At 44.2% G+C, this 121,896-nt stretch overlaps 4 protein-coding genes across 7 annotated transcripts in view; all 4 read left to right on the top strand.

Moving 5' to 3' along the window:
- Nucleotides 1-10,032: 10,032 nt before the first annotated feature.
- Nucleotides 10,033-24,893, top strand: LOC310633532 (uncharacterized protein). Of its 4 annotated transcripts, none has more exons than XM_083351261.1 (5): nt 10,033-11,166; nt 11,968-12,093; nt 17,166-17,292; nt 19,580-19,690; nt 23,101-24,893. In XM_083351261.1, the coding sequence occupies exons 2-5, from the start codon at nt 12,043-12,045 to the stop codon at nt 24,279-24,281; spliced, it is 1,470 nt and encodes a 489-aa protein (XP_083207387.1). In that variant the 5' UTR covers nt 10,033-11,166; nt 11,968-12,042; the 3' UTR covers nt 24,282-24,893. The 4 variants fall into 4 exon arrangements, with proteins under 4 accessions (XP_083207387.1, XP_083207385.1, XP_083207386.1 ...); XM_083351259.1 differs by having other exon boundaries at nt 23,098-24,893; XM_083351260.1 differs by having other exon boundaries at nt 10,846-10,872; nt 23,098-24,893.
- A 3,407-nt stretch (nt 24,894-28,300) lies between these two features.
- Nucleotides 28,301-71,467, top strand: LOC310634753 (E3 ubiquitin-protein ligase TRIM11-like). The gene is made up of 15 exons (XM_083353288.1): nt 28,301-28,742; nt 30,614-30,709; nt 31,287-31,517; nt 32,733-32,755; nt 35,143-35,261; nt 36,116-36,143; nt 53,570-53,585; nt 53,894-54,316; nt 58,983-59,078; nt 59,653-59,883; nt 61,240-61,262; nt 65,352-65,470; nt 67,644-67,676; nt 69,834-70,717; nt 71,099-71,467. Exons 1-14 carry the CDS (start codon nt 28,329-28,331, stop codon nt 70,346-70,348), a joined length of 2,367 nt encoding a protein of 788 aa, XP_083209414.1. The 5' UTR covers nt 28,301-28,328; the 3' UTR covers nt 70,349-70,717; nt 71,099-71,467.
- Nucleotides 71,468-88,140: 16,673 nt separating this feature from the next.
- LOC310636126 (zinc finger protein RFP-like) lies at nt 88,141-107,005 on the top strand. The gene is made up of 7 exons (XM_083355666.1): nt 88,141-88,559; nt 91,833-91,928; nt 92,504-92,734; nt 94,097-94,119; nt 101,573-101,691; nt 103,840-103,872; nt 105,938-107,005. Exons 1-7 carry the CDS (start codon nt 88,146-88,148, stop codon nt 106,456-106,458), a joined length of 1,437 nt encoding a protein of 478 aa, XP_083211792.1. The 5' UTR covers nt 88,141-88,145; the 3' UTR covers nt 106,459-107,005.
- Nucleotides 107,006-120,248: 13,243 nt separating this feature from the next.
- The window catches only part of LOC310636127 (E3 ubiquitin-protein ligase TRIM39-like), a 10,376-nt gene continuing 8,728 nt past the window's right edge, over nt 120,249-121,896 (top strand). Inside the window, exon 1 of the mRNA XM_083355667.1 lies at nt 120,249-120,935. Within this exon, the coding sequence (XP_083211793.1) occupies nt 120,522-120,935 (414 nt within the window). The 5' untranslated portion in view covers nt 120,249-120,521. The remainder of the gene's footprint in view (nt 120,936-121,896) is intronic.

Below are 121,896 nucleotides of genomic sequence, written 5' to 3'. Positions count from 1 at the left end.
CGAATGAGGTGAGCTTTGTTAGCTGCGGACCTTGCATTCAGGTAGACCAGCCTTAGCATGGGAGGGTGCGCACCTTTGCTCCCGGGTCCTCCGGGGGAGAACAGAGGATCGGAGCGTCTCACCGCCTGTACAGAGCGGAGATGACACTCCCGGTGACGATACGGCCCTCTGTCTGTGCACCTTCTGCCATTCCCCACCATCCTAGGGATGGGACGTTTGTCAGTACGCCACTGGGTGTTATCGGCGACTGGTCCTCGTTGTACGCCGTCGCGAATGGCCGTGGGCCTGGCATGCGTTATGGTGGCTGGAAGGCGTGCCTTTCCCGCGCAACCATAGTCTCCTCCCTCCCCCCTCCCTAACCCCACAAAAAACTTAACTAAGAACTTAATCAGGGGCCTGTTGCTGGGCTTATGCTGGAGGCCCCTGACCCTGCCCGGCCATCTCTCAGAGGCCCAGTGGTTGGGCCCGTCATCAAGATTGGATGTGATGCAGGCGGGTCGCACCCAGGAGAGTGGGGAACCCCTGAGGGCGTGCAGTGCTATGCTAGAGTATTGAACGAGCATAGTCACAGGTGGTTCCGGGAAGGCTGTCCCCTGGATGGTGAATTTGCAGGAGGGTCGAGTCGGGTAGGTGCGTATCTGGATCGTCGCCCTGCCACTGCCACTTGGCCGGGCGAACCCCCAGAAGCAGGCCACTCCCCATCCTCTCACGATGGGTTGTGTCTCTGCTTCCGGAGGTGGTCCAGAACGTACTCTGGGTGAGGCATACCCCATAGAGCTCTCACCTCTGTGGGGTAGCAGGTGTAAGGCCCAGCCACTCTACCACCGTGGCTAGCACCCAGGCCCGTTATGTCCTGTGGGGAGAGAATGGGCAAAGATGGGTGAGAGTGGGCAGAAGGCAGGATGGAGGGATCCATTAATTGGCGTCAGCTCCGGTGGTTCAGCCGCCCCAAACAGTTCCCTCCCTGATCCTCTGGGCGTTGTTCCCGGCCGCAGTTCCATGGCCCCTATTGGTTGAGGACCATCCAGAGCGTGGCCTCCCAGAGGTATGGGAGTCCCTGGTGTCATGCCCCTGGTGTTGCCGCCTCCGATCAAGGTGTCTCGAGGAGGTGGCTCGGGCCGTCGCCTCCATTGTCCAGCGTCTCCTTTGGTGTGAATCTTTCGGAGGCACCGCCGTCCAGGGGCAGCCCACGGTGGTCGAGACGCCGCACCGCTGTTACTAGCGTCTCTGTCAGGGCCTCTGTCAAGGCCCCTCGGAGGACGGTCGACCGTGGCCCAGAGCAGCTGCCTCACCGCCCGTGTCTTCGTTGCTGCCGCTACCGTTGTAAAGCTGGTCTGCGGCGTCTACTTGAGGATTGTTGCAACGGCCGTAGCGGTACAGGGGGCGGGTCGAAGATGCCACGCCGTCAGTGCTACCGCCGCTGTCAAGGCCCCTGGGTGGCGAACGACTAGGCCTGGAGAAGCAGTCCCGGCCGCGGTCGTCTTCGCTGCCGCCTCTTCCACCGCCCAGCTGATCCGCGGCGCCTCCTCTGATCCTCGGAGACGCCGCCGCTGCCCGTTGCTGCTGCTGTTGGTTTCGTTGCCGGGGCCTCCGCCGCACAGCTGATCTGCGGAGACGCCGCCCTTGCCCGGTGATCGGCATCGGAGGAGACCGCAGACCAGGGCTCGCTGGGCTCTCACCGCCGAAGATGCCGCCGCCACCCGGGAGCCGGTCAGGGGCAGAGCAGAGCCCTCGGCCCCTCCTGTATGGCTGCGAGGGCTGCCGTGGTCCAGGGCTGTCGTGGTCCAGGGGCGGGCCTCTCGACGCCGATGCCGCCGCCTCCGCCACCCAGCTGGTCCAGCTGGTCCGCGGCGTCTCCGTCGATAGTCCGGAGACGCCGCCGTCCCCGGGAGCCGGTCAGGGGGCCGGGGCAGAGCAGAGCCTCCGGCCCCTCCTGGATGGCTGCGATGGCTGTCGTGGTCCAGGGGCGGGTCTCTCACCTCCGGCGCCGCCGATGCCTCCGCCTCCACCACCCAGCTGGTCCAGCTGGTCCGCGGCGTCTCCGCTGATAGCCTGGAGACGCCGCCGTCACCCAGGAGCCGGTGGGGGGGCCGGGGCAGAGCAGAGCCTCCGGCCCCTCCTGGATGGCCAGGGGGGGCCTGGAGACGCCCCGCCGCCACCGCCATCGCCGTTGCCAGGCTCCCTGGATCAACGACCAGCCTGGGGGCTTGAAAATCGTCGCCGCAGCCGCTGCCATCCTTTCCGCCGGGGCCTCCGCCGCACAGCTGATCGGCGGAGGCGCCGCCCTTGCTCGGCAGTTGACAAGCGGCAGAGGCAGGGCGGAGGTGCTGGCTCCGTTTATAACGGTCGCCAGCGGCCCAGGCGGCGGGGCAGGGATGTCCTGGCACCCCTGCAGTTGTTTCGGGAGGCAGCGGGCGGCATAATTACCCAGCTCATTTGCCCGAAATTCTGGCCCCACCCCAGGGGTCCATTGACGTCCCTGGGGGGCTCCTGGGGGGACGCCTTACTGTTGGGGGCTACGGAGCTCTCCCCAGCGCGTCCGCCATCTTCGGAGCCGGCCTGTTTCATGGTTGGTGTCTGTTTTATGTTAATAAATTTGGCAGACTTTATTCCAGCCTCTTGCCGTTTGTAAAGGGGTTGTCCCTGCTTTTTCTGCAGGGCCGGTAGCAGGCTGGTACAGAACAGTTAAGGTTTGTTTTTCTCTTCCCAGGGGCACTGAAGAAAAAGAATTCCTGTCGAAAATGTGGAAAATGCTTCATTCAGAAATCGGATCTGGCTATCCATCGTGTACTTCACAAGGGAGAGAAACCTTTTAAATGCCTGGAATGTGCAAAATATTTTGTTCATCACTCTGAGCTTGTGAAACACCAGCGCGTCCATACAGGAGAGAGACCCTTTAAATGCTCCGAGTGTGGAAAATGTTTTTCACGGCAGTCTGTCCTTGTCAACCATCATCGGATCCACACAGGAGAAAAACCTTATCGGTGCCTGGAGTGTGTGAAATGTTTTACTCAGAGATCACAACTCATCCGACACCGAAGGGTCCACACGGGAGAGAAACCTTATAAATGTCTGGAGTGTGGGAAGTGTTTTGCCCGTCACTCGGTTCTCATCAATCACCAGAGAGTCCACACCGGAGAAAAACCGTACCAATGCTTACAGTGTACCAAATGTTTTGCCCGTCAGTCTGTCCTGGTGAGCCATCAAAGAGTCCACACGGGGGAGAAACCCTACAAGTGTCAGCAGTGTGGCAAACGCTTTGCTCATCAGTCGAACCTGGTCAACCATCAGAGAATTCACACGGGGGAGAAACCCTACGAATGCATGAAATGTGGAAAAAGTTTTGCCCAACAATCTGATCTTGTAAAACACAGGAGAATCCACACAGGGGAGAGACCTTACAAATGCCCAGAATGTGGGAAATCTTTTGCGATCCGTTCAGATGTTGTGAATCACCAGAGGGTCCATACAGGGGAGAAGCCTCACAAATGCCCGGAATGTGGGAAGTGTTTTGCTCAACGTTCGGCTCTCGTCAGTCATCAAAGAGTCCACACGGGAGAAAAGCCGTACAAGTGCCTGGAGTGTAAGAAATGTTTTGCTCAGCTATCCAATCTTGTGAAACACCAGCGAATCCACACAGGAGAGAAACCCTATAAATGCCTAGAGTGTGGGAAATGCTTCAGGCGGCGTTCCCATCTTCACGTGCACCATCGAGTTCATTTGAGAGTTAGGCCCGGTGACGACCTTAAGTGAGACGATGGCTTTGAAGAGCCAAGAAATGTTATTCAGTGAGGATCGGCGAACTCGAAATGAAATACATTTTGAATAATTTACCTTTAGTTAAAACAAAAAGGTTCTGGAAAATAATGGCTTCACTGATGCCGATGGAAGAAGACAGATATACTCATGGCAGAAATAATGTTGAGGACAGATGTACAACTCGATCATGGGAAGGACTGAATTTTAATGGCATTGGCATGTGGAGCCCTAGTGGGTTAAAGTGCAATACAGGTGGTCCTTGACTTATGACCACAGCTGAGCCCAGAATTTATGTTGTTAAGTGAGAAATTTGTTAAATGAGTTTTGTCCCATTTTGTGGCGTTTCTTGCCATATTTGTTAAGCGAATCACTGCAGTTGTTAAATTAGTACGGTTTTAAGTGAATCTGGCTTCCCCATTGACTTTGCTTGTCACAAAAGATGGTCACCTGACCCTGGGACACTTCAGCCGTCATAAATACGAACCAGTTGTCAAGCATCCAAATGTAAATCACGTGACCATAGGGATGCAGCAATGGTTATAATTGTGAAAAATGGTCACAAGTCACTTTTTTCAGTGCTATTGTAACTTCGAATGATCAACAAATCAACTGTTTTAAGTCGAGGACTACCTGTATTGTAGGCTATCCCTGCCCACAGCCAGGAATTTGATCCTGACAAGGGTCAACGTTGACTCAGCCTGCCATCCTTTTGAGGTCAGTAAAATGAGGACCCCGAGATTGTCGGGGCCAATATGCAAATAATGCTTGCATTGTATACCCAGAGAGTGCGGTGAGACACTATAGGGCGGTATATCAGATTAAATGCTACTGCTAGCCCTATATGGAGCAATTGGCTCAGTTGCCCATGTTCTTCCTACCAGAAAGTTTGGGGTTAATCAGCGTCTCTGTTGTTTTATCTTTCATCATACAGAAGTAACAGACTTCCAAGTGTTTCAAAAGGGCAGCAAAGCTAGCAACAGTGAAGTGTGTAAATATCCTTGTGGGGGTGCTATTGAACTGGTGCTTTCTATGGCCTTTTTCCTGGTTTAAATTGGAACCAAATTTTTTTTTGGGGGGGGGGGAGTTGACTTTCTGTGAAGGAAACCGTAGTTGGGACAGGAAGGTATTGGGGAAGCTTGCTCCAAAGCAGGGGTCCCCAGCTTGTGGGCCATGGCCCGCTAAGGGCCACCAGGCCGTGCGAGTAGCTGACTGCTGCGCACCTGTGAGCACAGCCCCACTTGCAAGAGCGTTGCCACGAACGTTTGCAGCCCCCGTCGTGCAAGCGTTGCCGTGACCATTGTGGGCGTTCGAAGCCCTACTTCCCTAAGAGTGTTCCTTGGCTCCACTCGCGCAAGCGTCCCCATGTGCATCGCTGGCATTTGTGGCCCCACTCGCATGAGCGTCATTACAGGCTTTTGCGGCCTTACTTGTGCGAGTGTTGGCGTGGACATTTGCGGCCCCACTGGCATACTTGTCGCTGCAAACATTGCGGGTGTTTGCAGCAGCACTCGGGTGAGTGTTGCCACGAGTGTCATAGCCCCACTCGCGTGCACACGCACACTCATGCGTTCACCCCCCACAAAACCATCCCTTCTTTCCCTGCGCCCCTCGCTCTGGGCTGCCAACCCCAAAAGGTTGGGGAACTCTGCTCTAAAGATACTGATGAATGCTAGTCTAGAGATGATAGGGATAAAGTTAATGCTGTACAGGTAGTCCTCGATTTACAACAGTTCAAAGTTACAACAGCTCTAAAAAAAGTTACTTATGACCGTTTTTCACACAACAGTTGCTGCATTCCCCATGGTCATGTGATCTAAATTCAGACGCTTGGCAGTTGACTCGTATTTATGACGGTTGCAGTGGCCCGGGGTCATGTGATCCCCTTTTGCCACCTTCTGACAAGCTAAGTCGATGGGGAAGCCAGATTCACTTAACACAACTGTGCTTCTAACTTAACAACTGCAGAGATTCAGTTAACAACTGTGCCGAGAAAGGTAAAATGAGGCAAAAGTCTGTTAGGATCTCGGAGTCCTAGTGGACAATCACTTCAATATGAGCCAGCAGTGTGCTGCAGCTGCCAAAAAAGCCAACACAGTGCTAGGCTGCATTAACAGAGGGATAGAATCAAGATCACATGAAGTACTAATACCACTTTACAATGCTTTGGTAAGGCCACACCTGGAATACTGCATCCAGTTTTGGTCACCACGATGTAAAAAAGATATTGAGACTCTAGAAAGAGTACAGAGAAGAGCAACAAAGATGATTGGGGACTGGAGGCTAAAACATATGAGGAACGGTTGCAGGAATTGGGCATGTGTAGTTTAACGACGAGAAGGACGAGGGGTGACATGATAGCTGTGTTCCAATATCTCAGGGGCCGCCACAAAGAAGAGGGAGTCAAGCTATTCTCCAAAGCACCTGAAGGCAGGACAAGAAGCAACGGATGGAAACTAGTCAAGGAGAGAAGCAACCTAGAAGTAAGGAGAAACTTCCTGACAGTTAGAACAATTAACCAGTGGAACAACCTGCCTCCAGAAGTGGTGAATGCTCCAACACTGGAGGTTTTTAAGAAGAGACTGGACAGCCAATTGCCTGAAATGGTATAGGGTTTCCTGTCTGAGCAAGAGTGTTGGACTAGATGACTTCCAAGATCCCTTCCAACTTTATTTTTGTTATTGTTATTGTTAAACAGGTATTCATTAAGTCAAGCACCTGATTTTTACAACCTTTTTTGCCATGGTTGTTAAACAAGACATCACATGACTGTGATTTGCAAGCTTCTCCCAGCTTCCCCACTGAGTCTGCTTGTTGGAAGCCAGCTGGGAAGGCTGCAGGTGACCCCAGGATACTTCAAATGCCATACATACTTGCTGGTTGCTAAGCACCCTGCATCAGGATCAGGTGAGCCTAGGGACACTGCAATGGTCGTAAGTGTGAGGACTGCTCATAGGTCACTTTTTTCCACTGCCACTGTAACTTTGAACAGTCGCTAAATGAATGGTCATAAGTTGAAGACTGTATATCCACTGGAAGTTTTTAAGAAGAGACTGGACAGCCATTTGTCTGAAATAGTATAGGATTTCCTGCCTGAGCAAGAGTGTTGGACTAGATGATCTCCAAGGTCCCTTCCATCTTTATTATTATTGTTGTTGTTGTTGTTATTATTATTATTACAAATGTCTCACTTAACAACTGAAATTTTGGGCACAATTATGGTTGTAAGTCAAGGACTACCTGTATTCCATCCTGTAATCTTCTGAGGTGTTAAGACTACAGTTTCCAGGATGCCCCAGTTACCATGCCTCCCAGTTCTAGAGGTGCTATTTCCAGTAAACCTGAAAAGTGCTTGCTGACGATTGTTTAGGGCAGGTTTTTTTTCAAACTTGGTCACTTTAAAACGTGTGGACTTCAACTCCCAGAATTCCCCAGTCAGCCTGCTGTCCACACATCTTAAAAGTGGCAAATTTGAAAAACAACAACACTGCTTTAGAGCAGGGGTCTTCAAACTTGGCCCTTTTATACCTTGTGGACTTCAACTCCCAGAATTCCTCAGCCAGGCATGCTGGCTGAGGAATTCTGGGAGTTGAAGTCCACAATTCAAAAAAGGGCCAAGTTTGAGGACCCCTGCTTTACAGCCTACCAGAATATCTGGCTTGAGAAAGGAGCAGCGGGAGAGAGAGAGATTGCTGTGTTGCATTCAGTGCAGAGCTGTGGAACAGGCCTGCATTATGGGAATTGTGCAGAGAGGCCTTGCAACCTTTGAATTAAATCAAATTACCCAGTTCCTGTAGGGATGAAACGCCTTTGGGAAAATCTTTTGCAGCCTTCATTAGGGCTGGACTGAAGCAAAGAGTGAGACCTGCCAAAGCTACAGGTAATCCTTGATGTGTTGTTGTTTTTTTGTGTGTGTGTGATAAACTTGCTTTTTAAAAATGTGGATAATTCCTACTTAGCGTCTAAAGACTTAGAAATGCATTAAGAAAGAGCCCTGTATCAACAGCCCTATAGGTAGTAGTCCTTGACTTAATAACCGGTCATTTAAATGACTGAAATTACCACAGACCCTAAAAATGGGACTTACGACCTGGATTCAAAGTTCCCATGTCCATCCTCCCCTTCCTTGCAATCATGTGACCACATTTTGGCTGCTCGGCAACCAGGCCACATTTAGGGCCATTTTCAGCAGGCATTTTTGCTGGAAACCAGGCATTTTTGCTGGAAACTAACCCACTGAGCGGTGGCTCAGTGGGTTAGGACGCTGAGCTTGTCGATCAGAAGGTTTGGCGGGTCGAATCCCGAGTGCCGTGTAACAGAGTGAGCGCCTGTTACTCGTCCCAGCTTCTGCCAACCTAGCAGTTCGAAAGCAGGTAAAAATGCAAGTAGAAAAATAGGGACCACTCCGGTGGGAAGGTAACAGCGTTCCATGCGCCTTTGGCGTCCAGTCATGCCGGCCACATGACCACGGAGACGTCCTCGGACAAGCGCTGGCTCTTCGGCTTTGAAATGGAGATGAGCACCGGCCCCTAGAATCGGAAACGACTAGCACGCATGTGCGGGGGAACCTTTACCTTTACCTTTTACCATTTATGTCTGTTTTTGGGCAAACCCAGCCCCCCCAACCCCCTAGCAGAGCAAACAATGGATTCACTTAAAAACCACTGCATTCGCTTAACGACTATGGTATTCACTTAACAATTTCAACCTTTGCTTAACAAAAAAAAAGTAAAAATACCAAGTCTGGCATATGGTGACCCATTTTATGACCATCATGATCTATGGACTGTATATACGGGGTTCAATTACTGTAGTAAGATGAAGACTACCCGTACTTGGGGGGAGTGGAGTTCAACAATTTGAGGCCTCTTTTTATTTATACAGCAACACATGCCCCAAACAGAACAGATCAGCACCAAATTTAGTGTGTGGGGAGAAGATACAAAAAAAGGAGCATACCTCAGCTTTTTACGTGTTCATAGGAAGTTTTGATTTCTGAATACATGCAGCATTCTTACAAGACACCTTAAGTTTCTCATCAATAAACTGATTCTGAAAATAACTTGATGCAGGTTTTAAGAATTGGTATTATGTAATTAAAAGGGACACGGTGGCTCAGTGGGTTAGGATGCTGAGCTTGTCAATAAGAAGGTCGGTAGTTTGGCGGGTCGAATCCCGAGTGCCGCGTAGCAGAGTGAGCGCCTGTTACCCGTCCCAGCTTCTGCCAACCTAGCAGTTCGAAAGCACATAAAAATGCAAGTAGAAAAATAGGGACCACTACGGTGGGAAGCTAACAGCGTTCCATGCGCCTTTGGCGTCTAGTCATGCCGGCCACATGACCAACAGAGACGTCCTCGGACAAGCGCTGGCTCTTCGGCTTTGAAACGGAGATGAGCACCGGCCCCTAGAGTCGGAAACAACTAGCACGCATGTGCGGGGGAACCTTTACCTTTACCTTTACCTTTATTATGTAATTATTAAATTGAGGGATGGGGCAAGAAGGGATGAATTATCTGTAAAATCTTTTGCTGGATTTCTGAAAATTGAAATTGAAATCGTTCTGGTCTGAGAAATTTGTGATGTACAACTTATAAGCTGTGTATAAAAAAATAATTTTTTTTGCATTGGTAATTTACAAATCAATTAAATATACATAAAACAATCTTCAGACCAGTGTCATTTTCCTTCCTTTTAAGCAGGTACCTGCTTTTAACTTATAATTTTAGTTGCACAGAAATCACAATAGATTCAACAACCACTACCAATAAATATCCCATTTTATTTATACATAATAAGCTCGCAAGATTGTCAATCCGGCCACCCGCGGGCCGAATGCGTCATGCACAGGCCACACCCATCCCAGTTCCGCAAAGGCAAAAAAGTCGCGATATATCATGTGACGCGATCGAGTTTGACACCTGTGCTAGTGCTTTTAGTTAGAAAAGTTACATGATGCTGTAAGGCAGAGGTCTTCTAAGTTGGCCCTTTTATGACTTGTGGACTTCAACTCTCAGCATGCCTGGCTGAGGAATTCTGGGAGTTGAAGTCCACAAGTCATAAAAGCATCCCCCCCCAAAAAAATGCCTAGGCTAGGGGTAGGCAACCTTGGCTCTTTTATGACTCATGGACTTCAACTCCCAGAATTCCTGAGTCAGCTGACTCAGGAATTCTGGGAGTTGAAGTCCATGAGTCATAAAAGAGCCGAGGTTGCCTACCCCTGGCCTAGGCCAATTCAGAATTATGGAAGCTACATTCAGTTTATACATGGAAGGCAACTGATTGCACATTTTCACTAAAGTAATTAGCATTTTGGTTGCGTGTGTGTGTGTGTGTGTGTGTGTGTGTGTGTGTGTGTGTGTGTGTGTGTGTGTGTGTGTCAGTTTCATTCCATTGTATGGAAAATATAACTGTCAAGGCATGATGTTTAAACTGAGCCTCCCTGTTCAGGAACTCTGTATCTGAATAACTGCTATATAAATAAAATGCGGAGGAGGGGGGTTACCTCCCTTCACTTTTATGTCTTGCTTGCTCATCTCCAAAGCTGAGTGGCTGCAAGATCTGCTGGAGGCTTCTTTAATTTTTTTATTTATTTTATTATTTTATTTTATTTTATTATTTTATTTTATTATTTTATTTTATTTTATTATTTTATTTTATTTATTTTATTTACTTATTTTATTATTTTATTTTATTATTTTATTTTATTTTATTTTATTTTATTTTATTTTATTTTGGGGGGGGACTTATATGCCGCCCTATCTCCCGAAGGACTCAGGGCGGCTAACAACAATAAAAGACAATAATACAAACGTTTTTTTTAAAAAACCCCTAAAGCCCCAATGTTAAAATATCATTTTGGCTGCCGATCATGCTGGCTGGCTGGAGGGGTGGGATTCTGGGAAGTCGAAATCTTACCGTGGCTGGCATCGAATGGCGAAAAGGAAGACTACGAGTCCCAGAAGCGCCTCCGTTCCAGTCGGGAGGGAAGCAAATTGGACCACAAATCCCAGCGGTCATTGGGCTTCCTGATTCCAGATTCGAGAGGCAGGATTGGCTGAGAGCGGCCGACGTGATGGAATTGTCAAAAGTATGGAGGCGGCGGGGGCGCCCGACCAGGTAAGGAAGCGTACGGGCGGGCGCCGGAAGGCAGCCAAGTGCGCGGGACCCTTGCGTAGGGGGAATCCTCTATCGTTCTTCATACTTTTGGAGCGGTGCAAAAACTGCATCACGGAGCTGCGGGCGGGCGGGGTGGGAGGAGGAAGAAGGAAAAAGATGTTTCCTGGATTCCTGCTTTGCTATAGATCACGAGTCGGTCGGGAGAGTTCGCAAAGTTCTTGTGATCTGGGAAAAAGGGATGGGACAGAGACGTGGGAGCAAGCACAGGCAAGGAGTGTGTAAAGCTGTCTTGCAGTGAGTCAACTTATGCTTTCCAGATGCGTTGGGTTGCATCAGCCCCCTCGCTTGGCTGCTTACCGGCGGCGATGGGCTTTGTAGTCGGGTGCAGTTGGCAGGTGGCAAATGGAAGAGGAGGGTTAACGTAAGCTAGGGAGCGTTTCAGAATTATGGAAGGAGAGATGAGACTTAAGAATTACGCAGTTGCCTCAATTCAACCTCTATCCAGAAATGGACGGTTCGCCCTCACTGACTCCTGCAAAAGGAGTAATAAAAACGCAACGATCTGTTTAATTTCTGGGTTGCTTTTTGCCTCTCGTGTAATCCGTTATTCCAATTTGAGGAGATCTCCAGCAACAGCTTTTGTGTCACAAGCTGGCTGCTCTGAAAAATACTATTTTTCAAACAAGAATGTGCTGTCTTAAGTTCGCAAAGTCGCAAGACAACGCATTAGCAAGTTAAATTGTTTGTGTTGTTATATTTTGTAAGCCGCCCTGAGTCTTCGGAGAAGGGCGGGATATAAATGGAATTAAAATAAAATAAAATAAAAAAATATTTCAAATGCCTGGGAATGGGGAAACTGCTTGTCACATATGATAACTTGATGGCCTTTGGATGTTGAACATCCAGACTGGGATGAAGATGGGTTTTCGTTCAGGCAGTAAAATGCCTTAGTTGGACTTCCGTAGAAAATCAGGAATGACAGACAAAAAGGAGACGTAAACTACTCCAGGTCTTCCATTACTTGGCTTGAAGCCTGCATATGTTGCATAGTTGAAGTAACTGAGTTACTAACAAACAAATCCTGTGTATTTACAGAGGTAAATAACCATACAGAGGACTGAGCTCTAGATGCTATGATAATTTTCTCCAGTAGTAAACCTTGCTGGGATAATGGAATATGACTTCAGTCCACGGACCACAATTCCTGAGAGTCACATTAAGGTGAGAAAGTTGTCTTCCTTTTCATGAAATGGACAAAAATGCTGTTCAGTAAGTCAGCAATCTGCAGATTGATGGACCAGCTCCCAAAATACTTTTGCTCACAGGGATGTTGTTGAGAATTATGGGAGTTGAAATCCACAACTGGGGAAAACTGGAGCAATGCAGTTTAGCTGGGAGACCTTATGCAGCAGTGAAGCCTATTAGAGCAGTGTTTCTCAACACTCACTTCAACTCCCAGAATTTTTCAGCCAGCATGCTGACTGGGGAATTCTGGGAATTGAAGTCCACACATCTTAAAGTTGCTGAGGCTGAGAAACACTGACAGAATCTGCAACATACATTAAATCAGGACTGGATAAGAGATAGATTTGGATCTATTGCAATACCGCTGAGCTATTTAAAGGAGCTTGGAAGGATTTCTGACCTCCAGTTAGTTGTTGTTGTTAGCTGCGAAGTCGTGTCCGACCCATCGCGACCCTATGGACAACATTCCTCCAGGCCTTCCTGTCCTCTACCATCTTCTGGAGTCCATTTAAGCTCACGCCTACTGCTTCAGTGACTCCATCCAGCCACCTCATTCTCTGTCGTCCCCTTCTTCTATTGCCCTCGATCTTCCCCAGCATTAGGCTCTTCTCCAGGGAGTCCTTCCTTCTCATTAGGTGGCCAAAGTACTTGAGTTTTAGCTTCAGGATCTGGCCTTCTAAAGAGCAGTCAGGATTGATCTCCTCTAGGACTGACCGGTTTGATCGCCTTGCAGTCCAAGGGACTCGCAGGAGTCTTCTCCAGCACCACAGTTCAAAGGCCTCAATTCTTTGGCGCTCAGCCTTTCTTATGGTCCAACTTTCACTACCATACATTGCAACTGGAAAGACCATAGCCTTGACTATACGCACTTTTGTTGACAGGGTGATGTCTCTGCTTTTTAGTGTGCTGTCTAGATTTGCCATGGCTTTCCTCCCCAGGAGCAAGCGTCTTTTAATTTCTTGGCTACAGTCCCCATCTGCAGTGATCTTGGAGCCCAGGAAAATAAAATCTGTCACTACCTCCATTTCTTCCCCATCTATTTGCCAGGAATTGAGAGGGCCAGATGCCATTATCTTGGTTTTCTTAATGTTAAGTTTCAACCCAAGTTTTGCACTCTCCTTCTTCACCTGCAACAAGAGGCTCTTTAGTTCTTCTTCACTTTCTGCCATTAGAGTGGTATCATCTGCGTATCTTAGGTTGTTGATATTTCTTCCGGCAATCTTAATTCCAACTTTTGATTCATCTAGCCCTGCCTTTCTCATGATGTGCTCTGCATATAAGTTAAATAGGCAGGGCGACAGTATACAGCCTTGCCGGACTCCTTTCCCAATTTTGAACCAATCAGTGGTTCCGTGTCCAGTTCTCACTGTTGCTTCTTGACCCGCATATAGGTTTCTCAAGAGACAAATAAGATGGTCTGGTACTCCCATCTCTTTAAGAACTTGCCACAGTTTGTTATGATCCACACAATCAAAGGCTTTAGCATAGTCAATGAAGCAGAAGTAGATGTTTTTCGGGAACTCCCTAGCTTTCTCCATGATCCAGCGTATGTTGGCAATTTGATCTCTAGTTCCTCTGCCTCTTCGAAATCCTGCCTGCACTTCTGGTAGTTCTCGATCCACATACTGCTGAAGTCTAGCTTGTAGGATTTTAAGCATGACTTTACTAGCATGAGAAATGAGTGCAATGGTGCGATAGTTTGAACATTCTTTGGCACTGCCTTTCTTAGGAATTGGAATGTAAACTGATCTTTTCCAATCCTGTGGCCACTGTTGAGTTTTCCAAATTTGCTGGCAAATTGAGTGTAGCACTTTTACTGCATTGTCTTTTAAGATTTTGAATAGCTCAGCTGGAATACTGTCACCTCCACTAGCTTTGTTGTTGCTCAGCTTTTCTAAGGCCCACTTCACTTCACATTCTAGGATGTCTGGCTCGAGGTCAGTGACCACCTCATTGTGATTATCAGGGACGTTAAGCTCATTCTTGTATAGTTCTTCTGTGTAATTTTGCCACCTCTTCTTAATCTCTTCTGCCTCTGTTAGGTCCCTGCCATTTTGGTCCTTTATCATGCCCATTTTTGCATTAAACGTTCCCTTCATTTCTCCAATTTTCTTGAAAAGATCTCTGGTCCTCCCTATTCTATTGTTTTCTTCTATTTCTTTGCACTGTTCATTTAAGAAGGCATTCTTATCTCTTCTAGCTATTCTCTGGAATTCTGCATTCAATTGGGTGTATCTTTCTTTTTCTCCCTTGCCTTTCGCTTCCCTCCTTTCCTCAGCTATTTGCAAAGCTTCCTCAGACAGCCATTTTGCTTTCTTGCATTTCTTTTTCTTTGGGATGGTTTTGGTTGCTACCTGTTGTACAATGTCACGAACCTCTGTCCATAGTTCTTCAGGCACTCTGTCTATCAGATCTAATTCCTTAAATCTATTTGTCACCTCTACTGTATATTCAACAGGGATATGATTTAATTCATACCTGACTGGCCTAGTGCTTTTCCCTACTTTCTTCAGTTTAAGCCTAAACTTTGCAAGGAGAAGCTCATGGTCTGAGCCACAGTCAGCTCCTGGTCTTGTTTTTACTGACTGTATAGAGCTTCTCCATCTTTGGCTGCAGAGCATATAGTCAATCTGATTTCTGTGTTGACCATCTGGTGATGTCCATGTGTAGAGCCGTCTCTTGGGTTGTTGGAAAAGAGTGTTTGCTATGACCATCATATTCTCTTGACAGAATTCTATCAGCCTGTGCCCTGCTTCATTTTGCACTCCAAGGCCAAACTTGCCTGTTATTCCAGTTATCTTTTGGCTTCCTACTTTAGCATTCCAATCCCCCATGATGATAAGAACATCATTTTTTGGTGTTAGTTCTATAAGGTGCTGTAGTGCTTCATAGAACTGGTCAATTTCATCCTCTTCAGCACTGGTGGTTGGGGCATAGACTTGGACTACTGTGATATTGAATGGTTTGCCTTGGATTCGAACTGAGATCATTCTGTCATTTTGAGGATTGTATCCCAGTATTGCTTTTCCTACTCTTTTATTGACTATGAAGGCTACTCCATTTCTTCTGAAGGATTCTTGCCCACAGTAGTATACCTGATGGTCATCTGAATTAAATTCACCCATTCCTGTCCATTTTAGTTCGCTGATACCTAAGATGTCAATGTTCAGTCTTGTCATCTCTTGTTTGACCACGTCCAGTTTTCCTTGATTCATGGATCTTACATTCCAGGTTCCTATGGAGAAAAAATCTTTACAGCATCGGACTTTCCTTTCACCACCAGACACATCCACAGCTGAGCGTCCTTTCGGCTTTGGCCCAGTCGCTTCATTCTTTCTGGCGCTACTAGTACTAGCCCTCTGCTCTTCCCCAGTAGCATATTGGACGCCTTCCGACCTGAGGGGCTCATCTTCCAGCGTCATATTGTTTTGCCTTTTGGTACTGTCCATAGGGTTTTCATGGCAAAGATACTGGAGTGGGTTGCCATTTCCTTCTCCAGTGGATCACGTTTTGTCAGAACTCTCTGCTATGACCTGTCCGTCTTGGGTGGCCCTGCACGGCATAGCTCATAGCTTCATTGAATTACGCAAGCCCCTTCGCCACGACAAGGCAGTAATCCATGAAGGGGAGTTAGTTAGTACAACATCCAGTTAGTACAACATTCCATATAGGTTTACTGTTTTTTTTTTAATTAAAAAGTTTTACAGTACATTTTATTTTTAACAAAACAAAACCCCTCCCAACCCCCTCCCCTCTCCCCAACCCTCCCCAACACCTCCCTCCCTCCCCCTCCCCCCTCCCCGACTTCCCAGAGCTCAATACAGGGTATAAAAATATAAACAATCATGATCTACCTTATGCAAACAACAATAAACTATTAAATCTATCGCACTTTAACTCTTATAAAATAACTACAAGCAATATAAATATCACATCAATACTTATTCAAATGCTAAATGAAACTTTTTAGTCCCATATTTATTCTGGATGTAATCAATCCATTTTTTCCACTCCACAATATATCTCTGTTGCGTAAGGTCTTTCAAGTACGCTGAGATCTTTGCCATTTCCGCCAGGTTGGAAACTTTTAAAGTCCATTCTTCTATAGTCGGCAGTTCTTCCTTCTTCCAATATTGCCCTACTAAAAGTCTTGCTGCCGTAATTAAATTCAACATCAACTTAGTGTCCACAACAGTAGTATCAGTAATAATGCCCAGTAGAAACAATTGCGGACAAAACTTTATCCTTTTCTTAAATATCTTTTGCATGTTCCACCAAATTTTAATCCAAAATGCTTTAACCTTTTTACAGGTCCACCATATATGAAAATACGTTGCATCTTCACCACACCTCCAACATTTAGGCTGGCAGTTCGCATACATACTTGCTAATTTTTTAGGATCTAAATGCAGATATAGGTTTACTGTTTTTCAGTAGCTCCGTAAATGAGATTTCTGTCCTGTTTTTCTGTTCCTGTTTTAAATTTATTGACAATCAAGTTGAGGAACATAAATGGAAAATGCTCAAATCTCACTTGAAAACTTCCCTGAAAAGTCTAGTTTAGTACAGTGGGAATGGATAATGAATTAAGTAGTTCTTCTGCAGGATCTCACTTCCAGAATTGCAGAATTTAGTAACCACAGCTAGCCTTTAATGCCTAAGTGCCAATTTGTTTATCTGTAGTTTTTTGTAGTCTTTACATCCTATTTGGCCTACAGGCCAGAGTCTGCAGTGAGAAAACCCAATCTTTGCCCCTATCAAATGTTATGCCAGGCTGCAAGTGTGGTATGGAGCACGTAACCTGCAGTTTGAATTTTTGAAAGAGTAAACTGCTTATAACCTAAAGATACACCTATGTGGATAAGGTCCTGACTGGTGGATCAGTTTGCTTTCTACCAATTATCATGAGAATATTTTAATTGCACCTGAGTTCCACTGGTTAGCTGTCCGGCCATATAAATGTAATAAATGAAATTTAAAAGGTAATTAATCAGCTAGCTTGCTGCTTATGCCCACATACGTATCTGTAAATGTTATTTTTCTTACAGAATTCAGTGACCTTTGAAGATGTGGCTGTGTATTTCACAGAGGACCAGGGGGCTCTGCTGGATCCAAAACAGAGAACCTTGTATGAAAATGTCATGGTGGAAAATTATGTGATTGTGGCCTCGCTGGGTAAGGGGCTAGATGAAAAGCCAATATGTATCCTCTATGGCCAATTAGACACAGAAATAGTGGGATTGTAGAATGCTTTCTGTCCCCTAGGATATGAAAACAACCACATGGGAATTCTTCACTAAGCTTCTAGGACAGACATGTCAAACATGGGCTAAATATTTAATCGTTTTTTAACTTTTGTATTCCGCTTTTTTATATTTATTGCCCTGTACACCGCCCTGAGTCCTTCGGGAGAAGGGCGGTATAAAAATATAATTAAATAAATAAATAAATAAAAACACAAGGCCCGGGGGCCGGATCCGGCCCGCGAAGTGGTTTCATGTGGCCCGTGAAGCCTTCCTGGAAACAGTGAGGGAACGGCCCCCACTGCCTTGGCCCTGGCCCAGAGACCCTCAAATCTGTCCCACTCCTGCCCAGGCCCCCATAGGCACCCTTGATGCGAATGATGTAGAGCTGGCCATGCCCACCCAGTAGGCCATATGCACTCTAGCCACGCCCACCCAGTAGGCCACACCCACCCAGGCCATACCCACCCGGCCCCCTGAGGGCAACTGCAATGCTGATGTGGCCCTCAATGAAATTGAGTTTGACACCCCTGTTCTAGGAGGTTGCAAAAAAAGTTTGAACCATTTTATTTACAGTGATCACACTTCCTTGATTATACATTAATCAAGGAGAGAAGCAACCTAGAACTAAGAAGAAATTTCCTGACAGTTAGAACAATTAATCAGTGGAACCATTTGCCTCCAGAAATTATGACTGCTTCAACACTGGAAATTTTAAAGAAGAGATCGGACAACTGTTTGCCTGAAATGGTATAGGGCAGGGGTAGGCAACTTTGGCTCTTTTATGACTTGTGGACTTCAACTCCCAGAATTCCTGAGTCAGCCATAAAAGAGCCAAGGTTGCCTACCCCTGATATAGGGTTTCGTGCCTGAGCAGGGGTTTGGATTAGAAGACCTCCAAGGTCCCTTCCAACTCTGCTACTCTACTCTACTCTACTCTATATTTCAGAAAGTTGCCCTTAAGACTTATTTTCCAAAAACTCACTTTGGTCCTTGATTTTGCTTGTTTAACTTTTACTGTACAAATGGTACCACTTAATGCAGAGCTCTTCATGTTCATGGGAAAAACATCAATGTTTCACATGACCACATTTAGGACATTTGGCAACCAGCTTTGCATTTAGGACTATTTGTCGTATCCTGTGGACATGTAACCATGATTTGTAATGTTTCTGCTTTGGGCTTTTGGTTTTTTTCCCCCCTAGTTTCTGTCAAAAAAAATGCCCATTTGGGAGGATGGAGTCACTTAACGACTGCATGATTCACTTAAGGTAAAGGTAAAGGTTCCCCCGCACATGCATGCTAGTCGTTTCCGACTCTAGGGGCCGGTGCTCATCTCCGTTTCAAAGCCGAAGAGCCAGCGCTTGTCCGAGGACGTCTGTGGTCATGTGGCCGGCATGACTAGACGCCAAAGGCACATGGAACGCTGTTACCTTCCCACCGTAGTGGTCCCTATTTTTCTACTTGCATTTTTACGTGCTTTCGAACTGCTAGGTGGGCAGAAGCTGGGACGAGTAACAGGCGCTCACTCTGTTACGCGGCACTCGGGATTCGAACCGCCAAACTGCCGACCTTCTGATCGACAAGCTCAGCATCCTAACCCACTGAGCCACCGCGTCCCTCATGATTCACTTACAACCTCTGTAAAAAAAAATGATAGAAAAATTGCATCCGGGCATAGGGGTGCGTCAACTTACCACAACTTATGACTGAAGTTCCAGTCCCAATTGTGGTCATAAACTGAGGACTTACCTGCAATGTTTCATTACAGTTTGAGAGAGGCAAGTCTGAAAAGGACCCAGGCAAGGAAGAAAGGATCAGGCAGAGGTGGATCATCCTTACTATTTTATCAGTCTCCTCCTTCAGTTCAGATAATGTTGTTTGGTTGCAAGGCCTGTTGCATTTCTAATTCAAACGCATTTCAGTGACTTCCTAGGAAACCAGTGATAGGATTGTAATTACGGCAAACCTTTTTGCTATTTGTGCTACGATTTAGATTGAGGTTGTATGTTTTCATATTGCCATGTTTTGCTCTGCATGGAGTGGCTTCAGGGTGTGGTCAAGATGGCAGCCACAACGGTATGATTGAAGCTCCGCCTGCTTTTTAGCCATCACCATCTTCATCTTTTGAACTATGCTAGCCAGGCACGCCTGCTCCTGGGCTTCAAAACTGACCATTACTATGCTGATCACATTCTTCCGTATCTACTCACCTTCAGGTTTTCTAGCCCTAAAGCCTGCCCTTATCTCTCAGATAGAACGTGGGGAAGAGCCGTGGCTGCCAGAAACCGCCAAACTGGATGATACAGAGATATCTAACACATGTGCAGGTAAAAGTTTGGTAATTAGACAATTGAGTCTGTTTAATCTAGTGGTTAAGATGCTGGGCTTTTTTTGTAAAAAAAAAAAAAGGTGCCGGAACTCACACATGTCATACAACTCGCCTTGCCTACCCTACAAGGTTCCATCCAAAAAGGGTGCCGGAAATCCGTTCTGAGCGTTCTATGACAAAAAAAGCCCTGTAATAACATTGGGCTAGTTACTATTCTCTTAGTCTTACCCAGGGGTTGTTGTTGTTGTGGAAAATAGGTGGAGGAAGGAGTATTAAGTATATTGGTCACCTTGAGTTACTAATAAAGTAATAAGGGCGGGATAAAAATATAATAAATATATTGTCTCCAACAAATTCTGCCCCTAGAAATTTCTGAAATACAACTTGTCACTTGTGAACTGAGTGTCAAGTTTCGAAGCACTTTCCCCCCCCCCTGCTGCAAAAGTTATTGCTTCTCAGCTTGCCAATGAACTCAGGGGGGAGGGAATCGGATTGGAATGCAGACTTCAAAGATTAAGGAAGCAGACCATGGGAACCAAGGACGTTCACCAGGTGTCTGGCCAGACCCAGAGATACTTTCTCATAAAAATATTGCTGCATTTAATTGGGCATCTTGACCTGTTCCAGAGGGAGGAGAGAGAATTCTATGCTTTCACTATATAGGGTTTGGGTGAGATTTTGCCAGAGCTGGTTTTGCTTTCATATGTGCCAAAATGTTGTACTCAATAAAGTTTTGCATTAAGAGATTGGAATGTTTCGAAGGTGTTTGCTTGGTTGGGTTCGAACCTTGATACTGAGGGGGTTTTGTGTGTGTGGAGTTGGAGATTCCTTGTCCTTTTACTTTAAGGACACAAATAGTTATTTTGCAACAAAGGAGAAAAAACACTTTAAAAGTGTTTTCTGAGATGGAAGGTCGTATGAACACATTTAAATCAATAACTAATAATTATGTCCCATGCTTCAATTTAAAAGAACTTTTAAAAGTGTTTTTTATTGAAAAGTTTTACAATACATTTTATCTTTAACAATCCCCCCCTCCCTCCACCCACCCCTACCTAACCCTCCCTATCCCTCCCCCCCATTCCCCCCTCTCCCCCCCCCCCTGACTTCCCAGAGCTAAGTACAAGGTATAAAAACAAAGAACAATCATAAACAACCATATGCTAACAACAATAAACTATTAAGTCTATCGCACTCTAGCTCATATGAAATGACTACAAGCAATGCTAATATTACATAAAAAAGGGAAAAAAAACTTATTCAAATGCTAGATGAAACTTTTTAGTCCCATATTTGTTCTGGATATAATCAATCCACTTTTTCCACTCCGTAATATAACGTTCTTGCGAATGATCTTTCAAATAAGCCGAAATCTTTGCCATTTCCGCCAGGTCAGAAACTTTTAGAGTCCATTCTTCTATAGTCGGCAGTTCCTCCTTCTTCCAATATTGACCTATTAAGAGTCTTGCTGCTGTGATTAAATTCAACATCAACTTAATGTCCACAACAGTAACATCTGTAATTATGCCCAGTAAAAACAATTGCGGACAAAACTTTATCCTTTGCTTGAAGATCTTCTGCATATTCCACCAAATTTTTATCCAAAAAGCCTAAACCTTTTTACAGGTCCACCATATATGAAAATACGTTGCATCTTCGCCACCACATCTCCAACATTTAGGTTGATAGTTCGGATAGATACTTGCAAGCTTTTTAGGATCTAGATGCCATCTATAAAACATTTTATAAAAGTTCTCTCTTAGGTTTTGGGCTTGCGTAAATTTTACGTTCCTCACCCAGATCTTTTCCCACGTGTCCATTGTAATAACTTCTTGAATATTCTGAGCCCATTTTATCATACAGTCTTTAACAAGTTCTGTTTCTGAATCAATATCTATCAATGCAAGATAAATCCGTTTAATATGTGCTGGACCCTGGTTTCTAATTTGCTTTACCAAATTTTAATCAGTCATTGAGAAACCAATTTTCTGGTCTTCTTTCCACCTGGCACGTAATTGACCATATTGAAACCAAGTTTGAACAATCTTCTCATCTCGCAAAAGATTGTACGGCTTCAAACACCAGACGTTCCTCTCCAAGCTTAAGATCTCCTTATACGTAGTCACATCATGTTTGAAGCCAACATTTATGTTTTCTATTGCATGTTTCGGGATTGCCCACAACGGCATCTTGTAGTCTAACTTGTGTCTATACTTCTTCCAAACTCTCAACAATGCCTGTCTTAAAATATGCACTTTAAACACATTATCTACCTTCTTATCATATAGTAAATATGCATGCCAGCCAAATAACAAGTCGTGGCCCTCCAGATTTAATAATCTCCCTTGTGTCAAATTAATCCAATCACTTATACCTGACAACGCAGCAGCTTCATAATATAATTTAAGATTGGGCATTTTAAGACCACCTGTTTTTTAAATGGAAGCATGGGCCATAATGTATTAGTTGTTGATTTCAATATGTTCATATGACCTTCCACCTCAGAAATGCAACCTTGGGCAGCTTACATATATGATAGGATAGGACTTAAATACAGTATATAAAATATATATATTGAAAATATATATATTGAAGTATTCCAGCTGCACTAATTGGCAGGCTTTCACATCTCGTCATGCAACATCGACAAAACCAACACAAGCTTGGCTAAAGCTATTTGTCCTCTGATTAAGTAGCATCTGTTCAAAGATGAAGTTAATTTTGCCTTTGAAAATGATCAAATAAGACTTTATTTGCAGTGAGGTATTTTTTTGCTGTGTATATTTGCAAAGATTCTACCAAGAGCAATGTGAGTTTATGGCAGTGTTTTTCAACCTTGGCCTCTTTAGGATGTGTGGACTTCAACTCCCAGAATTCTCAAACTAGCAGGGGAATTCTGGGAGTTGAAGTCCATAGACCTTTCAAGAATACTGAGCTAGACTATAATATTTTCTTATGTTATTGATGGCTTTTCTAAATTATTCTAAGCTTAGCAATGACCATCGTACAGGTTGTCTTTGACTTACAACCATTCGTTTAATGACAGTCAAAGTGACAGCAGCACTAGAAAAAGCGACCTACGGCCATTTCCCACCCTTATGACAGTTTACAGCATCCCCATCATCATGTAATCAAAATTCAGATGCTTGGCAACTGGCGTGTATTTATAACAGTTTTAATGTACCGGGGGTCATGTGATCAGCTTTTACCACCACCTGACGAGCAGTCAATGGGGAAGCCAGATTCACTTAACAACCATGTTACTAACATAACAACTGCAGTGATTCACTGAACAACTGTCATAATTGGGCAATACTCATTTAACTGTCTTGCTTATCAACAGAAATTTTGTTGCTCAGTTATGTTTGTCAGTTGAGGACTATCCATATTTGTCTTTTATTCCAGCAGATGATTCTGGGGACAACAGTTTGTGTTCTTCGCTGCACGACAAATACTACAATGAGGCGCACCAGAAAAACCTTGTGGGAAAGGAGTCCTTCCTGTGTGAAACCTGTGGGAACTCTTTCACTAGCCGGTCAGGCCCTGCAACGCCGCAGGGAATGCCCATGGCAGAGAGACCTTATGAATGCGTGGAATGTGGGGGACAGGCTCAACAATCTTCTACCTGCATGGACCACTGGAGGATTCACCCAGGAGAAGAGGCCTATGAGTGCCTAGACTGCAGGGAGATTTTCCCATGGTCCTCTGCTCTTGTTAAGCACTATCAGGACCAGGTTGCCAATGGGGACCACCACCATGTGTGTCTGGAATGCCGGAAGTGTTTTGCCCATGAGTTGGGCCTTTTGAGCCACCAGAAGGTCCACCTCCAAGAAAAACAACACAAATGTTTGCAGTGTGGGGAACATTTTGCCGACCACCCAGCCTTTGTGAGGCACCAGAGAGCTCACACTGGCAAGAAACCCTACAAGTGCCTCCAGTGTGGGAAGTGTTTTGCGGACAGGTCCCACGTGGTGGCTCACCAGAGGATTCACAGAGGGATGAACCCATTCAAATGCTCCGAGTGTGGGGAATGTTTTGACCAGCACTCGACCCTCGTGAGTCACTGGATGGTCCACACGGGAGAACAACCCTACGAGTGCCTGGAGTGCGGCAAATGCTTTCCTCGACCCTCGTCTCTCGTGAAGCATTGCCGCATCCACACAGCCGAGAAACCCTACACCTGCTTGGAGTGTGGGAAATTCTTTGCTCAGCGCTCAGGCCTGGTTAAACATCAGCGCATCCATACGGGAGAGAAGCCTTACCTGTGCTCGGAGTGTGGAAAATGTTTTGCGGACAGCTCCTCCCTCGCCAGACACAAAAGGGTTCACACGGGAGAGAAGCCCTACATGTGTTCCGAATGTGGGAAACGCTTTTCAGACCGATCCAATGTCTTGGCTCATAAGAGAGTCCACACGGGAGAGAAGCCTTACAAATGCCTGGAGTGCGGGAAGTGCTTCACTCACCGGTCACACATAGTGAAACACCAGAAATTTCACCTGAAAGAGAAAGCCTCAAAATACCAGCCGCCCCTGGAAAAAAAAACACAAATGTCACCATTTTCTAAAATGGTTAAACGTGAACTACTCTGAGCCTTCTGAAAGAGCTTTATGTTTCCTCCACACGGGCTTGGTATTGATTACTCATAACCAGGGATACAAAATTGTAGTTCTGTAATACCTCTGTTGTTTAACACATATGACCCACCCATTGGGGTTTGGTGGATACTTTTTAAGGGACAAAATGGATGCCCTAATCTTTGCAGAGGCTGTGTGCTCTTGACTAAGACCTTGGCTATAATGCCAGGCATGGTAATAAAGTCAGTGCTGGCTTTTCTGCATCATATTTAATTTCCATTGAAAAGCCCTTGGGTTAGACCACAGGTCTGCAACCCATGGCTCCGGAGCCGCATGCGGCTCTTTCAGCCGACTCCTGCGGCTCCTAGTCCTCTGCTATGTGTAGTCCAAAAAAAAAAAAAGTGGGACTAAAAAAGTTCAACCAATTCAAATATGCGGGGTAGGTGCATATCTCGCCTTGGCTCCACTCTTCAGTCAAACCCTGTTCTGCGCATGCGCGCATGTACACGCATGCGCACACATTTTTTGCGGCTCCCAGTTTTTCCTTTTGTGAGGGAACCGGTTCCGAGTGGCTCTTTCACTGTTTCAGGTTGCTGACCCCTGGGTTAGACAAAATACTGCAGTCATTCAGTGGCAAATTGGTTGACTGAACTCGTGGCTCCCAGATCTCAAATTACAGGTAGTCCTTGCTTAGTGACTGTCTCTAGCAACTATACAAAACTAAAAGACATAAATAAAATACTATGAAGAACCTATTTATTTAAATAAATTTGATTTGTTTGCTGCCTATCTTGCTGTGAAGTGATGCTGGGTAGCTTACAATATTAAAATATGTGTGAGTGTGTGTATTTCACAGATTTTTACCCATGATGTAGATGGCAAGTTGATCTGTATTAACAAACCATTTTAACTAAGCCTGTCAGCTCCCATAAGATTTTATGTTTGCTTATGCTTTGCTGCTATGCAGTGACAGACTGCCATAAGCTGTGGGGAGGGGGAATGCTTGGGGAGATGAAAATAAGGGCTGTATCTCCTTAAGACTGCCTCAAGATCACCTGGCTGGAAGAAGGAGGGGGCTGCATAGCAAAATACACTCGGAGAGACCATTATGAAAACATCTTGCCTGAACTACGGGGCTGGGCAATGAGAGACTGTTAAGGGAAGGAAAGTTGAACTTACGGGACTTTGGTGCGCAATTCTCAGTTCTGGCTTTGCAGTACTGCTTACACTTGATCTCTAATAAAACTATACCTTTCTCAACAAATGGAACCAAGGATTGTTTCTGTTTAGAGGTGTAAGTTGTGGCAGGTCCGACAAAGCCAGCAAAACCCTGACTGGATTTGTTTGGCCATGATTGCTCTAACACTGGAGGTTTTTAAGAAGAGATTGGACAACCATTTGTCTGAAATGGTATAGGTATTCCTACTTAAGCAGGGGGGTTGGACTAGAAGACCTCCAAGGTCCCTTCAAACTTCTTTCCTGACGTGATAGCATCCAGACTTATTTAAAGTACAACTCTCAGAACTGGCCATGCTTGCTTGAATTCTGGCAGTTGTAGTCCCAAAACACCAAAAGAGAGGCCAGGCTGGGCTATATTGCCCTAGACTGCCAATTTCAATCATCCTCTCATCTGCTTTTTACTTTCTTTTTTCCCTTTCTTCACCCCAAAGAAAACATAACTCTGGATCCTGATACTGCGAACGCTTGGCTGTAGATCTTTTTAACATTCATATGTGTAGGCAAAATGTTAATATTTATTGCTAGTTCATGCATGATATGCCATACATCAAGGGTCCTCAAACCCCGTTCTGTGGACCGGTACTGGGCCACGTCATGCCAGCAACTGGTCCGCACAAACAAGCCAAGCCCCATCCGCGAGATGCAGGCAGCACACAAAACCACAGCCCCTCCAGTCTGCGGAAAAACCTCTCTCCATGGAACCGGTCCCTGGTGCCTCTGCCATACACTAAATAATTGGTCTATGACTTGAAGATTTCCCTCAGTAAATGATCCCATCCCACATTCTACATATTCCATATTGGTCTATGACTTGAAGATTTCCCTCAGTAAATGATCCCATCCCACATTCTACATATTCCATATTGGTCTATGACTTGAAGATTTCCCTCAGTAAAGGATCCCACATTCTACATATTCCATATTGGTCTATGACTTGAAGATTTCCCTCAGTAAATGATCCCACATTCTACATATTCCATATTCTGCATCTGTAATCTTCTGTTTCTTCCTTGGAGTCACCCAGGCTGCCTCTTGAGTTTGCCCAGTTTTAGAGCTTTTCCTGATCCATTTTCTGACTGGCTGGCTGGGAAGTGGGCAGTCCAGGCAGATCTTCCTCTGCCAGATCTTCATCTTAGAGAAAGGATTATAATTTCTACATTCTCCTTTCTCTCTGAGACATCCTATCAATTGCAGCAGTGGATTTGGGCTTTTATCTAGGGTTTCTCCCAATCTGTTTCATTCCAGGTTTACTCCATCCCTTCTCATAAATGTTTCCTTCTTCCCAGTTTTTAAAAAGCATTTTCCCCTTTAACAAGCTGGTTGGATCAATAATAATTAATCGGGAAATCCGTCCCATGGATGTTTCTTTCCCTCCAGGTTTTTTCAATATCTTTCCCTTTAGCAGGATACATGGATCAATAATTGATCAGAGGGGGCCTCCAAAGAAAGTTTGCTTCTCCCCAGATTTTTTAAAACTTTTCCCCTCTTTAATAGGATGCTGGTGTGGGAAGGAAAATCTGATTCGTATTTCAGGGGTGAAAAGAAAAACAAACAAACATCAGTGCTACTTGAACAGGAGGAACTTGTATAGGCAGTCTTCAACTTACAATTATAATTGAGCCCAAAATTTATCTTGCTAAGTGAGAAATTTATTGAATTTTGCCTCATCTTACGACCTTTCTTGCCACATTTCTTAAGCAAATCACTGCAGTTGCTAAATTAGTAACACGGTTGTTAAGTGAATCTGGCTTCCCCATTGACTTTGCTTGTCAGAAGGTCAGAAAAGGGGATCACATGACCCTGGGACATGGCAACCAGCATCAGCCGTCAGGCATCCAAATGTAAATCACGTGACCATGGGGATGCTGCAACGGTCATAAGTGTGAAAAGTGGTCATAAATCACTTTTTTCAGTGCCATTGTAACTTTGAATGGTCACTAAGTGAACTGTTGTTAATCGAGGACTACTTGTATTTCCAAGTCAAAGCCCATGGATAGTAGACTCTAAAATACGAAACATGCTAGCAACATTTATAATATTCTAAATTAGTTTCTTAATTGGTTTTCCTTGTTTACATTTTAACATTCTTATTAACCCGGAAAAAAATACTAATTAAATCAAGTGATGATTAAATCTTTTTCTTTATAATTAAGTTTACATAGTGAAAGTTCATGTATTTGTTTTTATAACTTAAAAGTATTTAATCCTCATGTTTGCTTGTGAATTTAAACGTTTTCTTTTCCTGAGTCCTTCGGGAGAAGGGCAGTATATATATAAAATATTATTATTATTATTATTATTATTATTATTATTATTATTATTATTATTATTATTATTATTATTATTATTATTATTATTATTATTATTATTATGGATTGTCGGCTTTTTCACCCTTCCCTCTCCCGAGGCTCCTGTCAGCCATTAGTAACTTTCTTAGAGCTTAGATTACTCAATATGCGATTTCTTATAAAACAGTTCTAATACACTTTATACAAATTTATAGACCCTTCCCACACTGGGACCAATTGATTTGGGATCCGTCCTATGCATGATGGCTTCTCCCCAGTTTTTTTTTAATAAAATTCCCTCCCTTTGACCAGCTGATTGGGCCAATAATCATTGATCGGAGGTCCGTCCCGTGAATATTTGCTTCTCCTCAATTGGTTCTTTTCAAAATACTCTGTTTTTCCTTTAAGAAGCCAGCGAAGCTGACCGCAACAGCCACAACAAATATTCTCGGTTTCCCAAAGGCGGTCACCTGTTTCGCAGGGAAAGGCGCGAAACTTAATTTTCTCTTTCCTTGTCCCGGCGGAGGAGACGGCGATGGCGGCGGCAGCGCCCATGCAGGATTTGCTGGAAGAAGCCACCTGCTCCATCTGCCTGGATTATTTCCAGGACCCCGTGCTCATCCCGGAGTGCGGCCACAATTTCTGCCGGGGCTGCCTGACCCGCAGTTTGAGGACGTCGGAATCGGAGGCTTCCTGTCCCCAGTGCAGACAGACCTTCGGGCCCCGCAACGTCCTGCCGAACAGGCAGCTGGCGCGAGTGCTGGAAGTGGCCAGGCGATGCGAAGGTCCTTTGGGCGAGGAAGGAGGGAGCTTTTGCCCGAAACACCGGGAACCCCTCAAGCTCTTTTGTAAGGACCACGAGACCCTCATCTGCGTGGTCTGCGACCGATCCAAAGAGCACAGGGGCCACTCGGTGATCCCTGCGGAGGAGGCTTTCCAGGATTACCAGGTAGGAATCAGCCATTCAGATCCTTGACCTTTCTGGCAATCCTTATATCAGTTTACTTGCTTCCTCTGCTGTTAGCAAAGTGGGGGTTAGCCTGGGGCAGATGCCAATGAGAACCAGACAGGAGAGGCTGTTCAAGCTGATGTTGAACTTAATTACGGCAGCCAGACTTTTAGTAGGGCAATATTGGAAGAAGGAAGAACTGCCGACTATAGAAGAATGGACTTTAAAAGTTTCCAACCTGGCGGAAATGGCAAAGATCTCTGCGTATTTGAAAGACCAGTCGCAACAGAGATATATTGTGGAGTGGAGAAGATGGATTGATTATATCCAGAATAAATATGGGACTAAAAAGTTTCATCTAGCATTTGAATAAGTATTGATGTGATATTTAAATTGCTTGTAGTTATTTTATAAGAGTTAAAGTGTGATAGATTTAATATTTTATTGTTGTTGGCATAAGGTAGACTATGATTGCTTGTATTTTTATACCCTGTATTGAGCTCTGGGAAGTCAGGGAGGGGGGAGGGGGAAGGGAGGGAGATGTTGGGGAGGGTTGGGGAGAGGGGAGGGGGTTGGGAGGGGTTTTGTCTTTTTAAAAAAAATGTATTGTAAAACTTTTCAATAAAAAAAGGAGAGGCTGTTCAAGGAACTTTTCTTGAAGTATGAAGGGTCTCAGCAGCTAAAGGAGCCAAGACCCCAACCATACACACATACAAATTTTATACAATTATGATAAGGCCCTAAAAATCACATATTGGCTCATTGACTCCTGCGAGTCCCTTGGACTGCAAGGCGATCAAACCGGTCAGTCCTAGAGGAGATCAACCCTGACTGCTTTTTAGAAGGCCAGATCCTGAAGGTGAAACTCAAATACTTTGGCCACCTAATGAGAAGGAAGGACTCACTGGAGAAGAGCCAAATGCTGGGAAAGGTTGAGGGCAAGAGAAGAAAGGGAGGACAGAGAATGAGGTGGCTGGACGGAGTCACTGAAGCAGTAGGCGTGAGCTTAAATGGACTCCAGAAGATGGTACAGGACAAGAATGCCTGGAAGAAAGTTGTCCATGGGGTCGTGAAAGTTCGGACCCGACTTCACAACTAAGAACAGCAACAACAACTTTGGATTGTATTCTACTTTACCTTCATTCTTAATACATTGCATATTTATATTTATGCTAATGAGCTTTCTTATCAAAAGGACTGTGTATTTTATTATTACAATCTAGAGGTTACCATACTTTATGTCTACGTTCCTTAGCTTCTAAACTTTCTTGTAACTTTCTTATTCAGTCATCCAATCAATCAGAACAGCTGGAAGGGAAGGCTCAAGCAGGAGGCCTTATACCAGGGCTGTCCAACTCACAACAGCACCTGATGTGTCAAGACGTATCGTGACCCTTTTGCCATTGCTGGCAATGGGGTGGGCGCGTTTTTGCTATTTTGCATCAGGCCCGCGGGCCGGCAGTTTGACACCCCTGCCCTACACCATTTCAGACATTTAAAACCTACAGTGATGAAGCACCCACAACTTCTGGAGGCAAAGCTGTTACACTGGTTAATTGTTCTCACTGTTAGGAAGTTTCTCCTTAATTCCAGGTTGCTTCTCTCTTTGGTCAGTTTCCATCCAGAGTTTCTTGTCCTGCTTATTGGAAAATAAGTTGACCACCTCTTCTTTCTGGCAGCCCCTCAAATACTGAAATACTACTATCATGTCACCTCAGTCCTTCTCTTGTTGCTAGGCAGTAGTGTTCCACCATTTGTCACATAAAAATTTGGATGCTTGGTAACTGGCATGTATATATCTTGTAACTTGGTGTACCCTCAGATGTAACTCTTTACGGAAAAGAAATTCAAAACTTGTATTTTCTCCTCAGATCAAGGTTGGGGATTGCCTGAAGGCTCAGAAGAAGGAGAAAGAAAAAATAGCTACATACAAAACGGACACAGAGCAAAGAGTGCAGGAGATGCTTGTAAGTATTGATCCAACGGTGAGGAGCTTCTGAACTAATAGGAAAAAGAACACAGTCTGCCATCTTTAATAATAGGCAGCCTATTATTTAATAATAGACAGTAAGTACAAGTTCTGACTTAAATAAAATTCAAGTTAACGACTGTGTTAGGGCACTGAACTTGTTCGTAACCTGGGGATTGTATCTTTCAGTTGTCACCATTGGCTGAATGAGTCACAGTTATGTTAAGGCACCTATGAGCCATGTTTTACAAAATGGGTTTGGTTTGCATAATTAATGCCAACCATATTTCATCTTACTGAAAAAAATGTGAACTCAAACATTTTTCTGACTACTTTTTTGGAATCCCAGATCTCCCAAAGAAAATTTTCATGAGAGATCATTTAAACTGGAGCCCTTTTTTTTTTAGAAATCTTTCCCCCTGCCCTTGTTAATGTAAAAAGTTTTTTTTTCTCCCTAGGAAATTCTACCACTTCACTTCTGGATTCTTCAGGGAATCTATTTATTAAAATTAAAATAAATATAATTAAAATAAAATAAAAATATGCCTTTTGCTGTTTCTGTCTTCTTGTTCTAGGACCTCATCGAAAAAGAGAAACAAAATGTAGTGGCTGAATTCAGAGAACTACAACTCTGGTTAGAAGGACAGGAGAAGCTTCTGTTGGCTAGAATGGAAGAGACGGAGAAGGAGATTATGGCTATAAAGGAGGAAGGTTTGGCCAAGCACATGGAGGAACTGTGCTCTCTTGACGATCTCATCCAGGAGATAGAAGAGAAGCATCAGCAGCCAGCCAGCAAACTCTTACAGGTCAGGCAGGAAGTGGAGATCATAGATTCACAGGGCTGGAAGGGACCTTGGAGGTCTTCTAGTCCAATGCTTTGCCCAAGGCAAGGAGTCTTTATACCATCCTGAAGAAATGATTGTCCAAACTATTATTGGAAGCCTCCAGTGATGGAGCAACCGTCATAAATATGAATCAGTTGCTAAGCAGCTGATTTTTGATCATGTGACCATGCTGCAACAATCTTAAGTGTGAAAAATGATCATAAGTCATTTTTTTTAGTGGTGCTGTAATTTCAAATGGTCACTAAATGAACAGTTGAAAGTCGAGGACCTTGTATAGTTGCTAATATTAGGGATGTATAGTATAATTCAGAAAAAGCAAGCCACACGAAAAGCAAGAATTCAAAGTTCAGGTCACTTTTATTTTATTTTATTTTTATTTTATTTTAATCCCATTTATATCCCGCCCTTCTCCGAAGACTCAGGGCGGCTTACAATTTAAGCACAAATCAATGTGCTTAGCAGTAGCCTTCATTCTATGTATATGCCTGCTTATTAGGGCTTTCGTCCCCCCCCCAGCGGCATTACTACAAATTTCCCCCAACAATCTGGGTCCTCATTTTACCTACCTGGGAAGGATGGAAGGCTGAGTCAACCTTGAGCCTGGTGGGATGCGAACCTGCACTAATTGCAGGCAGCTGGTGTTACTTAAGGAGGCATTAGCCCACTGCTCCACCAAGGCTCCTTGTCTATATTCTTCACTTGTCTATATTCTTCACAATTTTAGGAATGCCTGCTTGTGAGGGGACGTGGTGGTGGGTGTTCTTTTAGGGTCTCCTCCCCTTAATCTCAGGGCAAGGAGAACCCCAACACTGATGGCCTTCTGCAGACTCATAACCACTTAGATTTTCCAAATTGCTTTGATTCTGGAATAGTAAATGCAAGACATTTTTGTACTCTTTTAATGCACTATTTTATTTTTCACATATATCATAATCTGTATAATTGTGTTGGATTCAACCGGGGTATAATTTTTGTAAGACAAGGAAATAAAAATAATACCTCTCTAAAAGAGGTGGATGGCTAGGGAAAAAAGAGCAATGGGATTTTTTTTAAATGGAAGTCGTTTTTATGTGTGTGTTAGTGTCTGGTTGTCCAGAGGCTTCACACATTTCTTTTGTGAATTTAACTCTGCATAGGAAATGGTTCCTTTCAGTGTTTTGTCTCTTTTTTTTTTAGGACATTAGACGCATTTTGAAGAAGTAAGTGAATCCACCCCCTTCTTTACAGTCTCAGAAATCTGCGGTTCCTCCAGCAGTTTTCCTATTTTGGAAACTTCTGTTTGTATTTAACAGTCTTTTAATTTAAAGATAATGTACTGTATTTCAGAGCTTCGTAAATATTTCTTCAGACAACCCCAATACTGTACAATATAATTAGCAATATTTGATGAGGTGAATTATGGTTCGTTGCACTGTTAACCAGATGTTTAGACTGAATTTGGTATTTTTATCCAGCTATTGAGTCCTTTTGAAGTATAGACAGTTGTTTGACGGTATTAAAGGTATCATTGTAGGAGCTATTCCAAGTAAAGCTGCCTTTTGCAATTGTCTGATAGTGGTTTTGCCAATGCCGATGGTGTTCCAGTGGTGCTCCAGATGTTTTGGGATTACCCAAGGCATTTATTACTATTGGTACTACCTTTGTTTTCTTTTGCCACAGTCATTCTACTTCTGTTTACAAGTCTTTGTGTTTTGTTATTTTCTCCAGTTCTTTCTCTTTTATTCCACTGTCTCCAGGTAGTGCCATGTCCACTATCCAGACTTTTTTTGTCTTTCTTATCAATAATTGTTAAGTCTGGGGTGTTATGTAGCAGCAAATTGTTGCCTTTGAATTCTAAGGTCCCAAAGCACTTTAGCTTCTTCATTTTCTATCACATTGTCTATTTAATGATCCAATTATATTTTACTATAGTAATATTTAAGGGACGCGGTGGCTCAGTGGGTTAGGATGCTGAGCTTGTCGATCAGAAGGTTGGCAGTTTGGCGGGTCGAATCCCGAGTGCCGCATAACAGAGTGAGCGCCTGTTACTCATCCCAGCTTCTGCCAACCTAGCAGTTCGAAAGCACGTAAAAATGCAAGTAGAAAAATAGGGACCACTACGGTGGGAAGGTAACAGCGTTCCGTGCGCCTTTGGCATCTAGTCATGCCAGCCACATGACCAAGGAGACATCCTTGGACAAGCGCTGGCTCTTCGGCCATGAAACGGAGATGAGCACCGGCCCCTAGAGTTGGAAACGACTAGCACGCATGTGTGTGGGGAACCTTTACCTTTTACCTTTATAGTAATATTTAAAAAACCTTTTTGATACTGAGTTATTTGTCCCCAGGATTTATCACTCATTTTCATTAACAAAATCATTCAACATTGTTCTATCTGTCTCATTTTCAGTGAAAAAATATTTTCTGTAAGGAAGTCTTTTGAATCCTAGTTGCCGATTACACAATATGTCCTCTGTGAATTTTCTCTGCTCAAGACTAAACATTTACTTTCAGTATCTCTTCAAGGACCTGTTTTTAGGCATCTTTTTGCTCTTCTCTTTCCAGCCCCTTCTACAATACTTTTTAATATGTGGTACACAAAACTCAACCCTTCAGCATAGAAAAAAGTGGAAGTAGCACAAATCCTGATTTGGAAAGTTTGCCTCTGTTCATGTACATTTTTCTGGTAGATCACACTGTAACTCCTATTCATCCTTGGTTTGCATTTGGCTTCTCTTGCAACTAGGTAATCCTCGGCTTATGACAACAATGAGGTCGTTAAATGAGTGATCATTGGGCAGCGCCCAACTATACACTCGTTTTTGCCACATTTGTTAGGTAAATCATGTGGTTGTTTAAGCCAGTTACACGGTTGTTAAGAGAATCCGGATTCTCCCACGGACTTTCCTTGTCGGAAGCCAGCTGGGCAGAATCGGAAATGGCAGTCATGTAACCCTGGGATGCTGCATCTATTGTAAATACATGCCCGTTGCGAAGCACCTGAATTGTGATTACAGGGGCACCGTGACAGATGTCGTGCGAAAATGGTTGTAAGTCACTTTTTTGAGAGCCGTTGTAACTGGCTGCTAACAAATAGTCATAAAATGAGGATTACTTGTAACTGCATTTGTCTCTGTTAAATTTCACTGCATTGCTTTTAATCCATCAAGATCAGTTTGAATGTTATATCCATCTTCTAAATTGATTAGCTACCTCATCCTCTTTAGCGATTTTCAGATTTGGTAAGATACAATCCATTTTTTTTTGTCCAAGGGATTCGCAAAGAATTTTAAAAAGTAGGGATCTCCGATGGTGGTCTCTATTAGATCTCTCACTTGGCTGGATGAGGGTGGATGAGTGCAGTTCCAGGTGAAGCACCACATAAATACAACGGGCAGAACAGCCCAGTGCACACATTCTGGAGAGAGAGAGCAGTTCTCTGAGAATGGGCTGCAGCACGGATCCGAAAGTTTGGAAGAATAAACCTTTGTCTCAGTGACCGACTCAGACTGGATCCTTGTAGCTAGCCAATCCTCAAGCACCATCTGATGTTTTAGAAAGCTTCTTCCATGGAAGGATGATAAACAATGTTCTTTTGTCTTGCCAGGTACCAGGCTAAAAAAATGTATGAGAATCCGGTGGATTTACTTGTAGACCGGCAGTGGACAATCTGGGATTACAGTGAAATGACTGCACTTCTGAAAAGGGCCATGAAAAAACTGAGAGGTAAAAAAAAAAACAGCCTCCGGGGTTTTACGCTGGGTGACATTTTGATCCCAGAGCATCCAAGAGAGATTCTGGGTCAGTGTCACAAGGATCAAGGAGGGATCATTTCAGGATCAGTGGAAGAGGCCCCTTCATTTCTCTGGGGAAAGGCCTTGGGTCTTGACACCAGGAGGGGGAACAGGAGCTTTCTGCTTTCTCTCATTAAAGATGGGCCTGCTAAAAATGGGAACCATTAGCTAGTGATATTTGACCAATTACAGGTAATCCTCGACTTACACTTCATTTAGCGACCGTTCAAAGTTAACAATGGCACTGAAAAAGTGACTTACGGCCATTTTTCACACTTTATGACCCTTGCAGCAACCCCAAAGTCATGCGATCACAATTCAGAGGCCTGGCAACTGACTCATATTTATGATGGTTGCAGTGTCCCGGGGTCCTGTGACCATCTTTTGTGACGTTCTGACAAACAAAAACATTGGAGAAGCCAGATTCACGTCACAACCGGGTTCCTAATTTAATAACTGCAATGATTCACTTAACAAATGTGGCAAGAAAAGTCGTAAAATGGGGGGGGAGAAACTAACTTAACAAATTCCTCATATAGCAACATAAATTCTGGGCTCAATACTGGTTGAAAGTTGAGGACTACCTGTATATGGAATATATAGTAGAATATATTTATATCTGGTGGAATATACATAAAGAGCTATGACATTCTGGCTTGTGGCTTTCCTTATTCCTTATTTCCTGATTTGAGTCCAAGGAAGGGAAACCAGGGTATCTGTAGGGAGGCCCTTCTGTTGCTCCATTTCCAGTGAGGAGATGCTGAATCCCTCCCTTTTCTTCCCCAGATACTCTGGAAAGTGGACTGCAAATAGAGTAAGGTAAATATGAGTTATAAGAATTGCAATTGCTTGCTATTTTAAGCTCTGATGCCAGTAACTTTAGGAAAAACATAATAGAGTAACAAAAAAGAAAAATACAGGACTATGATGATCCCCCTTCATGGATTACTGCCTTGTCGTGGCGAAGGGGCTTGCGTAATTCAATGAAGCTATGAGCTATGCCGTGCAGGGCCACCCAAGACGGACAGGTCATAGCAGAGAGTTCTGACAAAACGTGATCCACTGGAGAAGGAAATGGCAACCCACTCCAGTATCTTTGCCATGAAAACCCTATGGACAGTACCAAAAGGCAAAACGATATGACGCTGGAAGATGAGCCCCTCAGGTCGGAAGGCGTCCAATATGCTACTGGGGAAGAGCAGAGGGCTAGTACTAGTAGCGCCAGAAAGAATGAAGCGACTGGGCCAAAGCCGAAAGGACGCTCAGCTGTGGATGTGTCTGGTGGTGAAAGGAAAGTCCGATGCTGTAAAGATTGTTTCTCCATAGGAACCTGGAATGTAAGATCCATGAATCAAGGAAAACTGGACGTGGTCAAACAAGAGATGACAAGACTGAACATTGACATCTTAGGTATCAGCGAACTAAAATGGACAGGAATGGGTGAATTTAATTCAGATGACCATCAGGTATACTACTGTGGGCAAGAATCCTTCAGAAGAAATGGAGTAGCCTTCATAGTCAATAAAAGAGTAGGAAAAGCAATACTGGGATACAATCCTCAAAATGACAGAATGATCTCAGTTCGAATCCAAGGCAAACCATTCAATATCACAGTAGTCCAAGTCTATGCCCCAACCACCAGTGCTGAAGAGGATGAAATTGACCAGTTCTATGAAGCACTACAGCACCTTATAGAACTAACACCAAAAAATGATGTTCTTATCATCATGGGGGATTGGAATGCTAAAGTAGGAAGCCAAAAGATAACTGGAATAACAGGCAAGTTTGGCCTTGGAGTGCAAAATGAAGCAGGGCACAGGCTGATAGAATTCTGTCAAGAGAATACGATGGTCATAGCAAACACTCTTTTCCAACAACCCAAGAGACGGCTCTACACATGGACATCACCAGATGGTCAACACAGAAATCAGATTGACTATATGCTCTGCAGCCAAAGATGGAGAAGCTCTATACAGTCAGTAAAAACAAGACCAGGAGCTGACTGTGGCTCAGACCATGAGCTTCTCCTTGCAAAGTTTAGGCTTAAACTGAAGAAAGTAGGGAAAAGCACTAGGCCAGTCAGGTATGAATTAAATCATATCCCTGTTGAATATACAGTAGAGGTGACAAATAGATTTAAGGAATTAGATCTGATAGACAGAGTGCCTGAAGAACTATGGACAGAGGTTCGTGACATTGTACAACAGGTAGCAACCAAAACCATCCCAAAGAAAAAGAAATGCAAGAAAGCAAAATGGCTGTCTGAGGAAGCTTTGCAAATAGCTGAGGAAAGGAGGGAAGCGAAAGGCAAGGGAGAAAAAGAAAGATACACCCAATTGAATGCAGAATTCCAGAGAATAGCTAGAAGAGATAAGAATGCCTTCTTAAATGAACAGTGCAAAGAAATAGAAGAAAACAATAGAATAGGGAGGACCAGAGACCTTTTCAAGAAAATTGGAGAAATGAAGGGAACGTTTAATGCAAAAATGGGCATGATAAAGGACCAAAATGGCAGGGACCTAACAGAGGCAGAAGAGATTAAGAAGAGGTGGCAAAATTACACAGAAGAACTATACAAGAATGAGCTTAACGTCCCTGATAATCACAATGAGGTGGTCACTGACCTCGAGCCAGACATCCTAGAATGTGAAGTGAAGTGGGCCTTAGAAAAGCTGAGCAACAACAAAGCTAGTGGAGGTGACAGTATTCCAGCTGAGCTATTCAAAATCTTAAAAGACAATGCAGTAAAAGTGCTACACTCAATTTGCCAGCAAATTTGGAAAACTCAACAGTGGCCACAGGATTGGAAAAGATCAGTTTACATTCCAATTCCTAAGAAAGGCAGTGCCAAAGAATGTTCAAACTATCGCACCATTGCACTCATTTCTCATGCTAGTAAAGTCATGCTTAAAATCCTACAAGCTAGACTTCAGCAGTATGTGGATCGAGAACTACCAGAAGTGCAGGCAGGATTTCGAAGAGGCAGAGGAACTAGAGATCAAATTGCCAACATACGCTGGATCATGGAGAAAGCTAGGGAGTTCCAGAAAAACATCTACTTCTGCTTCATTGACTATGCTAAAGCCTTTGATTGTGTGGATCATAACAAACTGTGGCAAGTTCTTAAAGAGATGGGAGTACCAGACCATCTTATTTGTCTCTTGAGAAACCTATATGCGGGTCAAGAAGCAACAGTGAGAACTGGACACGGAACCACTGATTGGTTCAAAATTGGGAAAGGAGTCCGGCAAGGCTGTATACTGTCGCCCTGCCTATTTAACTTATATGCAGAGCACATCATGAGAAAGGCAGGGCTAGATGAATCAAAAGTTGGAATTAAGATTGCCGGAAGAAATATCAACAACCTAAGATACGCAGATGATACCACTCTAATGGCAGAAAGTGAAGAAGAACTAAAGAGCCTCTTGTTGCAGGTGAAGAAGGAGAGTGCAAAACTTGGGTTGAAACTTAACATTAAGAAAACCAAGATCATGGCATCTGGCCCTCTCAATTCCTGGCAAATAGATGGGGAAGAAATGGAGGTAGTGACAGATTTTATTTTCCTGGGCTCCAAGATCACTGCAGATGGGGACTGTAGCCAAGAAATTAAAAGACGCTTGTTCCTGGGGAGGAAAGCCATGGCAAATCTAGACAGCACACTAAAAAGCAGAGACATCACCCTGTCAACAAAAGTGCGTATAGTCAAGGCTATGGTCTTTCCAGTTGCAATGTATGGTAGTGAAAGTTGGACCATAAGAAAGGCTGAGCGCCAAAGAATTGAGGCCTTTGAACTGTGGTGCTGGAGAAGACTCCTGCGAGTCCCTTGGACTGCAAGGCGATCAAACCGGTCAGTCCTAGAGGAGATCAATCCTGACTGCTCTTTAGAAGGCCAGATCCTGAAGCTAAAACTCAAGTACTTTGGCCACCTAATGAGAAGGAAGGACTCCCTGGAGAAGAGCCTAATGCTGGGGAAGATCGAGGGCAATAGAAGAAGGGGACGACAGAGAATGAGGTGGCTGGATGGAGTCACTGAAGCAGTAGGCGTGAGCTTAAATGGACTCCAGAAGATGGTAGAGGACAGGAAGGCCTGGAGGAATGTTGTCCATAGGGTCGCGATGGGTCGGACACGACTTCGCAGCTAACAACAACAACAACAAATGATGATCCAGTACATGTTAATGATTTTATGATTTATTACGTATTACTTTCTGTTTATATGTACACTACGAACTTATGCAGCACAAACAGGTTCCTTGTGTGTCTGATCACATTTGGCCAATAAAGAATTATTCTATTCTATTCTATTCTATTCTATTCTATTCTATTCTATTCTATTCTATTCTATTCTATTCTATTCTATTCTATTCTATTCTATTCTATTCTATTCTATTCTATTCTATTCTATTCTATTCTACTCTACTCTACTCTACTCTACTCTACTCTACTCTATATATAATGTACAATACAATACAATACAATACAATACAATACAATACAATACAATACAATACAATACAATACAATACAATACAATATAATATGTTAGTTAATTTCTTCCCATTCTGAATCCAGGAATAAGAAAAATTCTCTCTGTTCACATTCTTGGATCTCTTAGTGCTGGATGTTGTCATTAAATAAGTGGTATTTATTAGGGTTGTTGTTATACAACTGCCTTGTCTATTTCACAGATTTTTACCCAGGATGTAGATGGAAAGTTGATCTGTGTTAACAAACCATTCTAACTAAGCCTGTCAGCTCCCATAAGATTTTATGTTTGCTTATGCTTTGCTGCTATGCAGTGACAGACTGCCATGAATTGTGGGGAGGGGGAATTGAAGGGGGGAATGCTTGGGGAGATGAAAGTAAGGGATGTATCTCCTTGAGACTGCCTCAAGATCACTTGGCTGGAAGAAGGGGGCCGCCTACCAAACTACACTCGGACCATTATGAAAACATCTTGCCTGAACTATAGGACTGGGCAATGAGAGACTGTTAAGGGAAATTGAACTTAGGGGATTTTGGTGCGCAATTCTCAGTTCTGGCTTTGCAGTACTGCTATACACTTGATCTCTAATAAAACTATACCTTTCTCAACAAATGGAACCAAGGATTGTTTCTGTTTAGAGGTGTAAGTTGTGGCAGGTCCGACAAAGCCTTTTTAAAGCCAGCAAAACCCTGACTGGATTTGTTTGGCCATGTTTGCTCTAACACTGGAGGTTTTTAAGAAGAGATTGGACAACCATTTGTCTGAAATGGTATAGGTTTTCCTACTTAAGCAGGGGGGTTGGACTGGAAGACCTCCAAGGTCCCTTCAAACTTCTTTCCTGACGTGATAGCATCCAGGCTTATTTAACCTACAACTCTCAGAACTGGCCATGTTTGCTTGAATTCTGGCAGTTGTAGCCCCAAAACACCAAAAGAGAGGCCAGGCTGGGCTATATTGCCCTAGACTGTCAATTTCAAGCATCCTCTCATCTGCCTTTTACTTTCTTTTTTCCCTTTCTTCACCCCAAAGAAAACATAACTCTGCATCCTGATACTGCGAACGCTTGGCTAATCCTATCCGAAGACTGAAGAAATCTGAAAGTGGGAGGAGAGGGCCTGGATTTTCCCAGGAGCCCCGAGCGATTTGATTCCCATTTCTACATCTTGGGACAGGAGGGTTTTGCAAGTGGGAGATCAGTCTGGGATGTCATCATGAGAAGAGAGGAAGGCTGGAGTATTGATGTGGCTAAAAGATTGGTGAGGAGGAAGAAGAAGGTTGAATATGGCTGAGAGGCTGGTATCTGGTGCTTTGGGAACTGGGGAGGGGATTACTATATCTCAGAACCCCCTGAGTATTCACCTCTGGTCCTGAAGGAGGAACCCAAGAAGATCTGAGTTTCTCTGAACTGTGAAGGGAGGTGGGTGACCATTGCCCTGCTCCATATATACTCCGAGCCCTCCTTCTTTGGAGATGCTCTCCTGCCCTTCTTTCTAAGTGGATACAAAAACCCACCTTATAATTGCCTGAGGGCAATTGAAAGGAGGAGGTAGCCTTAAGTCACATATATTGCTGTTACATCGGGATAGGACTCAATGTTAATTTCCCTCACTGAAGTAATTTATTTGGAGAATGGCAATATGAATTGCCTCATAAAAAGGTGCCAGGCTTTGAACTACCACACCAGCAATGGACAATCCTGAACAGGATTTGCACTCACATGGCATCTGCTGGGACTCACTGTATAAAAGGGACATAGTATCTTCCTTCAGTGTGATTGTGGGCTCCTGTGTCAACCTGTAGATCCAATCCTGCCCAACTGTAAACTGAGCACATATACAAGTCCGGTATCTGATTTTTTTTCTCCATATAAGCAATGCTGCAGTGATTAGACGGCCTAGACCAGGGGTAGGCAACCTCCGCTCTTTTATGACTCGTGGACTTCAACTCCCAGAATTCCTGAGCCAAAATAGCTAGCTCAGGAATTCTGGGAGTTGAAGTCCATGAGTCATAAAAGACCTGAGGTTGCCTACCCCTGGCCTAGACCTAGGTAGGTAACCTTGGCTCTTTTATGACTCGTGGACCTCAACTCCCAGAATTCCTGAGCTAGCTATTTTGGCTCAGGAATTCTGGGAGTTGAAGTCTATGAGTCATAAAAGAGCCAAGGTTGCCTACCCCTGGCCTAGACATTGGTATCTGAATATACTGTAGATCTTTTTAACATTCATATGTGTAGGCAAAAATGTTAATATTTATTGCTAGTTCATGCATGATATGCCATACACCAAGGGTCCCCAAACCCCGTTCTGTGGACCGGTACCGGGCCACGTCATGCCAGCAACTGGTCTGCACAAACAAGCCAAGCTCCATCCGCGAGATGCAGGCAGCACACAAAACCACACCCCCTCCACTCCGCGGAAAAACTTCTCTCCACGGAACTGGTCCCTGGTGCCCAAAAGGTTGGGGACCTCTGCCATACACTAAATAAATAAATAAATAGGGACTGTATTGGTCTATGACTTGAAGATTTCCATCAGTAAATGATCCCATCCCACATTCTACATATTCCATATTCTGCAACTGTAAACTTCTGTTTCTCCCTTCCTTGGAGTCACCCAGGCTGCCTCCTCATGTTGAGTTTTGCCCAGTTCTAGAGATTTTCCTCATCCATTTTCTGACTGGCTGGCTGGGAAGTGGGCAGTCCAGGCAGATCTTCCTCTGCCAGATCTTCCTCTTAGAGAAAGGATTATAATTTCTACATTCTACATGCTTCCTAGGTAAGTCAATGGAATCTCTTTCCCAGACAACCTCTGGGTAGTTAGTTGCCTTTAAGTTGGACTCCTAGGGGTGGGTGTCTGGCCACTTTTGGATTATTTCTGGCACAGATCAGGCAAGCTGCTACAGTTCGGGAGGCAACAGAATAGAGACCTTTGCCGACTGCATAGCATGTCACAAAGTCTACCAGGAATCCCCCCCATGTATTTAGGATAAAAAGCATGTATTTGGGATAAAAAGAATCCTTAGGGGTGCATTTGGTAGAATATGTTTGCCTCCATCGTCCATCATTCCCCTCTCTTCCTCCAACTGACATGGCCCGTGTCCTGTCCTTAGGTATATATGAGGATGGGGAAGTGGGTATAGATGGAGAAATTGGAATTAGGAAGGCTGTGAATTCTGAGCATCGTGGGGCAGCTCCCTTAACAGTCCTATCTGCAGTCCGATTCCCATTTGCATAAACGGTGCCTTCCTTAGAATGCCCCTTGTCATGTATGACTGCTACTTGTTTTGGCTGCCAAACTGCCTCCAATAATTCTAAAATTTGTGAGCCATACTTAATCGTTCACCCTTTTGCATTCAATAATCCCCTTTCCTTCCATAAGGCTCCATGGGCGTGCAAGACTCCAAAGGCATATTTGCTATCTGTGTAAAGATTTACTGTTTCTCCCACAGTCAGCTCTGAGGCTCTAGTTAAAGCAGAGGTCCCCAACCTTTTGGGCACCATGGACCGGTTCCGTGGAAAGAGGTTTTTCTGTGGACTGGAGGGTGTGTGATTTTGTGTGTCACCTGCATCCCACAGATGGGGCTTTGTTTGTTTGTGCGGACCAGTTGCTGGCATGTCGCGGCCCGGTACTGGTCCACAGACCGGGGATTGAGGACCCCTGAGTTAAAGCAATCATCTCAGCCAGCCGGGCAGAAGTGTTTACTGATAATGATTTGGCTTCTATAACTTCCCATGGTGTGACCACTGCATATCCTGCCTATCTCTAGCCTTCTGCCATAAAGCTACTACCATCTGTAAACCATTGACCGTTCACCTTTGGGATAGGCTGATCACTAAGATCAGGTCTACTGGCATAGACTGTACAGAATCTGTTCAGTCTATACGCCACCTGTACACAATCATGATGTAATTCAGTATCTACCGGGCAAGAGTGTAGTTGGCTTGAGTGTATTGTATACCTCTAATATACAATACAATACAGAGGCAAGCAAGAAAGTATTTTGCTTGGTGGCCCCCAGTCATATAAAATGCTCCATTTACTTCCATAATCTCTTGAACCCCATGTGCAACTTTGAGTATGAGATGTTGTCCCAGTGTGAATTTTTGAGCTTCTTCAACTAGCAGCGCTATTTGCTGCCACTGCTCGCAATGAGCCAGGCCATCCCAATGCCACCCCCTCTATCTGCTCATTGAAATATGCCACAGGTCTTTGCCATGAGCCTAGTTTCTGGGTGAGAACTCACACTGCAATGCCTTTTCATTTGTGTACAGAGAGAGTAAAAGGTCTAGTGGGGTCTGGAAGCCCCAGTGCTGGTGTTCGTAAGCTTACTTTTTGTGTGACTGCTTGTTGGCCTTCTCTGGTTCATTGAAACATTTTCCTCTCTCCCCCCTGCTTAACAGCTTCATAAAGGGACTTGACAATTAATCCAAAATTAGGAATCCAAATTCTACAAAAAACAGCCATCTCCAAGAATCCTCTTAGTTGTTTTCTGTTAACAGGTAAAGGTAAAGGTTCCCCTGCACATGCGTGCTAGTCATTTCCAATGGTGCTCATCTCCGTTTCAAAGCCGAAGAGCCAGTGCTTGTCTGAGGACGGCTCCGTGGTCATGTGGCCGGCATGACTAGATGCCAAAGGCACACGGAACACTTACCTTCCCACCGTAGTGGTCCCTATTTTTCTACTTGCATTTATACATGCTCTCGATCTGCTAGGTTGGCAGAAGCTGGGATGAGTAAAAAGTGCTCACTGTTACGCGGCACTGGGGATTCGACCCGCCAAACTGCCAACCATCTGGTCGACAAGCTCAGCGTCCTAACCCACTGCCACCACGTCCCTTATCTGTTAACAGGGGCCTTTAATTGACAGACTGCTTCCCTCCTTGGAGCTAACACTCTCTGCTGTCCTGCAGAGATGCCATAGCATAGCCTAAAGTATTTAACCTCCTGCTGTGCAATGTGGACTTTTGCTTTAGATACCTTCCAGCCACAAGTTGCCAGCCAATTCAAGAGCAGTATAGTTCTGTACATTTTCCCCTTGTATTGGTACCTAAAAGCAAATCATCCACATACTGTACAAGTGAATATTCCTTCACCCATGATGGTTTATACAGGTCCTTGGCCAAACATTGGCCAAAATTAGTGGGACTATTTTAAAATCTCTGTGGTAATCTCGTCCATGTATATTGAATAAGGTAAAGGTAAAGGTTCCCCCGCACATGCGTGCTAGTCGTTTCCAACTCTAGGGGCCGGTGCTCATATCCGTTTCAAAGCCGAAGAGCCAGCGCTTGTCTAAGGACGTCTCCGTGGTCATGTGGCCGGCATGACTAGATGCCAAAGGCGCACGGAACGCTGTTACCTTCCCACCGTAGTGCTCCCTATTTTTCTACTTGCATTTTTACGTGCTTTCGAACTGCTAGGTTGGCAGAAGCTGGGACGAGTAACAGGCACTCACTCTGTTACACGGCACTCGGGATTCGACCCGCCAAACTGCCGACCATCTAATCGACAACTCAGCGTCCTAACCCACTGAGCCACCACGTCCCTATGTATATTGAATAGGGATGCCTAATGAGGGGTCTTGCCATTCAAAGGCAAGGATTGGTTGGCTCTTTTTGTGCCAATGGAACACAGAAGAAAGCACCCTTTAATATTGTATTGTATTCTATTAGCCACTTGTCCCCCTGGGGCTAAAGCCACAGTGACTGGTTTAACGAATACTGCCTTGCCTGGCTGTCCTGCCCAAACCCAAGTTTTCACAGCATTTTCTATTTCTGGTGGGATTGGGGAAATTTCTTCTTTTATTACTAAGGCAGTTGCTCTCCATATTTCCTCTTGGGGTATCTTCATCTTTATGTTTCTCCCTTTGCATGTTATGGTTGCTTGTAATTTAGTTTTTCCTGAAGCTCCAACAATAGGTATCTCATCAGCAGTCTGAAGAGCTATAGGTCTGTTAAGGACAAATCTGCTTGCTCCTGTATCTATTAGCATCTTCTGATTCAACGGGGACAAAGAAGAGGAAATAAAAATAAACCACCATGGTAAATTCAAACATAGCGGTTTTGAATGGTGATCACAACTGAACAGAATTTAATTCCTTTTATGTAGATTGTGATGAATTGGTCGGCTAATAAAAAATAATCCTATATTCAGCCCAGCCCGATCACTCAGTGAGGAACAGAATTATTAGCTCAGAGTCATTTAGTGTAATAAAGGATACTAGGGCAAGATACAGAGAAATGTTTTCAGTTATTTTATTAACTAGAATAGGGACTTTCAAAAATTAGATAATAGGATATTGTTATACAGTACTTCCCTTTAACAAGCTAGACAATAAAATGTTAAACCTTTGAAGGTTGGACTTTTTCTTGCAACAGAAATATGGGATATTAAAGAGAAATTTAGATGTGAATGTTCTGTAAATCACACCTAGTTTCCAGGCCCTAAATCTGTTTAGTAGTACTACAGTACTACTCATATTAGTGGTGCCTGCCTTCCTTCCTTCCTTCCTTCCTTCCTTCCTTCCTTCCTTCCTTCCTTCCTTCCTTCCTTCCTTCCTTCCTTCCTTCCTTCTCTCACAGTTCACCTGGTGCCAAAATGACTTTAAAAATTTGATAATGGGATATTGTTATACAGTACTTCCCTTTAACATACTAGATGATAAAAAGTTACACCCTCCTAGATTGAAAGTTTTACTAAAACAAAAATATTAAAAAGAGATTTAGATGTGAATGTTCTGTAAATTAGGATTCTAAAGTTTCCAGGCCCTAAACCTGTTTAACAGTACTACAGTAGCCTCTGTCATATTAGCCTTCCTTCCTTCCTTCCTTCCTTCCTTCCTTCCTTCCTTCCTTCCTTCCTTCCTTCCTTCCTTCCTTCCTTCCTTCCAGAAAGGTCTTCACCTGGGGCCAAAATGAGGCCACTGTGGGTGCCAATTGAGGTTCTTTGGGAAGGACATTCCATATATGAGGTGCTGTCACTGAAAAGGCAACATAAAGGGGCTTGGGAGTGTCCATGTCCCCTCGGGGATCCCGTTGTGACTAAGGAAGACTCCCCAAAAAGCCCTCGAATAAAGAGCCTATAAGATGTTCTCCACCCACCAGATGCCCCCTCCCCTGCCCATGGGTCCCCCTGTCCTAGGTTGGTCTGAGACTACTAATTATTCTTTCTGTCCATCTCTTGCCTTATTGGACGTCATTGGTCTAACTTGAAGATTTCCATCCAGCAATTTTTTTTTGGTTTGAAGTTTTTAAGAAGACACTGGACAACCATTTGTCTGAAATGGTATAGGGTTCCCTGACTGAGCGGTGGGGGTTGGACTAGATGACCTCCAAGGTGTCTTCCATCATCATCATTCACAGTCAGCCAGATGTTCAGACTGGATTTAGCTTTTTTTGTCTACATATCGAGTCCTTACCAAGGATCTGGGAAGGGCAGATGTAGATGTTTGATGGTGTTACAGATATCGTCGCAGGATGGAAGCTATTCCTACCTAAGGCTGCTTTTTGCAATTGACTGATAGCGAATTTGTCAATGTCAATTGGTGCTCTGGTTCTTTTGGGATTGCACCCAAGGCACCTATTTCTATTGATGCTACCCTTACTTGCCTTTGCAACAGTTGTCCTATTTCTATGTCTTTGTATTTTGTTATCTTCTCCAGTTCTTTCTCTTCTCTTCTGCTGTCTCCAGACACTGCTATTATTGTTCTTGTTGTTATTTAAATGATCCCATTTCACATTCTACATATTCTATATCAGACATGTCAAACACAAGGCCAACCCCCTGCTCAGGCAGGAAACCCTATACCATTTCAGACCAATGGCTGTCCAGTCTCTTCTTAAAAACTTCCAGTATTGGAGTACTCACAGCTTCTGGAGGCAGGTTGTTCCACTAATCCAGCCATGTCAAACACAAGGCCCGGGGGCCGGATCCGACCCGCCAAGTGGTTTCATGTGGCCCGTGAAGCCATCCTGGAAACAGTGAGGGAATGGCCCCTGCTGCCTTGGCCCTGGCCCAGAGACCCTCCTTCTGCCAGAGACCCTCAGATCTGTCCCACTCCTGCCCAGGCCCCCCATAGGAACCCTTGATATGAAGATGTAGAGCTGGCCACGCCCACCCAGCAGGCCATATGCACTCTAGCCACGCCCACCCAGTAGGCCACGCCCACCCAGGCCATTGTCACCCGTGTTCTATATTCTGCAAGGTAGTCTTTGTGTCTCCCTTCCACGGAATGACCCAGGCTGCCTCCTCACGTTGACTTTTGCCCAGGTTTAGAGCTTTTCCTGATTGGCTGACTGGGAAGGGGGCAAGCCAGGCAGGTCTTCCTCTGCCAGATATCCATATTAGAAGTTAAGAGAAAGGATTATAATGTGTTATATATGTAAACAATCCTTTAACAGATAGGTATAGATGTTAACAGTTCTAATAATACGGCAGCAACAAAGGGTAGAAACTAAAAGCAGCCTGACAGGAAAACACGCGGGAACTTTGACAGCTGTCAAAGTTCCTCGCACCGCGCAGGCGCCACCACTGACAGCTCGCGGCTGTCAAACGCCGGACTACGAAGAAGCCTGAGCTGTCAAAGCGTCCACCGTACAGCGCAGGCGCAACCACTGACAGCTCGCGGCTGTCAAAACACCAAGACACGCGGAAGCCGGAGCTGTCAACAAAAGACGACGCGGATTGGTCCCTGCCTGACAGGGCGCCAAAATGAACACTGCTGATTGGCCCTCGCTACCAGCTGCCGGCTATAAAAGCCGAACAAGTTATTCTATGTTTGCCTTGCTCTTAAAATAAACCTGTTGTTACTAGCCTGTCGTCCCGAGTGGTCCTTCGGCTACTTCACTGGCGACGAAGGTGGGATCGCTCCGGAGCTGAAGTCACGGCCGAGGAAGGGAGTTCCCGGCAAGAGCTGTCACGGAAGTTTTAACTTCCATCGGAGCAACCCAGGACCGGACGACATGGCAAACTTCGGCCGTGTGAGGGAGTTTGATACCCGCCATCCCGAGAGATGGCAATCACACCTCGGCCAAGTCGAGGGATTCCTCCTCGTCAGTAAGATCACTGACGACCGAGCAAAGGCCGCCGCTCTGCTGTACATCAGCGGGCCCCCGGTGTACGATGCAGCCGTTGGGTTGTTCAGCCCAGTGCCCATCACTGAAGTCTCCTACGCGGACTTGGTGGACCAGCTGAGCAAATACTACATGCCGGCTCGATCAGAACTGTACTGGCGGGTGCAATTCGCACAAAAGAAACAACGGCAGGACGAGCCCGCCAACGAATTCATCGCCGGGGTCAGACACGCCGCTAGGAACTGCTGCTTTCCCGACCTGGAAGACCGCATCAGAGACCAGGTGGTGATCGGTCTGAGGGACGAGAAGCTACAGAAAAAACTGACGTCCAAACCCGACATGAACCTGGCCGAGCTGACCAGGGAAATCATGGCATATGAACACAGCCACAAGAAGAAACCGACCAACACGACCCCGGAGACCCCCGCGACCGTCTACCAGGAAAGCGCAGCCTTCAGCGACAGCGGAGAATCGGTGGATTTCACCGACGGAGAAGCCCTGCAGCGCCGAATGGAGCACCGACAGCCAAGAAGGGGAAAAACGTCGGACCGCCGGGGACCCAGGAACCCTCCACCGCCGCCGCCGCGTTACGAGCAACGAGCCGCCTGTGCCAGCTGTGGGGGCAATCATGCCCGAGGAAGCTGCCGCTTTAGGAACGCGAAATGCCACAATTGTGGGAAGACTGGCCACATCAAGCCGGTGTGCCGCAGCAAGGGCCGGGACAACATCAATGAGGTGGAGGCAAACCCCCCAGGTAGGCCAGCAGACCAGGCCAGCAGAGAACCCCACCCAGGGCCACTGGTAGAGACAGTGGACAGAGTAAACAGCATAAGCTCCAAGGTTAAGGTCTGGGTCAGAATTCAGGGGGTGCCCTGCCACATGGAAGTAGATTCTGGGTCGGCAGTTTCCTTAATTTCTCTGACAACCTATCAGGAGATCTGTCAGAAGGGCCGGGGACAAATTCCCCTGAAACAAACTCAGGTACACCTAGCTGACTTCCAGAAAACCCCCATTCCGTTGGAAGGAAAAGCCAAGGTCGTAGTGCAGTACAAGGGGTTCAAGGGCCCCCTGGAGGTTTTAGTTACACCAGGGAACCGTACCAATTTGATAGGACTAAATTGGTTCAGCCCACTAGGTATCGCTTTAACTGGGGTTAACACCATCCTAACGCCCAGCCTAGAAGCCGTTTGCGATAAGTTCGCTGACGTTTTCGATGGCACTTTAGGGAAATACACGGGCCCCCCCATCTCCTTACAGCTAAACCCTGCAATCCAACCAGTTAAGATAAGAGCCAGGAGGGTACCTTTTGCCCTTAAGGAAAAAATTGAAAACGAACTTGATCGCCTCGTAGGACTAGGGGTACTGGAGCCAACAGAAGGGGGAACCTGGGAGACCCCTATCGTCACTCCAATCAAACCTAACGGGGAAGTAAGACTGTGCGCTGATTATAAGGCGACAGTCAACTTAGCCCTCAGCCCCCATGCCTACCCGGTGCCAGCGGTAAGGGACGTATTTGCTTCCATCCGCTCTGGCGCCCTGTTCGCCAAGCTTGATCTCACACAGGCGTATTTACAGCTGCCTGTCACTGAAGACACTGCGGAGGCCCAGACAATTGTCACCCACCGCGGCGCCTTTAAGGTAAAGAGGCTCCAATTTGGCATATCGGCGGCCCCGGGTATATTTCAGGGTATCATGGAGAAGACCCTGAAAGGAATACCCGGGGTCTGCCCCTATTTCGACGATGTTCTCATCGCCGGAGAAAACGAAGCAAACTTAGCTGACAGGCTGTCAGCTGTGCTGAGCCGGCTCAGAGAAGCCGGCCTCAAACTTAAGCGGGAAAAGTGCTCTATTGGAGTTACATCCACTGAATTCCTAGGGTACAAAATAGATAGCCAGGGCATTCACCCCACCTCAGAGAAACTGCAGGCTATTCAGACCGCACCCAGTCCTAGGAACAAACAAGAGCTGCAATCCTTTTTAGGATTGTTAAACTTTTACCATGCCTTCATCCCCCATAAGGCCACTATTGCGGAGCCTCTGCATAGACTCCTAGACAAGGGTACAATTTGGTCCTGGACCAAAGAGCATGAGAGTAGCTTCCAATCGTTAAAAAAGATTATCTGTCACAGTTCAACTATCACTCTTTTCAGGGAGGACACCCCTATATGCATCGCTTGCGATGCCTCTCCCTATGGGATCGGGGCTGTCTTAAGTCACATATTCAAGGACGGCACACAAAGACCCATAGCCTTCTATTCACGCACTCTAACCAGAGCTGAAAGAAACTATGCCCAAATTGACAGGGAAGCCCTAGCAATAGTAGCAGGGGTCAAAAAATTTCATGATTACCTATATGGAAGACCATTTACCATAATTACAGATCACAAACCCCTGCTAGGCATATTCACGTGGAATAAAACTACCCCACAAATACTCTCCCCGAGAATGCTAAGATGGTCAACCTTCTTAGCAGCCTATTCCTATCAACTAATACATAAACCAGGTAAAGAATTGGGACATGCTGACTGCCTCAGCAGACTGCCCATACAAACCAGGGACTCAGACCCAGCCCCAGCCAGCCAGATTTTAGCAATCTCCCAACTTCCAGAATGCCCCCTGACTGCAAACATCATAGCTAATAATTCTGCCAAAGATAAAATACTTACCAGAATCCTCAAATGGGCCACAACAGGATGGCCAGCTCAAAATCCACAACCTCAATTCCAACCTTATTTTAACAGAAAAAATGAGATCTCAACACATAGAGGATGCCTGCTGTGGCGAAATAGGGTTATCATACCAGAGAAAAACATAGACCAAACATTACAAATTTTACACGAAGGACACCCTGGAATTGTAAAAATGAAGGCGATGGCTAGAAGTTATGTGTGGTGGCCGGGCATAGATAAACAAATAGAAAAGTTTGTGGGGGGGTGTTATGCCTGTCAAGAAACCAGGAATGAACCACCCCAGGCTCCAATCCATAAATGGGAGACTACCAGGAACCCTTGGTCACGTATACATATAGATTTTGCTGGGCCCATCCAAGGCCAAAGTTTCTTAATTGTAGTAGACAGCCACTCAAAATGGCTGGAAGTCACACCCCTTAGAAAAACAACTTCCCAAGCCACTATTCAAGCTTTACGAAAAATATTCGCTACCCACGGCCTGCCTGACACCATAGTTTCTGACAACGGACCTCAATTCACCTCCCGTGAATTTCAGATCTTCGCTATGAAGAATTGTATTAGGCTGGTCACGTCGGCGCCGTTCCACCCATCGTCAAACGGAATGGCTGAAATTATGGTACGATCCACAAAAGAAGCATTAAAAAAATTCGTTAAAGGAAACTGGCAGAGGCGCCTCAGCCAGTTCCTCTTAGCACAACACACAACACCATGCTCCACGACCGGCAAATCACCGGCGGAATTACGATGGGGGAGAAGGCTAATAACACGTCTGGACAGACTGCACCCGGACACGTATCCAGAAGAAAAACAACACCCCCACCCCGCCCGCACGCTCACCCCAGGTCAATTGATTTGGGCACGATCATACACAGATAAAAACAAGTGGGTCCAAGGGACAGTAATAAAGCAAACAGGGCCCATATCATACCTTATAGCTACGCAAGCACAGGGCAACATTCGCCGCCATATTGATCAGCTCAGACCCAGACAACCACCACACCATTCGGAGCAACCAACCAACGCCAGCATACAACCCCCACCGGAAATGCTGCCTATCCCAAACCAGGAAGAAGAACACCAAAACGAAGATCCGGAACCAGGCCAACCTCCACCCCTTCGCCGCTCGACCAGGAATCGGAGACCACCCACCTACCTAAAAGACTATCAGTGGGCAGGTTCCAACATCCAAGAGGACGGAAACGCACCAGGGGAGGGGTAAGGGGTGTGTTATATATGTAAACAATCCTTTAACAGATAGGTATAGATGTTAACAGTTCTAATAATACGGCAGCAACAAAGGGTAGAAACTAAAAGCAGCCTGACAGGAAAACACGCGGGAACTTTGACAGCTGTCAAAGTTCCTCGCACCGCGCAGGCGCCACCACTGACAGCTCGCGGCTGTCAAACGCCGGACTACGAAGAAGCCTGAGCTGTCAAAGCGTCCACCGTACAGCGCAGGCGCAACCACTGACAGCTCGCGGCTGTCAAAACACCAAGACACGCGGAAGCCGGAGCTGTCAACAAAAGACGACGCGGATTGGTCCCTGCCTGACAGGGCGCCAAAATGAACACCGCTGATTAGCCCTCGCTACCAGCTGCCGGCTATAAAAGCCGAACAAGTTATTCTATGTTTGCCTTGCTCTTAAAATAAACCTGTTGTTACTAGCCTGTCGTCCCGAGTGGTCCTTCGGCTACTTCATATAATTTCTACATTCTCCTTTGTCTCTGAGACATCCTATCAATGATTTGGGCATTTATCAAGGATTTCTCCCAGTCTCTTTCATGCCAACTTTACTCAGTCCTGTCCCCTAAGTGTTTCCTTCTTCCTAGTTTTTCAAAAGCATTTTCCCCTTTAAACAAGCTGGTTGGATCAATAAAAACTGATCGTGAATCCACCCCATGGATATTTCTTTTCCCCCAGGTTTTTTTAAAAATATTTTTTCCCTTAGCACATCGGTTGTCCCCAGTTTTTTTAAACTCCCCCCCCTCTTTTAACAGGATGCTAGGACATATTGTAATTGATCGGGGGTGGGTGGGTTCCATAGATGTTTCTTTCTCCCCAGGTTTTTCCCTACATATTTCTATTTAGCATTATTGCTTGGATCAATAACTGATCGGGGGCTCAGTCCCAAGAATATTCGCTTCTGTCCAATTTGTTCTTTTGAAAATACTGTGCTTCTCCTTTAAGAAGCCATCGAAGCTGACCGCAACAGCAATAGTCCTTCGTTTCGGTTTCCCGTCTGGGCACAGCCCAAAGGCGGTCACCTGATTCGCAGGGACAGGCGCGAAACTTAAATTTTCTCTTTCTTTCTCTCGGCGGAGGAGACGGCGATGGCGGCCGCAGCGTCCATGCAGGATTTCCTGGAAGAAGCTACCTGCTCCATTTGCTTGGAGTATTTCCAGGACCCCGTGCTCATCCCGGAATGCGGCCACAACTTCTGCCGGGGCTGCCTGACCCGCAGTTGGGGGACGTCGGAATCGGAGGCTTCCTGCCCCCAGTGCAGACAGACCTTCGGGCCCCGCAACGTCCTCGCCAACAGGCAGCTGGCGCGGCTGGTGGAAATGGCCAGGCGATGCGAAGGTCCTTTGGGCGAGGAAAGAGGGAGCTTCTGCCCGAAGCACCGGGAACCCCTCAAGCTCTTTTGTAAGGATCACGAGACGCTCATCTGCGTGGTCTGCGACCGATCCAAAGAGCACAGGGGCCACTGGGTGATCCCCGCGGAGGAGGCTTTCCAGGAGTACCAGGTAGGAGTCAGCCAGGAGGAATCCCTGCGGAGGGCCATCCAGATCCTTGGCCTTCCAGGCAATCCTTGAACTACTTGCAAACGTTGGAACTACTTTACTTGTTTCTTCTGTGGTCCGCAAACCGGTTTTAGCCTGGCACAGATGCCGATCAGAACCAGACGGTAGTTCAAGGAATTTTTATTGGAGTATTTGAGCTGTTATGTATAGGGGTTAATAACACTGCTAGCTACAGCTCTACCGATACCACCAGGTGGCGCTAGAGCTAAACTGCTGCAGCCAGGAGCAGCGTTTCAGCGGGAAGGTAAAGGTTCCCCCGCACATGCGTGCTAGTCGTTTCTGACTCTAGGGGCCGGTGCTCATCTCCGTTTCAAAGCCAAAGAGCCAGCGCTTGTCCGAGGACGTCTCCGTGATCATGTGGCCGGCATGACTAGACGCCAAAGGCACACAGAACGCTGTTAATTAATTAATTAATTAATTAATTAAATTTTTATACCGCCCTATTCCCGAAGGACTCAGGGCGGTTTACAGGGCAACATAAAATACAATATAAAAATAGTATAAAATTAAAATAGATTAAATTAATTAAGCCCAACAATTAAAACAATATTAAAAGCTAAAACCCCTTCAGTCCAGGCCTGATAGATCAAAAAACCAGGTTTTCAGGTCCCGGCAAAATGAACGCAGATCGGGGGCGGTCCGAAGTTCCCACCGTAGTGGTCCCTATTTTTCTACTTGCGTTTTTATGTGCTTTCGAACTGCTAGGTTGGCAGAAGCTGGGACGAGTAACAGGTGCTCACTCTGCTATGTGGCACATGGGATTTGACCCGCCAAACTGCCAACCTTCTGATCGACAAGCTCAGCGTCCTAACCCACTGAGCCACCGCGTCCCTTTCCCGTGGGAAAGCCAGGTTTAAATCTATTGGCTGGAAGTGTACCTGGACAGGTATAAATAGGGCTCAGGTAACCCCTATTCCCCCAGTACAGTCTCCCCTCAAATAAAGAACGTGTGCTGTATTCATTGCCTGGCGTCCTTCCTGTTCTCCAAGAACCCACTACACAATATGAGCAAAAGGCTCTTAAGCAGTTAACGGAGCCAAGACCCCCTGAACCATATACAAATACAAATTTGATCCAGTTAAGATTAAGAAAGTTGAGAGATTGCGGTTTTTATTGATTTTTTAAATACAATAGTGCTTATTTGGGTCAATATAAAAGGGGGGGAAAATGACATTGCCATAGGTGTATACTATAGGCTGCCCAACCAAGCAGATGAAATAGATGAACTTTTTGCTAGTCAGCTAACTAAGGTATGTAAGAAGCACATCACAATAGTAATGGGGGACTTTAATTACCCTGATATCAACTGGGAGACAAACTCTGCACCAAGTGGAAGATCAAACAGATTCCTGACAAACTTAGCAGACAACTTTCTCTCCCAAAAAGTAGAGAAGGGAACTAGGGGATTCGCCATATTGGATTTAATTCTCACAAACAGAGATGAAATGATAGAAGGTGTTGAAGCCACAGGAACCTTGGGGGGAAGTGATCATGCAATATTGGAATTCAACATTCTGGAGGCACAAGCAATAGAACACAGCCAAACTAGAGTCTTGGACTTTAAAAGAGCTAATTTCAATAAACTTAGAGAGACCATGGGAAGAATTCCATGGATGAGAATCCTAAAGGGGAAAACAACTCAAGAAGCTTGGGAAATTTTGAAAAGTGAGATAATAAAGGCCCAGTCTAGTGCAATACCAACCAACTAGTCCAACTTATTATTATTTATTATTATTTATTCAACAAGTGTTGTCTGGGTTTATAATTCACTAATACAAATTAAATTCCTAATCGCTAGTTCGTTTCTCCGGCCATTGATAAAATAAGTCCCAAGTTTGAAAATATTCTGTTTCTTTTTTTTCTTTCAGTCTCAAAGTAAGTCTGTCCATTTCTGCACAGTGTAGTATTTTTTTAATTATTTCTTCCTCTGATGAGTATTTCTTCATGTTTCCAATATTGTGCAAATATAAGTCTTGCTGCTGTTATCACATGCAAAATCAGATATATACTTCGTTTTCAAGCCTTTCTGGCATTATACCTAATTTAAAAAGTTCAGGTTTAAAATTTACATGTTTTCCCAGCATCTTTTCTTGCTTAACATGTCCACCATACATGATAATAACTACCGTATATACTTGAGTATAAGCCGAATTTTTCAGCCCACTTTTTGGGCTGAAAAATTCCACTTCGGCTTATACTCCAGTCAACAAAAAAACTTACCAAGGACTTGTGCGCGGCCGAGGCTTTGGAGCTTCCGGGATCGCGCTCACCTCTCCCAAGCCACCGCCGTCCGGAGACCTGCCGAAGTTTGGGGAGGTTTGGGGAGGTGCGCGCGCACCTCCCCAAACCTCCCCAAACGAAGCTGGGTCTCCGTTCCTCTGCGCCCTGCCTGCCTGCTTCTTTCCACAGCGGAAAGAAGCAGGCAGGCAGGGCTCGGAGGAACGGAGACCCGGCGACGTTTGGGGAGGTTTGGGCGCCTCTCCAAATATCCCCAAACGTCGCCGGGTCTCCGTTCCTCTGTGCCCTGCCTGCCTGCTTCTTTCCACAGCGGAAAGACATTGTCCTTTTGTAATTTCTTTCCCAAAGGCTTTGCCATTTCTTTAAATCTATATTATATCTCAAAATTTTGCCCATATTATCATTGTTTCTTTTACTTGTTCATCTTCCATTTTCAAATTTAGTAGAAAATTATACATTTTCTTAATTAGTTTTTCATCAGAGGTTAATAGTATCTGATCAAACAAAGTCTGCTTTTTATGGAATCCATACAAATTAACATCTTTATCATATCTCACTTGTATCTGTAATTATGACCACTATGATATATCAGTACCATCTCTTGTCTAGGTTTTAAGTTCCCTTCAGAGTTTAGAATATCTTTATATGTCCATATTTTCTCAAAGCTAACTAGATTTGGGTGTATAAATGCTTCCATTTTTGAGAGCCATCCTGTAATTTTCAAATATATTTTGCTTTTTATTTCCCCATATTAGTGATAATGCATTTCTAATATAGTGGTTTTGAAAATATTTATGAATTTTATTTTTCCCATACCATAAAAAGCATGCCAATCAAGTTGTAAGTCATGTCCCTCTAAGTACAACAATCTTTTATGTCTGAGGGTTATCCATTCTTTTACCCATTTTAACACCTATGCGCTTGATAATATAAAACCCAGTCTGGCAAACCAAAATCTCCATTTCCCCTTAGTTTCTTGTAACATTTTCAGTTTAATTCTAGCTTTCTTTCCTTGCCAGATAAATTTTAAAATTAAGGAGTTCAGGTCTTCAAAAAAAAATTTTCTCTAGTTTTATAGGTGTAGGTATTGTTTGAAATAAAAGAAGTATTTTTGATAATACATTCAATTCTCCCTAACATCTACAATGGCAGATTTTTCAATTTTTCCAATTCAAGTTTTATTTGGTTTAGTGATATATAGATTAAGGAAATTAATCACTCATTGGTTCCTTGACATGTGTTTGTTTTGATTTCATGTCCTGCCCTACTTTACCCTCCTTCATACATTGCATACTTATGCTAATAAGATTTTTTTTATCAAAAGGGCTGTGTGTTTTATTATTATAATAAGCTAGAAGTTACCAAAGTTTATATTTGTGTGCCTCAGCTAGCATCCTTCTTACAGAGTGCTTCTAACTTTCTTGTAACATTCCTGTTGCTGGGCAGTCGTGTCCCACCATTTGTTACTGGTCTTATTACACTCAACTGCAACTTTCTGCCTCGGCAATTTCTTTAACAAACTTACCTAATTCCAACCTGAGACCTTCACCTCCTGTGTGCCTCCAATTTTTTGAAGACAGATTTACCATAGTCCTCGACTCACAACCATTCATTTAGTGACAGCATTGAAAAAAGTGACCCATGACCATTTTTCATACTTATGACAATTGTAGTGTCCCTGTGGTCACTAATCAAAATTTGGATGCTTGGCAACTGGTATGATGGTTGCAGTGTCCTGGGGTCAGGTGATCAGATTGTGTGACCTTCTGACAAGCAAAGTCAATGGGGAAGCCAGATTCGCTGTACAACCGTGTTGCTAAGTTAACATCTGCAGTGATTCACTTAACAACTGTGGCAAGAAAGGTTGTAAAATGGGACAAAACGTTCCCTAATTGTCTTGCTTATCGATGGAAATTGCCTGTAGGCGTAGGGAGACCCTTTGTCAGCTCACTTTCCACATTTGTTATAGAGTAGACCAAGATCACCATAGAGTCCTCCACAGTCTTTGAGTGCAGACCCTGAAAAACACTCCTGGTGGGTCAGGCCGAAGCCATCCCAGCCCATGCTTTTGTTTCTCAGTGATGCTTCTCAGGTGACTCAGGCAGCTCACTTTCCTGCCATTACAGGTAGTCCTCGACTTAGAACAATTCGTTTAATGACTGTTCAAAGTTACGATGGCAATGGGAAAAGTGACTTGCAACCATTTTTTACATTTACGACTGTTGCTGCATCCCTGTGGTCACATGATCAAAATTTGGACACTTGGCAACTGCCATGTATCTATGACGGTGGCATATATCTTCTAACTGGGTCTTCCCTCAGATGTAACTCTTTACAGAAAAGAAACTCAGAACTTGTATTTTCTCTTCAGATCAAGGTTGGGGATTGCCTGAAGGCTCAGAAGGAGGACAAAGAAGAAATAGCTACATATAAAACGGACACAGAGCAAAGAGTTCAGGAGATGCTCGTAAGTATCGATCCAACGGTGAGAAGCTTCTGAGCTAATAGGAAGGAAAACCCAGTCTGCCATCTTTAATAATAGGCAGACTGTAAGTACAAATAAAATTCCAGCTAAAGACAATGGTGGGCACAGAACTTGTTTTTAGCCTGGGGACTGTATCTTTGACTGGGATGTCACCATTGGCTGAATGAGTCACAGTTGGGTTAAGGGCACCTATCACATGAGCCATGTTTTATAAAGTGGGTTTGGTTTGCATATAAATTAATGCAGACCGTATTTCATCTTATTGAAACAAATGTGAAATCAAACATTTTTCTGTCTACTTTTCTGGAAATCCTGATTGCCAAGAAAATTTTCATGAGAGATCATTTAACTTGAGCCTTTTTTTTGGTTTTTAGAAACCTTTCCCCCTGTGTTTGTTGATGTCAAAAAATTTTTTTTTCTCCCTAGGAATTTCTCCCATCTCATTTCAGGACTCTTCAGGGAATCTGTTTTAATATTATAATAAAATAAATAAATATAATTAAGTAAAAATAAAAACAAAAATATTCCTTTTGCTTTTTCTGTCTTCTTGTTCTAGGACCTCATCAAAAAAGAGAGAAAAAATATAGTGGCTGAATTCAGAGAACTACAACTCTGGTTAGAAGGACAGGAGAAGCTTCTGTTGGCTAGAATGGAAGAGACGGAGAAGGAGATTATGGCTATAAAGGAGAAAGGTTTGGCCAAGCACATGGAGGAACTGTGCTCTCTTGACGATCTCATCCAGGAGATAGAAGAGAAGCATCAGCAGCCAGCCAGCAAACTCTTACAGGTCAGGCAGGAAGTGGAGATCATAGACTCACAGGGCTGGAAGGGACCTTGGAGGTCTTCTAGTCCAGGACTTTTCAACTTTTTCAGTCATTGTACCACTTTTAGGATATGGCAACATCTGAGTACCACCAGTCGCCTCACAAGGTGTCAAAAACTTGATGACCAAAAAAAAAAAAAGGAAAAAAGTGATGAAGTACAGGTAGTCCTCGACTTACAACAGTTTGCTTAGTGACTGTTCGAAGTTAGAATGGCACAAAAAATGCCCCCCAAGCCACAGCCGAGCAAGACACCTGCCTGCCCACCCGGCGGCACTCTTCCTCCTCTCCAAGGTTTCATTGTTGTGAGCATTTCTGTTGAGGGTTAGCAGCAGGAGTGGCGTAGAGACTGTTTGGTTTTATTCCCCCCCGCCATCTGCTGGGTGGTTGCAGCAGGTTTTGGTCACTTCACATGACCCTGGGACACTGTGACCGTCATAAATATGAATCAGTTGCCAAGCATCTGAATGTAAATCTCAAGACCCTGGAGATGCTGCAACATTCCAGCTGATCGGTGCTTCAGGATCAGCGCCGAGCTCCAGCTGGAGCCTGGTGCTGATCCTGGCGCTTCCACTGAGCCCTGACAGCCCTGCAGCTCCAGCCATCTCTCGCTCAGGTTTGTGCGGTGCTGCCACTGCTTCAGCTCATTCCCCTCCTCTGCTACCACTTTTCTAGGATGGTCCCGTACCACCTTCCAGGTACGAATGTACCACAGGTGATACCCGTACCACTGGTTGAAAAGCCCTGTTCTAGTCCAATCCTCTGGCCAAGGCAGGAGTCCTTATACCATCCCAAACAAATGTTTGTCCAATCTATTATTGGAAGCCTCCAGTGATGGAGCACCCACAACTTGGGGAGGCAGGCCATTCCATTGATTAATGGTTCTCAATGTCAAGAAATTCTTTATTTCTCAATTGGATTTCCTTCTGATGAGCTTCCAGCCCTTGCTTCTTGTCCTGCCTTCTGGTGGTACAGAGATTAAATTGATGCCCTTTTCCCTATGACAGTCTTTCAAGTATTGGAAGATGGCTGTCGTGTCTCTTTGTTAACCTAAGCATACTGAGTTCCCTTAGCCATTCATTGTACGGTTTGGCTTCCAGAGCCCTTATCATCTTTATTGCTCCTAATCATAATCATAATAGCAAAAACAATGCATCTCTAAAATACGGTGAGCAGCTGGGGGGGGAAAAGCAATGTTTTTTAAAGAAAAAAGTACTTTTTAATTACATGTCAGTTTGTATCTGGTTTCAAACAATTATGAATTTTAAGAATGTAACTGCATAGAAATGGCTCCTTTCAGTGCTTTGTCTCTCTTTTTTTAGGACATTGGAAGCATCTTGAAGAAGTAAGTGAATCCACCCTCTTTACAGTCTGAGAGATCTGCAGCTCCTCCAGCAGTTTTTCTATTTTGGAAAGTTCTGTTTGTATTTGTCAGTAATTTAATTTAAAGACAAATGTATTGTATTTCAGAGCCTCGTAAATATTTCCCCAGACAACCTCAACACAATATAATTGGCAATATTTGATAAGGTGAATTATTACTATGGTTGGTCCCACAGTCATCTAGATGATTAGATTGAGTTTGGTATTTTTATCCATCTATTGAGTCCTTCCCAAGGATAGACAGATGTAGTAGTATCATTGTAGGATGTAAGCTGATCCAAGTAAGGCTGCCTTTTGCAATTGTCTGATAGTGGTTTTGTCAGTGCCGATGATGTTTCAGTGGTGCTCCAGATGTTTTGGGATTACAGCCAAGGCGTTTATTACTGTTGGTGCTACCTTTGCTTTCTTTTGCCACAGTCCTCCTACTTCTCTTTGCAGATCTTTGTATTTTGTTATTTTCTCTAGTTCTTTTTCTTTTATTCTGTTGTCTCCAGGTAGTGCCATGTCCACTTTTTTTGTCTTTCTCATCAATAATTGTCAAGTCTGGGGTGTTACGCAGCAGCAGGGGCTTGCCTTTGAATTCTAAAGTCCCAAAGCACTTTAGCTTCTTCATTTTCTATCACTTTGTCTATTTAATGATCCCATTATAATTATTATAAGAACCCCTTTTGCTACTAGATTATCTGTCCTCAGGATTTATCACTCATTTTCATTAACAAGATCATTTAGCATTTTCTATCTCATTTTAAGTATTATTGTTGTTGTTGTTGTTGTTGTTATTGGTCTAGTCCAACCCCCTGCTCAGGCAGGAAACCCTATACCAGGTGCAGGCAACCTTGGCTATTTTATGACTCAGGAATTCTGGGAGTTGAAGTCCATGAGTCATAAAAGAGCTGAGATTGCCTACCCCTGCCCTATACCATTTCAGACAAATGGCTGTCCAGTCTCTTCTTAAAAACTTCCAGTGTTGAAGCATTCACAGCTTCGGGAGGTAGGTTGTTCCACTGATTAATTGTTCTAACTGTCAGAAAATTTCTCCTTAGTTCTAGTTGCTTCTCTCTTTGGTTAGTTTCCATTTGTTGCCTCTTGTCTTGCCCACAGGTCCTTTGGAGAATAGCTTGACTCCCTTTTCTTTGTGGCAACCCCTGAGATATAGGAACACTGCTATCATGTCACCCCTCATCCTTCTCTTCATTAAACTAGACATACCCAATTCCAGCAACCGTTCCTTATATGTTGCCTAAATGTAGAACCTTACTTTTTTCACCACTGAATTTCATTTTGTTAGATAGCGCCCAGTGTTCAAGTCTACCAAGATCCTTCTGTATCTTAAGCCTGTCTTCTGGAGTGTTGGCTATTCCTGCCAGCTTGGTGCCATTTGCAAATTTGATAAGTTCCCCATCTATCCCCTCATCCAAATCATTGATGAAGATGTTGAAGAGCACTGGGCCCAGGACATAGTGAGTACACACTTCCCTCCATGTAGATGCACTTCCATTGAGGACCACACACTGAGTACAGCCGATCAGCCAGCTACGAATCCATCTGGTGATGATGCTGTCTAACCCACATTTTTCTATTTTATCAAGTAGATGGTTGTGATCTATTTTATCAAATGTTTACAATCAGCTTAAAGTAGAGCTTTTGACTTCCGTTGTTTGCAGCTTGGGCTAGACGGACGTTAGGCTAGCCTTTCTTCTGTTGGTTTCTGGAAGGCTTCTCGACCGTTCGGGGAGACCGCCATCTCTCCTAGGTCCCTGGAACTTCCTTCCTTCGTGCCACCTCTCCGGGGTGGCTCCTGGCCCATTTAGGGTCCCCAAACAGAAAGAAATTCAGCTGAAGGGCTCGGCATTCCGAATCCCTCAACTGCTCCGCTGCTAAACAGAAACAGGAAGTCCACCATTTTCTTGCCTATCTTAACTTGTGTTTCTAGTCTGTTTTTTATGGTATCCTGTATTTTGAACCCTAGTTGTTGATTCCAATATTAATGTTCCCTCTGAATTTTCTCTGCTCAAGGCTAAACATTTACTTTCAATACCTCTTCGAAGAGCTTCTTCTAGTCAGCTTGTTGCTCTTCTCTTTTCAGCCCCTTCTACAATACTTTTTAATGTGTGGTACACAAAACTCAACCCTTCAGTCCAGAACAAAGCGTAAGTAGCACAAACCCTGATTTGGAAACTTTGGCTCTGTTCCTGCATCTTTTTGTAGCAGATTACACTTCTGATTCATATTCATCTTCAGTTTGTATTCAGCTTCCCTTGCAACTAGTACAGGTAGTCTTCACCTTAAGACAATAATGGGAACTGGAACCTCTTTTGCTAAGCATTGAGGTCATTAAGTGAGCGATCATGTGGCAGCACTCAACTTTACAACCAGACTGGTATTTTCAAATACTACTGTTCTTTATTTATTTTTTATACTAGCAGTAATGCATTCCTAATATAATGTCTTTGAAAGTAGCTACGTATATCACTCTTCCCATACCATAAAAACGTGTGCCATCATGATCCTCCAGTGTCAACAATCTTATGTTCCTCAGATTAATCTATTTTTCATCCATGTGAGTAACAATGCTTGATAATATAGCTCCGAATATGGAAGGCCAAAGCCTCCTCTAAGAAGAAGGGGACGACAGAGAATGAGGTGGCTGGATGGAGTCACTGAAGCAGTAGGCGTGAGCTTAAATGGACTCCAGAAGATGGTAGAGGATAGGAAGGCCTGGAGGAACGTTGTCCATAGGGTCGCGATGGGTCGGACACAACTTCGCAGCTAACAACAACAACATTTTTACGTTTATTCTTGATTTTTTGCCTTGCCATATAAATTTTTATATTTAATTCTTCAAAGTATTTTTTCTTATTGGAATTGTCTGAAACAGGTACAATAATCTTGGCAAAATATTCATCTTAATTGTAGCTATTCTGCCCAACAAGGATAATTGTAGGTTTTTCCAATTTTCCAAATTACTTTAATTTGCGCTTTCAATTTATCATAGTTATCTTCTTTGATAGTTACACATCTTGCTGTTAATTGAACTCCTAGATATTTAACCTTCTTTGCAGTCTGCATACCCATCATCTTGGCAAATTCTATTTTCTGTTTATCTGTAAAGTTTTTTAACTAATATTTTAATTTTCTCTGTTTATTTTCAATCCTGCCACTGCACCGTATTCTTCTATTTTCTCAATTAGTTTAGGTCCTGTTTCCTGTGGTTCCTATAAAGTAAACACGGAATCATCAGCAAATGCCTGTAGCTTATACTCCTCCTTTATTTTCATGCCTTTTATTCAACTGTCTTGCCTAATATTTCCGTTTAACACCTCTAAAGTTAAAATAAATAACAATGGAGATAAGGGACATCCTTGGTTCGTACCCTTAGTTATATTAAAGTTCTCTGTCAAGTCCCCATTTATAATCCCCTTTGCTGTTTGTTTATGATATGTTGCCTTAATCGTGTTAATAAATTTATCTCCAAAGTCTATGTACTTTAATTGTAAAAGCATAAATTCCCAGTTCACATTGTCAAATGCCTTCTGTGCGTCAAGGAAGATCAGTGCCATTTGCTTTCCAGGGTGCATCTCATAGTATTCCAATGTATTCAAGATCATCCGCGTATTATTTTTAATTTGCCTCTTAGGTAGAAATCCATTCTGATCTATGTGTATTAAGTCATTTTAAAACCTTTTCAGTTGCCCTGCTATTATTGAAGCATAAATTTTGTAATCTATATTTAAGAACGATACTGGCCTGTAGTTTTTTATTGGTAGTGAATTAGAGTAGGTATCAATGTTATATTCACTTCTGTCTATGTTTTAGGTACCTTTGCTTCTGACAATGCTTCATTATAAACTTTGAGCAGCCCAGTGTACAGATTGTGGAGAGAGAGAATGGGCTCCAGCATGAGTCCAAAAGCTTGGAAGAATAAACCTCTGGTCCCAGTGACCGACTCAGACTGGATCCTGTAGCTAGCCAATCCTCAAGCACCATCTGATGTTTTAGAAAGCTGCTTCCATTGAGAGGATGATAAACATTGTTCTTTTTTTCTTGCCAGGTACCAGGTGAAGGAAGCATATGAGAATCCCATGGATTTACTTGTAGACCCGATGTGGACAATCTGGGATTACAGTGATATCACTGTGCTTCTGAAAAGTGTCATGAAAAAATTCAGAGGTAAAAAACGGCCGCCGAGTTTTTACGCTGGATTTTTGACCCCATAGCATCCAAAAGAGATTCTTGGTCAGTGTCAGGGGGATCAAAGAGGGATCGATGTCAGGATCGGTGGAAAAGACACCTTCATTTCTCTGGGGAAAGGCCTTGTTTCTTGGCACCAGGAGGGGGAACAGGAGCTACTTGGTTTGTCCCGTTAAAGATGAGGAAACCATTAGCCAGTCATAGTTGACCATTTACAGGTAGTCCTCAACTTACAACAGTTCATTTACTGACTGTTGGAAGTTACAACGGCACTGACTTAGGACCATTTTTCGCACTTATGACATCCCCACAGTCACGTGATTTACATTCGGATGCTTGAAAACTGGTTCATATTTATGATGGTTGAAGTATCCTGGGGTCATCTTTTGTCATGTTCTGACAAACAAAGTCAATGGGGAAGCTAGATTCACTTCACCACTGTGTTACTAATTTAACAACTGCAGCGATTCGCTTAACAAATGTGGCAAGAAAAGTCGTAACTTTGACTTTAACAAATTTCTCACTTAGCAACATCAATTCTGGGCTCAGTTGTGGTCATAAGTTGAGGGCTACCTGTATTCTTTATTTCCCAAATCGATATTCACTGATCACTGGGGAAGCTGAATAAGCTTCCACTAAATATAATGGAATATGTACAAGTAGTCCTTGACTTATGACCACAATTTCAGTTAAGTGAGTTGTGCTCTACTTTATGACCCCTTTTGCCATCGTTGTTAAGAAAATCACTGCGGGCAAGTGAATCGTGTGGTTGTTAAGCAAATCTGGCTTCCCGCGTTGACTTTGCATGTCAGAAGCTCCCCAGGAAAGTTGCAGAGGACAATCCCACAACCATGGGATGCTGCGGCCGTGATAAATACATGCTGGATATCAAGTGCTGGGATTTTGATCATGTGCCTGGGGATGCTGGAACGGTCGTAAGTATGAGAACTGGTTATAAGTCACTTTTTTTAGTGCCATTGTAACATTGAGTAATCATTAAATTAATGGTTATAAGTTGAGGACTACCTGTATATGGAAAATATAGTAGAATATATTTGTATCTGACAGAATAGATATAGCCACCAATGACATTCTGGCCTGCAGCTTTCCTTATTTCCTGATTTGAGGCCAAGGAAAGCAAACAAGAATGAAACGAATATACGATAAATACGATAGCAGAGTTTCAGTATTTGAGGGGCTGCTACTAAGAAGAGGGGGTCACATTATTCACCAAAGCACCAGCGGGCAGGACAAGAAACAGTGGTTGGAAACTGATCAAAGAGAGAAGCAACCTGGAATTAAGGAGAAACTTCCTGACAGTGAGGATAATTAACTGGTGGAACAGCTTGCCCCCAGAAATTGTGGGCGCTCCATTACTGGAGATTTTTAAGAAGAGACCGGACAGTCACTTGTCTGAGACGGTATAGGTTTTCTTGCTTGAGCAGGGGGCTAGACTAGAAGACCTCCAAGGTCCCTTCCAATTCAATTCTATTCCTATTCTATTCCATGTCAGTCACCGGGATGAGAATTTTTGTCTTCTGGGCTTTCGGTCTCTCCCTGGAGCCCATGTTCAGGGAATTTCTCTCTAGCAGAGTGTGTGCGCGGTATTTATAGTGTCTGTCGGTCTAAAAAGCCACACACAGAGACACTATAAATACCATACACAAAACAGCAAATTCCCTGAAGACAGCTCCAGCAAGAGCCCAGAAGACAAAACCTCTCGTCCTGGTGACCGACCCCAGATGGGATCCTGCAAAGCAAACCATGGTATCTGTAGGGAGCCCCTTCTGTTGCTCCAGTTCCAATGATGAGATGCTGAATCCCTTCCTTTTCTTCTCCAGATTGATGGATTCAGAAACCAGTCATAGCAGGGTGTCCCAAACGTCTGTCTGCCTACGCAGAGTTTATTGCTTTTTATACAGTTTTTAACAAGCAGCAAAGAGTATATAGCAACAGCATCGTTATTGGTGTATTCTCCTTGTCAATCTTTAAGAACATCCCAGCCAGGGTAGAGTCTCACATATCTTGATGGTGGCTGGTGGTGCTTATTAGGGTGAGCTCATAGACATATGAGGTAAACAGGTACTGAGGCATGGCAGTTTGCTGCACACGGCCTCTACATAACCTTTATATGACCTCTGTCTCTACACAGATACTCTGGAAAGTGGACTTCAACTCCAGGAAGGTAAATATGAGTGATAAGAATCTCTTATATATCGCTTGCTGTTTTCAGAGGAATGCCGTACAGTAGAGTGACAAAGAAAAAAAGCATAAGATTAGATACCTTGAAGACAGTAAACTTAATGATTTATTATTTATGAGTTATTACTTGCTATTTATATGTACACTGTGAGCTTATCCACCGAAGACATTGTGTGTGATCACACTTGGCCAATAAAGAATTCTCTTCTCTTCTCTTCTCTTCTCTTCTCTCTCTCTCTTCTCTTCTCTTCTCTTCTCTTCTCTCCTCTCCTCTCCTCTCCTCTCCTCTCCTCTCCTCTCCTCTCCTCTCCTCTCCTCTCCTCTCCTCTCCTCTCCTCTCTCCTCTTGTCTTCCTCCTATTCTATTCTATTCTATTCTATTCTATTCTATTCTATTCTATTCTATTCTATTCTATTCTATTCTATTCTATTCTATTCTATTTCTATTCTATTCTATTCTATTCTATTCTATTCTATTCTATTCTATTCTATTCTATTGCATTCCTTTCCATATAAGGAGTGACAAAGAAAGAAGTATAGGATTAAATGCCTTAAAGACTATCATAATACAGTAAATATAAATATAAAATCCAGTCTTAGTGTAGAATGAAATATTTGCATAAATGGGAAAATATGGGCTGGGACTGAAAAGAATATAGAATTCCTGCCAGGCTAATAACATCCTCTTGATTTTACTGCCTGACTATAAATTGGTGAGACACCAGGTCTTTGGGAGCAGAGAAATTAAGTCCTTTGGGTCAGAGCAAATAGCAAAGTTGGAGCACCAGTGATGTCTCAAAGGTGCTTTTTTCACAAGGTAACTGGACTTTCTTGCTTCCTCACATTCCGTCATGTGCCCCAGGTTACCTGTGGGTCATCCTCTGACTCTGCCCGTTCAGAATTGAAACATGGCAGCCTCTTGCTCTGCCTGATCTTCTGTATTAAAGCTCCAGATAAAAGTCCCCTGTTCCCACCTTGGCCCTCCCAGGAACTCAGTGAAGACAAAGCCAACCACTCTTCACTCCCCATCCCAATCTCCCCACCCGCAAGATGGAAATTAAAGAGATTGATATGCAGGGATATTAGGACGGGGTGAAGCACCATGAAGGCTTGGAAAGACAAGGCAATGTGCCATTCATAAAATCAGTGAATCTTCCAGTCTTGGAAGCTGAACTCCTTTCAGAGTGGAGGCCGTAGGGTTGATATATTGGGGGTCAAGGCACAAACCAGGCCTGCAGCCTAAGCTCTTGTTCTTCCTTCCTTCCTTCCTTCCTTCCTTCCTTCCTTCCTTCCTTCCTTCCTTCCTTCCTTCCTTCCTTCCTTCCTTCCTTCCTTCCCCCCTTGCAGTGAATGTAAGTCTAAATCAATACACAACCCATCCTGACCACCTTTACATCCCCAAAGATGAAAAAAGCGCCAGAGGAATTAAGCCAGTTAAATATATAGATATCCTTCCCCAAACAGCAAGAGATTTGAACATTTCCATATGTCCTTGGCTGTCAGAGCTTCTCAACAGGGAGGCATTCTTGGGAAGTTATTGTAAGCAATAGAATAGGATGGGGTGTAGGGGTTACCAGCATTCCGGTGAGCGTAACAAATCTTGATGAGCAGACCAGACACTGGCACGTTTGTAAATGGAAAAATAAATATACGATCGTCTCTTCGTCAGTATACTCTAAACTGGTCCTGACTGAGGAGCCCATGAGGATCCGCATTTCTCTCAACTGTGAAGGGGGACTGGCAGTTGGCGAAGGCAACCTGAGTGAGTGGGAGTAGAAGGCCAGAGGCCAGAGGGATGCTGAACAGGCCACCAGTGAACAGAGGACGGAACTAAGACAGTGGGAGAGCCAAGTGCTTACGGAAAATGGGGCAGAGCGGGGACCTGGACACTAGCAGCCCCATTGGGAGTTCTGGGAGTTGAAGTCTACAAGTCTTACAGTTGACAAAGTTGGAGAAGCCTGGACCAGGCAATGCTTAGGTGTTGTTTTTTAAAAAAACATTGAGTCTTCCAGTCCTGAAGCGGGTGTTTGGGGACTGAACTCCATTCCCACAAGAGGCTATAGGGTTGAACTTCTGGGGTCAAGACAAAAAATCAGGTCTGCAGCTGATGCTCTTGTTCTTCCTTCCCTTCCCCCTTACAGTGAATGTAACGCTGGATCCAGACACAGCCCATCCTGGCCATCTTGACATCTCCGAAGATCACAAAAGCATCAAAGGAGTTAAGCCAGTTAAACCAATATATACTTCCCGAAACAGCAAGAGATTTGAATATAATCCTTATGTCCTTGGCTGTCAGAGGTTCTCAACAGGGAGACATTTTTGGGAAGTTATTGTAGGAGATGTAGCAGGATGGGGTGTAGGGGTTGCCAACAAGCCATTGAAGGTAACAAATCTTGATTTGGAGACCAGACACTGGCAGATTGGGTTATCGGGAGGGAAATACAGGATCTTCCCTACATCAGTACGTTCTGAATTTGTCCTGACTGAGAAGCCCACAAGGATCCGCATCTCTCTGAACTGCGAAGGGAGACAAGTAAACTTTTTTGATGCCAGGACCGCAACTCTGCTTCATACATTCTCGGACATTTCCTTGGTTGGAGAGACCCTTCTGCCCTCTTTCTTTTTGTGTGATGGCGCCCGCATAACACTCCCCTAAAATAACGGGAATCCATACACAATACTTTGGAAAAATCCCTATTTGCTATGCTGTAGTCCCTGAAAGTCTTTAAAGCAGAGGTTCCTTAGCTTTTGGCTACTACACCTTCCTTTAGTGTTGGATGCCGCACTGAGTTGCTTGCGATTGTGTAGCTTTGGAAATTGAAAGAATGGGTCAGTCAATCAATCTAAAAAATGAGGTGCCCTGTAGGAGCTTTATAGGCTTTAATGTTATGTGTTCAAGTGTATCAATATTAAGGATACTTTTTTCTTACGGCTAAACCCATAAATCATGGATTTTAGATGTCCGTCACAGCTCTCCTTCCCATTTTTGTATCCTCCTTGTTTCTTTAAAGTTTAGTTGCAATCAGTGATTGTGTAAAAACGGTAAAGGTTCCCCCGCACATTCGTGCTAGTCGTTTCCGACTCTAGGGGCCGGTGCTCATCTCCGTTTCAAAGCTGAAGAGCCAGTGCTTGTCCGAGGACGTCTCCGTGGTCATGTGGCCGGCATGACTAGACGCCAAAGGCGCACGGAACACTGTTACCTTCCCACCGGAGTGGTCCCTATTTTTCTACTTGCATTTTTTACGTGCTTTCGAACTGCTACCTTGGCAGAAGCTGGGACGAGTAACAGGCGCTCACTCTGTCACGCGGCACTCGGGATTCGACCCGCCAAACTGCCGACCTTCCGATCGACAAGCTCAGCGTCCTAACCCACTGAGCCACCGCGTCCCTATCAGTGATTGTGTAGGTTCCCGTGTAGGTTCCCATAATTCAATATATTCTATTTTCTTTCCCTTTTTTTGCTTTATTTTTTTCTGTTTCCTTTTAAATAAACACAGTCATAATCCCAACAAACTCTAGCAGGGCTTCAGCAAATATTAGACTCAATGTAAGATTTACAGCATCATAGGCTTTTTTCCCCCCGAATACTAGTACTGTTTCTGCCTTTTTATATATGTACTTATCTACTTTTTATACTTATCTAATGCTACTGCCAAGGGGCGTGGTGGCTCAGTGGGTTAGGACACTGAGCTTGTTGATCAGAAGGTTGGCAGTTTGCCGGGTTGAATCCCGAGTGCCACATAACAGAGTGAGCGCCTGTTACTCGTCCCAGCTTCTGCCAACCTTGCAGTTCTAAAGCACGTAAAAATGCAAGTAGAAAAATAGGGACCACTACAGTGGGAAGGTAACAGTGTTCCGTGCGCCTTTGGTGTCTAGTCATGCCGGCCACATGACCACGGAGACGTCCTGGGACAAGCGCTGGCTCTTCAGCTTTGAAACGGAGATGAGCACCGGCCCCTAGAGTTGGAAACGACTAGCACGTATGTGCGGGGGAAACTTTTCCTTTACCTTTAATGCTACTGCCAGTAGGGACAAGTAGCATATTTTTAAGGTAGTCAAGAATGCCAGCAAGGAATGTGATGTGGATGCTATTGTACATCTTGGCACTAACGATCTGTCCCCAAAAGAGGTACTCTCTCTGCAGAATGATTTCCAGAGCTTGGGGCAGGAACTTAGCAGAATAGGCTGTAGGCTTAATTTTTCAGAGGTTTTACCAGTGTATAAGGAACAAAATGGAAAAGGCCAGCGTATAGCAGAATTCAATATGTGGCTAAAGGAGTGGTGTAAAGGGGAAGGCTTTGGTTATATTAGTCATGATGTCTGTAGCTGGTCCAACGAAAAGTAAAAAAGATGGTTTCCATCCATCAAAGAAAGGGACCGAATTACTTGGCAATAAATTCAGAGATTTTCTGGAGGAATATTTAAACAATGGGGACAGTGAGTTAATTGATCCAGAACATCTGGGTCCCCGGCAATCTAAAAATTATACGGTTATCAGTGCATGTAGCATAGATGTGATATATCAACCTTGCTGTCAAGCAAAAACAAGCTTTTAATAGTGCCACACAAACTGCACTAACCAAACAGGTGGTAAGAAAATTGGAAAACTGAGGCACCACACAGATTATGTAGAAAGTAAACACAGGGTCAGTCATAAAGGACTCAAATGTCTATACACCAATGCACAGAGTATGAACAATAAACAGGGTGAACTAGAAATTCAGGTAAATTGAGGGCAGATATGATATTGTTGCCATTACAGAAACATGATGGGGTGAAACCCGCAAATGGAACACGCAGCTAGAAGGATATAAATTATTTAAAAGAAGCAGACCAAATAAAAGGTGGAGTTGCTCTCTATATAAGAAATAACTACATCTCTACAGAAATAGAGCACAACAATGATAGAAACTCTTGAATGCATTTGGATCAATATAAAAGGGAAAAATGACATTGCCATAGGTGTAAACTATAGGCCACCCAACCAAACAGAGATAATAGATGAACTTTTTGCTAGTCAGATAACTAAGGTATGTAGGAAGCACATCACAATAGTAATGGGGGACTTTACCCTGACAGCTGGGAGACAAACTCCGCACCAAGTGGAAGACCAAACCTAGCAGACAACTTTGCCAAAAAGTAGAGAAGGGAGCTTTGGTTTTATTGGACCTAATTCTCACTAACAGATGAAATGATAGAAGATGTTGAAGCCACAGGAACCTTCGGGGGGGCAGTGATCATGCAATATTGGAATTCAACATCATGCAAGCACAAGCAATAGAACACAGTCAAACTATTGTCTTGGACTTTTAAGAGAGCCAATTTCAATAAACGTAGAGCTCGGGAAGGATTCCATGGATGAGAATCAAGGGGAAAACAACTCAAGAAGCTTGGGAAATTTTGAAAAGTGAGATTATAAAAACCCAGTCTAGCACAATACCAAGGAAGAAGAAAAATAACAGCTCTCAAAATAAACCAGCATGGCCGCAGAAAGAACTCTGATAAATTGAAGGACAATAAGGACAAGTATAAAAAGTGGAAAGAGGGGCACGTAAATAAGGCAGAATATCAGCAAATAGCTTGAGCCTGCAAAGATGAAGTGAGGGAAGCTAAGGTTCAAAATGAACGAAGGCTTCCAACAAGTCAAAAATTACAAAAAAAAAGGGTTCAACATGTAAAAAACAAGAAAAAAGTTAAGGAAATAATTGGTCCTTTAGTGGGGGAAAGTGGGAAGAAGGTGACAAGCAACAGGGAGAAAGCAGAACTATTTAGTGTTTTATTTATTTATTTATTATTGGGACTTATATGCCGCCCTATCTCCCGAAGGACTCAGGGCGGCTAACAACAATAACATACAATAAATACAGAAGTTAAAATTAAAATTAAAGTCCCCTGTACAATAAATTAAAACTAAAATAAATTAAAAATTAGAGTTAAAAATTAAAAACATAATTAAAATCCCTGTCAGTCCAGGTCAGCCAGTTGGAAAAGGAGTGTTTTGAGGCCGCGGCGAAAGGACTGGAGATCTGGGGCCATCCGAAGCTCAGGGGGGAGTTGGTTCCATAGGGCTGGCGCTCCCACAGAGAAGGCTCTCCCCCTGGGGGTCGCCAGCCGACATTGTCTAGCCGACGACACCCTGAGGAGGCCTTCTCTGTGTGAGCGTACTGGGCGATGGGAATTTGTTCCCGGCAGCAGACGGTCCTGCAAGTATCCCGGGCCTAAGCCATGTAGGGCTTTAAAGGTAAGTACCAGCACCTTAAATCTCACCCGGAGGGCAACTGGCAACCAATGCAGCTCACGCAGGAGGGGTGTAATATGGGAGTATCGGGGTGCTCCCATCACTACCCGTGCAGCCGCACTCTGCACCAGTTGAAGCCTCCGGGTGGTCTTCAAGGGCAGCCCCATGTAGAGAGCATTGCAGTAATCTATACGTGAGGTAACGAGTGTGTGAGTGACTGTACGTAGGGCATCTCGGTCCAGAAAGGGGCGCAACTGGCGTACCAGGCGAATCTGGGCAAATGCCCCCCTAGCCACGACTCCAATATGATCTTCAAAACTGAGTTGTGAATCCAGGAGGACGCCTGGATTGCGTGCTCTATCAACGGAAGGTAACATCTCTCTTCCTATAACCAAAGATGGAACCTCTTGGACTAAACGAGATGCCGGTACATAAAGCCACTCAGTCTTGGCCGGGTTGAGCCGGAGCCTGTTCTTTCCCATCCAAATCTGTACCGCTTCCAGGCAACGGGACATCACATCGAGGGCATCACTGGGTTGATTCGGGGTGGAGATGAAAAGCTGGGTATCATCAGCATATTGATGATACCTCACCCCGAAGCCACGGATGATCTCTTCCAGTGGCTTCATATAGATGTTGAACAGGAGAGGCGAGAGTACCGACCCCTGAGGCACCCCACAACTAAGGGGCGTAGGGGTTGACCCCCCTGCCAACACCGTCTGTGAATTTCCCGAAAGGTAGGAGAACCACCGCAGAACGGTGCCTCCCACTCCCAACCCCTCAAGACGACGAAGCAAGATACCGTGGTCGATGGTATCAAAAGCTGCTGAGAGATCTAATAGGACCAGGACAGAGGAATAACCCCTATCTCGGGCCCGCCAGAGATCATTCACCAGCACGACCAATGCCGTCTCCGTGCTATACCCGGGCCTGAAACCCGATTGGTACGGATCCAGATACTCAGTTTCCTCCAGGACCAATGGGAGCTGCCGTGCCACCACTGTGCTGCCACCACGTGGCTGTTCTTGGGAAATTACCAATATGCTAATTGGGTCTGCCAGTACCTTCCCCTTTTGTGATGTATTTCCTATCCTGCTCATGATGCTGTACTAGGATCCACCCCTTCTGGGTTGGACTTCCTCCTTCTCCTTGCTCCCTTGTGTTCCATCCTCCATTGTAACATCTGAACACAAGCCATGCGGACAGTAATCCTGTTACTGTCTTTTGACTGTTCTGCTACAGACACGTTATGTTGCGAAATTAATTCCTTGTTAAGACACTTATTGGTCTGTTTAAGCGAATTTAGTCACATTTAACGGCCCTTTGCAGACAGTGAACTCATAAAGCCCCTGGTTCATCTGAAATACCTTTATTTTGCATGTAGAAGGTGGTTACAGCAGAGGTGTGGTCAGTTGAACGTGGTCGGAACTTTAAGGTCAAAAGACAGTAACAGGATTACTGTCCACATGGCTTGTGTTCAGATGTTACAATGGAGGATGGAACACAAGGGAGCAAGGAGAAAGAGGAAGTCCAACCCAGAAGGGTTGGATCCTAGTACAGCATCATGAGCAGGATAGGAAATACATCACAAAGGGGAAGGTACTGACAGACCCAATTAGCATATTGGTAATTTCCCAAGAACAGCCACGTGGTGGCAGCACAACCACGCTCTCAACAACCTTCGCAAGAAAGCGAAGGTTGGAGACAGGACGGAAGTTAAAGTTTTGCATCTGCATTTACACAAAAGGAAAAAAACAGACCAACCTATCAAAAGCTACTGTAAAAGACAGATTTGAAACAGGTTAAGATAGGCAAGAAAATGGTAAGTGAGCACCTGCCTACCCTAGACGAGATCAAATCACCAGGACCAGATGGATTACACCCCAAGGTTCTCAAGGAACTGGCAGATGTGATCTCAGAACCACTGAACTATATGTTTCAAAGATCCTGGAGCACTGGGGAACTACCAGAGGACTGAAAAAGAGCTGATGTAGTTCCCATCTTCAAAAAAAGGAAAAAAAGATTCAGGAAACAATAGACCTATCAGCGTGACCTCAATACCTGGGAAGATTCTGGAAAAGATAAGCAACAAATTGGCAAACAAAGTCATTACCAAAAGCCAATATGGGTTTGTCAAGAGCCTTGGTGGAGCAGTGGGCTAATCCCTCCGTACGTAACACCAGCTGCCTGCAATTACTGCAGGTTCGCATCCCACCAGGCTCAAGGTTGACTCAGCCTTCCATCCTTCCGAGGTAGGTAAAATGAGGACCCAGATTGTTGGGGGCAATTAAGCTGACTTTGTAATAATGCCGCTTGGGGTGTGTGTGAAAGCCCTAATAAGCAGGCATATACATAGAATGAAGGCTACTGCTAAGCTTGTAAGCCGCCCTGAGTCTTCGGAGAAGGGTGGGATATAAATGGAATTAAAATAAAATAAAAAAATAAAAGGAGTTCATGCCAGACAAATCTTATTGCATTCTTTGACCAATTGACAAAGCTAGTGGACCAGAGGAATGCTGTGGATATAATTTACTTGGACTTCAATAAGGCACTTGATAAAGTAGACCACAACCTGCTACTTGACAAGATAGAAAAATGTGGGTTAGACAGCATCGCCACCAGATGGATTCATAGCTGGCTGACTGGCTGTACTCAGTGTGTGATCCTCAGTGGAACTGCCTCTACACGGAGGGCAGTGTGTAGTGGGGTGGCCCAGTGCTCTTCAACATCATCAATGATTTGGATGAGGGGATAGATGGGGAACTCATCAAATTTGCAAATGACACCAAGCTAGCAGGAATAGCCAGCACTCCAGAAAATAGGCTTAAGATACAGGAGGATTTTGACAGACTTGAACATTGGGCGCTATCTAACAAAATGAAAATCAGTGGTGAAAAAAGTAAGGTTCTACATTTAGGCAAGAAAAACCAAATGCACTGGTATAGTATAGGTGGTACCTTGCTCAATAGTAGTAACTGTGAGAGGGATCTTGGAGTCCTAGTAGACAATCACTTCAATATGAGCTAGCAGTGTGCTGCAGCTCCCAAAAAAGCCAACACAGTACTAAGCTGCATTAACAGAGGGATAGTATCAAGATCACGTGAAGTGTTAATACCATTTTATAACGCCTTGGTAAGGCCACGCTTGGAATACTGCATCCAGGGTGACCTTGGACCGGTCACTCACACTCTGCCCTAGGAAGCAGGCAATGGCAAGCCACTCCTGAATCCTTGCCAAGAAAAGTGCAAGGAGATTCATCCAGGCAGTCACCAGGGGTTAAAAATCTGAGGCACCCCAAAAGTGGCTTTGATACTGAGATGGGAATCAGATCCAGTTTGGTTTAGTGCAGGGGTAGGCAGCCTAAAACACTCAAAGAGCCACTTGGACCCATTTCCCACCGGAAAAAAACCCACGGAGCCACAAAACCATTTTGACAAATAAAATGACGATAACACTGCATATATTGTTTTTTTACCTTTATGCTATGTATAAAAAAACTATAGTCTGCTGCATTTATGAAATCAATGAACTGCTACAAAGAAAGCAAATTTTTATTTCTGCTTGCAACAAAAGCATTTTGAACTCCAAAAAAAAAAAAAGACGCTGGGTCGAAGGTTACTTTCAAATAAAATACTCAAATGTCTATTTGAGTCCTCCTTGTATTTATGAAATAAAAAGCCGGTGCAAACTATAAAAACTACAAACAGAAAAATAGAAAAGAAAAAAAATTGTGGGGGGGGGGAAAAGAAAAGGACAGGAAAAAGAGCAGAAAAAACCCCTTTCTCCTTCATCCCGACAGGTAAAAACAATTTTAGTAGCTTATCTACCATCTTTAAATACAGCATAATTATCCCTATACGTCACTTCTTAATTAAAAAAAACAATCAAAATATTTCATTCAATGTTCTTTACTAAAAGTCCAGTTAGGACAACCACATATTCATATTTTCTCTGTCTCTCCCTCTCTCTCCCCCTCCCTTCCTTTGTCCCCCTCCCTCCCTCTCTCTTTCTGCCCCTGCTCTCTCTCTCTCTCTCTCTCTCTCTCTCTCTCTCTCTCTCTCTCTCTCTCTCTCTCTCTCTCTCTCTCTCTCTCTCTCTCTCTCTCTCTCTCTCTCTCTCTCTCTCTCTCTCCCCTTGGTTTGCCAGTCCTCTTCCCCCACTCTGTGTGTTGTGTGTGAGTGTGAGAGAGAGACAGACAGAGACACTTGCGCTTCCCTTTCCTTCTCCCCCTCTCTTTCCCTCCCCCCCTCTCTTTCTCTCTGATCTTCTGCTCACCTGGCAAGCTGGCTTCATACTGTTTTTGGACAAGCTAATACTCATTCTTATTGGGCTGGCTCTCTTCCTGCTTCCTATGGAGCAGGAGCCTTGCCCAATAAGCTTGTCAGCTTGGAGGACTGTGAGACACACACACAGACAGACACAGAGAGAGAGAGAGAAGGGAAGCGCAAGTCCCTCTCTCTGTCTCTGTCTCTCTGTCTCTGGAAACTGGGAGCCGCAGGAGAAGGCTGAAAGAGCCGCATGTGGCTTCAGAGCCGTGGGTTGCTAACCCGTGGTCTAGTGGCTAAGGCGTCAGGTTAGGAAGAGGAAGACAGTTCAAACCTCCCTTAGCCATGAAAGCCAACTGGGTGATTTTAAGCCAGTCTCTCTCAGACCAAACCATCTCATAGGATTGTTGTGGGGAAAATGGGAGGAGGAAGATGTATTGGATATGTTTGCCTCCTTGAGTTATTTTAAAAATAAAGGTGAATAATAAGGGGAGTGAATCTCAAGTCTGATATGGTGATTTTTGAACGCTAACCGCAGCTCTCTGGAACATCTCAAAGCATCTAAACAACTGAACTCTGACAAGCTGCTGTTGGCAAAGGAGCGTGTGAGGAATCCAAAGGAACATACTTAATGCAGGTGGCCCTTGACTTAAAACCACAATTGAGCCCAAGTGAGAAAGTTGTTAGATAAGCTTTGCCCAGTTTTAACTGTATCATGGGGGAAGAGAGAGAAGGGAAGGGAAGATTTTGACGGGAAAGAGGAGGAGAGGAGGGGATAGAGAAGGAGGGTGAGAGGGACAGGTGGAGTTGCTTTGGGGACAAACCTGAGTGAGAAGGGAAGCAGGGCCAAGAGGCTGGCCGCCACTCAGTGGCGTAGCGTGGGTTGTCAGCACCCGGGGCAAGGCAAGTAATTTGCGCCCCCTAACCGCACCGCATGCCTGGCACCCCCCCTCCACAGTGGGCGGCGACCCGGTGGCTCGGATCGGATTCGCACAGCCAGCACTGCAGTGAGAGAGAGTGAGTGAGCCAGGCAGGGGCAGAGAGCTGCAAGTGCGAGCGCGCCCCCCCCGATGTTGCACCCGGTGCGGCCGGCCCCCCCTGCACCCCCCACACTACGCCACTGCCGCCACTGAGTGAGGGGGGAATGAAAAGGAGGAGTTTTTGCAGGAAAGCGGAGGAGAGCAGGGGATAGAGAGGGAGAGCTGAGTGTCTTTGGGGGCAGAGAAGGGAGAGGAGGGAAGTGGGGCCTCCTGCTCATCTCTTCGCCCCACTGAGTGGGGAGGAAAATGAAAAGGAGGAGTTTTGGCAGGAAAGCGGAGGAGAGCAGGGGATAGAGAGGGAGAGCTGAGTGTCTTTGGGGGGAGAGAAGGGAGAGGAGGGAAGTGGGGCCTCCTGCTCATCTCTTCGCCCCACTGAGTGGGGAGGAAAATGAAAAGGAGGAGTTTTGGCAGGAAAGCGGAGGAGAGCAGGGGATAGAGAGGGAGAGCTGAGTGTCTTTGGGGGGAGAGAAGGGAGAGGAGGGAAGTGGGGCCTCCTGCTCATCTCTTCGCCCCACTGAGTGGGGAGGAAAATGAAAAGGAGGAGTTTTGGCAGGAAAGCGGAGGAGAGCAGGGGATAGAGAGGGAGAGCTGAGTGTCTTTGGGGGGAGAGAAGGGAGAGGAGAGAAGTGGGGCCTCCTGCTCATCTGTTCCTCACCCCACTGAGTGGGGGGTGGAATAAAAAGGAGGAGGTTTTGGCAGGGAAAGGCACCCAGATGGTTGTGTAAGGTTCTCCTCTTGACCTCAGAAACCTCCCTGCCCTACTCAGGAATTTTGAAGAGCCAAAGAAACTCCTGAGTTGAGCTTTAAACAAGAAAACGACTTTTATTTTGATCAGAACAGAGTCGTGTGTCTCCCTCCCTCTTCGTGGCTGCTGAGAGGGGTGAAGGCACACCCAGAAAAGATTTCTTCCACTTTGTATACCTTTCCAGAACAAAGAGACTCAAGTCTCGGTACCAGGAGTAAAGTAGTACAGAAAAGCAAATTCCAAGGTGGTGACTCGTATACATCAATCCAGCCTTGCTCACCTTCCCCACTCCTCATTTGCTGGACCCCTGAATCTCACCTTGCTCCTTGCATGTAAGCAATCTCCTGTATATTTAGTGTGAGGCATAAATAATTTCCCAATATAAGGCACCTAAAAAAGCTGCTTGCACATAAACAAAATTGTGTGTAAAATGATTACAAAGTATCACTACTACTGTAATATCAATATAAAGTGGTTACAAAATTACATTACTAATATCAAGCTTAAGTATAATAAAATCATAAACATAATAAAATCCCTTCAGTTGGAAAAGACGGCCGGGGAAACCAGACCTCAGTGACCCTTTCGGGGTTAGCGCTCCATGACAATCTTTCTTGTCACAGTTGTTAAGTGAATCGCCACAGTTGTTAAGTTAGTCACACGGTTGCTAAGTGAATCCGGCCTCCCCATTGACTTTGTTTGTCAGAAGGTCACCAAAGGTGGTCACATGGCCCTGGGAGACTGTAACTGTCATAAATATGAACCAATTGCCAAGGGACTGAATTTTGATCAAGTAATCAAGGGAATGCCACAATCGTTGTAAGTGTGAAAATCTATCATAAGACACTTTGTAATGTCTCCATACATTTAAAACAAGAAATGTTAAAAATGCTTATTTATTTTGACTTCCACAGACTCCAAATTGAGAGCCACTGATCTAGCAGACTCTCAAAAGGAATGGGGATTGCAGCAAGGGTGTCCCAAGGCAGGTCAACCACGTCAAGATGGCAGCCAGACCCGCCTTCTACCCATGTGTAAACAAGGGGCGGGGCTTCCATCCCTGAGCCCTCTAGGATAGTTCTTGCTTTGCAGCATCTCCCTGCTTCTGGGCAGCAGGGCCTTGGAAAGAGGGGTTTGTGAGAATCCATGGGGAGATGGGATTGGCTAGCAATGGGAAGGATCCTCCCCTTTTTGTGGGGGGAAATGGAAATGGAAAGGAGGGAAGGAGGAAATGTGGGTGGAGCTATGGGGAAGGAGAGGCCAAAAGTGAATTTTAGAGGAAGCTGTGCAGAGTGTTTGTCTTGGGAAGTTAGTTCTGCAAGGTTGAAAGACTCGACACCCAGCCTTTGCCAACCCATGTTGTTGTTGTTAGCTGCGAAGTCATGTCCGACCCATCGCGACCCTATGGACAACATTCCTCCAGGCCTTCCTGTCCTCTACCATCTTCTGGAGTCCATTTAAGCTCACGCCTACTGCTTCAGTGACTCCATCCAGCCACCTCATTCTCTGTCGTCCCCTTCTTCTATTGCCCTCAATCTTTCCCGGCATTAGGCTCTTCTCCAGTGAGTCCTTCCTTCTCATTAGGTGGCCAAAGTATTTGAGTTTTAGCTTCAGGATCTGGCCTTCTAAAGAGCAGTCAGGATTGATCTCCTCTAGGACTGACCGGTTTGATCACCTTGCAGTCCAAGGGACTCGCAGGAGTCTTCTCCAGCACCATAGTTCAAAGGCCTCAATTCTTTGGCGCTCAGCCTTTCTTATGGTCCAACTTTCACTGCCATACATTGCAACTGGGAAGACCATAGCCTTGACTATACGCACTTTTGTTGACAGGGTGATGTCTCTGCTTTTTAGTGTGCTGTCTAGATTTGCCATGGCTTTCCTTCCGAGGAGCAAGCGTCTTTTAATTTCTTGGCTACAGTCCCCATCTGCAGTGATCTTGGAGCCCAGGAAAATAAAATCTGTCACTACCTCCATTTCTTCCCCATCTATTTGCCAGGAATTGAGAGGGCCAGATGAGATGATCTTGGATTTCTTAATGTTAAGTTTCAACCCAAGTTTTGCACTATCCTGCTTCACCCGCAACAAGAGGCTCTTTAGTTCTTCTTCACTTTCTGCCATTAGAGTGGTATCATCTGCGTATCTTAGGTTGTTGATATTTCTTCCGGCAATCTTAATTCCAACTTTTGAATCATATAGCCCTGCCTTTCTCATGATGTGCTCTGCATATAAGTTAAATAGGCAGGGCGAAAGTATACAGCTTTGCCGGACTCCTTTCCCAATTTTGAACCAATCAGTGGTTCCATGTCCAGTTCTCACTGTTGCTTCTTGACCCGCATATAAGTTTTCAAGAGACAAATAAGATGGTCTGGTACTCCCATCTCTTTAAGAACTTGCCACAGTTTGTTATGATCCACACAATCAAAGGCTTTAGCATAGTCAATGAAGCAGAAGTAGATGTTTTTCTGGAACTCCCTAGCTTTCTCCATGATCCAGCATATGTTGACAATTTGATCTCTAGTTCCTCTGCCTCTTCGAAATCCTGCCTGTACTTCTGGTAGTTCTCGATCCACATACTGCTGAAGTCTGGCTTGTAGGATTTTAAGCATAACTTTACTAGCATGAGAAATGAGTGCAATGGTGCGATAGTTTGAACATTCTTTGGCACTGCCTTTCTTTGGAATTGGAATGTAAACTGATCTTTTCCAATCCTGTGGCCACTGTTGAGTTTTCCAAATTTGCTGGCAGATTGAGTGTAGCACTTTTACTGCACTGTCTTTTAAGATTTTGAACAGCTCAGCTGGAATACTGTCACCTCCACTAGCTTTGTTGTTGCTCAGCTTTTCTAAGGCCCACTTCACTTCACATTCTAGGATGTCTGGCTCGAGGTCAGTGACCACCTCATTGTGATTATCTGGGACGTTAAGCTCATTCTTGTATAGTTCTTCTGTGTAATTTTGCCACCTCTTCTTAATCTCTTCTGCCTCTGTTAGGTCCCTGCCATTTTGGTCCTTTATCATGCCCATTTTTGCATTAAACGTTCCCTTCATCTCTCCAATTTTCTTGAAAAGATCTCTGGTCCTCCCCATTCTATTGTTTTCTTCTATTTCTTTGCACTGTTCATTTAAGAAGGCATTCTTATCTCTTCTAGCTATTCTCTGGAATTCTGCATTCAATTGGGCATATCTATGTTTTTCTCCCTTGCCTTTCGCTTCCCTCCTTTTCTCAGCTATTTGCAAAGCTTCCTCAGACAGCCATTTTGCTTTCTTGCATTTCTTTTTCTTTGGGATGGTTTTGGTTGCTACCTCTTGTACAATGTCGCGAACCTCTGTCCATAGTTCTTCAGGCACTCTGTCTATCAGATCTAATTCCTTAAATCTATTTGTCACCTCTACTGTATATTCAACAGGGATATGATTTAATTCATACCTGAGTGGCCTAGTGCTTTTCCCTACTTTCTTCAGTTTAAGCCTAAACTTTGCAACAAGAAGCTCATGGTCTGAGCCACAGTCAGCTCCTGGTCTTGTTTTTACTGACTGTATGGAGCTTCTCCATCTTTGGCTGCAGAGCATATAGTCAATCTGATTTCTGTGTTGACTGTCTGGTGATGTCCATGTGTAGAGCCGTCTCTTGGGTTGTTGGAAAAGAGTGTTTGCTATGACCATCGTATTCTCTTGACAAAATTCTATCAGCCTGTGCCCTGCTTCATTTTGTACTCCAAGGCGAAACTTGCCTGTTATTCCGCTTATCTTTTGGCTTCCTACTTTAGCATTCCAATCCCCCATGATGATAAGGACATCATTTTTTGGTGTTAGTTCTATAAGGTGCTGTAGGGCTTCATAGAACTGGTCAATTTCATCCTCTTCAGCACTGGTGGTTGGGGCATAGACTTGGACTACTGTGATAATGAATGGTTTGCCTTGGATTCGAACTGAGATCATTCTGTCATTTTGAGGATTGTATCCCAGTATTGCTTTTCCTACTCTTTTATTGACTATGAAGGCTACTCCATTTCTTCTGAGGGATTCTTGTCCGCAGTAGTATACCTGATGGTCATCTGAATTAAATTCACCCATTCCTGTCCATTTTAGTTCGCTGATACCTAAGATGTCGATGTTCAGTCTTGTCATCTCTTGTTTGACCACGTCCAGCTTTCCTTGATTCATGGATCTTACATTCCAGGTTCCTATGGAGAAAAAATCTTTACAGCATCGGACTTTCCTTTGACCACCAGACACATCCACAGCTGAGCGTCCTTTCGGCTTTGGCCCAGTCGCTTCATTCTTTCTGGCGCTACTAGTACTAGCCCTCTGCTCTTCCCCAGTAGCATATTGGACACCTTCCGACCTGAGGGGCTCATCTTCCAGCGTCATATCGTTTTGCCTTTTGGTACTGTCCATAGGGTTTTCATGGCAAAGATACTGGAGTGGGTTGCCATTTCCTTCTCCAGTGGATCACGTTTTGTCAGAACTCTCAGCTATGACCTGTCCGTCTTGGGTGGCCCTGCACGGCATAGCTCATAGCTTCATTGAATTACGCAAGCCCCTTCGCCACGACAAGGCAGTAATCCATGAAGGGGTGCCAACCCATAGCAACTCTAAACAAACCTAGTTTGCTTTGCCCAGCCAAACTCAGTTCAGATAAGGTTACCTGGGCTTGTAAGCATGGTTTCAATAGAGGAAAAGATCTGTTGACCTGAATGGGAGGTACAAGCTCAGGGGTTTTCAGGGCCTGCAATCAATTTAATCCTGTCTTCAAGTGCAAAACACCCATTTGTTTCTGACATTTTTGTGCCAATAAAGAACCACTGCTATGGGCGTCAGGTTCAGAGATTAGGACAGTATCATTTGTGGGCTATTTTTATTTACTCTGGCTGTAAATAGATTATGGTTGTTGTGGATTTCATGGCTTTTATGGCAGTAAAACAAAATAGTAATTTTAAGTGTTGGAAGTTTTCATTTGTAATTTTGATGGTGCTTAAACTGTGCCTTGGTTGGGGGAGGTGCATTTTAAACATGTTTTCTTTCTTTGTACTGAGATCCATCTCTTTGCATGGATGTTTTTAATAGTAGTAATAATCTGATCTAATGATGATAATAACAATTCTTTGAAATGAAATAAGCTCTCTTACAGGCCCATCTACAAATCACTGAATGGGGTTGCAGAAGTACAAAAAAATAAACTTCTCCATTGAGTCGAGTTTGAATCCTGGTGATATCACGGACATGTTCAAGCATTTTTCTTGACAGCATGATGGTGGTTTGCCATGGTCTTTATCTGATAAGAAACCTATTTAAAGTTTCTTTTATTTATAGCTACAGGTCCAAGAATGCTAGTCGAACATTTTCATCAGATAAATGGAGACAAAGAAGAGGAAATAAAAATAAACCACCAGGCCAAATTCAAAGATAGCGCTTTTGAATGTTGATCACAACCGAACAGAAATTAATTCCTTTTATGTAGATTGTGATGAATTGATCTAATAAAAATAATCCTATTTTCAGTCCATCCCGAACACTCAGGTACAGAATTATTAGCTCAGAGTCAATTAGTGGAAAAAAGGATGCTACAGCAAAATAGAGAGAAATGTTTTCAGTTATTTTATTAGCTAGAATAGGGACTTTAAAAATTGGATAATGGGATATTGTTATACAGTACTTCCCTTTAACACACTAGATGATAAAATGTTACACCCTCCTAGTTCGAAAGTTTTACTAAAACAAATATATGAGATATTAAAAAGAGATTTAGATATGTTCTGTAAATTAGAATTCTAAAGTTTCCAGGCCCTAAACCTGTTTAATAGTACTACAGTAGCCTCAGTCATATTAGCCTTCCTTCCTTCCTTCCTTCCTTCCTTCCTTCCTTCCTTCCTTCCTTCCTTCCTTCCTTCCTTCCTTCCACACAGAAAGGTCTTCACCTGGGGCCAAAATGAGGCCACTGTGGGTGCCAATTGAGGTTCTTTGGGAAGGGCATTCCATAAATGAGGTGCCACAACTGAAAAGGCAAGATAAAGGAAGGGGCTTGGGAGTGCCCATGTTCCCTTGGGGACCCTGTTATGACTAAGAACGCTCCCCCAAAAGCAATTGAACAAAGGGCCTATAAGATGTTCTCCACCCACCAGATTCCCCCCACCCCATGGATGCACCTGTCCTAGGTTGGCCTGAGAGTACTAATTACTCTTTCTAACCATCTTTTGCCTTAAGGAACCTCATTGGTCTAGCTTGAAGATTTCCATCCAGCAAATGATCCCATTCCACATTCTACATATTCCATACTCTGTAAAGTCGTCTTCTGCTTCTCCCTTCCATAGTGACCCAGGCTGCCTTCCTCCTGATTGGCTGGCTGGGAAGGGGACAGTCCAGGCAGGTCTTCCTCAGTCAGATATTCCTATTATCTCTGAGACACACTATCAATTGCAGCATTTGATTTGGGATTTGATCAAGGATTACTCCCAGTCTGTTTCATTCCAAGTTTACTCCACCCCGTCCCATAAAGATTTCAGTTTTCAAAAAGAATTTTCCCCTTTAACAAGCTGGTTGGATAAATAATAATTAATGGATGTTTCCTTAGCCCCATTTTGTTAAAATATCTTTTCCCTTAGCAGGATGCTTGGATGAATAACTGATGTGAGGAAGCACCCCAAGAATGTTTGTTCTCCCCAGTTTTAAAAAACTCCCCCGCCCTTTAACAGAATGCTGGTGTAGGAAGAAAATCTGGTCCGGATTTCAGCAGTGAAAGAAAAAAAAATGCTGGTGCTACCTGAAGAGGAAATTTTATTTCCAAGAGCCCATATGAAATATTATAGCAACATCTATATTATTCTAAATTAATTTCTTAATTGGTTTTCCTTGTTCATTTTTTAACATTCTTATTAATCCAGAAAAAGAGCTGATTAAATCAAGCAATGATTGAATCTTTTTTTTTTAATCCCATTTATATCCCGCCCTTCTCCGAAGACTCAGGGCGGCTTACAATCTAAGAAGTACAAATCAATGTGCTTAGCAATAGCCTTCATTCTATGTATATGCCTGCTTATTAGGGCTTTCGCCCTGTTGCGGAACAATTAACAGTCCGACCAGAGGTGGATGGACCGTGGTTCATTTGCATGGTCAATATCAAAGAAAAGAAAACCAAGGCATATTCTATAGTAAAACTTTTAATGAGAAAACAAAAGACCTAGACTGACCACATTCTTTCATCAGGCAGAAGGAGAAAAGGTAAAACTGAAACTGTGAACTTTTTCAGGCCTGCGCACAAAGCAGTTTAAAACCAAAACATTGGCTGGACATAGCTGGAGTCACTATGGTTACAAGATAAGATAATACACAGTTGCAGAGCAGAAAGAGATGTACACTTAGGAATGAGCGAAGCTGGCAAAACTAAAAAAACACGCAGTGACACGCCCCCCCCCACAAGCGGCATTTTCACAAAGTCAGCTTATTGCCCCCAACAATCTGGGTCCTCATTTTACCTACCTGGGAAGGATGGAAGGCTGAGTCAACCTTGAGCCTGGTGGGATGCGAACCTGCACTAATTGCAGGCAGCTGGTGTTACTTAAGGAGGCATTAGCCCACTGCTCCACCAAGGCTGTTTTCCTCTATAATTAAGTTTATCTAATGAAAATTAAGTTTTGTGTGTTTGCTTTTTAGTTTTTATAATTTAAAAGATGTATTTAATTAATTATCATGTTTGCTTGTGAATTTAAAAGTTTTCCTTTTTATTATGGCTTGTCGGCTTTCCCCCCCTCCTCTCTTAATGAGGCTCCTGTCAGCTGTTAAAAACTTTATTAGAGCTTAGGTTAGTCATTATTTCTTATACAACAGTTCTAATACATTTTATACAGATTTATAGATCCTTCTCACACTGGGATCAATCGTCATTGATCGGGGCTCCGTCCCATGGATGTTTGCTTCTCCCCAGTTTTTAAAACCATTTCCCCTTGGACGAAGTGATTGGGCCAATAATAATTGATCGGGAGTCCGTCCCGTGGATGTTTGCTTCTCTCCAATTTGTTTTTTTTTAAAAAATACTGTACTTCTCCTTTAAGAAGCCAGCGAAGCTGACCGCAACAGCCCAAAGGCACAGCCCAAAGGCGGTCACCTGATTCTCAGGGACAGGCGCGAAACTTAATTTTCTCTTTCTTTCTCTCTGCGGAGGAGACGGCGATGGCGGTCGCAGCGTCCTTGCAGGATTTCCTGGAAGAAGCTACCTGCTCCATTTGCTTGGAGTATTTCCAGGACCCCGTGCTCATCCCGGAGTGCGGCCACAACTTCTGCCGGGGCTGCCTGACCCGCAGTTGGGGGACGTCGGAATCGGAGGCTTCCTGCCCCCAGTGCAGACAGACCTTCGGGCCCCGCAACGTCCTGCCCAACAGGCAGCTGGCGCGGGTGCTGGAAGTGGCCAGGCGATGCGAAGGTCCTTTGGGCGAGGAAGGGGGGAACGTCTGCCCGAAGCACCGGGAACCCCTCAAGCTCTTTTGTAAGGATCACGAGACGCTCATCTGCGTGGTCTGCGACCGATCCAAAGAGCACAGGGGCCACTCGGTGATCCCGGCGGAGGAGGCTTTCCAGGAGTACCAGGTAGGAGTCAGCTGGAGGAATCCCTGCGGAGGGCCATCCAGATCCTTGGACTTCCAGGCAATCCTTGAACTACTTGCAATCCTTGGAACTACTTTACTTGTTTCTTCTGTGGTCCCCAAATCGGGTTTAGCCTGGCACAGATGCCGATCAGAACCAGGCAGGAGTTCAAGGAATTTTTATTGAAGTATTTTAGCAAAAGGCTCTTAAGCAGCTAACGGAGCCAAGACAAATATAAATACAAATTTGATCCGGTTAAGATTAAGGAAGTTGAGAGATTACGGTTTTTATTGATTTTTTTTAATACAATAGTGCTTATTCAACAAACGTGTTGTCTGGGTTTATCATTCACTAATACAAATTAAATTCCTAATCGCTAGTTCGTTTCTCCGGCCATTGATAAAATAAGTCCCAAGTTTGAAAATATTCTGTTTCTTTTTTTTTCTTTCAGTCTCAAAGTAAGTCTGTCCATTTCTGCACAGTCTAGTATTTTTTTTAATTATTTCTTCCTCTGATGGGTATGTCTTCATTTTTCCAATATTGTGCAAATATAAGTCTTGCTGCTGTTATCACATGCAAAATCAGATATATACGGTACTTCTTTTTTCAAGCTTTTCTGGCATTATACCTAATTTAAAAAGTTCAGGTTTAAAATTTACATGTTTTCCCAGCATCTTTTCTTGCTTAACATGTCCACCATACATGATAATAACTACCTGGTTTTTTATTACATTTCTAACATTTATCTGACATATTTTTAAACATTTTTGCTAATCTTGCTGGTGGCACGTGCCATCTATAAGACATTTTATATAAGTTTTCTTTATAAGAGGTTGACATTGTCCGTTTGTAATTTCTTTCCCAAAGGCTTTGCCATTTCTTTAAATCTATATTACATCTCAAAATTTTTGCCCATATTATCATTGTTTCTTTTACTTGTTCATCTTCCATTGTCAAATTTAATAGAAAATTATACATTTTCTTAATTAGTTTTTCATCAGAGGTTAATAGTATCTGATCAAACAAAGTCTGCTGTTTATGGAATCCATACAAATTAACATCTTTATCATATCTCACTTGTATCTGTAATTATGACCACTATGATATATCAGCACCATCTCTTGTCTAGGTTTTAAGTTCCCTTCAGAGTTTAGAATATCTTTATATGTCCATATTTTCTCAAAGCTAACTAGATTTGAGTGTATAAATGCTTCCATTTTTGAGAGCCATCCTGTAATTTTCAAATATATTTTGCTTTTTATTTCCCCATATTAGTAATAATGCATTTCTAAGATAGTGGTTTTGAAAATATTTATGAATTTTATTTTTCCCATACCATAAAAAAGCATGCCAATCAAGTTGTAAGTCATGTCCCTCTAAGTACAACAATCTTTTATGTCTGAGGGTTATCCATTCTTTTACCCATTTTAACACCTATGCGCTTGATAATATAAAACCCAGTCTGGCAAACCAAAATCTCCATTTCCCCTTAGTTTCTTGTAACATTTTCAGTTTAATTCTAGCTTGCTTTCTTTCCTTGCCAAATAAATTTTAAAATTAAGGAGTTCAGGTCTTCAAAAAAAAATTTCTCTAGTTTTATAGGTGTAGGTATTGTTTGAAATAAAAGAAGTATTTTTGATAATACATTCAATTCTCCCTAACATCTACAGTGGCAGATTTTTCAATTTTTCCAAATCAAGTTTTATTTGGTTTAGTGATATATAGATTAAGGAAATTAATCACTCATTGGTTCCTTGACATGTGTTTGTTTTGATTTCATGTCCTGCCCTACTTTACCCTCCTTCATACGTTGCATATTTATGCTAATAAGATTTTTTTTATCAAAAGGGCTGTGTGTTTTATTATTATAATAAGCTAGAAGTTACCAAAGTTTATGTTTGCGTGCCTCAGCTAGCATCCTTCTAACAGAGTCTTTCTAATTTTCTTGTAACATTCCTGTTGTTGGGCAGTCGTGTCCTACCATTTGTTACTGGTCTTATTACATTCATCTGCAACTTTCTGCCTTGGCAATTTCTTTAACAAACTTACCTAATTCCAACCTGAGACCTTCACCTCCTCTGTGCCTCCAATTTTTTGAAGACAGATTTACCATAGTCCTCAACTCACAACCATTCATTTAGTGACAGCATTGAAAAAAGTGACCTATGACCATTTTTCATACTTATGACAATTGTAGTGTCCCTGTGGTCACTAATCAAAATTTGGATGCTTGGCAACTGGCATGATGGTTGCAGTGTCCTGGGGTCAGGTGATCAGATTGTGTGACCTTCTGACAAGCAAAGTCAATGGGGAAGCCAGATTCGCTGTACAACCATTGATACATATTTAAATGTTTAATGTTGATGTTATTAGTAGTTATGTTAAATGGTTATGGATTAACAGTTAATAACATGTTACATGAGGTAAACGCAGCTGACAGGAAAACACGCGGCAATTTGACAGCTGTCAAATTGCCGCCGGCTACTGCGCAAGAGCAAGGACTGACAGCTCAGCACGAGGACTCAAGCTGTCAGAAGCCGACTCAGCCGATTGGCCCAGCGGCCCGGGCGGGAGAAGCCGGGTCGCTGATTGGAGGAACCAACTTCCAGCTGGCTATATAAAGAAGTCAAACCGGCTGACTTTTGCCGGGTATACCTCAATAAACAAATGTAACTGAGCCTGCTGTCTCCGCGTGATCCTTGCCATCGCAAGCCACTTCAACCATGTTACTAAGTTAACATCTGCAGTGATTCACTTAACAACTGTGGCAAGAAAGGTTGTAAAATGGGACAAAACATTCCCTAATTGTCTTGCTTATCGATGGAAATTGCCTGTAGGGAGACCCTTTGTCAGCTCACTTTCCACATTTGTTAGAGTAGAGCAAGATCACCATAGAGTCCTCCACAGTCTTTGAGTGCAGACCCTGAAAAACACTCCTGGTGGGTCAGGCCGAAGCCATCCCAGCCCAAGCTTTTGTTTCTCAGTGATGCTTCTCAGGTGACTCAGGCAGCTCACTTTCCTGCCATTACAGGTAGTCCTCGACTTAGAACAATTCGTTTAATGACTGTTCAAAGTTACGATGGCGATGGGAAAAGTGACTTGCAACCATTTTTTACATTTACGACCGTTGCTGCATCCCTGTGGTCACATGATCAAAATTTGGACACTTGGCAACTGCCATGTATCTATGACGGTGGCATATATCTTCTAACTGGGTCTTCCCTCAGATGTAACTCTTTACAGAAAAGAAACTCAGAACTTGTATTTTCTCTTCAGATCAAGGTTGGGGATTGCCTGAAGGCTCGGAAAGAGGACAAAGAAGAAATAGCTACATATAAAACGGACACAGAGCAAAGAGTTCAGGAGATGCTCGTAAGTATCGATCCAACGGTGAGAAGCTTCTGAGCTAATAGGAAGGAAAACCCAGTCTGCCATCTTTAATAATAGGCAGACTGTAAGTACAAATAAAATTCCAGCTAAAGACAATGGTGGGCACAGAACTTGTTTTTAGCCTGGGGACTGTATCTTTGACTGGGATGTCACCATTGGCTGAATGAGTCACAGTTGGGTTAAGGGCACCTATCACATGAGCCATGTTTTATAAAGTGGGTTTGGTTTGCATATAAATTAATGCAGACCGTATTTCATCTTATTGAAACAAATGTGAAATCAAACATTTTTCTGTCTACTTTTCTGGAAATCCTGATTGCCAAGAAAATTTTCATGAGAGATCATTTAACTTGAGCCTTTTTTTTTTGGTTTTTAGAAACCTTTCCCCCTGTGTTTGTTGATGTCAAAAAAATTTTTTTCTCCCTAGGAATTTCTCCCATCTCATTTCAGGACTCTTCAGGGAATCTGTTTTAATATTATAATAAAATAAATAAATATAATTAAGTAAAAATAAAAACAAAAATATTCCTTTTGCTTTTTCTGTCTTCTTGTTCTAGGACCTCATCAAAAAAGAGAGAAAAAATATAGTGGCTGAATTCAGAGAACTACAACTCTGGTTAGAAGGACAGGAGAAGCTTCTGTTGGCTAGAATGGAAGAGACGGAGAAGGAGATTATGGCTATAAAGGAGAAAGGTTTGGCCAAGCACATGGAGGAACTGTGCTCTCTTGACGATCTCATCCAGGAGATAGAAGAGAAGCATCAGCAGCCAGCCAGCAAACTCTTACAGGTCAGGCAGGAAGTGGAGATCATAGACTCACAGGGCTGGAAGGGACCTTGGAGGTCTTCTAGTCCAGGACTTTTCAACTTTTTCAGCCATTGTACCACTTTTAGGATATGGCAACATCTGAGTACCACCAGTCGCCTCACAAGGTGTCAAAAACTTGATGACCAAAAAAAAAAAAAAAAAAGGAAAAAAGTGATGAAGTACAGGTAGTCCTCGACTTACAACAGTTTGCTTAGTGACTGTTCGAAGTTAGAATGGCACAAAAAATGCCCCCCAAGCCACAGCCGAGCAAGACACCTGCCTGCCCACCCGGCGGCGCTCTTCCTCCTCTCCAAGGTTTCATTGTTGTGAGCATTTCTGTTGAGGGTTAGCAGCAGGAGTGGCGTAGAGACTGTTTGGTTTTATTCCCCCCCGCCATCTGCTGGGTGGTTGCAGCAGGTTTTGGTCACTTCACATGACCCTGGGACACTGTGACCGTCATAAATATGAATCAGTTGCCAAGCATCTGAATGTAAATCTCAAGACCCTGGAGATGCTGCAACATTCCAGCTGATCCACGCTTCAGGATCAGCGCCGAGCTCCAGCTGGAGCCTGGCGCTGATCATGGCGCTTCCACTGAGCCCTGACAGCCCTGCAGCTCCAGCCATCTCTCGCTCAGGTTTGTGCGGTGCTGCCACTGCTTCAGCTCATTCCCCTCCTCTGCTACCACTTTTCTAGGATGGTCCCGTACCACCTTCCAGGTACGAATGTACCACAGGTGATACCCGTACCACTGGTTGAAAAGCCCTGTTCTAGTCCAATCCTCTGGCCAAGGCAGGAGTCCTTATACCGTCCCAAACAAATGTTTGTCCAATCTATTATTGGAAGCCTTCAGTGATGGAGCACCCACAACTTGGGGAGGCAGGCCATTCCATTGATTAATGGTTCTCAATGTCAGGAAATTCTTTATTTCTCAATTGGATTTCCTTCTGATGAGCTTCCAGCCCTTGCTTCTTGTCCTGCCCTCTGGTGGTACAGAGAGTAAATTGATGCCCTTTTCCCTATGACAGTCTTTCAAGTGTTGGAAGATGGCTGTCGTGTCTCTTTGTTAACCTAAGCATACTGAGTTCCCTTAGCCATTCATTGTACGGTTTGGCTTCCAGAGCCCTTATCATCTTTATTGCTCCTAATCATAATCATAATAGCAAAAACAATGCATCTCTAAAAAACGGTGAGCAGCTGGGGGGGAAAAAGCAATGTTTTTTAAAGAAAAAAAGTACTTTTTAATTACATGTCAGTTTGTATCTGGTTTCACACAATTATGAATTTTAAGAATGTAACTGCATAGAAATGGCTCCTTTCAGTGCTTTGTCTTTCTTTTTTTAGGACATTGGAAGCATCTTGAAGAAGTAAGTGAATCCACCCTCTTTACAGTCTGAGAGATCTGCAGCTCCTCCAGCAGTTTTCCTATTTTGGAAAGTTCTGTTTGTATTTGTCAGTAATTTAATTTAAAGACAAATGTATTGTATTTCAGAGCCTCGTAAATATTTCCCCAGACAACCTCAACACAATATAATTAGCAATATTTGATAAGGTGAATTATTACTATGGTTGGTCCCACAGTCATCTAGATGATTAGATTGAGTTTGGTATTTTTATCCATCTATTGAGTCCTTCCCAAGGATAGACAGATGTAGTGGTATCATTGTAGGATGTAAGCTGATCCAAGTAAGGCTGCCTTTTGCAATTGTCTGATAGTGGTTTTGTCAGTGCCGATGCTGTTTCAGTGGTGCTCCAGATGTTTTGGGTTTACAGCCAAGGCGTCTTACTATTGGCGCTACCTTTGCTTTCTTTTGCAACAGTCCTCCTACTTCTCTTTGCAGATCTTTGTATTTTGTTATTTTCTCCAGTTCTTTTTCTTTTATTTTGTTGTCTCCAGGTAGTGCCATGTCTACTTTTTTTGTCTTTCTCATCAATAATTGTCAAGTCTGGGGTGTTACGCAGCAGCAGGGGTTTGCCTTTGAATTCTAAAGTCCCAAACCACTTTAGCTTCTTCATTTTCTATCACTTTGTCTATTTACTGATCCCATTATAATTATTATAAGAACCCCTTTTGCTACTAGATTATCTGTCCTCAGGATTTATCACTCATTTTCATTAACAAGATCATTTAGCATTTTCTATATTATTATTATTATTATTATTATTATTATTATTATTATTATTATTATTATTATTATTATTATTATTATTATTATTCTAGTCCAACCCCCTACTCAAGCAGGAAACCCTATACCAGGTGCAGGCAACCTTGGCTATTTTATGACTCAGGAATTCTGGGAGTTGAAGTCCATGAGTCATAAAAGAGCTGAGATTGCCTACCCCTGCCCTATACCATTTCAGACAAATGGCTGTCCAGTCTCTTCTTAAAAACTTCCAGTGTTGGAGCATTCACAGCTTCGGGAGGTAGGTTGTTCCACTGATTAATTATTCTAACTGTCAGAAAATTTCTCCTTAGTTCTAGTTGCTTCTCTCTTTGGTTAGTTTCCATTTGTTGCCTCTTGACTTGCCCACAGGTCCTTTGGAGAATAGCTTGACTCCCTTTTCTTTCTGGCAACCCCTGAGATATAGGAACACTGCTATCATGTCACCCCTCATCCTTCTCTTCATTAAACTAGACATACCCAATTCCAACAACCGTTCCTTATATGTTGCCTAAATGTAGAACCTTACTTTTTTCACCACTGAATTTCATTTTGTTAGATAGCGCCCAGTGTTCAAGTCTACCAAGATCCTTCTGTATCTTAAGCCTGTCTTCTGTAGTGTTGGCTATTCCTGCCAGCTTGGTGCCATTTGCAAATTTGATAAGTTCCCCATCTATCCCCTCATCCAAATCATTGATGAAGATGTTGAAGAGCACTGGGCCCAGGACAGAGTCAGTACACACTTCCCTCCATGTAGATGCAGTTCCATTGAGGACCACACGCTGAGTACAGCCAGTCAGCCAGCTACGAATCCATCTGGTGATGATGCTGTCTAACCCACATTTTTCTATCTTATCAAGTAGTAGGTTGTGATCTATTTTATCAAATGTTTACAATCAGCTTAAAGTAGAGCTTTTGACTTCCGTTGTTTGCAGCTTGGGCTAGACGGACGTTAGGCTAGCCTTTCTTCTGTTGGTTTCTGGAAGGCTTCTCGACCGTTCGGGGAGACCGCCGTCTCTCCTAGGTCCCTGGAACTTCCTTCCTTCGTGCCACCTCTCCGGAGTGGCTCCTGGCCCATTTAGGGTCCCCGAACAGAAAGAAATTCAGCTGAAGGGCTCGGCATTCCGAATCCCTCAACTGCTCCGCTGCTAAACAGAAACAGGAAGTCCACCATTTTCTTGCCTATCTTAACTTGTGTTTCTAGTCTGTTTTTATGGTATCCTGTATTTTGAACCCTAGTTGTTGATTCCAATATTAATGTTCCCTCTGAATTTTCTCTGCTCAAGGCTAAACATTTACTTTCAATATCACTTCGAAGAGCTTCTTCTAGTCAGCTTGTTGCTCTTCTCTTTTCAGCCCCTTCTACAATACTTTTTAATGTGTGGTACACAAAACTCAACCCTTCAGTCCAGAACAAAGCGTAAGTAGCACAAACCCTGATTTGGAAACTTTGCCTCTGTTCCTGCATCTTTTTGTAGCAGATTACACTTCTGATTCATATTCATCTTCAGTTCGTATTCAGCTTCCCTTGCAACTAGTACAGGTAGTCTTCAACTTAAGACAATAATGGGAACTGGAACCTCTTTTGCTAAGCATTGAGGTCATTAAGTGAGCGATCATGTGGCAGCACTCAACTTTACAACCAGACTGGTATTTTCAAATACTGTTGTTGTTTAAAAATTTTTTCATACTAGCAGTAATGCATTCCTAATATAATGTCTTTGAAAGTAGCTACGTATATCACTCTTCCCATACCATAAAAACGTGTGCCATCATGATCCTCCAGTGTCAACAATCTTATGTTCCTCAGATTAATCTATTTTTCATCCATGTGAGTAACAATGCTTGATAATATAGCTCCGAATATGGAAGGCCAAAGCCTCCTCTAAGAAGAAGGGGACGACAGAGAATGAGGTGGCTGGATGGAGTCACTGAAGCAGTAGGTGTGAGCTTAAATGGACTCCAGAAGATGGTAGAGGACAGGAAGGCCTGGAGGAACGTTGTCCATAGGGTCGCGATGGGTCAGACACAACTTCGCAGCTAACAACAACATTTTTACGTTTACCGTATATACCTGAGTATAAGCCGAATTTTTCAGCCCACTTTTTGGGCTGAAAAATCCACTTCGGCTTATACTCCAGTGAACAAAAAAAAAGAACTTACCGAGGACTTGCGCGCACGACTTGTGTGTGTGTGTGTGTGTGTGTGTGTGAGAGAGAGACCCGCAGGAATGGCTAGTAAAGGTGGTGGCAGTCCGGCATTTGCGTTTCTCTGTGTGTCAAGCCCCGTGGGCCCGACACACAGGAGGGGGGGACGCCGCTTCCTTACCAGCCATTCCCGTGGGTCTGACACACGCACGCATGCATGAGGGGGGGAAACACTGGACTGCCGCCGCCTCTAGCAGCTCTGCAAGCCTTTGCTGCCCCTTCTCTCCGCTGCCTGGCCTGAACAGAGGAGCCGAAGGGAGCAGCTCTGCAAGGCTCTGCCGCTCCCTTCTCTCAGCAGCCTGGCCCGAAGAGGAGCCGAAGGGAGCAGCTCTGCAAGCCCCGCCGCCCCTTTCTCTCAGCTTCCTGGCAGCACATCCCGCAGGGGAAGTCTGCTAGGGAGGTGGCAGTCCGGCGTTGTTTCCCCCCTCGTGCGTGTGTGTGTGTGTGTGTGTGTGTGTGTGTGTGTCAGACCCACGGGAATGGCTGGTAGGGAAGCGGCACACAAAAAAATGCAAACGCCGGACTGCCGCCACCTCTACCAGCCATTCCCGTGGGTCTGACACACACACACACACACGCACGAGGGGGGAAACAACGCCGGACTGCCACCTCCCTAGCAGACTTCCCCTGCGGGATGTGCTGCCAGGAAGCTGAGAGAAGGGGGCGGCGGGGCTTGCAGAGCTGCTCCCTTCGGTTCCTCTGTTCAGGCCAGGCAGCGGAGAGAAGGGGCAGCAAAGGCTTGCAGAGCTAGTAGAGGCGGTGGCAGTCCAGCGTTTCCCCCCCTCATGCATGCGTGCGTGTGTCAGATCCACGGGAATGGCTGGTAAGGAAGCGGAGTCCCCCCCCGTGTGTCGGGCCCACGGGGCTCGACACAAAAAAACACAAACGCCGGACTGCCGCCACCTCTACCAGCCATTCCCGTGGGTCTGACACACACACACACGCACGCGGAGGGAAACAACTCTGGACTGCCGCCGCCTCTACCAGCTCTGCAAGCCTCTGCCGCCCCTTCTCTCCGCTGCCTGTTCCGAACGAAGGGGCGTCCCTTCGTTCGGGCCAGGCTGCTGAGAGACGGGAGCGGCAGAGCCTTGCAGAGCTGCTCCCTTCGGCTCCTCTGTTCAGGCCAGGCAGCGGAGAGAAGGGGCAGCAAAGGCTTGCAGAGCTAGTAGAGGCGACAGCAGTCTAGCGTTTCCCCCCCTCATGCATGCGTGCATGTGTCAGACCCACGGGAATGGCTGGTAAGGAAGCGGCGTCCCCCCCCTCCTGTGTGTCGGGCCCACGGGGCTCGACACACAAAAAAACGCAAACGCCAGACTGCCGCCACCTCTACCAGCCGTTCCCGCGGGTCACACACACACACACATACACACACACACACATGCGCATGAGGAGGGAAACAACGCTTGACTGCCGCCTCCCTAGCAGACCTCCTTATTCCTGTTAGAAATGGATCCCAGTACTTCTAATCCTGCACCAAAACAAAAACGCAGGTCATACGAAGCTGCTTTCAAACTAAAGGTTGTGTCAAGAGCAGAAAAAAGCAATAACAGTATTGCAAGTAGGGAATTTGGTGTTGATGAAAAACAAGTGAGGGAGTGGCGGAAAATGAAAGCTGACTTGGAAAAGATTCCAAAGGCAAAAAAAGCTCGACGTGGTTTAACAACTCCATATGGGGCTCTAGAGACTGAATTGCATAAATGGGTTATGGAGTGTCGTCAAAATGGTTACTGCGTAACACGCATGGGAATTCACTTACGTGCCCTTCAAATGGCTAAAGAAGACAAATTAAAAGCACCAGGCATTGAAAATTTTGTTGCGTCAGCAGGATGGTGTACTGGCTTCATGAATAGGTATGGCCTATGTTTGCGGCAAAGAACAAAGATTTCACAGAAGTTGCCAAAAGACCTTGATGAAAAAGTGATGTCATTCCATTCATTCATCATAAAACAAAGAAAGATCCATAACTATGACCTGGGAGATATTGGGAATATGGATGAAACACCTATGACCTTTGATCTTCCAAGCAACAGAACCGTGGCAAGTTTGGGAGACAAAACTGTTTTACTCAGAACCACAGGTAATGAGAAAAAACATTTTACAGTCGTTCTGTCATGTTTTTTTTTTTTTTAATTCTATTTATATCCCGCCCTTCTCCGAAGACTCAGGGCGGCTTACAAACTTAGCAATATGTTTGGCTAATGGAACTAAGCTGCGGCCTGTCATTATTTTTAAAAGAAAGACCTTGCCTAAAAAGGTCAATTTCCCACCACGAATTACAGTGCGCCCACATGTTAAAGGCTGGATGGATGAAGATGGAACAAAAAAGTGGCTGGAAGAAGTTTGGAATGGACGACCAGGAGCAGCCTTAAAGAAAAAACCATCATTGCTAGTTTGGGATATGTTCAGAGCCCACACATCTGATGACATAAAAACATTGGCAAAGTCTTCTCAAGTTACTTTAGCCGTTATTCCAGGTGGGCTTACATCTGTATTACAGCCCTTAGATGTGTGTTTAAATAAACCTTTCAAAGACCGTGTGCGAAAGATGTGGTGCGAATGGATGTCATCTGGTCAAGCCCGACTAACAAAAGGTGGAAATATGATGAAGCCTGACATAGAACTGATAGCAAAGTGGGTTCGTGATGCATGGGAAGAGATTCCAGAGGACATGGTGAAGCACGCCTTCGAGAAATGTGGCATAAGTAATGCTATGGATGGCAGTGAAGACAGTGCTTTGTATGAGGACGACAGCTGTGATAGTGATGACTGCGAACTCTGTGACAATGTATATGATGATAACCTCACACCAGCTGCAGCTGAAGCTCTGGAGATACAGATGAGGAGGAGGAATCCAGTTTTGAAGGATTTTAATGCTTGTGTTTTAGCTTGGTTGCTTATTGAGTTAAGGTTTTTGTACATTTAAAGTTATTGTTAATACTTTAATGTTATATATTGTTTTTGTTGAATATACTGATAATATATTGTTTTTGTTGACCCTCTTTTCCACATGCCTCAATTAAAGCAATTTTATTGTTATCTACCTGTATTTTTATTTTTGAAATTTACCGTGAGCTGCTGCATTTCCCAGCCTCGGCTTATACTCGAGTCAATAACTTTTTCCAGTTTTTTGGGGTAAAATTAGGGGTCTCGGCTTATACTTGAGTCGGCTTATACTCAAGTATATACAGTATTCTTGATTTTTTGCCTTGCCATATAAATTTTAATATTTAATTCTTCAAAGTATTTTTTTCCTAGTCTTATTGGAATTGTCTGAAACAGGTACAATAATCTTGGCAAAATATTCATCTTAATTGTAGCTATTCTGCCCAACAAGGATAATTGTAGGTTTTTCCAATTTTCCAAATTACTTTAATTTGCGCTTTCAATTTATCAAAGTTATCTTCTTTGATAGTTACACATCTTGCTGTTAATTGAACTCCTAGATGTTTAACTTTCTTTGCAGTTTGCATACCCATCATCTTGGCAAATTCTCTTTTCTGTTTATCTGTAAAGTTTTTAACTAATATTTTAATTTTCTCTGTTTATTTTCAATCCTGCCACTGCACCGTATTCTTCTATTTTCTCAATTAGTTTAGGTCCTGTTTCCTGTGGTTCTTATAAAGTAAACACGGAATCATCAGCAAATGCCTGTAGTTTATACTCCTCCTTTATTTTCATGCCTTTTATTCAACTGTCTTGGCTAATATTTCTGTTTAACACCTTTAAAGTTAAAATAAATAACAATGGAGATAAGGGACATCCTTGGTTCGTACCCTTAGTTATATTAAAGTTCTCTGTCAAGTCCCCATTTATAATCACCTTTGCTGTTTGTTTATGATATGTTGCCTTAATTGTGTTAATAAATTTATCTCCAAAGTCTATGTACTTTAATTGTAAAAGCATAAATTGCCAGTTCACATTGTCAAATGCCTTCTGTGCGTGAAGGAAGATCAGTGCCATTTGCTTTCCAGGGTGCATCTCATAGTATTCCAATGTATTCAAGATTATCCGCGTATTATTTTTAATTTGCCTCTTAAGTAGAAATCCATTCTGATATATGTGTATAAAGTCATTTAAAAACCTTTTCAGTAGCTCTGCTATTATTGAAGCGTAGATTTTGTAATCTATATTTAAGAATGATATTGGCCTGTAGTTTTTTATTTGTAGTGAATTAGAGTAGGTATCAATGTTATATTCACTTCTGTCTATGTTTTAAGTACCTTTGCTTCTGACAATGCTTCATTATAAATTACGAGCAGCCCAGTGTACAGATTGTGGAGAGAGAGAATGGGCTCCAGCATGAGTCCAAAAGCTTGGAAGAATAAACCTCTGGTCCCGGTGACCGACTCAGACTGGATCCTGTAGCTAGCCAATCCTCAAGCACCATCTGATGTTTTATAAAGCTGCTTCCATTGAGAGGATGATAAACATTGTTCTTTTTTTCTTGCCAGGTACCAGGTGAAGGAAGCATATGAGAATCCCGTGGATTTACTTGTAGACCCGATGTGGACAATCTGGGATTACAGTGATATCACTGTGCTTCTGAAAAGTGTCATGACAAAATTCAGAGGTAAAAAACGGCCGCCGAGGTTTTACGCTGGATTTTTGACACCATAGCATCCAAAAGAGATTCTTGGTCAGTGTCAGGGGGATCAAAGAGGGATCGATGTCAGGATCGGTGGAAAAAAACACCTTCATTTCTCTGGGGAAAGGCCTTGTTTCTTGGCACCAGGAGGGGGAACAGGAGCTCCTTGGGTTGTCCCGTTAAAGATGAGGAAACCATTAGCCAGTCATAGTTGACCATTTATAGGTAGTCCTCAACTTACAACAGTTCATTTACTGACTGTTGGAAGTTAGAACGGCACTGACTTAGGACCATTTTTCGCACTTATGACATCCCCACAGTCACGTGATTTACATTGGGATGCTTGCAACTGGTTCATATTTATGATGGTTGAAGTATCCTGGGGTCATCTTTTGTCACGTTCTGACAAACAAAGTCAATGGGGAAGCCAGATTCACTTCACCACTGTTACTAATTTAACAACTGCAGCGATTCGCTTAACAAATGTGGCAAGTAAAGTCGTAACTTTGACTTTAACAAATTTCTCACTTAGCAACATCAATTCTGGGCTCAGTTGTGGTCATAAGTTGAGGGCTACCTGTATTCTTTATTTCCCAAATCGATATTCACTGATCACTGGGGAAGCTGAATAAGCTTCCACTAAATATAATGGAATATGTACAAGTAGTCCTTGACTTATGACCACAATTTCAGTTAAGTGAGTTGTGCTCTACTTTATGACCCCTTTTGCCATCGTTGTTAAGAAAATCACTGCAGGCAAGTGAATCGTGTGGTTGTTAAGCAAATCTGGCTTCCCGCGTTGACTTTGCATGTCAGAAGCTCCCCAGGAAAGTTGCAGAGGACAATCCCACAACCATGGGATGCTGCGGCCGTGATAAATACATGCTGGATGTCAAGTGCTGGGATTTTGATCATGTGCCTGGGGATGCTCGAATGGTCGTAAGTATGAGAACTGGTTATAAGTCACTTTTTTAGTGCCATTGTAACATTGAGTAATCATTAAATTAATGGTTATAAGTTGAGGACTACCTGTATATGGAAAATATAGTGGAATATATTTGTATCTGACAGAATAGATATAGCCACCAATGACATTCTGGCCTGCAGCTTTCCTTATTCCTTATTTCCTGATTTGAGGCCAAGGAAAGCAAACAAGAATGAAACGAATATACGATAAATACGATAGCAGAGTTTCAGTAGTTGAGGGGCTGCTACTAAGAAGAGGGGGTCACATTATTCACCAAAGCACCAGCGGGCAGGACAAGAAACAGTGGTTGGAAACTGATCAAAGAGAGAAGCAACCTGGAATTAAGGAGAAACTTCCTGACAGTGAGGATAATTAACTGGTGGAACAGCTTGCCCCCAGAAATTGTGGGCGTTCCATCACTGGAGATTTTTAAGAAGAGACTGGACAGTCACTTGTCTGAGATGGTATAGGTTTTCCTGCTTGAGCAGGGGGCTAGACTAGAAGACCTCCAAGGTCCCTTCCAATTCAATTCTATTCCTATTCTATTCCGTGTCAGTCACTGGGATGAGAATTTTTGTCTTCTGGGCTTTCGGTCTCTCCCTGGAGCCCATCTTCAGGGAATTTCTCTCTAGCAGAGTGTGTGCGCGGTATTTATAGTGTCTGTCTAAAAAGCCACACAGAGAGACACTATAAATACCATACACAAAACAGCAAATTCCCTGACGACAGGCTCCAGCAAGAGCCCAGAAGACAAAACCTCTCGTCCTGGTGACCGACACCAGATGGGATCCAGCAAAGCAAACCAGGGTATCTGTAGGGAGGCCCTTCTGTTGCTCCAGTTCCAGTGATGAGATGCTGAATCCATGCATTCAGAAACCAGTGATAGCAGGGTGTCCAAAATGTCTGCCTACGCAGAGTTTGTTGCTTTTTATACAGTTTTTAACAAGCAGCAAAGAGTATATAGCAACAGCATCGTTATTGGTGTATTCTCCTTGTCAATCTTTAAGAACATCCCAGCCAGGGTAGAGTCTCACATATCTTGATGGTGCCTGGTGGTGCTCATTAGGGTGAGCTTATAGACATATGAGGTAAACAGGTACTGAGGCATGGCAGTTTGCTGCACACGGCCTCTACATAACCTTTATATGACCTCTGTCTCTACACAGATACTCTGGAAAGTGGACTTCAACTCCAGGAAGGTAAATATGAATTATAAGAATCTCTTATATATCGCTTGCTGTTTTAAGAGGAATACTGTACAGTAGAGTGACAAAGAAAAAAAGCATAAAATTAGATACCTTGAAGACAGTAAACTTAATGATTTATTATTTATGAGCTATTACTTGCTATTTACAGTATATGTACACTGTAAGCTTATCCACCGAAGACATTGTGTGTGATCACACTTGGCCAATGAAGAATTCTCTTCTCTTCTCTTCTCTTCTCTTCTCTTCTCTTCTCTTCTCTTCTCTTCTCTTCTCTTCTCTCCTCTCCTCTCCTCTCCTCTCCTCTCCTCTCCTCTCCTCTCCTCTCCTCTCCTCTCCTCTCCTCTCCTCTTGTCTTCCTCCTATTCTATTCTATTCTATTCTATTCTATTCTATTCTATTCTATTCTATTCTATTCTATTCTATTCTATTCTATTCTATTCTATTCTATTCTATTCTATTGCATTCCTTTCCATATAAAGAGTGACAAAGAAAAGAAGTATAGGATTAAATGCCTTAAAGACTATCATAATACAGTAAATATAAATATAAAATCCAGTCTTAGTGTAGAATGAAATATTTGCATAAATGGGAAAATATGGGCTGGGACTAAAAAAGAATATAGAATTCCTGCCAGGCTAATAACATCCTCTTGATTTTACTGCCTGATTATAAATTGGTGAGACACCAGGTCTTTGGGAGCAGAGAAATTAAGTCCTTTGGGTCAGAGCAAATAGCAATGTTGGAGCACCAGTGATGTCTCAAAGGTGCTTTTTTCACAAGGTAACTGGACTTTCTTGCTTCCTCACATTCCGTCATGTGCCCCAGGTTACCTGTGGGTGATCCCTCTGACTCTGCCCGTTCAGAATTGAAACATGGCAGCCTCTTGCTCTGCCTGATCTTCTGTATTAAAGCTCTTCTGTATTAAAGCTCCCTGTTCCCACCTTGGCCCTCCCAGGAACTCAGTGAAGACAAAGCCAACCACTCTTCATTCCCCATCCCAATCTCCCCACCCGCAAGATGGAAATTAAAGAGATTGATATGCAGGGATATTAGAATGGGTTGAAGCACCATGAAGGCTTGGAAAGACAAGGCAATGTACCATTCATAACATCAGTGAATCTTCCAGTCTTGGAAGCTGAACTCCTTTCAGAGTGGAGGCCGTAGGGTTGATATATTGGGGGGGGGGGGTCAAGACACAAACCAGGCCTGCAGCCTAAGCTCTTGTTCTTCCTTCCTTCCTTCTTTCCTTCCCTTCCCCCCTTGCAGTGAATGTAAGTCTAAATCAATACACAACCCATCCTGACCACCTTTACATCCCCGAAGATGAAAAAAGCGCCAGAGGAATTAAGCCAGTTAAAAAATATATATCCTTCCCCAAACAGCAAGAGATTTGAACATTATCCACATGTCCTTGGCTGTCAGAGCTTCTCAACAGGGAGGCATTCCTGGGAAGTTATTGTAAGCAATAGAATAGGATGGGGTGTAGGGGTTACCAGCATTCCGGTGAGCGTAACAAATCTTGATGAGCAGACCAGACACTGGCACGTTTGTAAATGGGAAAATAAGTATACGATCGTCTCTTCGTCAGTATACTCTAAACTGGTCCTGACTGAGGAGCCCATGAGGATCCGCATTTCTCTCAACTGTGAAGGGGGACTGGCAGTTGGCAAAGGCAACCTGAGTGAGTTGGAATATAAGGCCAGAGGCCAGAGGGATGCTGAACAGGCCGGCAGTGAACAGAGGACGGAACTAAGACTGGGAGCGCCAAGTGCTTACGGAAAAGGGGGCAGAGCAGGGACCTGGACACTAGCAGCCCCATCAGGAGAATTCTGGGAGTTGAAGTCCACAAGTCTTACAGTTGCCAAAGTTGGAGAAGCAGGCAGTGCTTAGGTGTTGTTTTTTTAAAAAAAAACAATGAGTCTTCCAGTCCTGAAGGGGGTGTTTGGGGACTGAACTCCATTCACACAAGAGGCTATAGGGTTGAACTTATGGGGTTAAGACAAAAAATCAGGTCTGCAGCTGAAGCTCTTGTTCTTCCTTCCCTTCCCCCTTACAGTGAATGTAATTCTGGATCCAGACACAGCCCATCCTGGCCACCTTGACATCTCCGAAGATCACAAAAGCATCAAAGGAGTTAAGCCAGTTAAACCAATATATCCTGCTGCAAACCGGAAGAGATTTGAACATGATCCTTTTGTCCTTGGCTGTCAGAGGTTCTCAACAGGGAGACATTTCTGGGAAGTTATTGCAGGATATAATAATATTGTAGGATGTGCTGTAGGGGTTGCCAACAAGCCATTGAACGTAACAGATGTTGATTTGGAGACCAGACACTGGCAGATTGGGTTATTGGAAGGGGAATACGGGATCTTATCTCCATCAGGACATTCTGAACTGGTCCTGACTGAGAAGCCCACAAGGATCCGCATCTCTCTCAACTGTGAAGGGAGACAAGTAAACTTTTTTGATGCCAGGACCGCAGCTCTGCTTCATACATTCTTGGACATTTCCTTGGTTGGAGAGACCCTTCTGCCCTCTTTCTTTTTGCATGATGGCGCCTGCATAAGACTCCCCTAAAATAACGGGAATCCATAGACAATACTTTGGAAAAATCCATATTTGCTAAGCTGTAGTCCCTGAAAGCTGTTAAATCAGAGGTTCCTTAGCTTTTGGCTACTACACCTTCCTTTAGTGTTGGATGCCGCACTGAGTTGCTTGTGGTTGTGTAGCTTTGGAAAATGAAAGAATGGGTCAGTCAATCAATCTAAAAAATGAGGTACCCTGTAGGAGCTTTATAGGCTTTAATGTTATGTGTTCAAGTGTATCAATATAAAGGATACTTTTTTCTTACGGCTAAATCCATAAATCGTGGGTTTTAGATGTCCGTCACAGCTCTCCTTCCCATTTATGTATCCTGCTTGTTTCTTTAAAGTTTAGTTGCAATCAGTGATTGTGTAGGTTCCCATAATTCAATATATTCTATTTTCTTTCCCTTTTTTTGCTTTATTTTTTTCTGTTTCCTTTTAAATAAACACAGTCATAATCCCAACAAACTCTAGCAGGGCTTCAGCAAATATTAGACTCAATGTAAGATTTACAGCATCATAGGCTTTCCCCCCCCCCAAATACTAGTACTGTTTCTGCCTTTTTATATATCTACTTATCTACTTTTTATACTTATCTAATGCTACTGCCAAGGGGCGCGGTGGCTCAGTGGGTTAGGACACTGAGCTTGTCGATCAGAAGGTCGGCAGTTTGCCGGGTTGAATCCCGAGTGCCACATAACAGAGTGAGCGCCTGTTACTCGTGCCAGCTTCTGCCAACCTTGCAGTTCTAAAGCACGTAAAAATGCAAGTAGAAAAATAGGGACCACTACGGTGGGAAGGTAACAGTGTTCCGTGCGCCTTTGGTGTCTAGTCATGCCGGCCACATGACCACGGAGACGTCCTGGGACAAGCGCTGGCTCTTCGGCTTTGAAACGGAGATAAGCACCGGCCCCTAGAGTCGGAAACGACTAGCACGCATGTGCGGGGGAAACTTTACCTTTACCTTTAATGCTACTGCCAGTAGGGACAAGAAGCATATTTTTAAGGTAGTCAAGAATGCCAGCAAGGAATGTGATGTGGATGCTATTGTACATCTTGGCACTAACGATCTGTCCCCAAAAGAGGTACTCTCTCTGTAGAATGATTTCCAGAGCTTGGGGCAGGAACTTAGCAGAATAGGCTGTAGGCTTAATTTTTCAGAGGTTTTACCAGTGTATAAGGAACAAAATGGAAAAGGCCAGCGTATAGCAGAATTCAATATGTGGCTAAAGGAGTGGTGTAAAGGGGAAGGCTTTCGTTATATTAGTCATGATGTCTGTAGCTGGTCCAACGAAAAGTAAAAAAGATGGTTTCCATCCATCAAAGAAAGGGACCGAATTACTTGGCAATAAATTCAGAGATTTTCTGGAGGAATATTTAAACAACGGGGACAGTGAGTTAATTGATCCAGAACATCTGTGTCCCCGGCAATCTAAAATCTAAAAATTATATGGTTATCAGTGCATGTAGCATAGATGTGATATATCAACCTTGCTGTCAAGCAAAAACAAGCTTTTAATAGTGCCATACAAACTGCACTAACCAAACAGGTGGTAAGAAAATTGGGGAACTGAGGCACCACACAGATTATGTAGAAAGTAAACACAGGGTCAGTCATAAAGGACTCAAATGTCTATACACCAATGCACAGAGTATGAACAATAAGGGTGAACTAGAAATTCAGGTAAATTGAGGGCAGATATGATATTGTTGCCATTACAGAAACATGATGGGGTGAAACCCGCAAATGGAACACACAGCTAGAAGGATTTAAATTATTTAAAAGAAGCAGACCAAATAAAAGGTGGAGTTGCTCTCTATATAAGAAATAAGTGCATCTCTATAGAAATAGAGCACAACAATGATAAAAACTCTTGAATGCATTTGGATCAATATAAAAGGGGGGAAAATTTCATTGCCATAGGTGTAAACTATAGGCCACCCAACCAAACAGAGATAATAGATGAACTTTTTACTAGTCAGATAACTAAGGTATGTAGGAAGCACATCACAATAGTAATGGGGGACTTTACCCTGACATCAGCTGGGAGAAAAACTCCGCACCAAGTGGAAGACCAAACCTAGCAGACAACTTTGTCTGCCAAAAAGTAGAGAAGGGAGCTTTGGTTTTATTGGACCTAATTCTCACTAACAGATGAAATAATAGAAGATGTTGAAGCCACAGGAACCTTGGGGGGGGCAGTGATCATGCAATATTGGAATTCAACATCATGCAAGCACAAGCTATAGAACACAGTCAAACTATTGTCTTGGACTTTTAAGAGAGCCAATTTCAATAAACTTAGAGCTCGGGAAGGATTCCATGGATGAGAATCAAGGGGAAAACAACTCAATTTCGCAACACAGTGTGTCTGTAGCAGAACAGTCAAAAGACAGTAACAGGATTACTGTCTGCATGGCTTGTGACACGTGTTGCGAAATTAATTCCTTGTTAAGACACTTATTGGTCTGTTTAAGCGAATTTAGTCACATTTAACGGCCCTTTGCAGACAGTGAACTCATAAAGCCCCTGGTTCATCTGAAATACCTTTATTTTCCATGTAGAAGGTGGTTTATCGGCAGGAAGGACAAGGGAGACGCGTCTTCGTTAACAGGTTTATTTTTGTCAGCCCGGACAACGGAACAGTGAACAAACATGCTTTATATAGGCAGCTGTCAAAACGGGACAGCAAATCAGCTGGGCGCATTTTCCCTCCAAGAACAGGGGGCCAATCAGTCAGCTGTTAGGGCAGAATTTCCCCAGCGACAACGCTTAGCGGGTAACTAGGCAGGGGATCCTGTCAGCTGGTTTTGGCGGGCGGCTGGCGTTTTGACAGCTCGTCGCCGCGACTGCGCATGCGCCAACTTGACAGCTCGCGGCGGCCGCCGGGCCTTGCCGCGAGTTTGACAGTTGGGTAGTGAATGCGCATGCGCCAGTATTTGACAGCTCGCGGCTGTCGTTACGGGATAGCCGCGGTTTTGACAGCTCGCGGCTTAATGCGCATGCGCGGCGTTTGACAGCTGTCAAACGGCCGCGTGTACTCGCGGGAGCGTCTGCGCATGTGTCGTCTTTGAGAGCTGTCAGTGCGGCCGCGTAAATGCGGCCTATGACAGCTGTCATTATGGTTTGCAGTATATTGCACCCCTTTCCCCCCCCCTTGAACTGAACAAAGTAATTGAATTAACTTTTAACAGTGTTGGAACTTGTTGGCGCACTCCCGGCCCATTCGAAGTCCAGTAAGTATGCTGGCGGCCTTTTTTGTCGCGTGGATCTGCGAGGTGAAGGTTTTTCTATTGTTGCGGGGGCCTCCTCGGGAGGAAGATCGGCTGGAGCGGGGACATTCTCTGGGTGAACGGTGCTGGGGGGTGCAGGTTCTTCCGCCGCTGTTTCTGGCGTGGAGGTGTTGGGGGGTGACCTGGGTCGGAGTTGATCTGCGTGTCTCCGAAGTGTGAGTCCCGTGCCAGCATTGATGGTGTATGACAGGGGGCCGGTTTGATCGAGAACCACCCCCTGGGTCCATTTATCCCTTCCCCCATAATTTCGGGCCCAGACATTTTGTCCCTTAGAGAATGTTTTGTGTGGCAAGTTGTTGGTTTTTTTCGGCCGCTGGTCTGTCTGGGTGCAGTCTGTCAAGTCGGGTGACCAGTCGGCGACCCCATCTGAGTTCTGCTGGAGATTTGCCGGTGGTGGACACGGGAGTGGAGTGGTGAGCGAGGAGGAAGCGGGCGAGTCGACGGTGCCAGTTTCCGACGATCATTCTGCGCAGAGAGTCTTTGGTGGTCTTTACCATGACCTCTGCGAGGCCATTACTGGACGGGTGGAACGGGGCCGATGTTGCGTGTCTAATACAGTTCCTCCTCGTGAAGATCTGGAAATCACGGGAGGTAAATTGAGGTCCGTTGTCAGTGATTATGACATCTGGTAGACCGTGGGTGGCAAAAACTCCCCTTAATGCTTGAATGGTGGCCTCTGATGTGGTGCTTGAAACCGGGAGAACCTCCAGCCATTTAGAGTAACTATCTACAATAATTAAAAAGGTTTGTCCCTGGAACGGTCCTGCGTAATCGAGGTGGATGCGGGACCAAGGATTGGATGTGGTTTCCCATTTGTGGACTGGGGCTTGTGGAGGGGAGGGTCTGGTTTGCTGGCAGAGATAGCAGCCGGCTACATGCTGCTCAATGTCCCTGTCTAAGGATGGCCACCAGATATAGCTGCGAGCCAGGGCCTTCATTTTTGAAATGCCAGGGTGGCCCTCATGTAGTGTTTGGAGAACTCTTGCTCTGTGGCATGAGGGTATTATCACCCTGCAGCCCCAAAGGATGCAGCCTAAATGTGTTGAAAGCTCTTGTCTTTTTGCAAAGTACGGTTGGATGGGGGGTGAAGGGCAGGTTGATTGCCAACCTGATGTGACCCATGAGAGTACCCTGCTGAGGGTGGGGTCCCTGGATGTGGCGAGTGCGATGTCTTTAGCTGTCACTGGGCATTCTGTGAGTTCTTGTATGGCCAAGACTTGGCCGGCTGGAGCTGGATCAGGGTCTATTTGGGGCAGTGGGAGCCTGCTAAGGCCGTCTGCGTGGGACATTTCCTTCCCCGGCTTGTAGATTAACTGATAGGAATAGGCAGAGAGGAATGTCGTCCAGCGAAGCATTCGCGGGGATAAAATTTGCGGGGTCTGGCGGTCCCATGTGAATATGCCCAGGAGAGGTTTGTGATCTGTATAGATTGTAAAAGGTCTGCCGTAGAGGTAATCGTGGAACTTTTTAATTCCAGCTACAATAGCCAGGGCTTCCTTATCTATTTGCGCGTAATTGCGCTCGGTTTTTGAAAGTGTCCTCGAGTAGTATGCAATTGGGGCTTGCGTGCCATCGTTAAGGGAGTGGCTGAGGACTGCCCCGATGCCATAAGGTGAAGCATCGCAGGCGATGCATAGAGGTTTGGTTTCGTTGTAGTGCGATATGGTTGTATCGCTGGAAAGTAATTGTTTTAGCTGTTTGAAGCTGTCATTGTGAAGTGGGGTCCACTTCCAGGGGGCCCCTTTGTCCAGGAGTCTATGAAGGGGTTCTGCTATTGTGGCTTTTCCGGGTAGAAATGAATGGTAAAAATTTAGGAGTCCTAGGAATGCCTGGAGCTCCGTTTTACTTTTAGGGGGGGGTACGGCTTGTATTGCTTGTATTTTTGCGTTGGTGGGGTGAATGCCTTTGCTGTCTATTTTGTACCCCAGGAACTCTGCGGAGGGTACTCCGATTGAGCACTTCTCGCATTTTAATTTTAAGCCAGCTGCGCGGAATCTGTCAGCTGTCATTATGGTTTGCAGTATATTGCAGAAGGTGGTTACAGCAGAGAAGGTGTGGTCAGTTGAACGTGGTCGGAACTTTAAGGTCAAAAGACAGTAACAGGATTACTGTCCGCATGGCTTGTGTTCAGATGTTACAATGGAGGATGGAACACAAGGGAACAAGGAGAAGGAGGAAGTCCAACCCAGAAGGGGTGGATCCTAGTACAGCATCATGAGCAGGATAGGAAATACATCACAAAGGGGAAGGTACTGGCAGACCTAATTAGCATATTGGTAATTTCCCAAGAACAGCCACGTGGTGGCAGCACAACCACGTTCTCAACAACCTTCGCAAGAAAGGGAAAGTTGGAGACAGGACGGAAGTTATTTAAAGTTTTGCATCTGCATTTACACAAAAGGGAAAAAACAGACCAACCTATCAAAAGCTAGTGTAAAAGACAGATTTGAAACAGGTTAAGATAGGCAAGTAAATGGTAAGTGAGCACCTGCCCACCCTAGACGAGATCAAATCACCAGGACCAGATGGATTACACCCCAAGGTTCTCAAGGAATTGGCACACGTGATCTCAGAACCACTGAACTATATGTTTCAAAGATCCTGGAGCACTGGAGAACTACCAGAGGACTGAAAAAGAGCTGATGTAGTTCCCATCTTCAAAAAAAGGAAAAAAAAAGATTCAGGAAACAATAGACCTATCAGCGTGACCTCAATACCTGGGAAGATTCTGGAAAAGATAAGCAACAAATTGTCAAACAAAGTCATTACCAAAAGCCAATATGGGTTTGTCAAAAGGAGTTCATGCCAGACAAATCTTATTGCATTCTTTGACCAAGTGACAAAATTAGTGGACCAGAGGAATGCTGTGGATATAATTTACTTGGACTTCAATAAGCCACTTGATAAAGTAGACCACAACCTGCTACTTGACAAGATAGAAAAATGTGGGTTAGACAGCATCACCACCAGATGGATTCATAGCTGGCTGACTGGCTGTACTCAGTGCGTGGTCCTCAGTGGAACTGCCTCTACACGGAGGGCAGTGTGTAGTGGGGTGGCCCAGTGCTCTTCAACATCATCAATGATTTGGATGAGGGGATAGATGGGGAACTCATCAAATTTGCAAATGACACCAAGCTAGCAGGAATAGCCAACACTCCAGAAAATAGGCTTAAGATACAGAAGGATTTTGACAGACTTGAACCTTGGGCGCTATCTAACAAAATGAAAATCAGTTCTACATTTAGGCAAGAAAAACCAAATGCACTGGTATAGTATAGGTGGTACCTTGCTCAATAGTAGTAACTGAGAGGGATCTTCGAGTCCTAGTAGACCAGACATGTCAAACACAAGGCCCGGGGGCCGGATGCGGCCCGCGAAGTGGTTTCATGTGGCCCGCGAAGCCATCCTGGAAAGAGTGAGGGAACGGCCCCCACTGCCTTGGCCCTGGCCAGAGACCCTCCTCCTGCCAGAGACCCTCAGATCTGTCCCACTCCTGCCCAGGCCCCATAGGCACCCTTGATGCGAACGATGTAGAGCTGGCCACGCCCACCCAGTAGGCCATACGCACTCTAGCCACGCCCACTCAGTAGGCCACGCCCACTCTGGCCACACCCACCCGGCTCCCTGAGGGCAACCGCAGTGCTGATGCGGCCCTCCATGAAATTGAGTTTGACACCCCTGTAGTAGACAATCACTTCAATATGAGCTAGCAGTGTGCTGCAGCTGCCAAAAAAGCCAACACAGTACTAGGCTGCATTAACAGAGGGATAGTATCAAGATCACATAAAGTGTTAATACCATTTTATAACGCCTTGGTAAGGCCACGCTTGGAATACTGTATCCAGGGTGACCTTGGACCGGTCACTCACACTCTGCTCTAGGAAGCAGGCAATGGCAAGCCACTCCTGAATCCTTGCCAAGAAAAGTGCAAGGAGATTCATCCAGGCAGTCACCAGGGGTCAACAATCTGAGGCATCCCAAAAGTGGCTTTGATACTGAGATGGGAATCAGATCCAGTTTGGTTTAGTGCAAGGGTAGGCAACCTAAAACACTCAAAGTGCCACTTGGACCCATTTCCCACCGGAAAAAAACCACGGAGCCACAAAACCATTTTGACAAATAAAATGACGATAACACTGCATATATTGTTTTTTACCTTTATGCTATGTATAAAAAAACTATAGTCTGCATTTATGAAATCAATGAACTGCTACAAAGAAAGCAAATTTTTATTTCTGCATGCAACAAAAGCATTTTGAACTAAAAAAAAAAAGACGCTGGGTCGAAGGTTACTTTCAAATAAAATACTCAAATGTCTATTTGAGTCCTCGTATTTATGAAATAAAAAGCCAGTACAGGATAAGCTTGTCAGCTTGGAGGACAGCGTGAGACACATACACACACGCAGAGAAAGAGAGAGAGAGAGAGAGAGAGAGAGAGAGAGAGAGAGAGAGAGAGAGAGAGAGAGAGAGAGAGAGAGAGAGAGAGAGAGAGAAGGGGAAGCGCAAGTGCCTCTCTCTGTCTCTGCAAACTGGGAGCCACAGGAGAAGGCTGAAAGAGCCGCATGTGGCTGCAGAGCTGTGGGTTGCTAACCCGTGGTCTAGTGGCTAAGGCGCCAGGTTAGGAAGAGGAAGACAGTTCAAACCTCCCTTAGCCATGAAAGCCAACTGGGTGATTTTGAGCCAGTCATTCTCTCTCAGACCAACCCACCTCACAGGATTGTTGTTGTGGGGAAAATGGGAGGAGGAAGATGTGTTGGATATCTTTGCCACCTTGAATTATTTTAAAAATAAAGGTGAATAATAAGGGGAGTGAATCTCAACTCTGATATGGTGATTTTTGAACACTAACCGCAGCTCTCTGGAACATCTCAAAGCATCTAAACAACTGAACTCTGACAAGCTGCTGTTGGCAAAGGAGCGTGTGAGGAATCCAAAGGAACATACTTAATGCAGGTAGCCCTTGACTTAAAACCACAATTGAGCCCAAGTGAGAAAGTTGTTAGATAAGCTTTGCCCACTTTTAACTGTATCATGGGGGAAGAGAGAGAAGGGAAGGAAAGATTTTGATGGGAAAGAGGAGGAGAGGAGGGGATAGAGAAGGAGGGTGAGAGGGACAGGTGGAATTGCTTTGGGGACAAACCTGAGTGAGAAGGGAAGCAGGGCCAAGCGCTGGCCGCCACTGAGTGAGGGGGGAAATGAAAAGGAGGAGTTTTGGCAGGAAAGCGGAGGAGAGCAGGGGATAGAGAGGGAGAGCTGAGTGTCTTTGGGGGCAGAGAAGGGGGAGGAGGGAAGTGGGGCCTCCTGCTCATCTCTTCTTCACTCCACCAAGTGAGGGGGGGAATGAAAAGGAGGAGTTTTGGCAGGAAAGCAGAGGAGAGCAGGGGATAGAGAGGGAGAGCTAAGTGTCTTTGGGGGCAGAGAAGGGAGAGGAGGGAAGTGGGGCCTCCTGCTCATCTGTTCCTCACCCCACTGAGGGGGGGGACTGAAAAGGAGGAGGTTTTGGCAGGAAAGCGGAGGAGAGCAGGTGATAGAGAGGGAGAGCTGAGTGTCTTTGGGGGGAGAGAAGGGAGAGGAAGGAAGTGGGGCCTCCTGCTCATCTCTTCACCCCACTGAGTGGGGGGGAATGAAAAGGAGGAGGTTTGGGCAGGAAAGAGGAGGAGAGCAGGGGATAGAGAGGGAGAGCTGAGTGTCTTTGGGGGCAGAGAAGGGAGAAGAGGGGAAGTGGGGCCTCCTCATCTCTTCGCCCCACCGAGTGAGGGGGGAAAGCGATGCATGAGGATAGGTTGAGGAAAGGGGGGGGAAGGAGTGTGGGTGAAGGTAGAGAAAAGTCTGTCAGGAAAGAAGAGGAAGGGGAAGGAGGGAGAAAAGGAGGCAGGCAGGCAGGGGAATCAATCAAGGAACAGAGGCAGGAGAGAGTGAGGAAGAAGGGCCAACTGGCAGTCTGTCCATCACCCCTCCATGTGACTGGTCTGCCAGGAGGAGGCTGCACGAGGTAGGACAAGACAGCAGAGTCCAGCTGACCCCGGGGCAAATGGAGGTGCCTGAGCGAGGGAGCAGAGTGGACAGGCAGCCACAACCACGGACTGTAGCAGGGAAAGGCGCCCAGATGGTTGTGTAAGGTTCTCCTCTTGACCTCACAAATTTCCCTGCCCTACTCAGGAATTTTGAAGAGCTAAAGAAACTCCTGAGTTGAGCTTTAAACAAGAAAATGACTTTTATTTTGATCAGAGTTGTGCGTCTCCCTCCCTCTTCGTGGCTGCTTAGAGGGGTGAAGGCACACCCAGAAAAGATTTCTTCCATTTTGTATACCCTTCCAGAACAAAGAGACTCAAGTCTCGGTACCAGGAGTAAAGTAGTACAGAAAAGCAAATTCCAAGGTGCTGAATCGTATACATCAATCCAGCCTTGCTCACCTTCCCCACTGCTCATTTCCTGGACCCCTGAATCTCACCTTGCTCCTTGCATGTAAGCAATCTCCTGTATATTTAGCGTGAGGCATAAATAATTTCCCAATATAAGGCACCTAAAAAAGCTGCTTGCACATAAACAAAATTGTGTGTAAAATGATTACAAAGTATCACTACTAATATCAATATAAAGTGGTTACAAAATTACATTACTAATATCAAGCTTAAGTATAATAAAATCATAAACATAATAAAATCCCTTCAGTTGGAAAAGACAGCCGGGGAAACCAGACCTCAGTGACCCTTTCGGGGTTAGCGCTCCATGACAATCTTTCTTGTCACAGTTGTTAAGTGAATCACCACAGTTGTTAAGTTAGTCACATGGTTGGTAAGTGAATCCGGCCTCCCCATTGACTTTGTTTGTCAGAAGGTCACCAAAGGTGGTCACATGACCCCGGGAGACTGTAACTGTCATAAATATGAACCAATTGCCAAGGGACTGAATTTTGATCAAGTAATCAAGGGGATGCCGCAATGGTGAAAATCTGTCATAAGACGCTTTGTAATGTCTCCATACATTTCAAACAAGAAATGTTAAAATGCTTATTTATTTTGACTTCCACAGACCCCAAATTGAGAGCCATTGATCTAGCAGACTCTCAAAGGGATGGGGATTATAGCAAGGGTGTCCCAAGGCAGGTCAACCACATCAAGATGGCAGCCAGACCCGCCTTCTACCCATATGTAAACAAGGGGCGGGGCTTCCATCCCTGAGCCCTCTAGGATAGTTCTTGCTTTGCAGCATCTCCCTGCTTCTGGGCAGCAGGGCCTTGGAAAGAGGGGTTTGTGAGAATCCATGGGGAGATGGGATTGGCTAGCAATGGGAAGGATCCTCCCCTTTTTGTGGGGGGAAATGGAAATGGAAAGGAGGGAAGGAGGAAATGTGGGTGGAGGTATAGGGAAGGAGAGGCCAAAAGTGAATTTTAGAGGAAGCTGTGCAGAGTGTTTGTCTTGGGAAGTTAGTCCTGCAAGGTTGAAGGACTCGACACCCAGCCTTTGCCAACCCATAGCAACTCTAAACAAACCTAGTTTGCTTTGCCCAGCCAAACTCAGTTCAGATAAGGTTACCTGGGCTTGTAAGCAAGGTTTCAATAGAGGAAAAGATCTGTTGACCTGAATGGGAGGTACAAGCTGAGGGGTTTTCAGGGCCTGCAATCAATTTAATCCTGTCTTCAAGTGCAACACACCCATTTGTTTGTGACATTTTTGTGCCAATAAAGAACCACTGCTATGGGCGTCAGGTTCAGAGATTAGGACAGTATCATTTGTGGGTTATTTTTATTTACTCTGGCTATAGATAGATTATGGTTGTTGTGGATTTCATGGCTTTTATGGCAGTAAAACAAAATAGTAATTTTAAGTGTTGGAAGTTTTCATTTGTAATTTTGATGGTGCTTAAACTGTGCCTTGGTTGGGGGAGGTGCATTTTAAAGATGTTTTCTTTCTTTGTACTGAGATCCATCTCTTTGCATGGATGTTTTTAATAGTAGTAATAATCTGATCTAATGATGATAATAACAATTCCTTGAAATGAAATAAACTCTCTTACAGGCCCATCTACAAATCACTGAATGGGGTTGCAGAAGTACAAAAAAATAAACTTCTCCATTGAGTCGAGTTTGAATCCTGGTGATATCACGGACATGTTCAAGCATTTTTCTTGATGCATGATGGTGGTTTGCCATGGTCTTTATCTGATAAGAAACTTATTTAAAGTTTCTTTTATTTATAGCTACAGGTCCAAGAATGCTAATCGAACATTTTCATCAGATAAATGGAGACAAAGAAGAGGAAATAAAAATAAACCACCAGGCTAAATTCAAAGATAGCGCTTTTGAATGTTGATCACAACCGAACAGAAATTAATTGCTTTTATGTAGATTGTGATGAATTGATCTAATAAAAATAATCCTATTTTCAGTCCATCCCGAACACTCAGGTACAGAATTATTAGCTCAGAGTCAATTAGTGGAAAAAAGGATGCTACAGCAAAATAGACAGAAATGTTTTCAGTTATTTTATTAGCTAGAATAGGGACTTTAAAAATTGGATAATGGGATATTGTTATACAGTACTTCCCTTTAACACACTAGATGATAAAATGTTACACCCTCCTAGTTCGAAAGTTTTACTAAAACAAATATATGAGATATTAAAAAGAGATTTAGATATGTTCTGTAAATTAGAATTCTAAAGTTTCCAGGCCCTAAATCTGTTTAATAGTACTACAGTAGCCTCAGTCATATTAGCCTTCCTTCCATCCTTCCATCCTTCCTTCCTTCCTTCCTTCCTTCCTTCCTTCCTTCCTTCCTTCCTTCCTTCCTTCCACACAGAAAGGTCTTCACCTGGGGCCAAAATGAGGCCACTGTGGGTGCCAATTGAGGTTCTTTGGGAAGGGCATTCCATAAATGAGGTGCCACAACTGAAAAGGCAAGATAAAGGAAGGGGCTTGGGAGTTCCCATGTTCCCTTGGGGACCCTGTTGTGACTAAGAACGCTCCCCCAAAATCTTTTGAACAAAGGGCCTATAAGATGTTCTCCACCCACCAGATTCCCCCCACCCCATGGATGCTCCTGTCCTAGGTTGGCCTGAGAGTACTAATTACTCTTTCTAACTATCTTTAGCCTTAAGGAACCTCATTGGTCTAGCTTGAAGATTTCCATCCAGCAAATGATCCCATTCCACATTCTACATATTCCATACTCTGTAAAGTCGTCTTCTGCTTCTCCCTTCTGTAGTGACCCAGGCTGCCTTCCTCCTGATTGGCTGGCTGGGAAGGGGACAGTCCAGGCAGGTTTTCCTCAGTCAGATATTCCTATTATCTCTGAGACATCCTATCATTTGCAGCATTTGATTTGGGATTTGATCAAGGATTACTCCCAGTCTGTTTCATTCCAAGTTTACTCCACCCCGTCCCATAAAGATTTCAGTTTTCAAAAAGAATTTTCCCCTTTAACAAGCTGGTTGGATAAATAATAATTAATGGATGTTTCCTTAGCCCCATTTTGTTAAAATATCTTTTCCCTTAGCAGGATGCTTGGATGAATAACTGATGTGAGGAAGCACCCCAAGAATGTTTGTTTTCCCCAGTTTTAAAAAACTCCCCCGCCCTTTAACAGAATGCTGGTGTAGGAAGAAAATCTGGTCCGGATTTCAGCAGTGAAAGAAAAAAAAATGCTGGTGCTACCTGAAGAGGAAAGTTTATTTCCAAGAGCCCATGGAAGATAGACTACAAAATATGAAATATTATAGCAACATCTATATTATTCTAAATTAATTTAATTGGTTTTCCTTGTTCATTTTTTAACATTCTTATTAATCCAGAAAAAGAGCTGATTAAATCAAGCGATGATTGAATCTTTTTTTTTTAATCCCATTTATATCCCGCCCTTCTCCGAAGACTCAGGGCGGCTTACAATCTAAGAAGTACAAATCAATGTGCTTAGCAATAGCCTTCATTCTATGTATATGTCTGCTTATTAGGGCTTTTGCCCCCCCCCCCCACAAGTGGCATTATTACAAAGTCAGCTTCTTGCCCCCAATAATCTGGGTCCTCATTTTACCTACCTGGGAAGGATGGAAGGCTGAGTCAACCTTGAGCCTGGTGGGACTCGAACCTGCACTAATTGCAGGCAGCTGGTGTTACTTAAGGAGGCATTAGCCCACTGCTCCACCAAGGCTGTTTTCCTCTATAATTAAGTTTATCTAATGAAAATTAAGTTTTGTGTGTTTGCTTTTTTGTTTTTATAATTTAAAAGATGTATTTAATTAATTATCATGTTTGCTTGTGAATTTAAAAGTTTTCCTTTTTATTATGGCTTGTCGGCTTTCCCCCCCCCCCTCCTCTCTTAATGAGGCTCCTGCCAGCTGTTAAAAACTTTATTAGAGCTTAGGTTAGTCATTATTTCTTATACAACAGTTCTAATACATTTTATACAGATTTATAGATCCTTCTCACACTGGGATCAATCGTCATTGATCGGGGCTCCGTCCCATGGATGTTTGCTTCTCCCCAGTTTTTAAAACCATTTCCCCTTTGACGAAGTGATTGGGCCAATAATAATTGATCAGGAGTCCGTCCCGTGGATGTTTGCTTCTCTCCAATTTGTTTTTTTTTAAAAAAAAAAATACTGTATTTCTCCTTTAAGAAGCCAGCGAAGCTGACCGCAACAGCAATAGTCCTTCGTTTCGATTTCCCGTCTGGGCACAGCCCAAAGCCGGTCATCTGATTCCCAAGAAGAGGTGCGAAATTAAGTTTCTCTTTCCTTGTCCCGGCGTTGGAGACGGTGATGGCGGCCGCAGCGTCCATGCAGGATTTGCTGGAAGAAGCCACCTGCTCCATTTGCTTGGAGTATTTCCAGGACCCCGTGCTCATCCCGGAGTGCGGCCACAACTTCTGCCGGGGCTGCCTGACCCGTAGTTGGGGGACGTCGGAATCGGACGCTTCCTGCCCCCAATGCAGACAGACCTTCGGGCCCCGCAACGTCCTGCCCAACAGGCAGCTGGCGCGGGTGCTGGAAGTGGCCAGGCGATGCGAAGGTCCTTTGGGCGAGGAAGGAGGGAGCTTTTGCCCGAAGCACCGGGAACCCTTCAAGCTGTTTTGTAAGGATCACGAGACGCTCATCTGCGTGGTCTGCGACCGATCCAAAGAGCACAGGGGCCACTCGGTGATCCCGGCGGAGGAGGCTTTCCAGGAGTACCAGGTAGGAGTCAGCCAGGAGGAATCCCTGCGGAGGGTTATCCAGCGTTAGCACTGGCAACCCTAGGACCCGTTTTCTTGCTTCCTTCTGCTTTATCCCACTCCCTTGCCTCTGTGCCTGCATTTTTTTTTAAGACTGGTGTACCGACTTACATTAATTGAGTGGCTGTTGACAGTTGCAACAGAACTGAAAAAAATTTGACTTATGACCATTTTTTTCACACTTACGACCATTGGAGCATCCCTGTGGTCACCGATAAAAATTTGGATTCTTGGCAACTGGCATGTAGTTATGATGGCTGCAGTGTCTCAGGGTCATGTGATCACCTTTCCCATAAGCAAAGTCAATGGGGAAGGCAGATTTGCTGTGACTAATTTAACAACTCTAGTGGTTCAGTTAACAACTGTAGCAAGAAAGATTGAAAAATGGGACAAAACTTCACTTAAATCAGGGGTCCCCAACCCCTGGGGTGTGGTCAGTTTGAAACCAGGCCATGGGAGAGGTGGTGCGCGCATGCACAGATCCATTCATGCGTGAGGAGCATGCACACCTGCCAAATGTAGCTCTTCACACACACAAACGCACACCCGCATGCATACACCCTGCAGAAAGGTTGGGACAGCTGAATTAATCCCTTGCTTATCAACAGAAATTGCCTGTAGGGAGAAATAAACACCCTTTGCCAGCTCACTTTCCACATTTGCTACAGAGTAGAGCAAGTTCACCATCGAGACCTCCAAAGTCTTGAGTGCAGATCCTGAAAAACAGTCCTGGTGGGTCAGGCCGAAGCCATCTCAGCCCAAGCTTTTGTTTCTCAGTGATGCTTCTCGCATGACTGGAACCAGGAAACTTAGAACAATTCGTTTAGTGACTATTCAAAGTTACAACGGCAATGAAAAAAGTGTCTTACAACCGTTTTTTACATTTACGACCGTTGCTGCATCCCTGTGGTCACATGATCAAA

Source organism: Vipera ursinii, assembly GCF_947247035.1.
Source record: "Vipera ursinii genome assembly, chromosome: 2".
NCBI classification, from domain to species: domain Eukaryota; kingdom Metazoa; phylum Chordata; class Lepidosauria; order Squamata; family Viperidae; genus Vipera; species Vipera ursinii.
This window is presented reverse-complemented; position numbering and strand designations above follow the sequence as displayed.

Coding starts and splice junctions, on each gene's coding strand:
- LOC310633532 (XM_083351259.1), top strand. CDS start 12,043: ATGGAATATGACTTCAGTCCACGGACCACAATTCCTGAGAGTCACATT. Junction 12,094..17,165: donor TTCCTGAGAGTCACATTAAG/GTGAGAAAGTTG, acceptor TTTTTCTTACAG/AATTCAGTGACCTTTGAAGA. Junction 19,691..23,097: donor GATATCTAACACATGTGCAG/GTAAAAGTTTGG, acceptor CTTTTATTCCAG/CAGATGATTCTGGGGACAAC.
- LOC310634753 (XM_083353288.1), top strand. CDS start 28,329: ATGGCGGCGGCAGCGCCCATGCAGGATTTGCTGGAAGAAGCCACCTGC. Junction 59,079..59,652: donor AAAGAGTTCAGGAGATGCTC/GTAAGTATCGAT, acceptor TTCTTGTTCTAG/GACCTCATCAAAAAAGAGAG. Junction 65,471..67,643: donor TGTCATGAAAAAATTCAGAG/GTAAAAAACGGC, acceptor GTCTCTACACAG/ATACTCTGGAAAGTGGACTT.
- LOC310636126 (XM_083355666.1), top strand. CDS start 88,146: ATGGCGGTCGCAGCGTCCTTGCAGGATTTCCTGGAAGAAGCTACCTGC. Junction 92,735..94,096: donor CAGCCAGCAAACTCTTACAG/GTCAGGCAGGAA, acceptor TTCTTTTTTTAG/GACATTGGAAGCATCTTGAA. Junction 94,120..101,572: donor ATTGGAAGCATCTTGAAGAA/GTAAGTGAATCC, acceptor TTTTCTTGCCAG/GTACCAGGTGAAGGAAGCAT.